Below are 111797 nucleotides of genomic sequence, written 5' to 3'. Positions count from 1 at the left end.
TTTTCTGTTCGTCCATTTTTTGCATTGCTGTAAAGGAATACCTGAGACTCAAGTCATTTGTAAAGAAAAGTTTATTTGGCTCACGGTTCTGCAGGCTGTGCATGAAGCAGAGTGATAGTATCTGCTTCTGGTGAGGGCCTGAAGAAGCTTACAATCATAATGGAAGGTAAAGGGGAGCCGGCATCTCACATGCTGAGAAAGGGAGCAAGAGAGAGGGAGGGGAGCAGGGCCAGGCTCTAATTTTTTTTTAATTGCATTTTAGGTTTTGGGGTACATGTGAAGAACATGCAAGATTGTTGCATAGGTACACACATGGCAGCGTGGTTTTCTGCCTTCCGTCCCCTCGCCTGTAGCTCTAATGTTTTTTTATTTCAATAGCCTTTGGAGTACAAGTGTCTTTTTGTTACATGGATGAATTTTATAGTGGGGAATTCTGAGATTTTAGTGCAACCCATCACCCAAGTAGCAAATATTGCACCTAATGTGTAGTTTTCTTTTATCCTTGGTCCCCGCTCCTCCCCTTTCTGAGTCTCCTAAGTCTATCTACTCTGTATGCCAGGCTCTTCTAAACAGCCAGATCTCACATGAATTCATAGAGTGAGACCTCAATCATTACCACAAGGATGGCACCAAGCCATTCATGAGGGAGTCCTCATGCCGCGCCATCTGCCACCAGAAAAACCCACCAGAATGAAGGACTGGGAGACATATTTCTATTCATGTTTAAAAAACTGAGCAAACTAGAAATCGATAAGAACTCCCCTAATCTGATAAAGAGCAGTTACATAAAACCTACAGCAAACAAACATCATAGTTAATGGTGAACGAGTGAAAGTTTCTCCGTAGATTAAGAGCAAGGAAAGAATACCTGTTATTACTCTCCCCATTTCTTCTCACCATTGTATGAGAGGTCCTAGACAATGCAACCATCAGGAAAAAGAAATTAAAAATGTAAATGACAGGAAGGAGGAAATAGAACTGCCATAATATGCAGATGACATTTTGTGAATGTAAAAAAGCCTAAAAGTATCTTCAGATAATAATACAATTTATAAGTGAATTTATCAAGATCACTGGATAAAATGTCAACATATAAAACTATACATACAATTGTATTTCTACATATCAGGAACAACAATAAGAAAATGAAACTTTAAGGCTACTTACTAGAACATCAAGAAATGTACAAATAAAACAGGAAAAAATTGAACAAAGTACGTACAAAACCCACTGTAGAGAAAATTACAAAATATTATTGAAAGAATGTAGAGACCTACATAAGACAAGTAATGGGACAAATAGATACATGGATCGGAAGAAACAATCTAGAAATAGATCTACACATAGATTATTGGCTGAACTACAACAAAGGCTGCAGCAACATTCAGTGGGGAGCAGATACTCTTGGTGCTGGAGCGACCAAATAGCCCTGGAAAAAATAATCTTGCTCTCTACCTCACATTGCAAGAATTGATTGTGACATAAATGAGCCAAAGATGGTCCCCGTGTAGTGACTCTTTGTTGTTCACTTCTTCACAGCAGGCTGGTGCCAAATTCAAATTCTTACACATCAATTGCTTTAAGTATAACCCAAGTAATAGTTTTGGCCATTCAGTACCTGCCTGCTTTGCATACCCTGCAAAAGTGCACCTAGCCTCTGCCAGCCACAGATAAAACAAACTCAGGCTATAAAAGACCCCAAGCTGCTGGTGCCCCGCAGAGCTGTCTGAGTCACATCACCTGGACACATAACCCCTCCTCCAACTCCGTTCTCCACTGGGAGTTCCACTGCCCTCTTCCCTTTTTGGGGCAGTGGCCCCATGCCACTGTCTCACGAGGTCTCCTGCTGTAGGGAACTTCCCCTCTTGTACAACGTGTCCTGGTGCCACCCAAATGACAGCTTCTTTTACAATACTGACATCTCATGATCATGTCTTTTCTTGTCTGAGCCCTGAAATCTTCAAACTTGCTACATGGGGTGATAAGGATGGGATTTTTGGCAATGATCAAGGAATTGGTCAGTGGGATCATCACTTGGCAAATCGATACCAGATGGCTTCAAGTAGTTGGGGCTCAAATCCGGAATGCCACCATATCAGTTTGGCATGGCATTGCTCTGTGTTCTGTTATATTAAGAATGCGGTCATAATTTTAGAGATAATCTCTAAGTCTCTCTAGGCCGGTCTTGGACTGACTATGTCTCTTCTCCTGTCTCCATTTATTTAGTTATTTTGTTTTATATTTATGAGACAGGGCCTAGCTATGTTGCCCAGGCTGGAGTGCAGTAACATGATCACAGCTCACTGCAGCCTCAAAATCCTAGCCTCATGTGATCTTTCCACCTCAGCGTTCTGAGTAGCTGGGACTACAGGTGTGTGCCATTACACCTGGCTATTTATTTTTAGTTTTAGTAGAGACGGGGTCTCACAGTGTTGCCCTGGCTGGTCTCAAAGTCCTGGGTTCAAACAATCCTCCTGCCTTGGCCTCCCAAAATGTTGGGATTACAGGCATGAGCCACTGCACCCGGCCTGTGTTATACTATTTTGTTGTGGTCTCTTCCTGTGCTTCATTACCCTGGTCATGCGAGTATTTGAGTGAATTCATCTCATTAGAACTGAGTTTTGGGGTCAGAGGTGTGGTACTGCCTGGGGAAGGAGGTCAGCTTACCTGCCTGGGGCCCCACGAGGCGGGTGCCAAACACTATATAGCCTGTAGGACCGCACATGTAAAGCGGGGGAGTACACATCTCCGAACTGAAGGTGGCTTACCCTCGCCCCATGATGGGTTAGAGTGGGAGGAGTTCCCTGTGGCCAGGCCAGTGATTTGGGGTACTCTGAGACAACAGGACATCCCTATTGTTGGGGACCACTACGGCAGGTACATGAGCTGATCAGGCAGAGACCCTAGACTGAGGCCACTGCTATATGCACAGCTGGGGGAGATGCCTTTACAAGCAGTTAGCATGCCACAGCTGTTGTCATTTTTTTTTTTTTTCCTTTGAGGCAGAGTTTCGCTCTTGTTGCCCAGGCTGGAGTGCAATGGTGTGATCTCAGCTCCCCGCAACCTCTGTCTCCCGGGTTCAAGTGATTCTCCTGCCTCAGCCTCCTGAGTACCTTGGATTACAGGTGCCTGCCACCACACGTGGCTAATTTTGTTTATTTATTTAGTAGAGACGGGGTTTCGCCATGTTGGTCAGGCTGGTCTCGAACTTCCGACCTCAGGTGATGTGCCTGCCTCGGCCTCCCAAAGTGCTGGTATTACAAGCGTGAGCCACCGCGCCTGGCCCCACATTCAGTTATTCTTTTGTGGATGTCATCTCTGTAGCCCCTTCGCAGAGAAATAGCGATATCCCAACCCTTGGGCTGAGTCAGATAAAGCATTGCTTAAAGTGACCAAAGGCAAAAAAGTTATGTCCCAGAACCTCCAGGCTCTCCAAAGGAGGTGGCTGTCCTATTGAATCCCAGCCAGGGGACCCATGTTGGGCTTGCTCACAGCTGCTTCTCCCCAGGACGCTTCACACACAGGAGTGGGGAATCCAACCTCCACGGACGACCGGAACGAGAGGACCCTGGATAGAGGACTTGCGCCCTCTAGTGGATGAGGCAGCACAATACCACCGTGAGAGAGGAAATTACTCGTTTCCTTTGCCATTGACCACCTTCAAAGTCAAAAAGACAGAAGACATAACACGGGAGTGTCAAGGGGAGGCTATTTCTTTTTTCTTTTTTGTTTTCTTTTGAGATGGAGTTTGGCTCTTGATGCCTAAGCTGGAGTGCAGCGGCGCGATCTCAGCTCACTGCAGCCTCTGCCTCCCAGGTTCCAGCGATTCCGCTGCCTCAGCCTCCTTAGTAGCAGGAATTACAGGTGCCCACCACCACGCCCAGCTAATTTTTTGTATTAAGAGAGGCCATGTCCTATCTGGAGGAGGAGACACCCTCTGTCTCACCCAGAGGCCCTGCCTGTCCTTAAGAACCCAGCTCAGGAACCAAACGAAAAAGCAGCTGCCTGGCTACAGAGAACGTATCCGACAGAGCACAGCAAGCTCCACCTGACAGGGGCTGAAGTGAATCACTTGTCTGCCCCAGGACGGGATGGAAAAGTGGATTCTGCACAGCTAGTGCAGAAGCTGGGAGTGGCCTCCAGGAGGCTTCCCACAGCAGTCCATGTGCACCTGGTCGGTGTGGATTTTGCATTTTTATGAATTGTGGTGTCTTGGAGAGCTGCCCACCCTATGCGAGGCCTCATAATCCCCGGGACAGAACGACGATGGAAAACACTAGCTGAGGCCGAAGATGTCCTCCCTCAGCTCGGCACATTCCAGCGGGATTATCTGGTGGCAGATGGCGCGGCGTGAGGACTCTGTACTCCGAGGCTGAATGGAGCGCTTAGTCCACACGGTGGCTTCTCAGGGGGCGCCTGACAGGCACAAGTCGTGCTTCCTGTCAGTGACGGCTAAGGCTAAACAACCCACCAGCCCGTGGCTGCCCCGGATGGAATAGAAACCCATGGAGGACAAACTCACAGCTCAGTGTTGCCTGCAATTGTGAAAACAATGCCCCACCTGGCCCAAATCACAAGGAGCATCACCAGCGAGGCCGCCCCCTCCTAGTCCAAATGAACCACCAGCAGCCAGGCCCCCGGTTGAGCGGGAATCCTGAGATGCAAGGAAGACGTCATCTGTTACTCAGGGTTCTGCAGAGCAACAGAACCAAAAGGAGGTTGTAAAGTTTATTCTTCGAAGATAGGAGCCGAGTAAAAAACGAGGAGGCTGAGGCCAGCACAAGAAAATTAGATGCCAATTCTGATTTATTCAACTCCGGGGCAAGCTTCTCCGGTCCCGGGAAGAAGGGCCAGGAAAGCCGAGCCAGAGAAGTCGGAACTGGGAAGTCATGAGGCTTCCGCTCAGGAGTGGGGTTTTATAGGGAAGGAAGGCGTTTGATTGGATTTGGGGAGACAGGAAGTGCACAGTGGGAGCTGCTATTGGTAGGGAGGTGGGACTTCCTATGAGTGGGAGGGGGGACTTCCTATGAGCAGGCTAAGTGCTGAGTGCAGAGGGGATGTCCAAGGGAGGGGGTTAGGTGCCGAGTGCAGAGGGGATTTCCCAGGCAGGCTAGGTGCCGGGTGCAAAGTGGATTTCCAAGGCGGAGCTAGATGATTGACATATTCTAATTTTCAAGCCGGGAGGGAGATGGGCGTGTCCGAACTCCCGGCGAGGCAACCAGCCTTACAGAGGTGATTCGTCTACATTTACGTGGAGATATACAGGATGTATTCTAAAGAATTGGCCCACAGCGATCCAGAGGCCCACAAGTCCCAAGACCTGTAGTTGGCAAACTGGGGACCCAGGAGGGTGGCGCAGGTCCAGTGTGACGACCAGCAGGCCTGAGGCCGAGGAAGAGCTGACGTTTTAGTTCATGCTCCAAGGCGGGAATAAAAGACTTCTCAGCCTCTGCAGTCAGGCAGGAGGAGGGGCTGACTCTGACTCACGGGAGATCAGCCGTCTTGTTCTACTCAGGCCTTCAACGGACTGGGCAGGGGTCCCCCACATCCGGGAGGGAGGTCAGCTTCACTCAGTCTTCCAGAGAAAGGTTAATCTCACCGAGAAACAGCCTTACAGCCACACCCAGAAGTTTGACCCAATGTCTGGCCACCCTTGTGGCCCAGGCAAGTTGACACGTAAAATTCACCATCCCGGGTTGTATGGAGTCCTAAGGGACAAGAGGATCCCAAATCCGATGTGCTCTGACAAATTGGTGGAACAACACAGTACGAGCCGGGGTGGGGGGACGGCGTGGCAGGCCTCTGCTTCCGAGGCAGCCTCACCTTCAGCACCTGCCTTGATCTCTGCCAATGACAGAGGCCCGCCCCACACAGATCCCGTGGTTTTGGAAGCAGGCCCCTCTGGCAGAAGATCACCCTTTGCCACAGTAACTGACGTTTGCTCTCAGGCAAATGAATGCCCTGGGTGGGCTCTCAACGCGGGTGCTGGAATCTCCCTCATCCCAGGCAGCATTCAACTTTAAAGGGCCCTCCTCAGGAAGTGGCCCACTGGGGAGAAGGAGCCAGGAAAGCATCATCACCCGCTTCCCAATCCAGTTGGCCCAGGGTTGCTAAAAGACGTTTCTGTCCTGGTTGTTGTCCCCAATCTGCCCCGTGTCCCATCGCTGGAATGGGCCCTCTCAGTCAGCAGATGAGCTCAGGGAACAGCCTAAGGCTCCTGAGTGCCGCTGCTGGGTTGGAGCCGGTTGGCCAAGCCCCTTCCCCTGCGGGTATCGGGGTCCACATGCCCCACAGCAGCGGAGGCAAGGCCTGCTGCGATGACTTGGTTAGGGAAGGGGAACGAACCCCTACCATCTCGCCTTCCAGCTCCCTGGTGTGAGCTGTGCTGAAAGCCACTACTAAAGAGTGAGGCGAACTCCAGACTACGAGCCTTACACAAGGCTGGCCCTCAGCTTGGAGCGTTTCTACCAGACATCGTCGCCTTAAGCCGACATTCAGAACAACCTGGCTAATAGTTTGGAGCTAAAGACTCTACTGACACGTTCTGTTCCATGAGAATGGTGAGTCCCAGGAGACTCACCACAATCGCCTTCCCCTTTCGGGGCCAACAGGACACCTTGCACTGGTTGCCTCTGGGGTCGTTCAGTACCCCCACCCCGCCCCTGATTGCACACGGGCTTTGCACACAGGACCTGGGTGCCGCCTGCACCCCAGCACAGCTTGGCTTTGTCATCACATCCGCAACATGTTCCTCACTGAAAGGGACCAAGATGCTGTCCCACAGGCAGTCACAGCCCTGAGTGTGTACCTCACTGCAAGGGAATGGGCAACTGCCCCTTCAAAAGTCCATGGCCCTTCCCAGTCTGTTGAATTTGGGAGCTACTTGTAAAACTCAGAAGGGTAAACACTTCCCAATCCTGTAAAAGACAAGCTCCCAGAGCTGCAGCCTCCCACACTGGCAAGGAAGCCCAACTGTGGCAGACGGGTTTGGATTCCAGGGCAACCACATTCCCCACTTCCTATATTTGCTGGGTGCTATCTGTAGAGTCTCCCTTACCTATTCCACTCTCCAGCTGGGACCTGAGCAACAGAGGCCACATAAACAGATGGAGGCTGTTACCTCATCTTCCCCACCTGCCCCAATGGTAGGACTGACAGTGAGAAGATCCAGCCACCTCCAAATTTGCTTCCCTGAGCATCTGCCCCAAACGCATAGGCAGCACCCACCCATGGGCTTCTGTAGGCGGCTGCCAGCCTCAGCCCAAAGGTATTCACCACGAGAGAGGCACCACCTGGCAGCGCCCTGGGCACTTTGGGAAACGGAGGCCCTTCCTGGGACACAGCCCATCACTCTGTACACTAGATTCCTAGTCTGGCCGGTGCAATGGGAGAAGCTCCCCTAAAACCGAATCTGCAACAGAAACCCCTGATCGAAATAGAAATGGGCTCCATGGGCTCCAGCTAAACTCTGCCTTCCTGGAGTGCCACAAGCCCATGAGCAAATTGCCACGTGACCTGCTGGGGAGGCAAACTTGCCAAACCCTAGAAATGCCTCCACCCCCAGTCAGCAAACCACCTTGCCGTGAATGTACCTATGCAACGGTCTTGCATGATCTGCACATGTACCTCAGAATCTAAAGTACAATAAAAAAGAACAGAAAAGAAAAAGAAATGCCTCCACCCGTTGCTCGAGGAGACCAGAAGGAGGAAGACCACAGCACTCTCAAAACAAGAAAAGCAACGCCCTTTCTTTGCAGATGGAGGCACATGGGGACTACGGGAGCCAGGCCATGACACCCGCAGCCCGGAACCTCAGTCGACCAGTCCAGTTTCCATGCGGGCTGAGCTGCATGCGCTGCTCCTAGCAACAGACCATGCTCTTGGCAAATGTGCCCCCAAGGTATTTCACTGGCTCCAGGTCAGAGGCTAATGGGCTGACTACATAGTTGGGGCATTGGCAAAATCAAGGCTGAAAATACAAGACCCAGACATTTGGGATAAAGAGATGGGGGGCTGTAAATTGCCAAATTCACCCTGCTCTGCCTATGGTTGTGCACCGTACCTTCACTAACATTAAGCAAGACGCGGAGGAGGCACAATATCATGCCAAGGAGAAGCTACCGAAGCCAGCGAAGCAGGCAGGGCTGTGAAGGAGGGCGAGTCCTCAGTCCCTGGGGACAAGCCACCTGACCCCTTCTACCAGTGGGCACATGAGGTCAAGGCGCTGGGGCACCACGACGTTGTGAAAACGGGCTGTTCAGAGAGGAGCTGACCCAGCAGAGGGACATTTAAACAAAGTCACTAGGGACCACACCAGCGCCAGCAATGCAGACATTGGGGCCACCACATGGGAGGAAAAACTGAGAGAGAAGGGCTACATCAAAACTGGCAAACTGACTCCTTGGACACCTCCCTGCAGCAGCTGGAACCGTTAAATACACCCGAACAGTGGCGGATACCTACACGGGCATCTATCGGCTTACCCATGCGAGGCAGCCACCTCTATTCATGTTATTGCGAGAGAATCTGTAGGAAAATGGCGTCCCCAAGTGGTCAAAAGGAAGTACTGCCCATAGGCCTGATCATTAGTCCACATGCCTATGCCGTGACTACACCATATTGAAATTCACGGTAAATGAAGAGACCGCCAACAGGACACGGCCACCCCTGCTGGTGTACATGCCCACACCAGGGACAGTTACCGGCCTTCACAAGACAGCGGAGTCCGGCGTTGTTACCACAGCAAAGGAACTTCCAGCTGGTACTTTCATCTTTACCTCCTCCCTCCTGGAGAGTGCAGGGCCGAGCCACTTCCCTTCCATCTCGATGAGGATCTCACGACGACCACCCACTAGGACCATCCTCAGCCTGTGTCTCCTCACCCCGTGGAGCAGGCATCTGCAGAGACAGATGCCCTCATCCCGCCACCCACGTCCTCCACTGAAGGTACCATAGGACACACCTGGACCTGTTCCCCACACCCAAACGGTTTATCCCTCCAAACCACTAATGCCACTTGAATGATACCCAAGGGACAATCCAATCCCTACTCCTGGCCACAGATGACCTCTGACTTTAACCCCTATTGTGTTGCTGTGCCCTTTTCTTATCTGAGAAACTGGTACCTTCACCAGTGTCAAGTACACAACCACTGATGGATCACCCTACCCTGGTCATCTATACGCTACTGCTGACCAAGGTATATCTTTTTTTTTTTTTTGAGACAGAGTTTTGCTCTTGTCGCCCAGGCTGGAGTGCAATGGTGCAATCTTGGCTCCGTGCAACCTCCACCTGCTGGGTTCAAGCAATTCTCCTGCCTCAGCCTCCCAAGTAGCTGGGATTACAGGTGCATGGCAGCACATCCAGCTACTTTTTGTATTTTTAGTAGAGATGGGGTTTCACCAGGTTGGCTAGGTTGGTCTTGAACTCCTGACTTCAGGTGATCCACCCACCTTGGCCTCCCAAAGTGCTGCAATTACAGGTGTGAGCCACCGCACCTAGCCTGAATACTAGTCATTAGGGGCCATCCAGTGATCAGTCTTTGGCCAAAATAACCCCTACAGGGTGTCAAATAGTATCATAATGTCTTGAACCATTTAGCAGGACTGGTCTGGTGCCAAGCATTGACATTTTTAGTAATAGAGACCCTCAGGTAGATCTAAACCAAAAGAACTTTAGGTTGACACTACATAATATGCCTTTTTTGTTAAGTTGTACAAAAGTGAGATAACCTCTGAATATACACCGTCTCTTCCTCAAAGCTTTCTCAGTTCCATTTTGGTGGAAGTTCAGTTTTCAAACATAAAATTCACAAAGGAGTCCCAAGTATTATTTCAGTGGAGAGAGGAATCTCCATTTTTAGGGATGGTATGATAGGGAGTTTAGCTTTTTGTTTTCCTGGCCTATTGTGTTTGACATCTAAAAAGTCTCTCAGAGGTTGAGTCCAGTTACCTTACAAGTTGGTTGATCTATTACAAGGAGTTGGTCGATCAATTACAAGGAGTTGATTTAAATGGAAGTAACGTGTCACTGAAAGAAGGTTGAGACAAACCCAACAGTCAGTTTGAATGCATATTTTAGTCAAATCATGAGCAAATTGAAGGGTCAAGCCCTGCAGGGTCATGGGGTGTCCTCTATCACTGTGCTGAGGCACAGGATCCGAGAAACAAAGAGACAGGACACTGAAGGAGTGGAAAAGACAGCTGGGCTTGGTTGTGGGAGAGCATGCCACCTATGATCAGAGACAGGAGGGGCCCCGAAAGTCCAGGAGCATCTGTATTTATTGGGTATAGGTTAGGGGGCAGGGTAGTGAGTGAGGTTAACTTAAGGATAGTGATAGGGTCAAGATAATCACTTGTGTGATAAGCAAAGGGTCCACCCCCATTAGGTCACCGAGGCAAGGAGGTGGGCCATGTGCAGCAAGGGGTCCACCCTCATTAGGTCACTGAGGCAAGGAGGTGGGCCGTGCATAGTGAAGAGGGTGCAGTGTGCAATATCGCTTATCTAGGGACAGGCTAATTCTAAGGAATTCTATATAGGAGGATGCTTTGAGTCAACCCAGTAGCGACAGAGCTGACAGGGTCTACCGCCACCTGCTGGCAGCTTCCAGTGATTTCTTTTTTTTTTTTTTTTTTGAGAAAAAGAATAATAAGAAAAAGAATCAAGAAGAGGAAGAAAGAGAAAGAGGAAGAGGGAGAGAGAATGGGGGTATTGCTTTGTTGCTCGGGCTAGAATGCAGTCTAAATATGGGTATGCCTATAATTGTCCTTAATAATGGAGACATGAAAGAAAATGAGGGAAGAGAGTAACAAACAAGGAGCCAACCAACATTTCGTTTAAACTTCTAAGTTGATATGATGTGGTACTGATAAGAGTGTACATTTTGTGTAAAGTGGAGAGCTCTATAAATGTTAATTACGTCCACTTGTTCCAGATCTGAGTTCAAGTCCTGGACATCGTTGTTAATTTTCTGTCTCATTGATCTGTCTAATATTAATGTTGAAGTCTCCCACTATTATTGTGTGGGAGTCTAAGTCTCTTTATAAGTCTTGTATGTCTGGGTATTCCTGTATTGGGTGCGTATATATTTAGGACCTTTAACTCTTCTTGTTGTTGCACTGATTCTTTGATCATTATATAATGTCCTTCTTTGCTTCTTTTGATCTTTGTTGCTTTAAATACTATTTTATCAGAGGCAAAAATTGTAACTTCTGCTTTTTATTTATTTATTTTTGCTCTCTGGTTGGTTGGTAAGTCTCTCTCCATCCCTTGTTTTGAGTCTTTGTGTATCCTTGAATGTGAGATGGGTCTGGATGCAGCATACAGTTTTAGTTTTTTGTCCAGATTGCCTGTCTGTCTTTGAATTGGGGAATTTAGTCAATTTAAATTTAGAATTAATAATGCTATATTACTTTTTGGTATTTTTTAGAAAGGCTGATACTGTTTGTTCCTTTCTATGTGTATTGGTTCTTTCAGAAGCTCTTGTAAAGCAGGCCTGGTGGTGATGAATTCTCTGAGTGCTTGCTTGTTCACAAAAAACTTTATTTTTCCTTCACTTATGAAGCTTAGTTTGGCTGGATGTGAAATTCTTGGTTGAAAATTCTTTTCTTTAAGGATGTTGAATATTGGTCCCCACTCTCTTCTGGCTTGTAGGGTTTCTGCTGAGAGATCTGCTGTAAGTCTGATAGGCTTCCCTTTGTGGGTAACCTGACCTTTCTCTCTGGCTGCCCTTAGTATTTTCTCCTTCATTTCAACCCTGGTGAATCTGACGATTATGTGCCTTGGAGTTGCTCTTCTTGAGGAATATCTTTGTGGTGTTCTCTGTATTACCTGGAGTTGAATATTATCCTGCCTTACTAAGTTAGGAAAATTTTCCTAAATAATATCCTGAAGCATATTTTCCAGCTTGGATTCATTCTCTTCATCACATTCAGGTACACCTATCAAGCGTAGATTAGGTCTTTTCACATAGTCCCATATTTCTTGGAGACTTTGCTCATTCCTTTTTATCCTTTTTTTCTCTAATCTTGTCTTCTCATTTTATTTCATTGAGTTGGTCTTCGACCTCTGATATCCTTTCTTCTGCTTGATCAATTCGGCTGTTAAAACTTGTGCATACTTCACGTAGTTCTCGTATTGTGTTTTTCAGCTCCATCAATTCACTTATTTTCCTCTCTAAATTTTGTATTCTTGTTGACATTTCGTCAAACCTTTTTTCAAAGTTCTTAGTTTCTCTAGATTGTGTTAGAACAAGTTCTTTTAGTTCACAGAAGTTTCTTATTATCCACGTTTTGAAGCCTGCTTCTGTATTTGGAACCCACTTGTTCTCCATCAAGCCTTGTTTCGTTGCTGATGAGGAACTGGGATCCCCTGCTGAGGAAGAGGCGTTTTGATCTTGGGTATTCTCAATCTTTTTTGACTGTTTTCTTCCCTTCGTTGTAGATTTATCCATCTGTTGTCTTTATAATTACCGTCTTTGTAATTGGGTTTCTGAGTGGACGTCCAACTTATTGATTCTCAGCGCCGAAATCTGAGCAACCCACTGCGCCGACTAAATCAGCAGCGTTAAGATTGATGGTGCTTTTCTGACTCTGCACCAAGAACCGACGTTCAGAGGCGCCGGCAAAACCGCCTCGCCGGTCACAAGAGTCGCGCTGGCGACCCGTGGGGCTCCTCCGCTGGGAATCTCCTGGTGCGTGAGAAACAAGAATTCATGTGAAGGTGTGGCGTCCTCTCGTTCTTTGCGTTTTCTCTGGGAGCTACAATCCCGAGCTGCTAGTGATCAGCCATCTTGGATCTCTCACCCCAGTGATTTCTTAGGAGGATGCTTTGAGTCAGCACAGTAGCTAGAGATTTGACAGGTTATACAGCCGCCAAAGCGCGATTATACCACAGGGATTTTAAGCCCTCAGATGCTTGCGGGCTTGCCCACCTGAGGCCAGCTTTCCACAAGAACTGGATGCAAGGTACTGCAACTCCTTTTCAGGAGGAGTGACTCTTGCTCTAAGCCTGCCATACAGCAGGTATCTTTACGATACTGAACGCTGCCACCTGGGCCACAAATTCTTGTCCTGGTATAGCTGCTGTTTTGCCCTTAAATCATGCTCTGCACCGTGTCTGCTGTAGACATTCCTCCGACTATAAGCAAGATAAGATTATATATATATGGCTGCTTATTCCTTAATTCATGCTCTGTGCTGTGTCTGCTCTAGACATTCTTCCGACTATGAACTAAGATATAATTATATATATGGAAATAACCGAGTAGTAAGATAATCTTCAGGCACTAATTGTTCAGAGTATAAACGAATAATATATAAAGGATTGTATAAAGGAAATAACTGATTATAACATCATAAACTAAGGTATTCTTCAGGCACGAATTGTGCTGGGGATCTGCTTAGCTCTCCTTTCTTGGTGCCCAGATGGGGGCTTACCCACACAAATTGCAATCACATGTTGGAGTCATACCAAGGAGTGTCTTAGGATGTAAAGAGAAATGCTGAAGATAGGGGCCTTATATATACCATATTAGGAAGTAAAACTTGTTTGCTAACAGTCCAGAAACTTAAACCATCAAAGAGGAAAAAAATAACTAGAAAAATAAGAAATAATATCCTGCAGATTGAAGGGTGACAATATGTGATCCAGGTGTCTTATTCTACAGGTCTTAGACAGAAGCTGTGGGTCTGTTGGTCTTGGGTGGGAGCATTCACCTTCATGCTAAGTAAAACCCATTGAGGAGATCCATGTTTTGTATGATGTGTCACAGGGGTCCTGTCAAATTCCCAAGGAATAACAATGGGAAAATATCTCAGAACTTACAGCACCGTATATGCACCAAAGGCAGAATGGTCACAAGGTACAATCACCATCGCTTATTGCGGAGGGTGTATTTCCATACGTGAAAGGCTGTTCTGTTCTGGAGAGCACCAAGTTGTGTGTCTGGGCTTCTAGCTGAGTCTAAGAATAGGAGCTTGAAAGAGGGTGGAGGACAAGGGAAAAAACCCCTGTGGTGGCATGATCAGAAGCCTTCTCAGAACGAGGATGCCAGTGCTAAATTTAGTTGTGTTTCTTTGAAATAGAGAATCCCTCCTATATCACTACAACATTACGGAAAGTCATCTACTGCTTGTGAGCGCATGGTGTGTGTATGTGTGTGTGTGTGTGTGTGTGTGTGTGTGTGCGTGTTTGTAAATCAAGGCTGAATTCTATCATTGGGTTCAAAAGGTGCAGGAGAACCGATGCAACATAAGAAAAACTCCAAGGAGAACCTGAGCGGAATAAGCACCTGCCTAGGAGAACATGTAGATAATAGACGTACACATTGTTGCAAGTGGCAGGATTTCCATTTTGTATGGATGAATAATATTCCATTGTATATATACAGCACATTGTCTTTATCCATTCACCTGTTGACAGATCCTTACATTGTTTCCATATCTTGGCTATGCTATTGTGAATAATGATACAATAAACTTGGGGGTGGAGATATCCCTTCGAGGTACTGATTTCATTTCCTTTGGAATATATACCCAGAAGTGGGATTACTGGATCACAAGAGAGTTCTATTTTTAATTTTTGACAAACACCCGTACTGTTTTTCATAATGGCCATTCCAATTTACATTCCCATCAATAGCACAGAAGGGTTCCCTTTTCTCAACATCCTCCCCAGCACTTCTCTCATCTTCTTGATGATACTCTAAGAGTTTTAAGAGTTCTTTGTATCTTTGATGATACTCTAAGTTTAAGAGTTTTAAGAGTTCTTTGTATCTCTTGTATCCTTTGCATTTCCTACAAATGGATAGTCTTATCTACAGGTTCATCACGTTCAAATTCTATTTTTTTTTTTTTTTTTTTGCAAGACTACCACATAGAAGACCATTACAAGAGAGACACATATTGACTGGTTATTTCTCTCTCTCTCTCTCTCTCTCTTTCTCTCTCTCTCTCTCTCTCTCTCTCTTTCTCTCTCGTTCTGAAACAGGGTCTCACTCTGTTGCCCAGGTTGGAGTGCAGTGGTGCGATCATAGCTCACTGAAACCTCTGCCTCCTGGGCTCAAGGGATCCTCCCACCTCAGCCTTTCAAGTAGCTGAGATCATAGGCATGTGCCAACATGCTTGGCTAATTTTGTATTTTTTGTAGAGACAGTGTCTTGGCGTGTTGCCCAGGCTGCTCTTGAACTCCTGGGCTTCAGTGATCCACCTGCCTCAGCGTCTCACAGTGCTGGGATTACAGGCATGAACCACCACAGCTGGCTGGTCATCTGTCATGTTATAATGGTATCGGCTGTTGATGATCATTTTCTGTATCCATTAATTCACCATGGTAAAATATAATTCTCTTATTCTTTCTATAACTGTCTCATTTCATTGAAGTATAGTCCACTTAAGAAAGTCAGGATACATGCTTAATTATTTCCTTTTCAAACCAATTATCAAATAATGAGATGATTCTCTAGCATCCTCCAAAGATTACCAAAAATATTTTTAAAGTGTCACTGTGAATTCATGAATTTAAACACATTTGGTGTATTTTGATCCATTACAGTTATTATTCCTATTGATGCATAGTTGTTCCATCTTTGGCTAATGGGAACGTATTTGAGTTGGCTTTTGAGTCTGTTTGACATGAATTTACTACTATTTGAGAGCTTCTTTTTCTGCTGTTCCTGCTTCCCACTTTACCATGTATCTTTGCTGCCCAGACCTGGAATCAGAGTGCATCATCTACATTAGGATTCACACTTTGCGTTGTGCATTCTATGGGTTTGGAGAAATGTAAAATGACATGTACGCACTGTTATAGTATTATCCAGAGTAGTTTCACTGACCGACAAATCCTGTGTTCTGCCTATTCATCCCTCCTTCTCTCCAACCTCTGACAATCTGATCTTTTTAGTGTCTCCATAGTTGTGCATTTCCAAAATGTCATATAGTTGGATCATACAGTATATAGCCCTTGTAGACTGGCTTTTTTCACTTAGTAATATACACTTAAGTTTCAGCCTTGCATTTTCATGGCTTTAATAGCATCTTTCTTTTTAGCATCAAATAATATTACATTGTCTGGATGTACCCCAATTTATTCATTCACTTACTAAAGGATATTTTAGTTGCTTCCCAGTTGGGGAATTATGAATAAAACTGCTACAAACATCCATATGCAGGTTTTTGTGTGGACACAAAGTTTCAAATCTTTGAGTAAATACCAAGGATCACAATTGCTGAATATGATACGAGTGTATTTAGTGTTATAAGACACTGCCAAACTGTCTTCCAAAGTTACTGTACCATTTTGCTGTCCCACAAGCAATGAATGAGAGCTCCTGTTGCTTCACGTCCTTGCCAACATTTGGTGTTATCAGTGTTCTGGTTTTGGCCATTCTAAGGTGTGGTGGCATCCCATTCTTGTTTTATTTTGCAATTCCCTAGTGGCATATGATGTATGAACATCTTTTCATATGCTTATTTGCCATCTGTATATCTTTTTTGGTGAGGTATCTATTGAGATCTTTTGCCTATTTTTAAATTGGGTTGTTTGGTTTTCATTGTTGAGTTTTAAGAGTTCTTTGTATCTTTTGAATAATACATCTTTTGCAAATGTTTTCTCCGAATCTGTGGCTTGTCTTTTTATTCTCTTGACACATTTTGTTTCTTTTTTTACATTGTGCACCTGTAGGATAAATTTCCAAAAGTGGGAGTGCTTGGTCAAAGGTAAATAATTTTCCGATTTTGTTGGAAGCACTAAATTAGCCCCATAAGAGCTGCACTATTTTTATTTTGTACTTCCAACATCACTGTATGAGAGTGCCTGTGCCCCACTCTCTCCACAACTGGGTGTTCTTCTTTTCCCGATGTCATAGGTAAAGGATAATATCTCAGTGTGGTTTAACTAACAAATTACCCCAAAACTTAGCAGTTAAAATAACAAATTGTAATTATATCATAGTTTCTGTGGGTTAAGAATCCGTGAGTGGTATAGCTGCGTGCCTCTGGCTCAAGGTTTCTCACGAGGCTGCAGTCAAGATGTCACCCGGGAATTCAGTCATCTGAACGATTGACTGGACCAGCGGGGAGGATACACTTTTAAGCTCATTCACACGGCTCCTGAACAGAGGGCCTCTTTGTAGGCTGCTGATTAACTAAGGACCTTGGTCTTTGCTACACTATGCAGGCCTCTCAATACAGCTATTCAAAACATGGGATCTTTCTTTTGCCAGTGCAAGTTAGCCAGCTAGAGGGAGTACCCAAGACAGAAGTCACAGTCTTTTCATAACTTAATCTTGGATGTATCTTCTCATCACTTTTCCTGTATTCTCTTCATTGAAAGTGAATCAGTAAGGCCAGTCTACACTCAGGAGACGGGATTACACAACAGAGTGACTAGGAGGAGGTGGGTATCTTTGTGGCCATCTTAGAAGCTGAATACCATAATAAACATTGATCTACCACATGTTGGTGAAGATGTACAGCAACTGGAACTCCCATAAATTCCTGGTAGGAGTGTGAAATGGTATAACCATCTCAGTTCAGTAGTTTCTTGTAAAGGTTAATGGTTTAATAGTTCGACAGTTTCTTGTAAAGTTAAGCATATACTTACCATGTGACCACGAATTCCACACCTAGATTTCTTAAATCATGATCATTCGTGAATGTGAGATATGGCAAGGTTTCTCTTCAAATAGCCTGATCCTTTAATTCCCAGTTACCCCCCACCAGTTCTCTTTCTTCTTCTTTCTTTCTTTCTGCTTTTACTACATGCCCAAGTGTGCCACAGCACCAGTGGCATTATCAGCACCAGCTCACATTCCTTTCCTTATTTGGGAAGAGACTGGCCCTCCAGCTCGCTGCAGATAACCCCTTCCCCACTCCCCTGTCTCCCTTACGTGCTCACCTTATCTGAGAAAAAGTTTAAACGTTTAGCCAAACAGGCATAGCTTAGATTGTGCAGTCTGACCCCAGTCAATGGGGAAAGGGCACAGGGGCAGAATTTTCATCAGGAACAAAAACGTACTCTTTTTTGTTCTTTGTGCTACTCTCGTGGTGATATGGGACGCGCCCCTCTGCACAGAAGTAAATTTGCTTTGCTGAGAAATCCTTTGTCTGAGTGCTTGTTTTTCTTGTGACTCTGAGCCCTATTTCCAACAATGAACTTTTATTTATTTTGAAATACTTTTAGACTTACAGAAAAGTAGAAAAAATAGTACACAGTTCTTATACTCTCCTCATCAAGATTTCTAAACATATAAGTGGCCAGGCTCCCCCTCTTCCTTCCTTCTCATCTGGATTTCCCCAAGGAAACTACAGCCACCCTTGCCTTTCTGGAAGGCTGCAAGAAACCAAAGAAACTCAGCTTCAGACTCACTTCCTCCAGGTAGTCATCAAGATTCCCTTCATGTTAACATGTTTCATAACTATGATATAATGATAAAAAGTAGAAATTGACATTAGAACAATATTATTAACTGACTTACACACTTTATTCCTACTTCACTGGTTCTTCCACTAATGTCTCTTTTCAGTTCCAGGATCCAATTCAAGATATTTCACGGAATTTGTTTTCATGTCACTTTACTCTCCACCAATCTGTGGCAGGCTCTTCATCTTTCTTTATCTTTCATGACCTTGACACTTTCGAAGAGTACTGGTCAGCTGCTTTGCAGAATGTCCTGTAATTTGAGTTTGTCTTATGTCTTTTCTGTTTTTCTTTTGTTTTTGAGACTGAGTTTCTCTTTTGCTGCCCAGGCTGGAGTGCAGTGTCTTGATCTCGGCTCCCTGCAACCTCTTCCTCCTGGGTTCAAGCGATTCTCTTGCCTCAGCCTCTCGAGTAGCTGGGATTACAGGCACATGCCACCACACCCAGCTAACTATTGTGTTTTTAGTAAAGACAGGGTTTTGCCATGTTGGCCAGGATGGTCTTGAACTTCTGACCTCAGGTGATCCACCTGCCTCAGCCACGCAAAGTGCTGGGATTACAGGTGTGAGCCACCACGCCCGGCCTGTCTTTTTCTTATTAGATTGAAGTTACACATTTTTGGCAAGAATACTACAGAAGCAATGTGTCCTTCTCAGTGCATTATATCAGGGGTCACAGAATGGCTACATCACTTTACTGGTGATATTAATCTAGATCACTTGATTAACCCAGTGGAATCTACTAGGTTCCTTCACCATGAAGTTACTATTTTTTCCTTTGTAAATAATAAATATCTTGGGAAGGTACTCTGAAACTGCAAATACACTTTCTCATCAAGGTTTTACCTACTAATTTTAGCACTCATGGGTGGATCTTGCCTACAACAATTATTACTGTAGTATTCTAATAGCTATTTTCTACTTCCCTCACCCTTTCCACATTTGTTAATTAGAAATATTCAGTAAGGAAGAGTTGTCCCTTTTACCCCCATTTATTTATGTATTCAGTTATTTATTTATAACAACTTGGACTCACACATATTTATTTTATAATCTATCATTACTTATTTTCTGTCTCAAATTATTCCAGCTTTGGCCACTGCAAGTTCTTTTAGTTTAGCTTATGGTGCTCTTTTGATATGACTCCATCTCTTTTAAAAAAAAGCACTTCCTTATCTCCTCAGACTACAAGGCGCTCCAATTCAACTACTTTTTCATGGATTCCTGGTTCCTTTTATTAGAGAATGGTATTTAGAAACCAAGATCTGACTGCTATATATGCTCATTGGTACTGAGTTATTATTGCTTCTAGACCCTCTGAGCTAACTTGGAAGCTTGGAAATATATGTATATATATTAACCCATGCATGCACACACATTCATTCTCTCTCTCTCTCTCTCTCTCTCTCTCTCTCTCTCTGTCTCCCTCTCTTTCTCTCTGTCTGCCTCTGATTCCAATCCAACATCACAGGATTCATTCTAGTCTTTTCCATTTCCTTAATGATAACAGTGAGAACTCTAGCTCTCATTAACTATGATATATTTACTTGTTTGTTCAACTGTAGTATTAACATAAAGAACTTTCAGAATTGCTAACTCATACCCCTGGGAACAAGAAGTTTACTAACTAGGGAGTAGTAGTATTTGTGTTCAATTATTTTTGTCTATACCCTTACCGTATCCAGTAAAAATAATATTTTCTAAGTTACATAGTTCTGTGTTTTCTGCCTCACCCCCTTCAGTGTAATGTTATTAATTTATAAGGTAGTTGATAGTTGGGTTCTTTTTTTTTTTTTTTTTTTTGAGATGGAGTCTCGCTCTGTCACCCAGGCTGGAGTGCAGTGGTGCGATCTTGGCTCACTGCAACTTCCACCTCCTAGGTTCAAGCGATTTTCCCATCTCAGCCTCCTGAGTAGCTGGAACTACAGGCACATGCCACCACACCCAGCTATTTTTGTATTTAGAGACCACGTTGGCCCGGCTGGTCTTGAACCCCTGACCTCAAGTGATTTGCCTGCCTTGGCCTCCCAAAGGGCTGGGATTACAGGTGCGAGCCACTGTGCCCAGCCAAAGATAGTTGTGTTCATTTTTTAAAGTTTGTCTTCCACTTTGGGTTTTCCCCGAGTCCTTTCCAAAAATTTTCCATATAGTAAAATCTGCTTCCTGTGGTATACATTTCTATGGGTTTTGATAAATGCATGAAGCACAGTCATGATACATCAGTTGAAGGGCATATGAGTTCTTTCCAGGTTGACAATGTGAATAAGACTGCTTAAAACATTCATCCACAGGTTTTAGTGTGTATATACGTTTTTATTTATCTTGGGTGAATACCTAAAAATGGGATTACTGAGTTGTATGATTTATTTTATATGAAACTGTAATGTATAAGGGCTCCAATTGGCCCACATCCTTTGAAACACTTGGTATGATCAGGCTTTTTTATTTTAGCCATTCGAAGAGGTGTGTAGGGGTATTTCATTGTGGTTTAATTTGCATTTCCCTAATGGCAGATAATGTTGAGCATATTTTCATGTGCTCATTTGTCATTTTTTTGGTAAAACTCTGCTCAAGATTTTTGCTTATTTTATGAATTGTTTACATACAGCATTTTGAGAGTTGTTTTACTTTTTTTTTTTTTTTTTTTTTTTTTTTTTTTTTTTTTTTTCCAGACAGGGTCTTGCTGTGTTGCCCATGCTGGAATGCAGTGGCACAATCATGGTATCCTTGATATCCTGGGCTCAAGGAGATCCTCTTGCCTCAGCCTCTCCAGTAGTTAGGACTACAGAAATGCACCACAATGCCTGGCTAGTTTTTTTTATATATTTATATTTATTTTATTTTATTTTATTAATTTATTTTTTTGAGACAGAGTCTCACTTTTTCACCGAGGCTGGAGTGCAGTGGCTCAATCTTGGCTCACTGCAACCTCCGCCTCCCAGGTTCAAGAGATTCTCCTGCCTCAGCCTCCTGAGTAGCTGGGACTACAGGTGCCTGCCACCATACCTGGCTAATTTTTGTATTTTTAGTAGAGATGGGGTTTCACCATATTGGCCAGGCTGGTCTTGAACTCCTGACCTTGTGATCCACCCGCCTCAGCCTCCCAAAGTGCTGGGATTACAGGTGTGAGCCACCACATCCAGCCTAGTTTTTTATTTTTGTAGAGATGAGGTCTCACTATTGTTGCCCAGGCTGGTCTCAAACTCCTGGCTCAAGCGATCCTCCTGCTTTGGCCTCCCAAACCACTGGGATTAAAGGCATGAGTCACCATGCCTGATCTACATATTCTTAATATAAGTCAGATTTATGTTTTGTAATTATTTTACCCTAGTCTTTGGCTTGTTTTCTTTTAATACAGAACAACATTTTTATTTAAAAAAGTCGAAATTTTCAATACTTTTTAATGGATTGTGCTTTTCCATGTCATATCTAAGAAATCTTTGCTAACTCAAGATCATGAGGTTTTCTTCCTTGTTTTCTTCTAGAAGTTTTACACTTTCATATTTTACATTTAGATCTATGATCCATTTTCATTGTGGTCAGATATACATATAAAATTCACCATTCTAACCATTTTAAGGTATATAGTTCAGTGGCGTTTGGTATATTCACCAACTTGAGCAACTATCTAATTCCAGAATATTTTCATCACTACATAAAGGAAACTCCATACCCACTAAGCAATCACTTCCCACTCTCCTCTCACCTCAGCCCCTGGCAGCCACTGCTGCTTTCTATCTCTACATATTTGCCTATTCTGGATATTCCACGTAAATGAAATCATAAAATACTGTGGCCTTCTGTGTTTGGGTTCTTTCACTTACCATAGTTTTACAGTTCATCAGTATCATGGTACATATCCATGACACAATCCTTTTTATAACTAAATAATATTCCATTGTATGGATATACTACATTTTGTTTATCCATTCATTGGTTGATGGACACTGGGTAGTGTTCATCTTTTGGTTATTGTGGCTAGCGCTTCTACGAATGTAAGTGTACAAGTTTTTCTTTGAACACCTGTTTTCAGTTGCAGATGGTCTCCAACTTACAGCTTTTCAATTTTACAGTGATGTTAAAATGACACATTCAGTAGGAAGTAGTATGATCGTTTCTCACGATCCTGGGCAGTGGTAGTGAGCCACAGCTCCCAGTCATCCATGTGTTCACAAGGATATACAGTAAGAATTTAAAAAAGAGGAAACAAACATGAAAGGTGGCTCCACAGTCAAAGACAGGTTCATTTTAGAGAAATACACCTGAAAGGAGCTTCTGGCTGAGTTAGGTGAGAGAATTTTTAAGGATTCAGGGTGGGAGAGTTTATCAGAGGCTTGGACTGCTTCTGTGCCTGTTTGTTGTGCTCATCTGGTAGGGAGAGCTGTGTGTCTGTTCACACATCTTTCTGCAGCTGCAGGCATATCCCCGGAGTCTGCCTTTAGCTTCCCTATCTTAGTGCACCTGAAGGGAAAGGAATGTGCCTATTAAGGCCCACTGTTTTACTGGGGCCGCATTGTGCGAGGGTGAAGCTTGGCAGTTACCCAAGAGACTTTCTCCCTGCCTTCCTCTGTGTCTGAGCTGTCTTATCTGTGTTTTGCTGTCTGCTCTTTTCTGGCTGCTTGTAGTTAGAAGAGATTTCTTTGAAATGCACGAAGCTGGAAAGGGAGCTGGAACTTAAAGTGGCGGTGTTTGTCCAAGATGACGGTGCTCCTGCTCTGTCACTCCAGACCCTATAGTTAGAAAAGGACAAAGGGCAACGTGTTCTTTCTGGTTACATCCTGCTGGGGGAGGGTGGAGAGTTTCTTGGTCTTGGATTGATTGCAGGAGCAACACTGTCCGTAGATGTTTTTGGTAGTTGCCTGTGAAATGGCCATGATCCTGTCAGTTAAAAATCTTTGACAAATGTTAATTAGGCAGGGGAAGAACATTAGTCCTAAGCATATTACTAGGAGAGGGCCCAGGAGCAGGTTGACCCATGCTGTGATTTTGTTTTTAAACCGATACTTTATTTGGTTGTTTTGATATTACCTTAGCTCTTTAGCCTCCTCCGCATCCCTGTTTTTTTTTTTTTTTCTTTTTTTTAGTTGTTGTTGTTTTTTTTAGTTTTTCAGCAGCATGTTTTACTAAGACCAACTGGTTGAGATAGAAACATTCCTTACCCAATGAGAGGTGGAGCCGCATGTTTGGAAAGGCTCGTGTGTTATTTTTGTTAATAACTGTTATTCCTGCTATGAGGCTAATAATTAAGCAAAATGCTACAGTAATTGAGAGTTTCTGTCCAATATCTCACCCTGAGGGTGCTACCGTATATAGTCCTACTGCAAATAGTAGAGTGAGTATAGCAATTCCCTCAAGGGTGGCATAGTAAATAATTTCCATTAAAAAGGTTTTAATATTTGGCTTAAAAGGAGAGGTAGAAATGTCAAAAAGTATTTGGTAAGGTAAGGGTGAGACTGAGTAAGATGAGCAATTCTCACTCAGTTACTTATTTTTTATGATTTCCAACTTAAGAGTTCTTATTTCTTTACATTGATATTTGGGTGTTTCCCTGGGCTGCTAGGGTTGCTTCCTTAGCTTTTTAGGTTTTGAGTTGAGTGTGATAGAACCAGGAGTTGATTATTGTAATGGATATAATTCAAACTGTAGCAAATAACAAATATTGAAAAACAGTAGGCAAGACTAGAATTTAACAACAGGTGTGCTACAGTTTTTGAAACGTAATTTTCATTCTCTAGTTTCCCATTTTTATTAAAAGACAAATTATGGTAGGACTGGCTTGTTTTATTATACTTGGCTTAATTATTTGTATACGGTGCAGCAAGAATAATTACTTGCCACATAGGCCTTTTAAATTGGCTTTGATGAAACTTAGTTCCATAGAAGGAATTTGAGATAAGACTTTTTAAAGCCAAGCCCAGCCATGGATTTGTACTATTAATTACCTATGAGTTGGGCAAATTCCTTTTCTCTTGAAGTTTTAAGATAACTTGGGGTTCCTGGCCTGTCAGAAAGTGACATTCTTACCACAGATCAGAAATCCTGTACAGGGACTGTGTACACAAAATATAAGGCTAGTTTTCCAAGAGTTTTACTGGCTCCGTAAGTCAAGTTCGATTCCTTAAAGGAGAGCATATCATTCCAGTCAAGGCGTTGGCAGAATAACCAGTTTTTCCAATTGTGTTCCTTTACAAAAGAAAATAGATTGCTATGGCACTCACATAAACGACCATGTTGTTGTAGTTTCAGAATACTTATAACTAGTTTTCAAATTCTAGAGGAACTAGGCAGGGAAAAATAAACATACTTTCAATCCTATTTATGAGAGTATACTTTACTTAGTTGTTAAAGGCTGCAGCTAGCTTATGACAAGTTTTCTTGACTTTGAAAAATAAAATAAGGATTAGCAGTGTTCTAAGCAAATGGTATAAACTTGTTTTTGTTTTTTATTAGTTTAGTTCCTTTTTATTAACTTTTGTTTTGCTTGATATTCATAAACAGTTTAGCTTTTTATGAGTCTGTACTTCTTTTGTGTGTGTGGTGCTGTTGTTGTTGAAAACCTGCATTTGAAAGCACCTGCTAAAGTCACACAGCTTGAATATAAACCATGTTTTGAAGAGAATTAAAACAAAATGACAATTGTCTGTAAATAACCAAATGTCCAGTTTGGATACAGTTAGAAACACAATTGACAAAGAAATTTGGTTACTTTTGTGGTTTACAATACCCAACATATACAACTAGTACTCCATGGTGTTCTGTGTTACCAGATAATTTTGCCCAAGTGTAGGCTAATGTAAGTGTTCTGAGTGTGTTTAAGGTAGGCTGGGCTAAGCTGTGATGTTCAGTAGGTTGGGAATGTTCAAATGCATTTTTGACTTGTGATATTTCAACTTATAGTGGGCTTATCAGGACATAACCCCATCATAAGTGAAGGAGAATCTGTATTTTGGGCATATACCTACAAGTAGAATTAATAGGTCACATGATAATTTTACACATTTAATTTATTGAGGAACCACCAAAGTGTTTTCTTCAGAGGCTATGCCATTTTACATTCCCACAAACGATGCATGAGAGTTCTAACTTGTCCACATCCTCGCTTACATTTCACAATACATAAACTCTTCCAGAAGAAAGCGGAGGGAACACTTCCCAATTCACTTTACTAGGCCAACATTGCCCAAATACCACAACCAGAAAAAGATATGACAGAAAAAAAACTGCAGACTAATATCCCTCATGAGCATGACATAAAAATCTTCACGAAAACATTAGTTTTATATATATAGATATACGTAAATATGATTTTATATATTGATATAAAAACATATCATAACAGAGGGTTCATGCCAGGAATGCAAAGCCATTTCAGCATTTGAAAATCAATCATTGTAATTCACCATATTAACAGATTATGAAATACAACAAATCATATGATTATCTCAGTAGATGCAGAGAAAGCATTCGACAAAACTGAATATCCATTTGTGATTTTTAAAAACTCATAGCAAAATAGAATGAAAATTATTTAATGCAATAAATGGCATCTACAAAAACCTACAAGTTACATGATACTGAACAATGAGAAATAACATGCATTCTTCCTAAGATCAGAAGCAAGGCGAGGTATCCTCTTTGATCATTCTTATTCTTATTGTGCTACAAATTCTAGACAGTGCAATAAGATAAGGAAAGGAAATAAAAGGCATTCAGATTGGAAAAGAATATTTCTAGACATTATTGTTTATATAGAAAATATTACAAATCTACAAAAAATTACCCAGAACTAGTAAGCGAGTTTAGCAAGGTTACAGGATACATTGTCATATACAAGTCAGTTGTATCCCATATACTAGCTATGAACAATCAGAATTTGAAATTTTAAAATATAATATCTACAATATTACCAAAAATGAAGTACTTAGGTGTGTGTGTATACATAAGTATATTTAAGCTCTATCTGCTGAAAATTTTAAAAAAGAAAGAAAGAAAAGATGATCTAAATTAAGCTTGTCCAGCCCATGGCCTGTGGGCCACATGTAGCCCAGGATGGCTTTGAATGCAGCCAAACACAAATTCATAAACTTTCTTGAAGCATTGTGAGATGTTTTTGTGATTTTTCTTTTTTTTTAGCTCATCAGCTATCATTGTTGTTAGCATATTTTATGTGTGGCCCAATATAATTCTTCGTCCAAGGTGGCTGAAAGAAGCCAAAAGATTGCACGCCCCTGATTTAAATAAATGAAAAGACAAACCATGCTCATAGATGGTTAGACTCAATATAATTAAGACAGCAATTCTCCCTAATTTATCTATAGATGCAACATAATCTCAATCACATTCCCAGAAAGCCCTTTTGAGGTACCAACAAGCTGATTTTAAGATTAACATGATAAAATAAAGGAGCAAGAATAGCCAAAACAATTCTGACAAAGAAAACGAAGTTGGAGAACTTGCACTACCCAATTTCCAGACTTGCTATAGAGCTACGGTAATGAAGACAGTGTGGTATTGACAAAAGGCCAGAAATAAAAAACAACAGAACAGAACAGAGAAACCCTAAATAGGCCCACACAAATGTAGTCAACTGTTTTTCCTTCCAAACTGATGAAGAAAGAAGTACAAATAAGCAAGGGCAGGGAGAAGGCTAGAATGAACCCTGTAGTGCTGGGTTTGAGTTGGAAACGTCAGTATGAACTTAATGTTTTTATTTATTTATTTATTTATTTATTTGACAAGGAGTCTCACTCTGTCGCCCAGGCTGGAGTACAGTGGTGTCATTTTGGCTTACTACAACCTCTGCCTCCTGGGTTCAGGCAATTCTCCTGCCTCAGCCTCCTGAGTAGCTAGGATTACAGGCACCTGCCACCAGGCCTGGCTAATTTTTGTATTTTTAGTAGAGATGCGGTTTCACCATGTGGCAAGGCTGGTCTCAAACTTCTGACCTCAGGTGACCTGCCCATTTTGGCCTCCTAAAGTGCTGGGATTGCAGGCATGAGCCACCACACCTGGCTATGTTTATATCCAATGTATACAGATAGATAAAGAAATAAAAATAGGTATATGTGCACACATGGATTAGAATACATACATGAATTTCCTAGCTCTGTGACACTCCTAGCAGTGACAAACCAGTAACAATGAACATACCTAATCTTAATAGCTTGATTTCTAAATGCTATTTTCCAGCAAAAAGAACCAGATCTCCTTGGAGAAATAAATAATAGATTCTTTGTCTGGGACAAGGAAAATACATGATAAGCCTGGACCACCTTATAGTTTCAGAAAGTAAGGAAGTGCCCCCCACCAACTACCAATAAAAGAATGGCGTCATGTAAAAGGAACACAGGAATCAACCTGAAAGATCTAACAATAGCCAAACCTGTAACAATTTGTGCCACATAATGAATGATGTAGTATTCGGTTATAACACAAAGAATAAAATAAATGTCTCTTCATCTATATTGACATTAAGTAAATGATTGAATAAACACATAACAGGGGAGACAGGACATAACTTCCTTACAGAAGAATCCCAATTAACAAATGTGAAAGCCCAGGCCTGCCTTACAAGAGCTCATGAAGGAAGCACTAAACATGGAAAGGAACAACCAGTACCAGCCACTGCAAAAACGTACCAAATGGTAAAGAGCATCGACACAATGAAGAAACTGCATCAACTAACGGGCAAAACAACCAGCTAGCATCAAAATGGCAGGATCAAATTCACACATAACAATATTAACCTTAAATGTACATGGGCTAAATGTCAAAATCAAGAGACACAGACTGGCAAATTAGATAAAGAGTCAAGACCCATCCGTGTGCTGTATTCAGGAAACCCATCTCACATGCAACGATACACATAGACTCAAAATAAAGGGATGGAGGAAGATCTACCAAGCAAGTGGAGAGCAAAAAGAAAAAAGCAGGGGTTGCAATCCTAGTCTCTGATAAGAGACTTTAAACCAACAATGATCAAAAGAGACAAAGAAGGGCATTACATAATGGTAAAGGGATCACTGCAACAAGAAGAGCTAACGATCCTAAATATATATGCACCCAATACAGGAGCACCCAGATACATAAAGCAAGTTCTCAACGACCCACAAGGAGACTTAGACTCCCACACAATAATAGTGGGAGACTTTAACACTCCACTGTCAGTACTAGACAGACAATTAACAAGGATATCCAGGACTCGAACTCAAATCTGGACCAACCGGGCCTAATAGACATCTACAAAACTCTCCACCTGAAACCCACAGAATATACATTCTTCTCAGCACCACATCACACCTACTCTAAAACTGATCACATAATTGGAAGTAAATCACTCCTCAGCAAATGCAAAAGAATGGAAATCATAACAACCAGTCTCTCAGGCCACAGGGCAATCAAATTAGAATTTAGGATTAAGAAACTCACTCAAAACCGCACAATTACATGGAAACTGAACAACCTGCTCCTGAATGACTACTGGATAATGAAATGAAGGCAGAAATAAAACTGTTCTTTGCTTAGCTTCTGGGCTGGGGCACTTTCAGGCTGCTTGGTGCCAGGGGGCTGCCTGATAAAATTGTTCTTCGAAAACAATGAGAAGGAAGACACAACATACCAGAATCTCTGGGACACATTTAAAGCAGTGTCTAGAGGAAAATTTATAGCACTAAATGCCCACATGAGAAGCGAGGAAAGATCTAAAATTGACACCTTAATGTCACAATTAAAAGAACTAGAGGAGCAAGATCAAACAAAATTCAAAAGCCAGCAGAAGACAAGAAATAACAAAGATCAGAGCAGAACTGAAGGAGATAGAGACACAAAAAGCCCTTCAAAAAATCAATGAATCCAGGAGCTGGAGACCGCTAGCCAGACTAATAAAGAAGAAAAGAGAGACTAATCAAATAGATGCAATACGAAATGATAAAGGGGATATCACCACCCATTCCACAGAAATACAAACCACCATCAGAGATTACTACAAACATCTCTATGCACATAAACCAGTAAATCTAGAAGAAATGGATAAATTCCTGGACACTTACACCCTTCCAAGACTAAACCAGGAAGAAGTTGAATCCCTGAATAGACCAATAACAAGGTCTGAAATTGAGGCAGCAATTAATAGCCTACCAACCAAAAAAAACCCAGTTCCAGACGGGTTCACAGCCAAATTCTACAAGACATAAAAAGAGGAGCTGGTTCCATTCCGTCTGAAACTATTCCAAACAGTACAAAAAGAGGGAATCCTCCCTAACTCATTTTATGAGACCAATGTCATCCTAATACCAACACCTGGTAGAGGTACAACTAAAAAAGAAAATTTTAGGCCAATATCCGCGATGAACATTGATGTGAATATCTTCAATAAAATACTGGCAAACAGAATGCAACAGCACATCAAAAAGCTTATCCATCACAATCAAGTAGGCTTCATCCTGGGGATGCAAGGCTGGTTCAACATACACAAATCTATAAACGTAATCCAACAAATGTGAAAGCAATGAAGGAAACAGAAAATCACTATTAGAAAAACACAGTAGTTGCTGAAGGCTGAAATTACTGGGCAAAACTTTAAGGAGAAACAGATTATCTGTGTAACATCAAATAAATTCCCCTGTGGTAGTTTTAAGATATGACCACAAAGTCTTTGATACCCCTCTGTCCAGAAGGTAGAGCTTAATGCATTCCCCTTTAGTATGAGTGGGACTTTGGCTCACTTCTAATGAAAAGTATGGAAAGAGGAAAAATAATAATTTTGCAACAGAAAAACTCAGGAGACAACACCATAACAAAGTGATGAAGACTAACATCACTAGTAACAAATGATGTTGATATCAGCTATCTCCTTAAATAATGCAATAAGAAGGGACTATGATTTGGTGATATCCATCCCTCAAATTCACAGCCTCAATCAGCTCACGATAAAAAATCAGATGAAACCAAATTGAGGAACATTCTACAATATTCATGACTATTCTTCAAAAGTGTCAAGGTCATGAAAAACAGAGAAAGACCAAGAGCTGTCACAGATTGGAAGAGGCCAGGGAAACATGACAACCAAGTCTAATGTGACATCCTGGATTGGATCCTGGAACAGAAAAGAGTCAGTATGCAGCAAAGGATTAATCTTGCTCAAAGAAGATTTGGCTTTTTGTTCCTGGCTCCTAGGAGGTAACCTCTAGGTCCCTGGAATGTCGTGCTTGATAAGAACGTCCTTGGTTACCTGGGGGGTCTTGAGCCATGCAGTATCACTTACCCTCTGGAGGAGCTGGAGACTAAAGTCAGCCATGCAGGCACTCAGTCATGTCTATGTAACCAGCTGCCAATAAAAACTCTAGACATGGCTCAGGTAATCTGCCTGGTTGGCAATAGTCCATGTGTATTGTCACACATCATTGCTGCTAGAAACAAGTGCTAACTACATTACTCTATTGGGAGAGTGCAACTAGAAACTCTATGCCTGGTGTCTCCCAGACTGCCCAATATGCCTCTTCCCCTTGTTGATTTCAATACGTATCCTTTCCCTGTAATGAACTGTAACTGTCAGTATATAGTGGCTTTTCAGAGTTCTGTGAGTGCTTCTAGTGAATTATTGAATTTGAAAGTGGTCTTTGAGACCTCCAAACTCACAGTTAGGAATGAAAAAATAAGGGAAATTTCAATAAAGTATGTCGTTTAATTAACATTATTATTTAGAGAAAAATCTATCAAGATTATGTATAATGTTAACATTAGGGGAAGATGAATGATGGGTATGCGGGAACACTCTGTTATCTTTATAATTCTTCTGTCAGTATAAAATCATTTTAAAATAAGAAGATATGTAGATAGGTAGTGGAAAAATACATACTTGCTAAAACTGATAAAAAGAAACATGGAGTGGCTATTGTAATGCAGTAATTTTACCAGAACAGTGTCATTCCACAGTGATAAAAGTGTCTACTTAACAATAAGACTTAACAATCTTAAATGCTTGTGCACTTGATAACAGAGCTGCAAAACAGACAAAGTATAAACTGGTATAACTAAAAGGAGGAATAGAAAAAATGCAATTTTAGTTAGAGATTTCCATACCTTTCCCTCAATAATTGATAGAATAAATATAGCAGCCCCCCCTTATCTGTGATTTTGCTTTCCATAGTTTCAGTTACCCACAGTCAATTGCAGTCCACAAATATCAAAGGGAAATTTCCAGAAATTAAAAATTCATAAGTTTTAAGTTGTTCACAGTTCTGAGTAGCATGATAAAATCTTACACCATCCCACTCTATCCTGCCTGCAAGTGAATCCTCCATTTTTCCAGCATCTCCATGCTGCATATGCTATCCACTTGCTAGTCACTTAGTAGCCATCTTGTTTATCAGATTAGAAAAACACAGTATACTGTCCATGCTTTCAGGCATCCACTTGGAGTCTTGAAACATATCCCCCGTGGATAAGAGGGGGACTACTGTATAGGAAAATCTGTAAGTCTACAGAAGGTTTGAACCACACTAACAAAAATCTTGACCTAATTCACATTTATAGACCATGGTATATGATAGTATAATACATATTCTTTACAAGTATGCATGGACCTTTTTAACAATACAGACCATATTCAGGGCCATAGAGGAAGTCTCAGTTAATTTCTAAGTATTCGAGTCCTATAAAGTATGTTCTCTGACCACAGTGGAATCAAATTATAAATAATAAGAAAAGATAGGTAAAAAATTCTCAAATATTTGCAAACTGAATAATAAACATCTAAATAACCTATGGGACAAAGAAGAAATCCTAAGGTAAGTTAGGAAGTATTTTGAATTAATGAAAATGTAAAAACACTGTAAAAATATCATTACAATACAGTATCAATGTAAAAATATGAAAACATCAAAATATGTGAGATGCTACTAAATTAGTACTTAGAGGATAATTTATATCACTAAAGCTTTATACTACAAAAGAAGGACTAGCGCAAATCAGTGACCTCAGCTTCAACCACAGAAACTAGAAAATGAGCACATTTAAGTCAAATAAGCAGAAAAAGGAAATAATAAAAGCGTAAATCAATAAAATCCAAAATAGAAAAACAGCAGAGAAAATAAAGGACACTAATAGCTTCTTGAGAAAATCAATAAATTGAGAAACTGCTAGCCAGACTGATCAGGAGAAAAAAAGAGAAGACACAAATTACTGATATCAAGAATGAGAGAAGAGACATCACTTCCAATTCTACACATAAAAAGGGGATGTGATAAACAACTTCATGTTCCTAAATTAGACAACTTAGGTAAAATAGAGAAGTCTTTTTAAAGATACAAACAAAGCTTAATGAAGAAGAATATGACAACCCGAATAGTTTCTTAACTATTAAGGAAATAAATTTATAGTTAAAAGCCTTTTCACGAAAGAATTCTAGGACCAAATGACTACACTGGAAAATTGTATCAAACATTAAAAGGAGATATAATTTCCACACTAACTCTTTCAGAGGAGGTACCACTTCCCAATTCATTCTGGGAGCCCAGCATTACCCTGGCACCAAAAGTAGACAAAGAAAACACAAGAGAAGAAAACTATAGACCAGTGTCCCACATAAACATAAATGCAAAAGTACTTAACAAAACTTTTAGCCAAGTGAATCTAGTGAAATATAAAAATGGTAGTACATCATGCCCTAGAAGAGTTTAATTTCAGGAATACTAGATTTGTTTAACTATCAATGTAATTCAAAAAATTCACCAACTAAAAAAGAAAAACTATATGATTATCTTGATGGAGAAAAAACATTTGACAAAATTTAACACCTATTCCTGATAAACTATCAACAAACTAGGAATACAGGCAACTTCATCAAGCTGATTAAAAATCATGTATGAAAAATACATAGCTAATATCATACTCAATAGTGAAAGACTAAATGTTTTCTTCTGAAGATCAAGAAAAATGCAAAGATATACACTCTGACAACTTCTATTCAACATTATACTGTAGGTTTTAGTCAATGCAGTAAGACAAAAAAAAAAAAACACACACACACACAAAAGAAAGAAAGAAAGAAAGAAAGAAAGAAAGCACTATAGTGGAAAGGAAGAAGTGAAACTATCATACTTCACAGATGACACGATTGTCTGTATAGGAAAGCTTACAGGATCTACAAAATTACCAGAAGCAGTAAGTGGGTTTAGCAAGGTTATTGTATACAAGATCAACACATAGAAGTCAATTATATTTCTATATACTTGCAAAGAAGTATTGGAAATTGAAATTTAAAAATAACTAGTACAATTCAAAATAGCATAGATATGAACTATTTAGAGATGAATTTGACAAAATATGTGTAGGACTTGTACACTTGAAAACTACAAAGCACTTCTAAGAAAAATTAAAGACCTAAGTAAACGGAACAATATATCCTGTTTATGGATATGAAAACTCAATATCATTAAGATGTCAATTCTCTCCACATAGATCTATTAATTCAATTAAATCTCAAAATCCCAGCAGGCTTTTGATAGTAACTGACAAGTTGATTCTAAAATTTATACGGAAATTCGAAGAAAAACCAGAATAGCCAAAACATCTGAGAAAAAGAGGAATAAAGTTAGAGGATTTACATTATCTTACTTCAAGACTTATGAAGCTACAGCAAAGAGTAATGCTACAGTAGTACAGAAGCTATAGTAATGGTAGTGGTACTGGCATAACAGAAAACTAAAACAGAACCAGCCAATTAATTTTTAAATAAAACTATCAAGGCAACCCAGTGCATTATTATTTTCAACAAATGGTTCTGGAACAACTGGACAGCCATATACAAAACAAAATCAACCTAAATCTTTATCTTTGGGAAGGATTTACACAACATACAAAATTAAATAAAAATGGATCAGGTAACCAAATATAAGAGCCAATATTATAAAACTTCTAGAAGAAAGCATAAGATAAATCTTTTTTAAAACTTTTATCTTAATGACCTTGAACTTTGCAAAAATTTCTTAACCATGACCAAAAAAGCATGAACTATAAAAGAAAACAAAAATGAACTGAATTTATTAACATTAAAAACTTTTGGTCTTCTGTTATTTAAATGAAAAAGCAAACCTAGAAGAAACTGTTTGCAAAATATACATCCAAAAAAGGACATATATCTAGGACATATAAGAAAACTTCCAACTCAATAACAACACAAATAACTGAATTTACAAATGGGAAAAATGTTTAAAAAGATACATCAACCAAGATGGTATACAGATGGTAAGTAAACACAAGAAAAGATGCTCAACAGCATTACTTACTAGTGAAGTGTAAATTAAGACCACAGTGAAATACCACTACACCCCCATTAAATGACTAAAATTAAAAATAATAATCATACCAAATGAAGCAACTGCAGCACTATATACTGCTGGCAAAAAGGTAACATAGCACAACCACTTCAGAAAGCAGTTTGACAATTTCTTAAATAGTTAAGTATATACCTACCATATGACCAAGCTATTCACTCCTGGGCATTTATTCAAGAGAAATGAAAACTATGTCCACACAGACTTGTAAACAAATGTTCACATTCGTTTTATTTGTAATAGCCAAAAGCTAGAAGTACAGATTTCCACCAAAATATGAATGGGCAAACAAATTCTGATAGTCCATATAATGAAATAACACTTAGCAATAAAAAGGAATGAATACAGATGCATATAACAACATAAATGAATCTCAAACTAATTACGCTGAACCGAAGGAGCCAAACAAGAGTGCCTGTAGTATTATTCCATGTGTATAAAATTGTAGGAAATGCACACTAATCTATAACACTAGAAAACAGATGAGTGACTGCCTGTGGATGGGGGAAGGATGTGGGGAAAGAGGGCTGGATGCCAAAGAGGCATAAGGAAATTCTTTTGGGGTGATGGATATGTTCATTATTTGGATTGTAGTGATGGTTGGAAAGGTGCAAAACTCATGAAATCGTAGATTTTAAACAAGTTCCATTTATTGTATACCAATTCTACCTTATAAAACTGTAAAATATGTTTTGGGGACAATGAGAGAAATTTGGAAATGGGCTGGATATAAGATATAGAGTTAAGATTGATAATGATATTCCAGGTCTGTGGGAGAATGTCCTTATTTTTAGGAGATGAATGCCCAATTATTTATGGGCATTTCTAGATTTAACAATTTATATGTAATTTTTCCTGAAATATCAGTGCTAAGTACTTAGCACTGATATTTCAGGAAAAATTACATATAAATTGTTAAATCTAGATGGATGTTATATGGGTGTTTATTGTAGTATGTTTTCAATATTTCTATATGATTAAAATGTAAATAATTAAGATGTTGGGGAAATCTTGTCATATTGTTTTATTGCCTGTCCTCTTCTTTGGAGAGAGATATATATATATAATCTTTATTAACCTGGAATGTAACCAAATCTTCTCTGGGAATGTCTCCAGGGAGGGAGACATTCTCTGTCTTTACTATCCTGTAATTTAAATAAAACTGAGCAAGTTGCTTGTTAATGTCTAAACATGAAGAAACATGAGATTCAAGGACAATTGTCTCTGAAGCGAAGGCTAGAGTCAATCATACAAAACCAAAAAAATATATATAATAATGTGAAATGAATGTTGATTGCTAGAGAATGAATGTAGAAGATTACAAAGACATCTTACATATGCATAATTGATGTCCCTGAAGAAGAGAAGAAATTGATCAGAAAAAATGTTAAGCAAAATCAAACCGCCCTGAAATGAATGATTGGAATGGCTCACTATAACTCAGGTAAAATTAATACACAAAAATCAGGACCAAGGCATATGCTTCCATAGATCCTTAACTTCAAGATTAAAAAAAGAATCATATGGCAGAAAGGCACATTATATACAAGAAAAAAAGGGAGCGATTTTGTCTAAGAGTTCTCAATAACATCACTCAATTTTAGAAGAGCACAATCTACCAACTTCACAGGCAAATAAAGTATAAATGTGTCAATCAGGGAAGCATAACTGTGAGTATTATGGAATAAGGGATGCATGCACAATTTATAGGAGTAGCTGGGGATGGTTTGGAAGGGGAAGTTAGAAGACTAGAGAAATCACTAAACCAGCCCTTTTCAGACATTGGCATGGGTGGGTAAGTCAGAGCTTTCAGGAAAATCTGGGAAGCCAGGCACATATAGCTGCTGACGTGGGACTGTAAAGAGAAGCCGATGGAGAAGTCCATGAGAAGCCTTTGCGAGCCTGCAGCCAAGCATCTGCTGGTAGACCTGGAGCTACTGTTGCTCAGCAGGACTGGAAGCTGGAAAGCAGGGGTGGATATAGAATGGAAGATAGGAAAAACTGGAACCTGCCGGGTACCTCTGCACCTGTCCTTCACTGTATCTAATCTCAAATACAGTAGTCTTTGAGATTAGATACAGTGACAATTTGAGCAATAGTTGCTCCTTCCCTTTGGCCTTCCAAAGCTCATGTAATTTCCACTTTTAGCCAACTCTCATTTCTCAGTATAAGAAATGAGACGACAGAGTAATCAACGGATTACCAAACGACGGAGTAATCCAGGCCATGGCCTGATATTTTTCTATGACAAAAAAAAAATGCTTTATGGTGAAGTCACACTACCTGAATTCAGAAAGTCCTCTGAATTTGCTCAATTGCTTTGTTTAGTTAAATTTACTTTCAAAATAGCATCCATCAAAGCCAACAACAACCTGTGTCACAAAATCAAGAACAAATTTTCCATCCTCATATGAACTGATGTGCAATTTGGACAGGTCCTCCATTAAAACACTCCTTGGAAACACTGTCTTCTATGAGCCCCTTGCTCACCTGGTATGTTTTAACCTGTCTGGCTGCTCATCTTCTATAGATATATCCTGCTCGACCCGAAGCACGAGCTTTGGTCTTAGGCCTGCTTTTCCTGTTACTACCTATGTTTTCTTTAGCTAGCTGGATAAGATGCCAGAAACAAGCTCTCAAATCCCACCTGTGTCCCAAGCACAGCGAGTTGTAGGGGGACCTATGCAGGCTCAGGAAGTGAGGTGTATCTAATACCCATTAAGAAATTCTCTCCATGCATAGTTCTAAGAGCTCTACACAACATGTATTAACTTGTTAATGGGTTGAACTGTGTACCTGCAAAAAAAGATGTGTGGAAATCCTAATCCCCAGAACTTCAGAATATAACTTTATTTGGAAATAGAATCTTTACAGAGGTAATGAAGTTAAAATGGGGCCATTAAGGTGAAGCCCAAAGCAATATAACTGGTGTCCTTATAAAAGGGGAAATTTGGAAACAGACACACAGAGGGAACATATGAAGAAACACAGGGAGAAAACGGCCATCTGACAGGAATCATGCATCTATAAGCCAAATAACACCCGAGGCTCTCAAAAGCTAGGAGAAAGGCATGGTACAGTTCCTTCCCTAGCACCTTCAGAGGCAGCATGGTCCTGCTGACACTGTGATTCGGATCGCTAGCCTCCAGAACTATGAGATAATTTCTGCTGTTTTAGGCTGCCCAATTTGTGGTACTTTGTTCTAGCAGCCCTAGGAAACAAATGTGCTTCTTAGTCAAATCTATTGATAGGTACTAGTGTAATTGCACTAGTACCTACAGATGAAAACCATCAGGACCAGAGAGGTTAACTAACCTTCCCAAGGTCACATAAACTAGTAGAGCCAGGATTGAAACCCTGGCAGATGGGTTCCTGAGCTTATCTACCTAACCACTCTGCAAACTATCTTTTAATACTTTGAACAGCATTGTTCCCAGTGACAAATAGGTTGAAAATGGGAGTGAATACATTTTTAAAATGCAAGTAGTTTAATACTACATTATTGTATATCCACCCCCATGAACTATCATGCAACCATTCAAAAGAAATATTGTTGAATACTAAAGCAAGCTACAGAGATGGTTGTATTTATGATCCCATTTTTGAAAATCAAAGAAGGAAACAATCCTTATATAACTTCTATCTGATTACAGGCATCGGAACATATGTATGTGTATATATAATAATGAGCAGAGATGAAAACATAAAAGTGTTCTCAGTAGTTGATTAGTATTGGTTATCTGTTAGGGAAGAACAGTGGGGGAAGAAATGCAATAAATAATGAATATATCAGTTAGCTTTTTCTGGGTTGGTATGCCACCCAAAACTTAGTGACTTAATTAATGTTTTAATCCATTATTCTGGTAGTTGTTTGGGATGGCTGGGATGGATGGCAGAACCTTCCTAATCTGGGCCAGTAGATTATTGAACTAGTACTGTGTAACGAGTTACCCTAAAATTTAGCAGCTTAGAACATTGATTATCTCGCAGTTTCTGTGGGTCACGAATTCAAGTGTGGCTCAAAAGATGCCTCTGGCTGAAGGTCTCTAGTGAGTCAAGCTATCTGGCTTACAGTCAAGCTATCTGGCTGTGGTCCTCATCTGAAGGCTAAACCTGGGGAGGATATGATTCCAGGTTCACTCATGTGAGCCTTTCCACAGGGCTATCCCATGATGTAGCAGCAGGTTTCCCCTATGATGAACCATCTGAGAAAGTAAGCAAGCACCCAAAATGGAAGCCAGTCTTTTTGTAACTAATCTTGGACATGAAATCCCATTCCCTCTGCCTCATTCTTTTTTTCACTAGAACCAAGTTGCTAATTCCAGTCTAAACTCAAGAGGAGGGCATTATATAAGAGCACAAATATCAAGAGGTGGGGATCATTCAGGGTTATGTCAGAGGCTGCCAACCAAAGTTGTGTTGACCAACACTGGATGCCTAGGATGGCTTCACACACTAGTACCTATCATAGATTTGACTAAGAAGCATATTTGATTCCTAGGGCTGCTATAACAAACTACCACAAATTAGACAGCCTAAAACAGCAGAAATTGTCTTATAGTTCTGGAGGCTAGAGATCTGAATCATGGTATCAGCAGGGCCATGCTCCCTCTGAAGGTGCTAGGGAGCCTCAGGTGTTATTTGGTTTATAGATGCATTATTCCTGTCAGATGGCTGTGACGTGGTGTTGGTGCAGGGAGCTTCAACTGGGATGGCTGGTCTTTGATCTTACTGCTCCATGTGATCTTACTGCTCCATGTGATCTCTCTCATTTTCCAACAGCACAGTTCAAGGCTTTTTCACACACAGGTTCAGGATTCCAAAGAGCTGCAAAAGTGGGCAAGCCTCATTGTGCAGGCACTTCTCAAGCCTCTGCTTGTATAATATTTGTTGATGTCTCATTGCCCAACAAATGGTCAAGCCCAGTTTCAGGGGTGAAGAAATAGATCCTACCTCTTGATGGGCAAAGTGGCAAAGTCACACTGAAAAGGGGCATACATTCTGATAGTAGGAGACAGTAGAGACTGTCCAGACTTCTAGTTTCTGCCTAGGATTCAGACATCTGGAAAGAACACTGCTCCCATCTTTATAACAAGAATAAAGCTGGGTAATCGGCAAAAACATTATTTTTCTTGAACACTTCAGAGAGCTAAGATTATAGAGCAAGCAACTAGCTTGAAAGCAGGAAGGAAGAAGATGAGGCCACCATATAAGCAGTAAGAATTCAACAAGAATTTTAAATGAACTGGTAAAGGTTGAGTATGGGAGACTCGTGAGAGCTGTAGACCTAAGGGTAGTTGGCCTCGACTTGCAGGCTCTTCTCCATAGGCATCCACTGAGTGCTCACAAGAAACACGGGGGCAAGGAAGAAGACTGGAGAAAGCCTACCTCCGTGAGGTAGGACTGCAAGGGGACTGCTGCTAATATAGAAATGGCACAAAGCCCCAGTGGGACCCTACTCACTTACAGAACAAAATCCTTAAGCCACTAGGAGAAGTTCAGCAACCTTGTTGCCCTCAGGATACAGGAAAATTTTAATTTCCCTCACTGTGACTAGAGTGAGGGAAATTGAAAAAAAAAACAACAAAAAAAAAAACTCCACCAATGGTAAAAGGGCAGGAAAGCATTCTGGGCCCAGATCATTAAAGGCCTTCTATCAGTGGAAGAGGGCAGGATCATTGAAAAAACATGAAACACCAGTGAGCCAAGATCGCACCACTGACTCCATCCTTGGCAATAAAGTGAGACTCAGTCTCAAAAAAAGAAAGAAGTGATCATACATAAAACCTATAAAGTTATTTTATAGAATATAAAAAACATGTAAATTTGCATAAATCTGTTAATAGATACACCATATAATTAAACATCAATAGCAACCTGGAAATATGGAGGCCTAGTTTTTGTGTTCAGTTGAAGCTGTGATGAGATGAAAATATATCGTTTTAACTGTGAGATATATGTCATATCCAGTTTTCAAAATGATTACAAAAATATTTATAAAAAGTATGCAAAATAAAAAATAATGCATGCCAGTACAAAATTAAATGAACATTAAAATGAATCATCTGGGCTTGGTGGCTCATGCTTGTAATGCCAGTACTTTGCAAGAGTGAGATGGGTGGCAAAGTAAAACAGGAAATAAAAAGACATTAACTACTAGAAACTCATAAGAAAAACAATATAACTTGGTAATACAACTGTGAAAGTAGAGACGTTCCTCTTTAAAGTTTTCTCATATTTTCCTGTAATCCTAGCACTTTGGGAGGCCGAGGTGGGCAGATCACTTGAGGTCAGGAGTTGGAGACCAGCCTGACCAACATGGTGAAACCCGGTCTCTTCTAAAAATAAAAAAAAATCAGCTGGGCGTGGTGGCGCATGCCTGTAATTCCAGCTACTCAGGAGGCTGGGGCAGGAGAATTGCCTTAACCCAGGAGGCGGAGGTTGTGGTGAGCCGAGATCGCGCCATTGCACTCCAGCCTGGGTAAGGAGCAAAACTCCGTCTCAAGAAAAAAAAAAAGACACTGCTGTCTTTAACCCAAATGTGGATAAGTAATTAAGGACTATAATCGCCACCTTACCCAGACAATGAGTAAACAAATGCTAATCTTGACTTTCGTGAACCACTTAAGTAACAACCAGAATGTCAAAAAGTCCCCTGGCCCTCGGAATGTCTGGAGCCCCTCACCCTATCTTCTCCCAGGAATCCACTGGAATGTCTGGAACCTCCTCACCCCCACCCCCGCCCATCACCCTCATTCCCAAGGTGATTTTTACTGGTTTAAAGGGTCTTGACACCCTCCTTTCGGGGCCGTGGGTTGGAGAGACAGGAGTCCTCCGTAGCCAGTGGCAATAAAGACCGTGCAATTTCAAAAAAAAAAAAAAAAAAAAGAAAAACCTCACCCTCAAGACCCAGGGATGCAGGACCTGACAAAAACTGAGGCTGGCCCAGGACAATCCCCGCCCCCAACTCACCAGGTCAGCCAGAACCGAGTAATAACAGTTTGTCTACTACTAACATAGAGGCAATAACATGGAGAGTGGCCCTCCCTGAGATGCTAGCACACAGGAAAGGCCTACAGGCCTAAAGGCAAGTGTGGTCTGGGAATAATAAAAATTCTCTGGGCAAACCAGTGCCTACCTCAAGCACAAGGTATCATTAGAGGAATTTTAAGTCTATGGCACAGCAAAGGTAACACTGGCAACAAAGAAGCACAAACTCAGCCTAACTCCTGATTAGATGGATTCAATCCTCCCATGCTAATGGCCTATCAAAAGGGCAACCATGGCTCTTTCCAGGAATAATTGCTATTTATCTCCGTTTCTACTATCCTACATACAACATCTGACATTCAGCCAAAAATCATTAGATGCAAAAGAGCAAGAGAAGACAACTCACCATTAAGAGACAAAGCAATCAACAGATCTAGACTGAGTTGACCTACTAGTTGGAACTATCAGACAGGGAGTTTAAAATAACTATGATTAATATGTTAGAGGGTACTATGGGCTGAACATTTGCATCCCCCCACAAATTCATATGTTAAAATCCTAATCCTCAATATGATGGTATTAGGAGGTAGAGCCTTTGGGAGGTAGCTAGGTAATGTGGGTGAAGACCTCATGAATGGGACTGGTGCCCTTATAAAAGGGATCCCAAAGAGCTCTCTATCTGTAGACATGGGAAAATACAACAAGTCAGCAGTTTGCAACCTTGAAGAGGGCCGTCACCAAGACCCAGCCATGCTGGATTCTGATCTCAGATTTTCAGGCTCCAGAACTGTGAGAAATAAATTTCCGTTGTTTACAAGCCACCAAATCTATGGTGCTTTGTCATAGCAGCCCAAACTAAGACAAAGGGTATAGGGGAAAACATGAACATGCATGAGAAGACGAGGAATTTCAGCAGAAATATGAAAACTATAAGAATCAAATGGAAATATTAGAAATAAAAATAAAATCTAACTGAGTTGAAGAATGCCTTCAATAGTTTCATCAGCAGACTTGACAGAGCCAGGGTAAGGGGAAAAAAAATCAGTGAACTTGAAGATACATCAATAGAAATTATTCTAACTGAAACACAAAGAGATATAAAGACTGAAAAAAGGACACATAGATAGGGATGAAGACATCTGTAGCATTTTTCTATCTAACACAGTATGTCTTCTGGTCACAAATTATTCACATTACCACCCATCATGCAAAATATGTTCACCCCTATTCCAGGACGTCCAAATTTCTCATCCAAAATTGTGCCGTCACGTTCCAATCCAGGATCTTAAGTCTTCTGTATCAGGTTCAGTTGTGGCTGAGGTTCCCTGGGTACAGTTTTCCAGTTTCTTGATCCAGACACCTGTGAGCTAAATGACAAGTTATATGCCCCCCAACACATACCCAATATATACAATGGTGGGATAAGTACAGGATAACTGTGTTAGACACTCCCATTCAAAAAGAGGAGGACCAAGAGGCACATATAAGTCACTGTTCCATAACCATTCTGAAATCCCACAGAGCAAATGTCAGTTCCCCTGGCTCCAGGGCAGATAATGTTTCTTGATTAGGGCACAGTTCTCACTGGGAATGGCTCCCAAGTCCTTTTAATATATTGTTCTTGGGTCTTCCCTCTGAGATGCCCTTCGTTTCCCATAAGAAATGGACCATGCTTGCAACTGAGTAACTTTCTCAGCTTGTATCCTATTCATAGAAGTTACGGAGGGGAATCCAGGGGCCACTTTTCATTTTGAACTGTTTTGGTCCCTGTAAGTCCAACCTGGAGGTAGTATTACTAGTAAATCTCTATTAAAAACTTTGTTTCCTATGAATCTGGTTTGGATCTAGTCCTTTCCCCAAATGCCACATCAGAAATTCTTTCAAAGATAGATCTCTCTCCACTTTGAGTAGTACGTCAGGCTTCTACGGGACAATGTCATGAAGATTTTTAGAAGCCCTTAAGTTTAGCTGAGATGGTCTCCTAAGCACCAACTTAACTATTTCATACATTGTAATATAGAGTCTTATAGACACAACTATGATTTGATCTTTACCCTGAGGCCATGTTTTACCTTGAGAATATTTTGATTGCTGGAGAGACTAGCGATGTGAAACTGTTATTTTCCAGCCCAGCAATCCTTGGCTTTTCTGTATGTCTTCTGAATTCTGCTTGCCAATAGATAAGTTATTTCTTTAGTTCATTTCTCTCTTTCTGAATCTTATCATATACAGCTAAAAGAAGCAAACTGATACTTCCCATATACTGCGACAAATCTCCTTAGCCAGATCCATAAGTTCATTTGGTCCATTCTCTGTCTTCCCACAGAGTATGATGACAGTTGCTTTTCTGTATTCTTCCCTTCTAAATAACATGGGTTGCCATCTATCCAAACTTTGTTAACAGATTTCCTCACTGTTTTTCCAGTTTCTACCTGCCACTCAGACCCAAAGCCAATGCCACATGTCACGTTTTGGTCCACTATGCCCCCTCCCCCAATCATATACTTTCAAATATTACTTAGCATTTTCTGTACAACAAACTACCCCCAAAACTTACATTGATTAAAACTATAATAATTTTATTTATCTCACAATTCTGTAAATTGGCTGGAATAACTGGTATGGCTCTTCTGGGCTAGGCTGGCTCAGCTGGGGCTAGAGGTCTGGGAAAACCTCACTCCTAATTCTGACAATTGGCAGGCTACTTGGTCTAAGGGGCCTCAGCAGGGCTGGCTCACCACTGCTGCATGTGATGGTTTTTCATCCCCCAGTACGGCAATTCGAGATTCCTCAGGTTTGCAAAGAGCAGCAAAAGAGGGTAAGCTTCAAGGCAGGCTTTGCACACTTCTCAAGCTTCTTATTGATTCTCTTTGCCAATGTTCATTGGCCAAAGAAAGTCACATGGCCAAGTTCAAAGTCAAGTAGTAGACAAAGAGATGCTACTTGGGATAGGAGGAATCTGTGGCTACTTTGCATTGTACCACAATGAAAGAAAACTGTCAGGGATACTATGTCATGGAAACCAGTATGAATGATAGGACTGTATTTGTGTGTTCATATAAAATTATATCTGCAGATGTGTGTATACATAAAACCAAAGTGACTTTTGAATTGTGGATTCACTTGATAGAAATATTCAATAAGAAACATATTTGATAGACATATTCAGTAAGAAACATTTGATGAACATATTCTAAATTTGAAAAAATTAATATTCCTCCTGTTATGTACTGTGTTCTGCCACAAACACCCTATAGAACTGACAGTAGGTCTACTCATCAGTTATATTATTTTGCTGCACTACCTTTCATTTTGTTATCACTTTAAATTGCTTAACACAGTAAACATGACCATCATTTACGTAATTTGCACTCTCCTTCCTATGAAGAATTTGGTAACAATTTGACTTATAATACTTTCTATAGGAAGGCTTTTCCTACCACACCAAACTGACAACGTTTTTCCCAATGACTTCTACTATATTTCATGAGGCTGTGCAAATACAGAAATTCTCCTTCAGTGCATTCTTAAGAGTGTTTCTTCTGGATAATTTTTTTCCATCTCAAGTGAGATAGCCTGTTGCTTTTTTTTATACAACATATTCATATAGGATCTGTCTTGGATGAATTTTATGATATATAGTTAGACCTGACTTTTGTGATAAGGCTCTCATTTTCAAGAAACAGGGTTACTTTCATGTATGAATATTACGATGCATACTGAGAACTGATTTCTGGGTGAAGCCCTTTCCACAGTCACTGCATTTATAGGGTTTATCTCCAGTATGAATTGTTTGATGTTTATTGAAATTTGACCTATCAGTGAAGGCTTTCCCACATTCTGCACATATATATGGTTTCTCCCCTGTGTGAATTCGTTGATGTACTTTGAGATGTGGTTTCTTGGAGAAGGATTTCTCACAGTCAGGACATTTATAAGGCTTCTCTGTAGTATGAATTCTCTGATGTGTAATCAACTCCGACTTCTGGATGAAGGCCCTCCCACAATCAGCACAAACATAGGGTTTCTCTCCAGTATGAATGGTCTGGTGTTTATTGAAATTTGACCTGTCAGTGAAAGCCTTCCCACATTCAGCACATATATAAGACTTTTCTCCAGTATGAGACTTCTGATGAGTATTGAGATTTGACCTGTTGGTGAAAGCCTTCCCACATTCAGTGCATATATAGGGTTTCTCACCGGTGTGAATTCGCTTATGCATCTGGAGTTGTGACTTAGAAGGGAAAGATTTCCCACAGTCACTGCATTCATACGGCTTCTCTCCAGTATGAATTCTTTGATGTGCAATCAAGTGTGCCTTCTGGATGAAGGCCTGCCCACACTGAGTACAGATATAAGACCTCTCTCCTGTATGGATTCTCTGATGCATCCTGAGTGTTGATTTTTGGGTAAAGGCTTTCCCACACTCACTGCATTTGTGATGTCTCTCTCCAGTATGAATTTTCTGATGTATATTGAGGGCTGAGTTCAGGGAGAACCCTTTACCACATTCACTGCATTCAAAGAGTTTTTCTCCAGTATGAGTTGTCTGATGCCTGAGTAGAGATGATACCTGGAAAAATGATTTCCCACATTCATTGCATTTAAAGGGTTTCTCTCTAGTATGAGTTTTCTCATGCACAATTAATTCTGAATTCTGGATGAAGGCCTTCCCACATTTAGTACATATGTAGAGTTTTTCATCTCTATGAACTCTCAGATATATACTGAGTAGTGGCTTCTGTGTAAAAACATTTACACATTTGCCAAGCTCATGAGGTTTTTCCACAGTATGAATTCTCTGAGGAGCAAAGAAGTGTGACCTCTGGGTGAAGATCTTCCCAAATTCAGTACATGTGTTTGCTTTCTCTCCAACGGGAAATTTCACATTTTGACTGAGTGAATGTTTGAGGCTGAGGACTTTTCCACATTGATTACGTTCACAGAACTTCACGCCTGCATGTGTACTTTCGTGGTGATTATAAGAAGAGCTCTGGGTGAAAACCTGACCATGCCCAATAGTTTTATCCTGGTTCTTTGCTGCATTGCTTTTATTATGAATATGTAAGTCTAAATTATGCTTAAAACTCTTCCCAAATGAATCACGTTTATGGGGTCTTTTCTGTGAAACAATGAGATTTGGGCTTGAATGGACAAATTTTCCAATGTCTTTATATTCATAATCCCACTCTGTATTCAATATTTTCTTACTGAGGAAAGTAGTGTGACTCAGAAGTTTGTTTTGTTTTTCCTGACATCTCTTTATCTGTTCAGCATCTTGCCACAATTCTTCTAAAATAGAATACAATGAATCATCTCGTGTATCTTCACCCTGCGTTTCACTATGAAATGTAGATTTTCCAGAAATTCTTTTCTGGGAAGGCTTAATTCCAAATTTCCCATCTAAAAAGAGAAAGAAAAAGTAAAATTGATACAAACAACAGACTGCAAGAGATTAAAAGTTACATATAAGCTAATACAAACTGAACACAGTATTACTGAACAGTTTGTATTTATTGAAATCAGTAAATCTAATAAGACAATGATGACAAGAAATACATATATAGCACTTTTATGTGCCAAACTCTTACATGACACTTACAATATTCCAGGCACTGTTCTAAGAAATATATGCCATCACACGAAGCTTGACAACAAGGATACAGTCTGAGAGAGCTGTTATTAGGCAATTTCATTCTTGTGCAAACATCATAAAGTGTACAGTACTTATACAAACCCAGATGGTATAACCTACTACACATCTAGGCTACATAGTATAGCCTAGATGTACAGTAGGTACAGGGTTTCTCTCCTGTGTGAATTTGCTTATGCATCTGGAGTTCTGACTTAGAAGGGAAAGATTTCCCACAGTCACTGCATTCATAAGGCGTCTCTCCAGTATGAATTCTTTGATGTGCAATCTACTGTGCCTTCTGGATGAAGCTCCTAGGTTACAAATCAATACAGTATATGACCATATTGAATCCTGTAGGCAACTATAATACAATAGTAAGTATTTGTGTATTTAAACATATCTAAACATAGAAAAGGGAATGCATTGCACTACAACCCAGCAATGGCCATGATGTAACTTGGTGATAGACATTTTCCAATTTCATTATAATCTTAAGGCACTCGATGTCATTATGTGGTACATGACTGTACATATGAACTCATTTAATCCTTTCAGAGGTCCTATGAGGTATCTACTATTACTATCTACCTTTCGTAGATAAGAAAAGTGAAGGTCATGACAGTTACATAATTTGCCATAAAACACGGTTATTAAGTGTTGGATCTGGTGTTCAATATAAGCAGTCTAGTTCTATTTTGGTAGGAAGCTTGGCTATTAGGTAGGGTAGACAGAAGATTGACAATACAAGAGTTTTCAGGGGAAAGATCTAGGAGAGCCTTGGCTTGGAATTTAAGTCTTCATTAGCTTTCAATTCTAAATCCTCACTAATCTTGCTTGCCAGCAAAAATACAAAATATATGTGATAAAAATAATTTATTCATGTCTATGAAAATATTGTAGTCATAGCCATCCTAACCTACACAAACAGTAAATAGATGTCTATACTCCAGCTCTCCATCCAGGTGTAATTAATTGTTTTCTTGGACTTGCGTTATATATATCTAACAAAAAATAGCAGAGAAGACAAGTCATCTGTGGTAGAGACTGAAAGCTATCCACTAGAATCAGTTTCCCTGTTCTTTTGCATTTAACAGAGTAGCATCTGGGCATATGGATGTCCAGCCATAGAGCATTTCTCAGCATCCTTTGAAATTGGTGTGGCCATGTGACAGTGTTCTCAAAAAAAGACTGTGAGAGAAAACGATGCTGCCACTTTCAAACAGGAGCACTGAGACCATCGGCATGTTTTCTCCATATTCGCTTCTACCTTCTTGCTTACTAAAACCTGGAGTTGGCAGAAACACAGATTCAAGCATGCAGATGCCACAAAAAATCTGAGATGGTGGAGTAATGTGTGTTGGAAGGAGCTTGGATTCCTGAACAATCATGAGCAATGAGGTTTCCCATAAAAGGGAAATGCAATTATTTACTATTTTAGTCACTGTATTGTCAATCTATTGCTAGAAATTAGCATTAGCATAATTCATACATTATTCTTGCCCAGAGTGGGAATTATGGATGTTTCTACTCCTAGTACAGTGCACGAGATGTATTAGATTATTGATAAATAATTTTAACCTGAGAAAATTATACCACTGACTTTTTCAGTAAGAGATTTTAGATACTGAGAATGCTCTGAGTCATCAAATTCACTTGTCCCCTTTTAGTTGATTTGATACTGTACTTCAGACACATGTTCCATCCCAAATCTCATCCTGCTATTCTTAGGTTGCATTTTCATTCTCACACATCTGGCTTTAATTTATTCTGGACATATTAAGGACTGGATCCCTAGGCATGGTTTGAGAAGTGGTTCTGCTTTTCACTTTATTTAAATTATAAATCCCTTGCTGTACCAGACAATTATTTATTACATCACTAGTACCAATGTTCGTTGTAAAAAATTTGCTCCTGCAATAAAAAGCTTCTTTACACCTCTCTTGAACCCCAGATTCTATGAACAGTACATAAACGAAGAGTCATCAGTCTAGAAAAAAGAGCTGCTCACGCAAGGTTACATTCTACTTGTCACACATAAAGATGCCTCAAAAAAGAGTCCAGTTTATTTTCAAATCAAAGGACATGCCCTCTTTCCCCATTAAACCTGCTTAGCATTTTCTTTTATGCCATTAAAAAAGGTATATGTGCTTCAGAAAGCAGTTTAAGAATTTCTTACTTAGAAAATTAATCTAATCATATTGCTAGTAAGATTTTTTTTCTTCTGAATGTCAAAAGCAGGCACTCTCTATGCTATTCATTTTGCTAATCACTGTAATAGACTTCTAATTATAACAGAAACGATGCATAAGAGGGTAAACTTTTAAATATTTGGTGCCATTGTGTTTACTTTCCAATAACAATCTGTGTTGAATTCCACTCAGTAGAATTTTTAAATCCTTCTGAAACACAGCAAAATTCTATTCTTATCCCCCACAAATTCAATTAGTTAATATCAGTAAGTATTTTCTTCATGCTTAGCATTTGAATAATGAAAATAAGACACAAGGTCTTATTTCAAAATTTAATGGTGGCAAAAGCATCTGGGACATGGGGAAACAGAAATGGGGAAGAGTTATAAATAATGGAGTAATAGGCTGGGTGCAGTGGCTCAGGCCTGTAATCCCAGCACTTTGGGAGTCCGAGGTGGGCAGATCATGAGGTCAGGAGATTGAGACCATCCTGGCCAACATGGTGAAACACTGTCTCTACTAAAAATACAAAAATTAGCTGGGTGTAGTGGTGCATGCCTGTAATCCCTGCTACTAGGGGGGCTGAGGCACGAGAATTGCTTGGACCAAGGAAGCAGAGGTTGCAGTGAGCCAGGATTGTGCCACTACACTCCAGCCTGGCGACAGAGCAAGACTCTGTCTTTGAAAAAAATGGAGTCATAAATCTGAAGTAAGTAAGGACCATTTCATGGAATAGATGGAAGCCTGAACACAAAAGGAAAATGTATATTACCTGGACAGGCAGAGCACAAAATAAAAAGCCCAGATACACAGACACGTTTCACTTATGGCAGGCATTAAAAACAAAGCAAACAATTTGACATAAGTATAGATAAAGAAACTGTACAGATAAAATTTTAAACTGGAAATAATGGTAACCTTACAGATGGCACTGAGGGAAAAGTTATTGGTGATGTGTTATATAACGTGGAATAACTATAAGTTTACTTCATGAGGCTAATGTCAAAGATAAATGCAATGTCTTAGGTAATGATATCTATCAGTACCATTTCAAAGATTAACTCGGAACAAGAATGGAATCTGTAGCTTCCATTAGGAACAGAATAATCTAAGCATAAAAAATACAGACCTGTTTTGGAGTGGTGTTACTGGAATTAAGATGAGAGGCTAAGTAGTATTCTTAAAAAAGAAAAAATAGGAATTGCAGAGTAATTAGTAAGAGAAAACAGCTAAGAGGGAAGAAACAAGAAACAGCAGAATCCGAGAAAATTTGGAATGTGAGGATTCCTGATTTGGGTAATGATGATGCCAATTCCTCCCATACTGAGGATGAATAAAGTAGAATATTCAGTGGGAATTGTATATTATGCAGGTAAATAAGTACTAGAGCACAATTATAATATGGCACCTAGTGGTGTCAACATGGAAGTCATCAGAATACAAATAAAAACCTTAAGCATTCCAAATGGAAGACACCTTTGAGTTAATTATTATTGGAACAGATATCCTGAAGACAGTAAATGGTACCCCTAGCTAGTGCATCTTAGTGGGAAAAAAGCCTCTAAGAAAAGTAAATGAGACAATTAGGTACAAATAAAGAAGGAAGAGAAAAAATTGTATGGTTAGAAAAGATAAAATAGAAACAAGCAATTCACAGAGGGGAAACCCAAATGGATAGCGGATACTTGAAAGGGGGGGAAAATAATACAATACCACTTTATATCCATTATATTGGCCACAAGATAAGAAATCTGTACAGTGATGGGTGTTGGCACAGATGTGGTAGATTGCACATATATTCCAATGATCAAGCAATATCAATTCTACGTAAACATCCCTGAGGAATAATCTGACAGGCTCATAAGGTGATATTTATAAGAAATTATTTTTTATTGAGGTATAATTTATATATAGTAAAGTGTAAATATTAACTGTAAAGCTCAATAAATGTATGCAAAACTATATAGTATAGGCCAGGCACGGTGGCTCAAGCCTGTAATCCCAGCACTTTGGGAGGCCGAGATGGGTGGATCACGAGGTCAAGAGATCGAGACCATCCCGGTCAACATGGTGAAACCCCGTCTCTACTAAAAATACAAAACATTAGCTGGGCATGGTGGCGCTTGCCTGTAATCCCAGCTACTCAGGAGGCTGAGGCAGGAGAATTGCCTGAACCCAGGAGGCGGAGGTTGCGGTGAGCCGAAATCGCGCCATTGCACTCCAGCCTGGGTAACAAGAGTGAAACTCTGCCTCAAAAATACCAAAAAACAAAAAACAAAACAAACAAACAAACAAAAACTATATAGTATAGATCTTAGCTGTAAAGCTGAACTCCAGTACTCATATGTATACACCTATGTAACCAAAACTCAGATGAAAGTAGAAAACACTTTAATTATCCCAGAAAGTTCCCTGGTGACCCTTTTTCATCAATAATTGATTCTCAGAGGTAACCATCATTTTGACCGTAGATTGCCAATCACTTATCATCAATATTATCACAATCACAGATTAGTTTTGCTTGTCCTTGCTTGAACTTTATATAAATTGAATCATGTAGCATTTGCATGTCTGGTTTCTTTTGTTCAATCAATTTTTTGAGGTTTACCCAAGTTCTTGTAACAGTAGTTTATTCTTTTCATTGCTGCGTAGTATCACACGGTAAGAATATAGCATAACACTCATGTATTCTCCTACTAATGGACATTTGAGTGGTTTCAAATTTTTGGCAATTACACTAAAGCTGGTATGAGCATTCTTGTACATTTCTTTTAGTGAATATATGTAATCGTTTCTCTTAAATATATGCTGAGGAGTGGCACTACTGGGCCACAGAATTGGTGTACATTTAGTGTCAGTAAGTACTGCCTACTGACAGAGAAAAAATTGCCTATCTTCCAAAGTGGTTGAAAGAATTGAAAAAATGCCTATCTTCCAAAGTGGTTGAAAGAATTTACACTTCTACCATCAATGAATGTCAATTCCAGTTGCTCTAAGTATTCATCAACATTTAATAATTGTCAGTCTTAAAGTTTAGCCCTTTTTTGTATGTATGTGTGTGGGGGGCTGCCACAATGTGGTTTTAATTTACATTTCTCTGATGAATAGTGATTTTTAGCTCCTTTTCATATATTTAATGCCCATTTGAATATCTCTTGTTTGAAGTGCCTGTGTCTTTTACCCATTTTTTTCTCTATTGATTTGTGAGAGTTCTTTATATATTCTGAATATAAAGTCATTTGTCAAATATATGTATTGCAAATATCTTCTCCCAGCGTATGGATTCCCTATTCACTTTCTTAATGATATCTTTTGAAGAAGAGCAATTTTTTATTCTAATATAGTTCAGTTTACTATCAAATGAGATATGAAGTGTTCTCTCTTTCTTTCCTCCAAAAGAACATGAATAATATTGGTATTATTTCTTCTCTAGATGACCAGAGTTCACCAGTGAAGCCATGTGGGTTGGGAGCTTTGTTTGTGGATAGTTCAATTTCTTTAATAGATAAAAATGCTACTAAGATTTTGATCTTTTTTCTTGTGACATTTCTTATAATTTCTGTTTTTCTATGACTGTCCATTTCATTTCGGTTATCAAATTTTGGGGGATAAAGTTGGTTATAATATCTTCTTAATATCCTTTTAAGGCTTGTAAGATTTGTAATGATGTTTCTTTTCTCATTCATGGCATTGATAATCTGTGTTTTCTCTTTCTTCTCCCTGACTGATCTTGCTAAATTTATCAACTGTATTAATCTTTGAAAGAAGCAAATTTTGGCTTTGCTATTTTTCACTATTGTATGTCCTGACATGCAAACTTAGAGAGACAATTTTTAATCTTTTTAATTTTCTGGTATATATATATATATATATATAAACTTTCATCATAGTGCTTCAGTTTCATCTCACAAGTTCTTTTTTTTGAGCTGGAGTCTCACTCTGTTGCCCAGGCTGGAGTGCAGTGGTGCCATCTTGGCTCACTGCAACCTCTGCCTCCCGGATTCAAGTGATTCCCCTGCCTCAGCCTTCTGAATAGCTGGGATTACAGGTACCTGCCACCATGCCCAACTGATTTTTATATTTTTAGTAGAGATGGAGTTCCCCATGCTGCCCAGGCTGGTCTTGAACTCCTGACCTCAGGTGATCTGCTCACCTCAGCCTCCCCAAAGTGCTGAGATTACAGGCACGAGCCACTGCACCTGGCTCCACAAGTTCTGATGTGTCTTATTTTCACTATCATTTTACTCAACTCAATATATTTTCATTATGATATCTTTTTTGACTTACAGGATATTTGGATGTGTGTTGCAAGCTTAGTTTGACATCTAAAAATCAATAAAATTCACCATATCAGTAGAACAAAACACATATTTCAATAAATACATAAAGGGCATTTGGCATTTAGAAAATTCAACATCAATTCATGTTTAAGACTCTCATTAAACTAGCAATAGAAAGAAATTGCCACAAATTAATAAAGAGCATCTAAGAAGAATCACAGCTAATACACCTAATGGTGAAAGATGGGAAGTTTTTGCCTTCAGATTGGGAGCAAGATAAAATAAAAACAAAGATCATATAGACTAAAAAAGAAATGACAGAAAGATATGATAATGTAAGCAGATAGTTTTACAGTATTTATTCACAAAAAGACCCGCTAGAATTAACAAGAAAAATTTAGCAAAGTCTCGGAATACAAGGTCAATGTACAAGGATCAATGGTAAGAGATCCACTTCCAGTATGAAGAAGTAAGCTTCTAAAAAAGACTCTTCTACAGATAGTAAATATAATCTCTAGAAATACAAACAAAACAAAAGTAACCTAAAAAATCAAACAAAAGCAGGCATTGTTTGGAAGGGAGTCAAAAGTTAGAGGAATTGACTAGCATGTAGTGAGTTCCCTCTTTTCTCGGGTTTCTGTTGAGAGTAGCTGCACTCTTAGCAGCAATGTGGAACAGCTAAAATTCCAATTAAAGCTTGTCATCCTTTTGCGAGAGGAATTAGGGGAAGAAGGCCTGGGTACCCAGGGCCACTAGAGATTAAGGGGTCAACTCAAAAAGAAAGAATAAAAAAAAAGCAAATTCCCAATTCTCTGTATAAAATCTGCCTAAGTCTCTGGTTGACCCCTCAACCTTGCATGGCTGGAGAAAACTGAAAGCAGGGCTGAACTGTGACCTGAGTTGCCACTTGCCTTAGGTGACACAGCATTTCCATTGTCAATCTAACCTAGTTAATTGCCTGCTGTGATAAGGACACTGACATTCTTCAGAACAATATAACAGAATACCATGTTACCATAACACTCTGCAGTAGTTTTTAAAATACGTTTTCCAGCGTTAACAATTTTTTATCTGCTTAGCAGATTATTTCAATGTAAACAATTCTATAATACTAGAACTTGAATTAATTTTTGTATAGGGATGTGAGGTATGGGGTCAAAGTATGATTTTCCCCCTAATAACAACATCCATTTGTTTCAGCACGATTGGAAAAGATTTCTCCCTTCAAATTATATTGGCAACTTTGTCAAAAATCAGTTGCCTGTATATTAATGGGCCTATTTTTAGTCTCTCCTTTCTGTTCCATTTATACATTAGTCTGTCTTTACACCAATACCATACTGTCCAGATTGCTGTAACTTTATAGTAAATCTTAACATTTGGTAGTGTCAATCCTCCATACTTTCTCTTTTTCCTCAAGACTGTGTTTGTCATTCTAGGTCTTTTGCATACCCATATAAATTTTAAAATCTCTTTGTCATTTTTAACCCACCCAAATTACAAATAATTGAATGAACAAGTAGAAGACAAATCAGTAACACATTATTAAAAGACTTTAACAACATGGAACCAACTTGAGTTATAGATTATAGAACACTGCACCCATCAACAGCTGAATATACATTCTTTGCAGGGATGCACAAAACATTCCCCTAGATAGACCAGATGCTGAAATCATAAAGGGTATGCTCTGAGACCACAACAGGATTAAATTGGAGAACATAGAGGAAACAGACAAAATACCTTGAACAGTACAACTTACTATATCTGGCAAAACATGAAACAAAAAGTCTGAATAGCCCTATGTCTGTTTTAAAAATTGGGCTTGCCATTAAAACCTTCCTGTCAAGAAAACTCCAGGTCCAAATGGCTTTCTTGGTTAATTCCATGAAAAATTAAAAGAAATAACAATCTCATACAAAGTATTTCAGAAAATAGAGAAGGGAACACTTCATAACTCATTTTAGTAGCCAGTATAACCGTAATATCAAAACATGACAAAGAAATTGAAAGAGAAGAAATCCATAAACCAAATCACTCGTGAAAAATGCAAACTTTTAAGCCAAATATCAGTAAGTAGAATCCAAAAATATATAATAAAGCTAATGCATCGTGATCGACTAGTACTTATCTCAGAAATGCAAGGTTAATTCAACACTTAAAAATTAATGAATTCACCATAGTAACAGAACAAAAATGCTCATATAATATCACTCTAAGAGATGCAGAAAAAGCATCTGACAAAATTCAACACTCAATCATGATTTAAAAAACAACAACTCTGAAACAAGCTAGGATTAGAAAGGAACGTACACAACCTGTTAAAGGGTAGGTACAGAAAACCTACAGCTAGTATTTAACTTAATGGTGAAAGATTAAATTTTTTACCCACAATTTCAGAACCAAGGCAAACATGCCCACACTCACCCCTTCCATTCAACATCGAACTGAAATCTATGTTGAAAACAATACAATTCCGCTAAATGAAATTAAAGATCTAAATAATTGCAGAAATATACCACGTTCATGGGTTAGAAGGCTCAATATTGTTAAGATGTCAATTTTCCTAAAATTGATCTACAGAGTCAACTGAACTCCAAACAAAATCCTAGTAGGCTTTTTTTGTAAAAATTACAAACTGACTATAAAATGTATATAAAAATGCAAATGACCTAGAAGAGCAAAGTAATTTTTAAAAAGCAAAGTTGAAGGACTTATACTATCTGATTGAAGATTTACTGTAAAAACTATGGTGATAAAGATAGTATGAGTTTGCTAAAAAGATAATGTATTAACTATATTTTCTTATTTTTTGTGTCCTTGATATTCTGGCATCTGGGGCTTAACTGATCCTGGAGAGACTGCCCCTCTCAGGGATAGCTAATTTTACAGATTAGGAAATAACTTGACCTTGAAGATGCCTGTCATATGCAAACCAGCCAACACATAGCCCAAACCCACAACTACATCTTTTATTGAGCTCTCACAGGTTGAGCCACTATCCTCCTGCTCTAATCACCCCAGGGACAGGTACCAGGCAACTAGGGACAGTCCCTATACCCTAGAGCCCAGTGGAATTATTCAAACTAGTCAATTTTAAATCTGCCTAGCGTGTTGACCCTGCCTGGTTTATTCCTTCCCACAAAACCTAACTGACATTGGTGCTTCCACATGTGTGGTATGTGTGGCTCTGCATGGTGTGGTATGCCCTTGCCTCTTAGGAACTGTAAAAAACTATCTTTCCAATAGCAGTTGTCTGCTGATCTGTTGGCTTCATCATATCTAAATAATAATAAAACCTATATTTTAAAGCAGACAGACAAATAGACTAATTGAACAGAAAAGAGAGACCTGATTACAGGCTCATACACATAAAGTCAACTGATTTTGATAAACATACCAAGGAAATTCAACAGGAAAAAGAAAGCCTTTTCAACAAATGTTTCTGGAACAATTAGACATCAGTATTGAAAAATGAATCACAGACCTAACTGAAAAAGTTAAAATGATAAATCTTATAGAAGAAAGTATGAGAAAATCTTTGTGCCTTGTGATAGGCAAAGATGTCTTAAACAGATCACAAAAGGTACTAACAGTAGATGATAAATTGGACTTCATCGAAATTTAAATGTTTGCTCTTTGATGGGCACCAACAAGAAAATGAAATTTCAAGCCACAGATTGGAACAAAATATTAGCAATACATATTTCTGGCAAGGGAATTGTATCCAGTAAATATTATTAAAACTCACGAATAAGAAGACAAACAACCCAATAAAAAATGAGAAAGATATCTGAGTAGGTATTTCACACCAAAAATGTACAAATGGTCAATAGGCACATAAAAAGATGCTTGAGATCATCATTATTCTCATAAGAGAAAAGCAACTTGAAGTCACAACATCCATTACGATAGCAAAAATAAAAAAGAGTTTGATGATAACAAGTGTTGACAAGGATGTGGAGCAACAGGAATCCTTACGTATTGCTACTGGGAATGTAAAATGGTACAGCCAATTTGGAAGACAGTTTGGCAATTTCTTATAAAGGTAAGTATACACTGATTATACGACTTAGCAGTTCCAATCTTAGGTATTTACCCAAGAAAAAGGTAAACATATGTTCACACAAAGACATACCAGAATGTTCATTGCAGCTTCATTCACAATAACCAAATATTAACCACCTATCCATCAATAGGTGTAGAGATTAACAAATAGTAATATATTCATTCCATGAAATACTATTCGTCATTCAAAAGGAATAAACCAGAGCTATACTTAATAACATGGATGAATTGCAAAATGATTATGGTGAGCAAATGAAGCCAGATCCAAAAGAGTATGTAAGGTTTTATTCCATTTATATAAAACCCTAATAAAGACAAATCCAATCCAGAGTGACAAAAAGCATGTCAGTGGTTGCCTGGGGCTGTGTGTACTGACTACAAGGGGCATGAGGAAGCATTCTGTGTGAAGGAATGTTATATATCATGATGGGGTGGTGGTTATACTGGTGTATACCCTTATCAAAACTTATCAAACTGCCCACTTAAAATACACTTCATTCTGTACACATTTTATGAAAATCCATTAATCAAATAGATTTTAAAAGAAGAAATGCTAAGTGACAGTGACCATAAAGTCAGATTGCAGGAGAGAGGCACAAGGCCATGGGAAGGTGGAGAGGAGTGAGGAATGAAGGCGATACTTACAAAGGCAATGGGAGGTGAGGCTGGTTGTAGAAAAGAGTTTGTTGGTGCCTTAGAGTGAGAAGATGAGAACAAAAGAAAGAATAAAGTACAAGAGTGCTAGGAAGAACAGAAGGGAGGCAACCAACTGATTTTCAAAAAGTCAAATCCAGTAAAACTGAAATGCATGTGATAAGAATCTAAGACTCTGGGGTGTGGTTTAAGGAATTATGCATAAAAATGGGATGGAAGGAAAGAATATTCAAGGAAGCAAGATCTCTAGTGAGGAAGCCTAGCATGTGATCCAGAGTATAGGAATTGAGGCAATTCTCCCAGAAGAAAGCTAAACAAAGAAGACAGGTGGTAACAGTAAGAGATATAAAGGGAGAGAACAATTTGGCACCCGAGAGGCCAATGCTGCCTATCCTCAAGCAATTGCTAAAGTTACCGACCTTTAAGCAATAACAGCATTTTAAAGGTATCAGTCTTCATTAGGAAAAAAAAAAAAATTACTTCATGTCCCCATCTGCCTGAGTCACATCCACTCACCTGAACAGCTGTGATGTGGAGTTTCCCCTTCCAATGTCCATGGCCCCTCTCCTTGCTCCAACTTGAAGATGACCTCTGGTTTGGGAACTTCGAACCCTGTTAACAGGACGTGATAGAGAATTGGGTCCAGCAAATTGCTTTCCATTTGTTCTTTGGAGAACTAACCACATTTCATTAGGAACTGAGTAATAATCACAGCAGTGAAAAGGGACTGAAGAATCTCAGACAAATCAAGGGAGACACCTTCACACAGTTCAGATGTCCCAGATAGCTCAGTGGTGGTGACGGGAAACACCCTCAACGAGGCTCTGTATTGGTGTCCTAAGGCTGCCATGACACAGTACCAAAACCTAGTGGCTTACAACAACAGAAATGTATTGTCTCTTATGTCTAGAGGTTAGAAATCAAGGTGCCAGCAGGGTCATGCTCTCCCTGATGGATCTAGGAGAGAACTCTTTCTAGCATCTTCTAGCTTCTAGTGTTTTCTGGCACTCTTTGGCATTCCTTGGCTTTTGAATACATTACTCCAGTGACATGGCTGTCTTCTACCTGGGTATCTTCTCACTGTCTTCCCTCTATGCATGCTTGTAGCAGTAATAACCCAATTTCTGCCTTCATCTTCATATGGTGTTCTCCCTGTGCACATCTCTGTGTTCAACTTTCCCCTTTTTATGAGGACATCAGTTAGATAAGATTGGGGCCCACCCTAATGACCTCACTTTAACTTGATTACCTCTGTAAAGACTCTATTTCCAAATATGGCCACATTCTGAAGTATTTAGGGGTAGGATTTCCACATAGCTTTTGGGGAAGACAAAATTGTACCCATAAATGTCTGCCCTCTAGTCCCCCAAAATTCATGTCCTTCTCACATACAAAATACATTCACCCCATCCCAACATCCTCCAAAGCCTTAATCATTCCAACATCAACCCTTAAGTCAAAACTCACATCTCGACATCATCAACTAAAAGTCTCAAATCTCATCATCTGATTCATCCAAATCAGTTATGGATAAGACAGGGTATAATTCATCCTGGGGAAAAATTCCTCTCTATCTGTGAACCTGTGAAACCAGACCACAAGTTTTCTGCTTCCAAAATACAACGGTGGGGCAGGCATAGGACAGATATTCCCATTCCAAAAGGGAGAAACTGGAATGAAAAAAGAGATCACGGGTCCCAAGTCTGAAGCCTAGCAGGGAAAATTTGATTAGATTCTAAGGCTTGTGAATAATCTCATGGGCTCCATGATCTGTCCTCTGAGCCCAGCGGGTGGCAGGCAGCCCTGGGCCAAGAATGACACCCCTCACTATTACCCCTAATGATCCAGTAGCAGAATGTTTTCTACTTGTCTCTGTGACCTTATGCTCTGCTGTTCTAGAGGTCTTAATTCCAAAGGGAGAAATGCTTCCACCAGGAGACACACAATGATTCTACTGAACTATAAGTTAAAACTCCCACCCAACCACTTTGGGTCCCTCATGCCCCTGAATCAACTGGCAAACAAGGGAGCTATGGTTTTGGCTGGAGTAACTGCTCACGATTACAAAGGGCAAATCTTTTCATTGCCCAATTTTAGTAAGATTCCTGCTAATCAGTTTAGCTAGAATCCCCTAACCTCAATATCCGATCGCCCTCGATATCTGATCAAATTCTTATCTTCTACTATCCCCCACATAATATTTGATCACCCTCGCCTGCCTTCAGCAAGAATCTTGTTAGGTCAGTTTAGTAACAATCCCCCTTTCCCTTGATGTTTCCTCTTAGTCATTTTCTATCTACTGGCCCCACTGTGCTCCTGGGTTATATTTATAAATCCCTACTTGTCCATGTTGTATTTGCAACTGAGCCCAGTTCCATACCGAGATAGCTTTTCCCTTATTGTAATAGTTCTGAATAAAATCTATTTTCACTGCTTTAACTACTGGCCAGCTCTGGTTTTCTTTGACAGTTTGGGTGTCACAACTCGGATAAGAGCCACAACTCGGGTAAGATCAGATTGATCACTGGACCCCAGACTTCTCACCTCTCAAGTATGCACCTTTGAACTTTATCTTCACTCCTGACTGATTGGGGGCCCATTGATGAGTCTGACTCCTGAACCAGTCCTCTGGGTGACAGTCCACTGAAGCAAAGTAAGGAAAGATTTTGATTCTTTTTTTTTTTTTTGAGACAGAGTCTTGCTCTGTCGCCCAGGCTGGAGTGCAGTGGTACCATCTCGGCTAACTGCAACTTTCGCCTCCTGGGTTCAAGTGATTCTCATGCTAGAATGTAGGTTAGAGTTCCAGGTAAGCAGCTGTTTATAAGAAGCTAAGTTAGAGTCCTATGCAAGGAAAGGCTGGGTTAGTTTCCTAGGCTTCTCTCTTTGTAAGAGGCTGGGTTCTGTAAGGAACAGAAGCTAGGTGACAGTCCCAAGTTTCTCTATTTATAAGCATAAAAGTACTATTAGTTAAAAAACATGGGAACGTGTCAGTCTACCAAAACACTCCTTTTTGAACCCCTGCTGGCTAAATGCTCCACCAATTCTACCTGTTTCCTGTCGTGTTGGCATTATTTTAATAAGGATAATTTGGAACTTCAAGGGCTTCCTTGGGAAACTTTACCTCTCCCCAAACAGTCTCCTCCAAGACCTCTCCCTTCCCATTGCTTCTGCTCCTCCTTCTTCCTTTTGCCACCTTTGATCTTCCCTTTAGACTCTCTTGATATAAGCAGCCCTTCAATCAATTCCCAGGCTTGAGCCCTTTTGCAGACTCAGACCCAGAACCTTGTGAATGAAGGGGAAACCAGGTTTCCTTAGGGAAAGACCCTGGTACACTACCAAAAACTTAGACTCTTAAAAATCTTTCTCCTAGTGTTCCCCAAAGGGATCTGTGGTCTTTTATTAAGATAACTATGTATTGGGAAAAAGGAATAATCAGACATTTTGGGATTTACTGGACACTGGCTCTGAACTGCCACTAATTCCAGGAGACCACAAACACCACTATGGTCCACCAGTAGTAGGAGCTTACGGAAGTGTAGTGGTTAATGGAGTTTTAGTTGAGGTCCATCTCACAGTGCGTCCAGTGGGTCCCCAAACCTATCCTGTGGCTATTTCCCCAGTTTCCGAATACATAATTGGAAGGAACATATTCAGCAACTGGCAGAATCCCCACATTCATTCTCTGACCTGTGGAATGAGGGCTACTGTGGTGGGGAAGGCCAAGTGGAAGTCACTGGAGCTGCCTCTACCTAGGAAAATAGTAAGCCAAAAGCAATACTGCATTCCTGAAGGGACTGTGGAAATCAGTGCTACCATCAGGGATATGAGGGATGCAGGGATGGTGATTCCCACTACATCCTCATTCACCTTGCCTATTTGACCTGTGCAGAAAACAGATGAATTTTGAAGAATGACAGTAGATTACTGTAAACATCACCAAGCGGTGACTGTAATTACACTTGCTCTTTGAGATGTGGTTTCATTGCTTGAGCAAATTAACACATTCATTTCCTGGTACCCAGTATGCAGCTATTGATCTCACAAATGGGGGGTGTGTATGTGTGTGTGTGTGTGTGTGTGTGAGAGAGAGAGAGAGAGAGAGAGAGAGAGAGAGAGAGAGAGAGAGATGCTTGTTAGTAAAGACTGCTGGAAGCAGTTTGTTTTCAGCTGGCAAAGCCAGCTATACACCTGGACTTTCCTATCTCAGGGGTATATCAACTCTCCAGACTTACGTAATCATTTAGTCCACAGTCATCTTGATCACCTTTCCCTTCCACAAGATATCACACTGGTTCATGACATTAATGAGATAATGCTGATTGGACCTAGTGAGCAAGAATCAGCAACTACACTAGACTTATGGGTAAGATATTTACGTATCAGAGTGGGAAATAAATCTGAAAAAAAATTTAAGGGTCTTACGCCTCAGGGAAATTTCTAGAGGTCCAGTGGTATAGAGCATGTCCAGACATCCCTTCTATGGCAAAGCACAAGTTATTGTACCTGGCCCCTCCTATAAGTGAAAAAAAAAAAAAAAAGGCACAATGCCTACTGGGCCTCTTTGGATTTCGGAGGTAACACATTCCTCATGTGGGTAATGCTACTCTGGCTCATTTACCAAGTTATCCAAAAAGTAGCTAGTTTTCAGTGGGGCCCAGAACAAGAGAAGACTCTACAACAGATCCAGGCTGCTGTGCAAGCTGCTCTGCAAACCAAAAAGTATTTCTCAAAAGGAGAGTAGTTATCTACTACTACAGTATGGCAGGACTTCGCTTCCAAATCCTAAAGATCTGCACTGCAATTCACCTATAGTGGATTGTCAGAGGCTCCAAACAGCATCCGTATCTGCACTGTCAGTTCAAGCACCATTGGATCTGCTGGATCATGTGATCCAGGTGGCAGAGCAGCTTGCACAGCAGCCTGGATCTGTTGTAGAGTCTTCTCTTGTTCTGGGCCATTCTTCCCTTTTCTTGAAGGATAACACATGTGCACAGTCAAGCTTTACCATCACATTTCCTGCTTATAGAATCTCAGAAGTCCAACAGCTTTCCTTCATTTTATCCTGTCTCTGTCCTCTTCAGTCCAACCTGGAAGCATTTCTAGTGAGACAGCTGATTGGATCCACAAGTCACACACCAAATCTCTTTAGTAACTGGTTGTTCAGACACACCCTTGGTGCTCTCTCCAGGGCACACTTTCTAAATTTTTGCCACATGGATAGGCTGAAAATTTTCTACTTCTTCAAGTTCTGGTACCTTTTTCCTAACAATTCTTTCTTCAATTTATCTCTTTCTTCTCATATTTTACTATAAGCGGCAAAGAGAAACCAGGCTGTGCTTTCAACACTGCTTGGAAATCTCCTCAGCTAAATAGTCAAGTTCATGACTTACAAGCTTTACTTTTCACCCAATAGAACACAATTCAGGAGGATCCAAGATGGCCGAATAGAAACAGCTCTGGATTGCAGTTCCCAGCCAAAACACAGAGGGTGAATGATCACCGCATTTCCAAACGAATTTTTACTGACCACAGACCAGGAGATTCCTGGGCAGAAAAGCACCATGAGTCTCCAGCACAGCTGTTTCAGTCACACAGTGGGTCTCCACACAAAAACTTACACAAATCCAGGTGCCGTTTCAGCTGGCAACTGGAATGCCTGAGAGATAGAGTCGCCCATTCAACTGAAAAAAGGGGGCTGAAACAGGGAGCCAGGCGATCTGGTTTGGCTGGTCCTACCCCCACAAAGACAAGCAATCTGAAATGCTCTGGATTGAGAATTTCACACCAAGCACAGCTGGACCTGGGACAGTCCAGCTCTGTAGGGGAAAGGGCGTCCGCCATTACCGAGGCAGTCCACCACTACTGAGGCAGTCCACCATTACTGAGGCAGTCCACCATTATTGAGGCAGTCTGTCATTACAGAGACAGTCTGCCACTACTGAGGCAGACTACCATTACCAAGGCAGTTCTAGCTATACCCCTGTAAACAAAACTGCAAGGAAGTTCACACAGCAGCTGGGCAGAGCCCACAGCAGCTCAGCAACGCCTCTGCTGGCAGACTGTGACTAGGCTACCTCCTATCTCTGAAAAAAGGCAGCAGAATGACAGGAACTTACAAATAAAGCCCCACCTTCCTGGGACAGAGCACCTGGGGAAAAAAGTCAGTTATGAGTTCCACTGCAGCAGGCTTAAATGTACCTGCCCAGCAGCTCTGAACAGAACAACGGAGCTCACAGCTCAGCACTTGAGCTCCTATAACAGACAGACTGTCTCCTCAAGCAGCTCCCTGACCCCCATATAACCAAAGAGACACCTCATAAAGGAGAGCTCACACTGACATCTGGTGCGTATCCTTCCAGGACAAAGATAACAAAAGAAGAAACTGGCAGCAACCCTTACTGTTCTGTAGCCGCTGCAGGTGATCCCCAGGCCAGCAGGGTCTGGAGTGGACCTCAGCAGTCCTATAGCAGAGGGGCCTGACTGTTAGAAGGAAAACTAAGAAACAGAAAGAAATAACTTCATCAGCAACAAAAAGGACGTCCACTCAGAGACACCATCTGAAAGTCACCAACCACAAAGACTGCAGGTAGATAAATCCACAAAGACGGGAAGAAACTAGAGCAAAAAGGATGAAAATACCCAAAACCAGAACGCCTCTCCTCCTCCAAGGGATCATAACTCCTCACAAGCAAGGGAACAAGGCTGGATGGAGAATGAGTCTGATGAATTGACATAAACAGGCTGCAGAAGGTGGGTAATAAACTTCTCTGAGCTAAAAGATCATGTTCTAATCCAATGTAAAGAAACTAAGGATCTTGAAAAAAAGGTTTGAAAAAATGCTAATGAGAATAAAGAGCTTATAGAGGAATATAAATGAATTGATGGAGCTGAAAAACACAACACGAAAACTTCTCAAAGCATACACAAGTTTCAATAGCCAAACTGACCAAGCAGAAGAAAGGATATCAGAAACTGAAGATCAACTCAATGAAATAAAACGAGAAGGCAAGATTAGAGAAAAAAGAGTAAAAAGAAATGAACAAAGCCTCCAAGAAATATGGGATTATGTGAAAAGATCTAATCTACGTTTGATAGGTGTACCTGAATGTGATGGAGAGAATGAATCCAAGCTGGAAAACACTCTTCAGGATATTATCCGGGAGAACTTCCCCAACCTAGCAAGGTAGGCCAACATTCAAGTCCAAGAAATACAGAGATCACCACAAAGATATTCCTCAAGAAGAGCAACCCCAAGGCACATAATCGTCAGATTCACCAGCATTGAAATGAAGAAAAAAATGCTAAGGGCAGCCAGAAAGAAAGGTCAGGTTACCCACAGAGGGAAGTCCATCAGACTCACAGTGGCTCTCAGCAGAAACCCTACAAGCCAGAAGAGAGTGGGGGCCAATATTCAACATCCTTAAAGAAAAGAACTTTCAACTTAGAATTTCATATCCAGCCAAACTAAGCTTTATAAGCGAAGGAGAAATAATATCCTTTATGAACAAGCAATTGCTCAGAGATTTCAACACCACCAGGCCTACCTTACAAGAGCCCCTGAAAGAAGCACTAAACATAGAAAGGAACAACCAGTACCAGCCACTCCAAAAACGTACCAAATGGTAAAGAGCATCGACACAATGAAGAAACTGCATCAACTAACGGGCAAAACAACCAGCTAGCATCAAAATGGCAGGATCAAATTCACACATAACAATATTAACCTTAAATGTAAATGGGCTAAACGCCCCAATCAAAAGACACAGACTGGCAAATTGGATAAAAAGTCAAAACCCATTGGTGTGCTGTATCCATTAAACCCATCTCATATGCAAGGATACACATAGACTCAAAATAAAGAGATGAAGGAAGATCTACCAAGCAAATGGAGAGCAAAAAAAAGCAGGAGTTGCAATCCTAGTTTCTGAAAAAATAGACTTTAAACCAACAAAGATCAAAGGAGACAAAGAAGGGCATTACATAATGGTAAAAGGATCAATGCAACAAGAAGAGCTAACAATCCTAAATATATACGCACCCAATACAGGAGCACCCAGACACATAAAGCAACTTCTTAATGACCTATAAAGAGACTTAGATTCCCACATAATAATACTGGGAGACTTTAACACTCCACTGTCAATATTAGACAGATTAACGAGACAGAAAATTAACAAGGATATCCAGGACTTGAACTCAGACCTGGACCAAGTAAACCTAATAGACATTTACAGAACTCTCCACCCCAAATCCACAGAATACACATTCTTCTCAGCACCACATCACACCTATTCTAAAACTGACCTCATAATTGGAAGTAAATCACTCCTCAGCAAATGCAAAAGAACGGAAATCATAAGAAACAGTCTCTGAGACCATAGTACAATCAAATTACAACTCACAATTCAGAAACTAACTCAGAACCACACAGCTTCATGGAAACTGAAAACTGGCTCTTGAATGTTGACTGGATAAACAATGAAATGAAGGCAGAAATAAAGATGTCCTTCGAAACCAACGAGAATGAAGACACAATGTACCAGAATCACTGGGACACATTTAAAGCAGTGTCTAGAGGAAAATTTATAGCAACAAATGCCCACATGAGAAGCAAGGAAAGATCTAAAATTGACACACTATCGCCAAAATTGAAAGAGCTAGAGGAGCAAGATCAAGAAAACTCAAAACCCAGCAGAAGACAAGAAATAACTAAGATCAGAGCAGAACTGAAGGAGACAGAGATACGAAAACCCTCAAAAAATCAGTAAATCCAGGAGCAGATTTTTTGAAAAGATCAACAAAATAGACCACTAGCCAGATTAATAAAAAAGAAAAGAGAGAAGAATCAAATAGATGCAATAAAAAATGATAAAGGGGATATCACCACAGATTTCACAGAAATACAAACCACCATCAGAGATTACTACAAACAACTATATGCACATAAACCAGTAAACCTGGAAGAAATGGATAAATTCCTGGACACTTACACCCTCCCAAGCCTAAACCAGGAAGAAGTCAAAATCCTGAACACACCAATAACAAGGGCTGAAGTTGAGGCAGCAATTAATAGCTTACCAACCAAAAAAAGCCCAGGTCCAGATGGGTTCACAGCCAAATTCTACCAGACATACGAAGAGGGGCCAGTACCACTCCTTCTGAAACTATTCCAAACAATCTAAAAAGAGGAAATCCTCCCCAAATCTTTTTATGAGACCAACATCATCCTGATACCAAAACCTGGCAGAGACTCAACAAGAAAAGAAAACTTCAGGTCAACATCCATGATGAACATTGATGCAAAAATCTTCAATAAAATACTGGCAAATCGATTACAACAGCACATCAAAAAGCTTATCCACCATGATCAAGTAGGCTTCATCCCGGGAATGCAAGGCCGGTTCAACATACGCAAGTCTATAAACATGATTCACCACATAAACAGAACCAAAGACAAAAACCACATGATTATCTCAATAAATGCAGAGAAGGCCTTTGACAAAATTCAACAGCCCTTTATGTTAAAAACTCTCAATAAACTAGGTATCAATGAAACGTATCTCAAAATAATAAAAGCTATTTATGACAAACCCACAGCTAATATCGTACTGAATGGGCAAAAACCGGAAGCATTCCCTTTGAAAACTGGCACTAGACAAGGATGCCCTCTCTCACCACTCCTATTCAATACAGTATTGGAAGTTCTAGCCAGAGCAATCAGGCAAGAAAAAGAAATAAAGGGTATTCAATTAGGAAAGGAGGAAGTCGAACTGTCTCTATTTGCAGACAACATGATTGTATATTTAGAAGACCCAATTGTCTCAGCCCAAAACCTCTTGAAACTGATAAGCAACTTCAGCAAAGTCTCAGGATACAAAATCAATGTGCAAAAATCACATGCATTCCTATACACCAATAACAGACTTAAAGAGAGCCAAATCAAGAACGAACTGCCATTCACAATGGCTACAAAGAGAATAACATACCTAGGAATACAACTAACAAAGGATGTAAAGGACCTCTTCAAGAACTACAAACCACTGCTCAAGGAAATAAGAGAGGACACAAACAGATGGAGAAACATTCCATGCTCATGGTTAGGAGGACTGAATATCATGAAAATGACCATACTGCCCAAAGTAATTTATAGATTCAACGCTATCCTCATCAAGCCACCAATGACCTTCTTCACAGAACTAGAAAAAAACCACCTTAAGCTTCATATGGAACCAAAAGAGAGCCCTCATAGCCAAGTCAATTCTAAGCAAAAAGAACAAAGCTGGAGGCATCATGCTATCTGACTTCAAACTATACTACAAGGCTACGGTAATCAAAACAGCATGGTACTGGTACCAAAACAGAGATATAGACCAGTGGAACAGGACAGAAGCCTTGTAGGCAATGCCACACATCTACAACCATCTGATCTTTGACAAACCTGACAAAAACAAGGAATGGGGAAAGGATTCCTTGTTTAATAAATGGTGTTGGGAAAACTGGCCAGCCATGTGCAGAAAGCAGAAACTGGGCCCCTTCCTAATACCTTACACTAAAATTAACTCCAGATGGATTAAAGACTTAAGCATAAGACCTAACATCATAAAACCCTTAGAAGAAAACCCAGGCAAAACCATTCAGGACATAGGCACAGGCAAGGACTTCATGACTAAAACACCAAAAGCATTGGCAACAGACGCCAAAATAGACAAATGCGATCCAATTAAACTCCAAAGCTTCCACACAGCAAAAGAAACAATCATCAGAGTGAACTGGCAACCAACAGAATGGGAAAAAATTTTTGCAACCTACTCATCTGACAAAGGACTTATATCCAAAATCTACAAAGAACTAAAACAGATTTACAAGAAAAAAAAAAAAAAAACAAACAAACCCATTCAAAAGTGGGCAAAGGATATGAACAGACACTTTTCAAAAGAAGACATATATGAGGCCAACAAACATATGAAAAAATGCTCATCATCACTGGTCATTAGAGAAATGCAAATCAAAACAACATTGAGATACCATCTCATGCCAGTTAGAATGGCGATCATTAAAAAATCTGGAGACAACAGATGCTGGAGAGGATGTGGAGAAATAGGAACACTTTTACACTGTTGGTGGGAGTGTAAATTAGTTCAACCATTGTGGAAGACAGTGTGGCGATTCCTCAAGGACCTAGAAATAGAAATTCCATTTAACCCAGCAATCCCATTACTGGGTATATATCCAAAGGATTATAAATCATTCTATTATAAGGACACATGCACAGGCATGTTCATTGTGGCACTGTTTACAATAGCAAAGACCTGGAACCAACCTAAATGCCCAACGATGATAGACTGGACAGGGAAAATATGGCACATATACACCATGGAATACTATGCAGCCATAAAAAATGATGAGTTCATGTCCTTTGTAGGGACATAGATGAACCTGGAAACCATAATTCTCAGCAAATTGACACAGGAACAGAGAATCAAGCACCGCATGTTCTCACTCGTAGGCGGGTGTTGAACAATGAGAACACACGGACACAGGGAGGGGAGCATCACACACTGGGGTCTGTTGGGGAGGGACAGTGGTGGGTAGGGAGTTGGGGAGGGATAATACGGGGAGAAATGCCAGATATATGTGATGGGGACAGAGGCAGCAAACCATATGGCCATGTATGTACCTATGCGACAATCCTGCATATTCTTTACATATACCCCAGAACCTAAAATGCAATAAAAAATACATATATATATTTAAAAAACAAATAGGTTCGGCTGGGTGTGGTGGCTCAAGCCTGTAATCCCAGCACTTTGGGAGGCAGAGGTGGGTGGATCACGAGGTCAAAAGATCGAGACCATCCTGATCAACATGGTGAAACCCCATCTCTACTAAAAATACAAAAAATTAGCTGGGCATGGTGGCGTGTGCCTGTAATCCCAGCTACTCAGGAGGCTGAGGAAGGAGAATTGCCTGAACCCAGGAGGTGGAGGTTGCGGTGAGCCGAGATCGCACCATTGCACTCCAGCCTGGGTAACAAGAGCGAAACTCCGTCTCAAAAACAAAAAACAAAAAACAAAAAACAAAACAAAACAAAAAAAAACAAACAGGTTCAAAATCCGTAAGTTTATAATGATACTCAAAAAAAGGAAGGTGATAGATTTGCTGATGATCCTGATTTGATTATTACACATTGTACACATGTACTGAAATATAATACTGTACCTGATAAATATGTGCAACTATTATGTGTCAATTACAGGCAACTTATTTGCTATATTTTCCTTGTTTTAAAAAAAAAAATTATTTGAGATGGAGTTTCTCTCTTGTTGCCCAGCCTGAAGTGCAATGGCATGATCTCGGCTCACTGCAACCTCTGCCCCTAGGGTTCAAGTGATTCTCCTGCCTCAGCCTCCCAAGTAGCTAGGATTACAGGCATATGCCACCACATCTAGCTTATTTTTTATATTTAGTAGAGATGGGGTTTTACCATGTTGGTCAGGCTGGTCTCGAACTCCTGACCTCATATGATCCACCCGCCTCAGTCTTCCAAAGTGCTAGGATTACAGGGATGAGCCACCCCGCCCAGCCAGTTTTTTAAAATAAGTAGGTATTATGGAGCCATCCTTGGGTCAAGACAGTAACAATAGTAGCAATCTTTTTATGATACTTATTATCAAATTGTATACTTTAAGTATGTGCAGTTTATGTTATGTAATTTATATTTCAATAAAGAGAGAGAGAAAGAAAGGAGAGGCGGGGAGAGGGAAGGGGAGGGGAGGAGAAGGAAGGGGAGGGGAGGGAGGGAGGAAGGAAGGAAGGAAGGAAGGAAGGAAGGAAGGAAGGAAGGAGAAAAAAAGGGGGAGGGAGAGAGGGAGGGAAAAGGAAAATTTCATTACATTGCCTTTGAGCATGTTAGGACACCAATTCATTATTTTGAAAATGGATAAATAAAGGAAAAGAATCAAGCAAAAAAAAAAAAAAAAAAAAAAAGAACACAATTTAGCCGTATTCTCTGGTACTTTATAACAAGGATTGCTATTCTCCCAGCTTGCAATAATATGTTCCTTATTTCGATCTGAGATCTCACCAAAAGTACCTTTAACATTCATGTTTCTACCAATAGTCTGGTTAAGGCCATCTAGGCTTTTTCTGCCAAGCATATCAAAACCTAGCCCCTTCAATCCAGCCTCTACCTGTTACCCAATTCCAAAGCCACTTTCACATTTTTAAGGTATTTATCACAGCAGCACCCCATTTTCAAGTATAAAACTCCGTATTCGTTTCCTAGGGCTGTTAAAGTACCACAAACTAGGGGGCTCAAAACAACAGAAATTTATTGTCTCACAGTTTTGGGGCCAGAACTCCAAAACCCCAAGGTGTTAGCAGGGTCATGATCTCTTTGAAGGTGCTAGGGAAGGAACTGTTCCAGGCCTCTCTTAGCTTCTGGTGGCCTCAAGTGTTCCTTTGCTTACAGATGTATCATTCTAGTCACATTCCATCTTCTCCCTGTGTATCTTCATATTGCCTTCCCCGTGTGTGTGTGTGTGTGTGTGTGTGTGTGTGTGCGCACGTGTGTGTGTCCAGTTTTCCCCTTTTTATAAGGACACCAATTATATTAGATTAAGGCCCACCCTAAAGACTCTATTTCCAAATAAGGTCTTTAAGCAGCCAAGAGAAACCAGGTTGTGCTTTCTGGGGGGCTGGGGGTTAAGACTTTAACATATTTCATTTGGAGGACACAATTTAACCCATAACAGGCTCCTCACAACTTCATAGGATGGTTGCCCTTACCCACTGACAGCAGGTGGCTGTAGTTCTCCAACATTACATCCTGGTACAGGCGTCTTTGAGTAGAGTCCAGTTGCTGCCACTCTTCTCTACTGAAGTCCACAGTCACATCCTCAAATGACACTGATACCTGTAACAACACAGTCTTGTTCAAGGCAACATGATCAGCACTGGAGGATGGGGAGAAGACCGATAGGAAGTTGTTTTTAATACTTTTTCATCATAATATACCATATGGTATGCCCATTAAATACTTAGTTTAAATATATACACATATATAATATTGTGTAGAATATAAAAAAATCTAATCACAAATTCCTGCTATTCATTATGTATGACACTTAGTCTTCCATTTATTAAAAATGATAATTTTTAGCAAGGATTTGACCTTGATCCTATTTTGTTACTCGTTTTTATGAGAAATTTGTGCTCTATAACTTTTAGAAGGAAGCACATATATCTCCTCCATCCCAATTTTTAAAAATTTCACATAGCTCCCTCTCCTGTTGTTTTCATTTACTCTTGAAAAATATGATCTTTTTGTCTTAATGCCTTTTTATTGGTCATTTCTAATTTGATTCTGTGGTGGTCAGAAAGTATACTCTGTGTGATTTCAACATATGGTCTATCTAGGAGAATGTTTCCATGTTTCCCTGAAAAGAATATATATTTGGGTATTGATGGCTTTAGTGTTCTGTAATATGTAAATCAAGTTGGTTGAATGTTGTTGAAATTTCCTGTTGCATCACTGATTTGTTTTCTACGGGTTTAATCACTTATTTGTCAAGATTTTGGTAAAAATTTGATAAAATGTTAACATTTATATGGCTATGCAAAGGACCCGGAATAGTCAAAAGCAAGAAAAAGTATGAAGGATTTATACCCCTTAATGTTAAGATATACTGTAAAGCTACAGTAATTTAAGCAGTATGGGATGATGTAAGCACAGACAGACATATCATTATAACAGAATAAAGTCCAGAAACAAACCCACACATACACAGACAATTTTTTTTTTGACAAAGGTGCCAATGAGATTCAATGAGCAAAAGGGAAGTCTTTTAAACACATTGTGCTGGAAGGGGTAGATATCAGTATTAGGAAAAAACCACGAACCTTGACCCACACCTCACGCCATATACAAAAATTAACGAAAATTAAGTTTCAGTATGACTGCATTGCTTTTATCAGACCAACCTTCATACAGATAACAACTATAAACTCTGAGCAAAAAATATTTTAAAAACTATCTAAAGATACTAAGGAGCAACCCAAGTCAGGCTGTACTTGAAGGAGAGCTGACACTTAGAAGAGAGGTTGGCACTTTAGCTTGTGAATAGGCCCAGTCAGTGCCATGTGGGGTAGCTAAAATTCCAAGAGAAGTGGTGCATGCCTATGGTCCTGGCTACTTGGGAGGCTGAGGTGGGAGGACTGATTAAACCTGGGAGGTTAAGGCTGCAGTGAGCTATGATTGTGCCACTGCACTCCAGCCTGGGCGACAGAGCCAGACCCTACCTGAAAAAAAAAAAAAAAAAAAAAAAAAGAGAGAGACAGAGAAGAAAAGAAAACCACTTGTTGTTGCCTTGAAGAATCAAAGGGGAGTTCTACAGTCATCACTACCCCTGGAAAATCCAGGTAGTGGGGTTTCCAGAAAGGCATTGAAAGCGAGAAGGGTGCCTAAATTCTGTGGATGAAGTCTGCCCAAATCTCTGGTTGACCAGCTAAATGAACTGAAACTTGAGCTACCACATACCACAGAGAAAACTAGTACCTAGTTTGATCCAGGCATGTTAAGTGCTTCTTACAAAGCAAAACAAAAAATCAGCACTATTCAGAGGAATTAAACAGAATCAAGCATCTCTAATATATGTTTCACAACAAAAACACAATCCAAAACAACTTAACAGAGAGACAGAAAGGTGTGGAGTGAAAGGGAAGAGGCTCAAGAGAAAATGCACTCAGAGACTGACCTGAGGTGATCTAGATGCTAGAATTAGCAGAAAAGTGCTTTAAATCAGTTAGTTATAATTATGCTCAAAACATACAAATATGTTCATAACAAATGAATAAATAGGATAGGCCAACTGCGAAATATAAACTATTAAAAAAACTGAAAAATACCATCTGAAACTAAAAAGTTCACTGGATGGGCTTAACAGAAGAATAGAGATAACTGAAGAAAGAGGTAATTAACTTAAAGACAGACCAACAGAAATTATCCAATCTGAAAAGCAGTGATAATCAAATTGAAAATAAAAACAAATAGAGTCTCAGGGATGATGCTATGGTTTGAATGTTTGTGATCCCTCCAAAATTCATGTTTAAACTAAATCCTAACGCAACAATATTAAGAGGTATGGCCTTTGGGAGGTATTTAGGTCATGAGGGCTCGTGAATGGATTAGGAGTGTTCTTTTTTTTTTTTTTTTTTTTTTTTTTTGAGACAGAGTTTCGTTCTTGTTACCCAGGCTGGAGTGCAATGGCGCGATCTCGGCTCACCGCAACCTCCGCCTCCTGGGTTCAGGCAATTCTCCTGCCTCAGCCTCCTGAGTAGCTGGGATTACAGGCACGCACCACCATGCCCAGCTAATTTTTTGTATTTTTAGTAGAGTCGGGGTTTCACCATGTTGACCAGGATGGTCTCGATCTCTTGACCTCGTGATCCACCCGCCTCTGCCTCCCAAAGTGCTGGGATTACAGGCGTGAGCCACCGTGCCCAGCAGGAGTGTTCTTTTAAAAGGGCTTGGGGGAACTAGCTATGTCCTTCCTTTTTGACCTTCCACCCTTTCCACCATGTAAGGACACAGAATTCGCCCCTTCTGGAGGACACAGCAACAAGGTGCCATCTTGGAAGCAGACAGCAGCCTTCACTGGATACCTAAGTTGCTTGTGTGTTTATCTTGCACTTCTCAGCCTCCAGAACGGTGAGAAATAAATGTCTATTGTTTATAAGATACCCAGTCTCAGGGATGTTGTTATAGTAGGACAAACAGACTAAGACAGATGAGTAAGACAAAAATCAAAAGATCTAACATACATGCCATTTAACACCCAGAAGGAGAGAAGGGCAGAAAAGACATTTTTAAATATAATGTGCAGACATATATACCATGGACTACTATGTAGCCATAAAAAAGGATGAGTTCATGTCCTTTGCAGGGACATGGATAAAGCTGGAAACCATCATTCTCAGCAAACTAACATAAGAACAGAAAGGATATCTTTGCAACCTTGACATAAGCATGGATTTCTTAACACAGTACAAAAAGCCCCAAGCATAAAAGAAAAGCTTCAAAAACTGGATCTTATCAAAATTAAAACTTCTGCTCATCAAAAGACACTATTGAGAAAATGAAAAGTCAAGCCACAGCCTGGGAGAAAATATTTACAATACATACACAAAACACCCGTATTAAGAATGTAGAAAGAACTCCTAGAAAGTAATAAGAAAATGACACATAGCCCAATTTTTCTAATGGGAAAAATACTTGATCAGACACAAAAAAGATACACAAATGGCCAATAAAGCACATGAAAAGATGTTCACCATCATTCGTTATAAGGGAAATGCAATTTAAGCTGTATCGAGAAAGCACTAGACACTCACTAGAAACGCTAAAATTAAAAAGACACTCAAAAATTGCTGGTAGGAAAGTAAAACCAAGCCACCACTTTGGAAACTTGTTTGACAATTTCTTTTCTTTTCTTCTTTCTTCTTTTTTTGAGACAGAGTCTTCCTCTGTCACCCAGGCTGGAGACAGTGGTGTGATCTTAGCTCACTGCAACCTTCGCCTTCCAGGTTCGAGTGATTCTTGTGCTTCAGCCTCCTTAGTAGCTGGGATTACAGGCATGTGCCACCATACCTGGCTAATTTTTGTATTTTTAGTAGAGACAGAGTTTCACCATGTTGGCCAGGCTGGTCTTGAACTCCTGGCCTCAAGTGATCTGTCCACTTCAGCCTCCCAAAGTGCTGGGATTACAGGCCTGAGCCTGAACTTGTTTTACAGTTTCTAATAAAGTTAAGCATATATCCACCACATAATCTAGCAATTCCATTTCTTGGTAGTTAATAAAAAGAAATGAAAACATACATACTCAGAAAACTTCTATAAGAATGCCCATAGCAGGCTTGATTCATGATAATAAAAAACTAGACACATTCCACAAGTGTTCATCAACACATTAATGTCTACACAGATTGTAGTGTCTTCATACAATGGAATACTCAGCAACAAAAAAGAAACTATCTTACAAGTGCATAATACCCAGCATTTATTGGTGCACCATCTGATTAATTATGTATCAGCATTATTACCCAATCGTAATCTTCTGCTTGGAAGATGCAATCTCCGAAAACCTGCTACTGTTTTACCAGATCCTGGTCAAATAGATGATCACGAGTGTACAACAGTAATAGAAGATACTAGGCAGCAAGCAACCTGAGTTTTCTGATATTCCTGTTCAAAATGCATATTTGATAAGGTTTACTGAGGGGCATACACCTGGGATGAGAAGGTTCACCTCCAGGCGTCTAACACTGTGGCAACTGCTCAGGAAATCTAGAACACTTATGTCTTGCCTGGAATTAAATCAGCACAAGCAGCCAAGCTAATGGCAGCTACTAGGGATCTACAATTCTTGGTTTGGGAATTAAAGTGAATCTATATACTGACAACAAATATGTGTTTGGTGTCTGTCATATAATAGGGAAAATTTGAAAAAATAGGGCATTCTTGACTTCATGGGAACCAAAATATCTCATGGAAAATTAATATCTGAGTTGTTAGAGGCTTCACAACTGCTGAGTCAGATAGCAATAACCCACTGTAGAGACCGCATAGCGCAGAACAACAAAATTGCTAAAGGCAATGATTCTGCTGGTACAGCTGCAAAAGCTACTGTTAAAACACAGCCGACACCCAGCTCAGACGTCCCAATTCTAATACAAGATACTTTCATTTATTCTCAAAAATATGCATTCCAAAAGAAAATGAGCAAATGGATTAAGGAAGGGGGCTCTACCACGGGAATTAGCTAACCATGTAGTTCCTACTCCTTGGTCTTTATTTATTTGGTTAGTATTGCGTTAGCAACAAAATCAGCTACATAAAAGATGGATTTTAAAGGCATCAGACTCACTGTGCCTACCAAAAAGATGAACTTATTCAAAACATAGTAAATAGATGTGCTATTTGTCAGCAAAAGTCTTCACGGACCACTCCCAGGGTAAGCACAGGAAGTTTTCCCCAGTCAACATACCAGGAACCTGGTAGCAGCTGGATTTCATAGAATCGATACCTGCAGAAGGTAAGAGACGTTTGTCTAATTACAGTGTGTATGAATGGCCTGAAGTTTTGCCCTCTACAAAAGTCACTGCTCAGGCAGTGGTGAAGTTTCCCTTAATAAACAAAATTCTCATTTTGGGGATACAAAAGCGGATTGAATCAGAGTAAGACCTTTCATTTTCTGCTATTCAGCAGAATTATGCAAATGTTTGCAGAATCCTATAAACTATTATATGCTCTATCAATCATCTTCAGTCCTCTGGACAAGTGGAACAAATGAATCAAAGTCTAAAAAATCTCATTGGCCAAGATTCTCCGACTTTCTGGATTAAAATGGCCAATGGCTTTACTACTAGCCTTGTTAAAAATTAGAGCAACCCCTGCTAGCAAGCATGGTATCACTCCCTTTGAATTTATGCTTGGCAGGCCTATGATGTGGGTCTGAGACCATGTCCTGTGCCTAACTTAACTGAATTCTCTTATAATCATAATCAATATTTAAAAGAGTTTCTCCCTTCCTTAGGAACCCTAAGATATAAAGTCATAAGGACCTGCATGGACCCGCTGGACGAAGTCTGCCACCTCTATCAACCAGGAGATTTCATCTACATGAAAGTGTTCCTGGGAAAAGACAGGCTGTCGCTGACCTTTTAAAGCACTGCTGATCACCTACTCTGCTAGCAAAGTAAAAGAAAAACGTAGTTAGGCTGGGTATGGTAGCTCACACCTGTAATCCCAGCACTTTGGGAGGCTGAGGCAAGCAATCACTTGAGTCCCAGAGTTCCAGATCAGCCTGGCCAACATGGCAAAACTCGTCTCTACTAAAAATACAAAAATTAGCCGGGTGCAGTGGTACACATCCATAATCCCAGCTACTCAGGAGACTGAGGCACAAGATTCGCTTGAACCTGGGAGGCAGAGGTTGCAATGAGACGAGATTGCACTACTGCATTTCAGCCTGGGTGACAGAGTGAGGCTCTGTCTCAAAAAAAGGGAAAAAAAAAGAAAAATGCAGTTGGATCCATGCATTCCTTGTGAAGCCAGCACTGACAAAAGACTTGAAACTTAAAGTTTTCCGAAGTTACTTATACTGGTATTGAGATTTGGCTGAAAAGAGGTATTCTGGAAAATGTATTGCTACTATCCTCAGAGACTACCTTGCTGTCCTGTTCATAATAGGCTTATTTTGATTACTTAAGAATCACATTTTACTAGAAAACAAATCTGTTATTTGTTATAACTGTTATTTGTTATTTGTAATACTGCTTTTTTGGTACTCCCAGTAATGGTCTCCACAATTACAAAGGCCATGTCCTGTGTCCATGCCACGTCCTGTTTTTCCTGATGAACTCCATATGATATCCTCAGAATACACATGATCTGGATTTTTAAGTCCAGCAATCCAATTATAGGGAGAGTAAAAGCAGAGTCATCTTCACTAGATTACTATTTGATAATACTAAAGTAACTTACATGCATCCAGATACTCAAGCCCTAAATGTGATACAAAAATGTTTTGTTAACTGGTTTGATTGGAAGGATCTTTACAGAAAAAAAGGAATCTGTTAACTATACGACAATCAAAATACCTATAGGAGTAAGCCTTGTGATTTATTCTCTCACCTTTGCTATGGTAGAGGTTTGGTTCAATAAAACTGCTGATAGTTGTAAAGACAGCGATGGTAAATTACATCCATACTGGTGGGAATCCTTTCAACAGACTCCTCAAGATGTATACAATAGAGATTCCCCCCAACTATGTTTGGAACATGGCAATGTCCTAAGCCTGTTTTAGTAGCCCCCAAGATTATAGGTGGATGGTTTTTCTTAAACTATCCGAGGCTGTTATCACTCTTCACAGCTAGACATGAATCCCTTGAGCCTTCCCAATACAAAATTTATTAAGGGGCCTGTTTGGGGATATCCAAGGACAAAAGGACACTTATTAGAATACAATCCTGGGAAGAACAGGGACAAGCACAGATATACCTAACTCTCTTGAGATTGAGACTTTGAATAATAAACGTAGTGCTTTGGGACAACAACAAAAACATATAATACAATCACAAACTGGATGAATCACATCATGTAAGACATTGTAAAACAATGGGAGCTCAGCAGGAATGGAAATGGAGAACGGTATAGAATTGAACTATTTGGAGTAATTTAATGATGGAAACAAAAATCACCACGAAGGTCTCAGAGGCTCATTTGCATAGTCCAAGGCAATTGGTTATAAAATAGTCCCAGATACCATCACTAGTTCAGAATCACAGGGCTGTTCATCTTTAAGGAAACAGGTATTAGACTATGACTATACCAGAAGAGACAGAAAAATAGTATAAAAAGCAGCTACTTAATAGACACATCTGGCATTCACAGATAGAGACAGCAGAAAATAGGTCTAATGTCACTGGATTAATTTAGGATGCAAATTCTCTCCAGTCCCAGAGAGAAACTGGGACAGATAAACACAGGTGAATGCCTGTTACTCATGGGGACTGACGAGCCTGGTATCACTCTTGATTTAGGCTAATGCAAGCAGAGACCCACCAGTTGGGATTTTCCTCAAGATTTAAAACAATTAGAGCCAAGCACAGTAAACACTGGAAGTTCAATCTGTACCCTTCAAAGAATGCCTCACGATAATATAGTCGATAATGGCCGGGGTATCTTTGTGTTTTGCATCTTGGATATATTATTTGGGAAGAAAGAGCAAGTACTACAGGGCTATGCTTTGTAAATGTGGTGTTACTTATTGATTGACAAGAACTCAGGAGAAGTTTATCGGGTCTTATAAAACTCTTAATTAAAAATTAGAATATCAAGTCCCTGGAAAGCTACTCCTTAGGCTTGGATTGGGTAAGACTTCCTAAGGAACTGCAAAACAGTACTTAAAGAGCAAGCAATAAGGACAACACCAGCAATCTGTAAAAGTAACATATCAGGAAATGAGAATTTTGGCACATTGCTGATCAAGAATGTGCTTTAACAACTCATCACTGGTAAGACGTACTCAAAGGATTTCCCCCCAATGCAAATATTGCACTGACATTTTAAATTCATCCTATGGTAATTTTCATAATTGTTTTGCTTTGCATCTTACTATGGATTTGCTGGATCTTTAGATGTCTAACTGCCCAGAGAAAGGTAGAAATGGTGAGTGACAGAGAAAATTAGAAAACCGTATTATTATAAAATAAGGGAAAATCATAAAGAAAAAAATTAAATTTTCCTTATTGCCAAAAGGGAAAGAGACCTTCCTCCCTCTTCCATTTTCTTAGTGCATTTCCTGAAAAAAACTTGTATTTGTAAATCTTTCCTCTGCCCCTTTGATATGTATATGAAGTGTTAAAAGCTAAACAAATCTTCTGCCTGTATTGCAATCCAAGAATGTTTTTATTTTAAGTTCTAGCATACATGTGCAGGATGTGCAGGTTTGTTGCATAGGAAATGTGCGCCATGATGGTTTGCTGCACCTATCAACCAGTCACCTAGGTATTAAGCCCAGCATGCATTAGCTGTTTATGCTGATGCTGTCCCTTCCCCTTCTCCTCCACAGGCCCCAGTGTGTGTTGTTTCCCTCCCTATGTCCATGGGTTCTCACTGTTCGGCTCACACTTATAAATAAGAATATGCGGTGTTTGGTTTTCTGTTCCTGTGTTAGTTTGCTGAGGATAATGGCTTCCAGCTCCATCCATGTCCCTGCAAAGGACATGATCATGTTCCTTTTTATGGCTGCACAGTATTCCATGGTGTCTATGTACCACGTTTGCTTTATCTAGTCTATCATTGATGGTCCCTTGGGTCGATTCCTGTCTTTGCTGTTGTGAATAGTGCTGCAATGAACATACATGTACACGTACCAAGAATGTTTCCCTTAAGAACTTAGGAGCCATCTCTTTGATATATAAACATCAAGAATTCTATCTGTCTGTCACCCTGGGAGTTTAGCCTAGGTGCCTGGCTCTAGTCTGTAACTGCCTGCATGTCATAGATAGAAGTTTGATTTTTGCCTTTGGATAAAGGCAATTAATTAGCGCAGATGGCTGCTCCAATTACCAGGTAAACTTAGGATGAATTATGAAAGAATGCACAGCAAATGGTGCTATCAGTTCTGTTTACATGAGGACAAGTTATTTATCTTGAGAATGCGAATCTGCTTGGCTACACACAAGGATGAGATTTCCTTCTGTCTTTGCAATTTCATTAGCAGATTTCTTGTGACGCATACTGCAGCGTGGTTTAGTGCATATTCAATAACACTCTTCTTTCTATTCTTTATTTGTGGAGAGACTTCCTGGGTTGCCAGGAGATTTTATTTTTAATCTTTTCTCCAACATGCAGCCAAGCTGACTCTGGCTACGTCTTTTTCTCTGAGTAATGGTCCTTTATCACTGACTCAGGAGTCTGATGACTTCTGCCAGCACTCTTGCAACTGTGGCAAGCCTGATTATTAGCTTATAAGTAGGGTAAAATCTCAGGTCTTGACACCAAGGACCAAGCTCAGTTTGGCCCTTGCAAACCGATCTTGCAATACAGGTTTTGCAGTACTCTCCTAGGGGCAATGAGTCTCTTGTCATTTAATACCAGTGAGTAGGTTAGGCTTTAGTTGTGACCACTTCTACCCTCTGACGTACATAATTTTCACTATAGAGATCAGTCCTCTTGGTTGCCAAGTCAGAAGCTTCCATCTCAATAGCTCTGACTGTGGTATTAGCACGCCTTTGCCATCAGAGGTGGCTGGTAAATCCTGATGAAACTCAGGGGCCTGCTCATCAAGTAAAGCATTCTAGGACCTCTGGGTGGATTCACAATGCTTTGTCCCTCTTTCAGTCAAGGAAAAATTTCCGTCTCTTTGAACCTCACACCTAAAAGGAAGCCCAAAAAGACCATTCTGGATGCTTTGGGTACGGGAGACATTATGTGCCTCACCTGGACATTCTACTAGATCCTTTATATTGGATAACTGCAAGCCAATGTCCTTTGAGGGGGACCCAACCCAACAGGCAGTGGAGGATGCTGCCCAGCAAGCTGTGGCACATTCTCTGCTCTTTACCTTCAGGATCCCCAAACCCTAAGTGACCCTGTTGAGCTACTCGTCTTTGTAACTGATGATTTTGCCTAATGGGATCTCTAACAAAGAGAGGCAACCTATACCCAGAAGAGCCCTTTGGGGTTTTGGATTTTTCATCGTCCTTACAGAGTCACCAGCAACATCCCTTATGAAAGATAACTATTAACTTGCTACTGGGCCCTTGTTGAAACTGAACACCTGACCAATGGTGAGGCCTTGTGACTCTCCAGCCTGACTGACATTCCCACTTTGGGGTTGGTTGATTCAGACTCGATGACTAACAAGGTAGGAAGGGTCCAGCAAGCCTCACATGTCAAAAGGAAATTGTATATTCAAGAGTACAACTGGCCTGGCCCCAGTGGCATCTCAGTTTTATATGAAAATAGGACAACTGTCCCTTTGGGGGTAAATTTATTTCTCACTCTGCCAACTAGAGCAAGGCTACTGGGCTTAATGGGCCCTCAGTTCACAAAGCTTCCCCTAAAAGCCTGGACCTGATCTGCTAATGTCTGGAGAAGCGGAAACCTGATGGTTTCCACTGGGCCGTGTGGCTGCTCAACCTCACCAAAACTGAGAATGGATGTGGGTGCTCAGCAGGCAGAATGCAAGGCCACTGTCCATCATCCATTGGTCATGGCAATGCATCCATTGTCACAGGCTGGGCACAAATTACAGGATTCTTAAGTTTCTGATGCAGAAGCTACCACTGCATGCCAAACTTGTGACTCCTTCCAAAAGATTACCTGTTGTGGTGAGAAGGGTCACATCACATGCGGTGTGGCCCCGCTTACTCCCGGCAAATTGATGGCATCATTCCTCAAGCCCGTTCTAAGAGCTTTCATTGAGGTTGCACCACTGTTGACGTCTTCTCACGTTAAAGTGGTGTATATTTCAATCTGCTCAGCTAATTCTGGCCTCATAATTGTGGCTATTTTCAGTTTTCTGGACTATTTGCAGCCTGAAAATGGTGTGCCTTTTATTGCAAAAGCCATGTGACAATGGGCTGATGTCAGGGTACTCAATGGACTTCCATATTCTCTATGTCCACAGGCATCTGGTATCATTAAGCACTGGAAAAGCCTCCTCAAAAACTGACTCAAAAGGACTTCAGATTCTACCTCCCTTGCCTCTTCCTGGTCCACAAACCTTAGTAAGGCAGTTTGGTCAATGAATATGCCTGACCTCAGAAAGAGATCATTTTCTTTCAGCTTCTCCCTAGGTAATGATCAGAACAAAAAGTGTTGAAGGTCATATGGACATGTTTGAAAAATCTGAGATTCTGTCTTGAACATTCCTGAGTATAATCTTTCTTTCTTTCCCTTAATACCAACCCCAGACTAGAGTGTTTGGTAACACGCTGGGTGGCAGCCTAGCCAGAAGGAACTGAAGGGATTTAAGTTTAATTCTGGTTCAGCCACCTGGATCCTCTGGTTGGACTGACATTGTCTTAGATCATAAGGATAGGTACCATTGGTTCAGTACACTGCTCACCGTGTCCCCCTACAGTAACCCACATGGATCAAAGGGAAGAACATAATGGATCTCTGTAAATTTTTTAAAAATGTCCTTGTCCCTCCTGCACCTGATCCATTCAGATAAAAGGTCTAGGAACTATTAGGGAATGATTGATAGCTGCAAGAAAGGGTCACAAAGATTTTGCATCCGTAGAGGGAGAGCAAGAACTCAGCATCTGAAGAGGAAACACCTTCAACCCCATGAGGCACAGGAGAGGGAGGAGCTGTAATGATCTTTGTCTTTTGGACCACCCCTATAGCATTCCTCAAAAAGGAAAATGCCCTCATAAATCTCTCCCAAACTGCTGCAAGAGCCTTCAGTTTAATTGACTGCTGGCAGGGCACCATAGCTCCCACCTGTAATCCCAGCACTTTTGGAGACTGAGGTGGGTGGATCACTTTAGTCCAGAAGTTCAAGACCAGCCTGGGCAACATGGTAAAACCTAGTTTCTACAAAAATACAAAAATTAGCTGGGTGTGGTGGCACATGCCTATAATTCCAGTTACTCGGGAGGTTGAGGTGGGATGATCACTTGAGCCCAGTACGTCAAGGCTTCAATGAACTGTGATCACACCACTGCACTCCAGCCCGGGCAACAGAGCGAGATGCTATCTCAAAAATTTTTTTTAACTTTTTAAAAATGAAAAAAATAACTGTTAACTGAGGCCAATTCCCACCCTCCCTTCACCCAACTCCTGCATCTCACATGTGGAACAACTATCAACACCTCCAGATGTTGTCCCCAAGCCCTTTCCCCAGCTGTCACTAAGTCATTGTGTGGGACAGAAGAATGCCATGGGACTGGTGGCATGGGCATGTAGGACCAGTAAGAATGACTGCCCTCAGACAGTCTATCCAATAACAAGAACTGGACTCAGATTTTCAAACATAACTGAGAACATTCAACAACACTGAACTTCACGTGAGCCCTGAAAACAGAGACAGTTAAGAAATCTCTCTACCTGTTTATGCTCCTTCTTGAGAAACGACTTACCACAAGAAGCCATTCTTCCCTATATACCTGAGCTAAAGCCTGCTCTCCACTCTCTGTCATGACTCCTGTAAGACTTGCAGATGACTCCATTTTTTTTTTTTTTTTTTTTTTTTTGAGACAGAGTCTCGCTGTTTACCCAGGCTGGAGTGCAGTGGTGCAATCTCAGCTCACTGTAACCTCTGCCTCCCAGGTTCAAGCGATTCTCCTGCATCAGCCTCCTGAGTAGCTGTGATTACAGGCACGTGCCACCACACCTGGTTAATTTTTGTATTTTTAGTAGAGACGGGGTTTCACCATGTTGGTCAGGCTGGTCTTGAACTCCTGACCTCGTGATCCAACGGTCTTGGACTCCCAAAGTCCTGGGATTACAGGCGTGAGCCGCAGCGCCCGGCCAACTCCACTGTTTACTTGTGACAAAGCCAAACACACACCTTTCCCCTTTTGCTTGAACCTGCAGACAAAGCCTGATGCAGTCCCTCTACTCCCCTTCTTTTCTCATAAATGATCAACCAAATTGTTATCCTTCTGAAACTAGCTAGACACAAAGATCAACATTCCCTGGTCAGCTGGCTGACTGAGACTTCCCCTCATGGCAAAAACGATCTCCCCTGGAAATCTCTCCACTTACAACTTGTCTATCCTCCATGCAAAAGCATAAGGCAAAACCGCCCTGCTGAGACTCTACTATTTGTATCTAAGTTGCTCTCCCTATTGCAATAGCTTGAATCAAATCCATATTCTTACTTGCTCGGCTTTTGTCTTGGACAGTTTGGTGCCCTGACTTGAAGACGACTGGAAGCCACCCAGGTACCGAGGGCTCCAGCCCACTGTGCTCCTCCCTGACTGGTGATTTGGGGATCTGGGTAAATCTAGATTCTGATCCCTGTGCTCTGGCCACGCTGTGTATGGTAGCCCAGTAAGCATGTGGTTTTCATTCTTTGGGTGCTCTTTTGGTTTTGTTTTATTGCTAGCTTTTGTTTAACCTTGGTACTCATTGGAAACTCTTGATCCAATTCTCAACCACTTCAAAGCACTCTTGGCGACTGAATGCTTCGCTACTATGGCAACAATTCAGTTCATGATCTTCAAAAATGCTGTAATTTTACTAAGGATAACTTAGAACTCTGATGGTCCTTTGGGGCTCTCAGGATCTCCCTAAACTTATTTATTTGTGAAATGCCCCCAAAGTTTGGAGCTCTACAGTCTCTTTTCACCGATGGTCAGCTTGTTTTGTTTTGTATGAAGAGGCTGAAAACTGAGAAAATGTCTTCAGTCTATCTCAAACTGTATAATCCCTTAAGAACAGTCTCTTTACCACCAGCCCACTCCTCTTGCTCCTCCTTGACCTCCAACTAAACCTCAAAACCCTTTTCTAATCTGCAACCCTCCATGTGTGCCACTGAGCCCTTTCCCTACTCCTGTGGATTCCCCCTACTCCTCCTCTCTGGCTCTATTAAACCCACCTGCTACCAAGGCCCCATCCTAACCTGTATTATTGGCCTTTCTCCATCTGTGATGGAAGGTCAATGACCTGAGCCCCGACATGAACCAAGTATTCTTTCAGCCTTGGTCTTGCTCATATTTACATGCTATTGTTAAAGACTTTCCAAACCCCTATAAGAATGGAGAAGAATCTGTAATCAATTCAGAGTGTTCCTCGGGGCATATTTTCCTGGGCTCTCTGACTCCTATCAACTTGTGCTACTGCTAGTGGCCCTAGAGGTGGACTTTCAAAGAAATCAGAACACCTTGAAGCAATCTACAGCCATACCTCCCTGCACACCCTGTCTCATCTAATCTCAGAAACTAAGCAGGGCCAGGCCTGGTTAGTACTTGGATGGGAAGATACCCTGAGGCTGACATGCAACTTAAAACCATAGGGGAGAGGCTTTTGGAATCCACTCCCACCGTCTTCCCTCTCAGAAATTTATTAAAGACACAAGATTGCACACAACAAAGAGATAAATACATCTCTAACTACAGACAGAGATTAGAACGTGTTTGGAAGGACGACTCTGGTGTTGTTCTTGAAGATGAAACCACATCTGCCTTGGTCATTAACTTCGTTAATAGCTTACAACCAGAAATTAGACACATGATTTAAAAACATAATGTAAATTGGTGAAATACTCTTCTCTCCTAAATGCACACACTAGTTCAACACCATAAGGACTTCACTACAGAAAAGACCAAATCAACACAATACAAACCCATGGCTTTACGATTTGAACATTAAGAAGGGAACAAGCCAGAGCAATCTGCTCTCCCCGCAACCCCCTCAGAGAGGGTGGGGACACTGGACTTGAAATTCCAAGCTCTAAACCATAAAAGGGAAAAAGAATCAAAAAATCCATCTCCCCAGTGACTTTCCTTGGATGGATCCTCCCCCTCGTGCCCACAACTGACTCAGTTTGCAACGGGAGAAAGTCATCCCCAGCCATGGACATCCTACCACCTTCCCAGCGGACATGAGGCTAACACTTTCCACCATTAATGCCTCTTATTTTACCACCATCCTTCCTCAGAGCATACAAACCAACCTGCGTTGGAATTTGATAATGTACTACATGACCTGCCTTCCTCTAAACCTCTTTCTGTCTCACTAGGATCTCTCAAAACCCGGCAGAGCTTTCTGCTCAGCTCCACTGCCCCAGTAAGCCCACTGGGAAGAGAACAGCTCTTTTACATGAACCAGTGAGCTATGAGCTCTCTACTTGTGTCTGTCTCCATGTTTCTGTGTCTTTGAGTAACTAATATTTTCCTACCTCTGGGAAAAAAATGAATATTCCTAAAATTCGCCCCCTTAAACTTCTAATACTTTTAATATGCTTTTTTTTTTTCTTGAGACAGAGTCTTGCTTTGTCACCCAGGCTGGAGTGCAGTGGCATGATCTTGGCTCACTGCAACCTCAGCCTCCTGTGTTCAAGCAATTCTCCTGCCTCAGCCTCCTGAGTAGCTGGGAGTACAGGGGCGCACCACCACGGCCAACTAATTTTTGTATTTTTCGTAGAGATGGGTTTTCACCATGTTGGCCAGGCTGGTCTCGAACTCCTGACCTCGTGATCTGCTCGTGATATGCCTGCCTTGGCCTCCCAAAGTGCTGGGACTACAGGTGTAAGCCACTGCACCTGGCCCTAATATGTTTTTTAAAAGTACAGTAGTTCCTGGCCGGGCGCGGTGGCTCAAGCCTGTAATCCCAGCACTTTGGGAGGCCGAGGCAGGTGGATCACGAGATCAAGAGATCGAGACCATCCTGGTCAACATGGTGAAACCCCGTCTCTACTAAAAATACAAAAAAAATAGCTGGGCATGGTGGCGTGTGCCTGTAATCCCAGCTACTCAGGAGGCTGAGGCAGGAGAATTGCCTGAACCCAGGAGGCGGAGGTTGCGGTGAGCCGAAATCGCGCCATTGCACTCCAGCCTGGGTAACAAGAGCGAAACTCCGTCTCAAAAAAAAAAAAAAAAAAGTACAGTAGTTCCCCCTTATCCACAGGAGATGTGTTCCAAGAAAGACCTTCAGTAGATGCCTGAAATTGTAGACACTACCAAACACTGTATGAACTAAGTTTTTTCCATCTGAAAACCGAAATGGCTACTAAGGGACTAACAGGTGGGAAAGCAGGCAGCATGGAAGTGATGGACAGAGGGATAACTCATATCCCAGGTGGGATAGAATGGGATGGCATGAGACTTCATCATGCTACTCAAAACAGCATGTAATTTAAAACAGAAATTGTTTATTTCTGGAACTTTCCATTTAATATTTTCAGGCCCTGGTTCACTGTGGGTAACTAAAACTGCAGTTAAGGGGACACTACTGTATTCTGAGACTAACTCAAATGTTTTCAGAATTCAAGTTCACATAATTGAGATACATCTTTGCCAAACAAGACTAGTTTAAAGTTGTTATTTAATAAAAATAGCCATGTCTTTTGCATTATTAGTATCAAGAATAATACAACCATTTTTTTTTTTTGCAGCCAGCATAAATTTGTAACAAAATAGGGTAGAGGAAAACAGAAAATATCCCAGTACATTATTTGTGAAGAGTATTGCTTCTAAAATTTTTGTTGCTATTGCATTTGTATCTGTGTGCGTGCGTGTGTGTGTGTGTGCATCTGCCTGCAAATGTGAACGCACAGTAGGGAGATTTTATAAACACACACACACACACAATCTACACATCATATATATAAAATATATTTGTACGTGCATATATATGATGTGTGTGTGTGTGTGTGTGTGTGTGTGTGTGTATACATACATAGAGATCACCATGGAAAATGTACTTCTCACTGTGCATCACAGTACAACACGTCTGGAAAAAAATTCAATGGTACTTAAAAAAAATGTTTGAAAGCCTCTGCTCTATTTGCTAGCTTACCTTAAAGGACAAGCACAGCAACAGGCTGCAATGTCATTTTCTATTAGATAAAATATTTGCCTGAAGAATCCAGAATGTCTGGTTGAAGCCTACAAAGTCAGCATCTTCCTCCATTAATCAAGCGGCATATTGGGGAGCTGTTCATCACGTTAGTGCTTCAAAGACAATAACCATCTTGCTTTTTATTCCAAAATACCATCAATCACTAGATCACTGACTTCACTGCATTCCCCTGGAGGCTAACCAATTCTTGATTATTCCAGGTAAGAGTAGACAGGGCTGTAGCATAAAAGACTGAAATCCATAAGTGATCTAAAAACTTCCTTTAGGATGATTTTCTACATCAAAAATTGATCAAGAACCAGGGTCAAAGACCAAATATTAGATCATTAGATGTTCCTGGCACCCCATCCACACATATAGGGCAACGTATGTGGGAAGGAGCACAGAGCTTCTAAGGCCTCTCTGGGCGTGCCACCCACCCAACACTTCCATGTGTTCACCAACCCAGAAGCTCTCCAAACCACATCTTTTGCAGACTCCAACAGGTGTTCTACAATTTAATACACCCACAAGTTAAGGCTCAGTCCCGCAAGGCTGTCCCACTTAAGACACCAATCACAAGTTCAGGTCTCCATACTTCTGGCCAACTGGCTATAAATCAGGGGTTGTTTTATAGGGATCTTTATGGCTATGTCATCACTTAGGCATGACAATTATCTCAATCTGCAGCCTCTCTTCCCTCCCCAGAGGATAAGGGTGAGGCTGAAAGTTCCAACCTTCTAATCATGGCTTAGTCTTTCTGGTGATCAGCCCCACTACTGAAGCTATCCAGGAGCTCATCAAGAGTCATCTCATTAGAACAAAAGATGCTCTTATCACCCAGGAAATTGCACGGGATTAGGAGCTCTGTGTCAAGAACCAGGGCCAAAGACCAAATATTAGAACAACAGATGTTCCTAACATCCCTATCCACTCAGGATATTACAAGAGTTTTCGGAGCTCTGTGCCAGGAACCAGTGGCAGAGACCAAATATATATTTTTTGTTATGCCGCGCTGCCTTTTGTTCCACGCCACCTTTTCGAGGATGTTTGCATAGCAAACAGCCTTGGAAATACATATTGTGTCTCCCTCCAGAGCAGGTGCCCCCAAACTTTTTACACAGGGGGCCAGTTCACTGTCCCTCAGACCGTTGGAGGGCCGCCACATACTGTGCTCCTCTCACTGACCACCAGTGAAAGAGGTGCCCCTTCCTGAAGTGCGGTGGGGGGCCGAATAAATGGCCTCACGGGGCCGCATGTGGCCCGCGGGCTGTAGTTTGGGGATGCCTGCTCTAGAGAAAAGGACAAGTTTGCTTACTACTCAGTATAAAAGATTCAGGATACCTAAGCCACCCACTGTGCATCACCTGCCTCTCTTCATGTCACCCTGTAGGAATCGGGACTTGGCGAGCTGGCACAAATGTTAAGACTCCAGCTACCAAGATTGCCATGAGTAACAAAGTCCTTTTCTCTAGCCCAGAGTTTCATATCTCTTTTGCCAGCATCCAGAACACTGTGGCAGGCTAACTTATTAGCTCACAAGTAGGGTAAAATCTCATCAACTCTTCACAGTTCTTGACAGAGACATAGGAACAAGTGTGTGGACCTTATTTGGATTCCGATTTGAAGTCATCAACTTTGAAAAGACATTGACAGGACCATTTGAGGTGATACAAACAAAAAATCAATACAGATATGAAGGTCTTTAACAGTTCCTGTCAAAACAGATAGGAACAAATAAAGAATTATGGCCAGTAAACAAAATGAAGTGAAATCAACAAAGACTTTAAAATAGGAAAAAATGACAATGACAGAAATATGGAAGAGAGGAAAACTGGTATATAATTTGTTCTTAAAAAGTTGACCCAGGCAAGTTGAACTGATAAGCCTTCAAATACAAGATTGAAGGAAAACTAATAAAAGAGTTCTTGAAATAATATACACAAATCTTGTCACTACTCAAGGTGGACAGTGAATAGATATTGTTATAATAATTAGAATATTAATTATAATTTATAAAATTAATGTTATAAAGTTAACCACTTAAAGAACCAAAAAAAGAATTTAACCCTTTCTTCTTCTTCTTTTTTTTTTTTTTGAGACAGAGCTGCTCTCTTGTTGCCCAGGCTGGAGTGCAATGGCGTGATCTCAGCTCACTGTAACTTCTGCCTCCTGGGTTCAAGCGATTCTCCTGCCTCAGCCTCTTCAGTAGCTGGGATTACAGGCATGTATCACCATGCCCAGCTAATTCTGTATTTGTAGTAGAGACGGGGTTTCACCATATTGGTCAGGCTGATCTTGAACTCTTAACCTCAGGTGACTGTCTGCCTCAGCCTCCCAAAGTGCTGGGATTACAGGCATGAGCCACTGTGCCCGGCCAATCCTTTCAAATTATTAGAAGGAAGACGAAACAAAGCAAAATAGAGCATATAGTGAAACATATTTAAAAGAAACATTAAAATTAGAAAATATAATATCAAACACATCTTTCACATATTATATAGAAAAATGAACAAAGATTCAGAATAATGGTAAAAGGATAAGCAAAGGTGTCCAAAAGAAGAGAAGCAAGGCCTCCATCTTAATATCAACCAGAGTAGAATTCTGGGGCAAAAGAATGAAACAAGACAAAGGAAGATACTTTATAAAGATAAAGGACTCAATCTAAAATAAAGGATTCTGAACATCATTAATGTATAAGGAAGTCCCAATAGAAAGGAGGCATGGTCTCCATGTAAATCAGCCAGAGAAGAATTCTAGAAAAGTGTAAGACAAGACAAAAGAAGACAACTTATAAAGGACTCAATTCCAAATGACGAATTCTGGATGTTATTAATCAGCCTTCACTGCTTCAGTGACAATCCCTATGGTGAGTTTGGGGAAGGAACTAGAAGTGTAGGATGCTCAAATTTGATACTTTATAAAATCAAGAATGGATGTTGAATTTTGTGACATTGCTTTTCTCTGACGACACGTTAATATGGTAGGTTATACATTTTATAATATTGGACCACGTGGTCAGAACGAGTGACTTTTAAAGGAATTGGTGGGTTCTGGTTGGTGGTATTTCATTTATAACTGTTCCACCACTATTCATGAGTGAGGCTGATCTGTAATTGTTGATGTTCTCTTTGGCAGGCTGTTGTATCACACTAGGCAAAAAGTATGAGAGACCCTTGGTAGTGAGAATGGCAGCTTACAGAATAAAAGGGGAAGAATTAAGGGTTGGGGGTTAGCATAATTATGATTCCCAGGACCTACAAAGTGTACCAGAGAGATTATAAGGGAGTAATCCCAGGCCTTGCTCCAGTTTGAGGAGGCATGTCCCCTGGTCCAAAACCCACCTAACAGGAGAAGACATTAAACTTTTTTTTGCAAGCCACAAGTTTTGTCAGTGAACTCGCAGGAATTATTTATTCCTCTGGTGAAACACCTTAGCTGGGAGTGGATGAGGGGTCAAGGGCAGATTTTTTCAGATGGAAAATATTTCTGCATGTTGCATGCTTGTGGAATGGTCCAGCATAGAAGGGGGAAAGTGACATGATAGGAAAGAGGGGAGATAACTGGAAGGGAGGGGAAAGAGTTCAATGGAGAGATCATTTCTTTCTAACAGGAAGGAAAGTTCATGGGTATAGGAAAGGAATAAATGGACATTCAAGTCTATAATTGTCCATCTACCTGTAAATTTAGCTTTACTGCATAAACCTTGAAATGTGCCTCCTGATGTTTACTTGGATGTATTTTGTAAGATGACTTATGCTTTCTCTTTAAACATATTTATGTAAAATATTTTAATGTGTGTAGAGAATATTTAGTTTTCACTGGCTGTTTACTTTTTAATTTCATGCCTTCATGCTCTGTGTGATAATCCGTATCACAGCAAAGCTTTAAAATTTTTTTTTCTTTGCTTCATCATCTAGTTTCTGAAAAGGGTAGGTTAAAGTGGCTAATGGTAGAATTAACTATTTCTCCTACTTTTAATTTTACATAGTTTAAGGATATATCATTAGCTATATATGTGGTGATAAATGTTATAATTCTTGGTATTTCACAGTTTGAAGAACCATCTACTTTCATACCTTGCAATGTTTTTCACCTTATATTCCCTCTGCTCAGGTATTAAAATTGCAGCCACAGCCTTCTACTAGTGTTTTTTTGGCCAAGTGTATAATTTTCTAGCCCTTGATTTTCATATTTTCTGGGTGTTTTAATTTTTTCTTTTTTTCAAGAAGGAGTCTCACTCTGTCACCCGTGCTGGAGTGCAGTGGCATGATCTCGGCTCACTGCAACCTCTGCCTCCCAGGTTCAAGCAATTCTCCTGTCTCAGCCTCCGAAGTAGCTGGGATTACAGGTAAGCGGCACCATGCCCGGCTAATTTTTGTATTTTTAGTAAAGATGAGGCTTTGCCATGTTGGCCAGGCTGGTCTAGAACTCCTGACCTCAGGTGATCTGCCTGTCTCAGCTTCCCAAAGTGCTGAGATTAGAGGCATGAGCCACCACACCCAGCTGGGTCTTTTAATGTTAAATGTAACTCACATTTATAAAATAATGATGGACCTTGGAGAATTTTCAGTTGTTTTTCATATCTGTTCACAATGTTTTCCTTTTAACGAATGATTTCAATCCATATGTAATTATTGGAACACTAGGATGGATTTCTGCTATTTAAATATTTCTTCTGGTTTCCTTTAATTTCCTTGGCACATCAAATTTTTTGTGTTTTCCCCCTTAAGGCTCATTTGAAAATTACTATTCATTCTACTTTTAGTCTTCTTAACACTCATCCCAACATAAGACCATAATTATATCCACATTTCTCTCACAAGGTCTATCAATATCTATATTCTTCTGAAAAAGAATAAGAGAATCATAAGATTATTTGCCTCCAGCCTGTAATCCCAGCACTTTGGGAGGCCAAGGCGGGTGGATCACGAGGTCAAGAGATCGAGACCATCCTGGTCAACATGGTGAAACCCCGTCTCTACTAAAAATACAAAAAATTAGCTGGGCATGGTGGCGTGTGCCTGTAATCCCAGCTACTCAGGAGGCTGAGGCAGGAGAATTGCCTGAACCCAGGAGGCGGAGGTTGTGGTGAGCCGAGATCGCGCCATTGCACTCCAGCCTGGGTAACGAGAGCGAAACTCCGTCTCAAAAAAAAAAAAAAAAAGATTATTTGCTTTTCCTTTCATTTACTTTCTTTCAACTACCTCTTGTGTGGGTATAATTGTAATTTTAGTTTCCATTTATAATGATATACACTCATATATATTTGTATTGTTTGCTTTTCCATTTAGAAAATAGAAACAAAAACTGATGTCAAAACATATTTGAAGAAAATGTTAACCCATGAATGGGAAATACAAAGATTACTTGAAAAAAAGCAGACATACTCAATTTTATTTATTTAGTGTTTTTCTCAGACAGAGTCTCACTATGACGCCCAGGCTGGAGTGCAGTGGCGTGATCTTGGCTTACTGCAACCTCCACCTCCTGGATTCAGGCAATTCTTGCACCTCAGACTCCTGGGTAGCTAGGATTATAGGTGTGCACCATCATGCCTGGCTAATTTTTGTATTTTTAGTAGAGACAGAGTTTCACTGTGTTGGCTAGGCTCATCTCAAACTCCTGGCCTCAAGTGATCCACCTGCCTTGGCTTCCCTAAGTGCTGGGATTACAGGTGTGAGCCACCATACCCAGCCCAAACTCAGTTCTTTAGTAGGAAATCTGAATTATCATAAAGAAGCAAATGGCCCTATCTTAGATACAAATTTAATGCAAGTTCATTGACGATGGCAATAGAATTATTTTTAAATTTGGCAAGTGAATTATAAATTGTGTACAAAAAGGAAAACAATCAAGAAAACAGTAAATTCCTGAAGAAAAGGGTAATCAGAGACAGCCCTACCCCTACCATCTATTAGAAGAAATTACAAATATAGAGGAATTAGAATAAAGGTTATGACCATTAGCTTAATGGAACAGTATAAAGTCCAGAAATATACCCAATATTCCAGAGTTATATCTTGGAATGTATAGGCAAACATGGTTTCATTTGCACTTTACTGCACTTCAGAGATACTGTGTTATTTGTAAATTGCAGGTTTGTGGCAACCCTGATAGAGCAAGTCTATTGGGACCATTTGTACAACAGCATGTGCTCATTTCATGTCTCTGTGTCAGATTTTGGTAATCCTCACAATACTGCAAACATTTTCATTATTATTATATCTGTTATGGTAATCTGTGATCAGTGAGCTTTGATGTTACTATTGTAATTGTTTCAGGTCACCAGGAACCATGCCCATAGAAGATGATGAACTTAACTGATAAATGCTGTATGTGTTCTGACTGCTCCACCTACTGGCCCTTTTCCTGTCTCTCTCCCTCTTCTTGGGCCTCCCTATTGCCTGAGACACAGCAATATTGAAATTAGGCTAATGCATAACCCTCAACGGTCGCTAAGTGTTCAAGTGAAAGGAAGAGTCACAGTCTCTCTCTTTAAATCAAAAGCTAGACATGATTGAGCTTATTGAGGAAGGCATGTTGAAAGCCAAGTTAGGCTGAAAAGCTGGGCTTCTTGTACCAGTCAGACAAGTTGTGAATGCAAAGGAAAAATTCTTGAAGGAAATTAAAAGTCCTACTCCAGTGAACACATGAAAGATAAGAAGGTGAAACAGGCTTATTGCTGGTATGGAGAAAGTTTGAGTGGTCTGGATAGAAGATCAAATCAGCCACAACATTCCCTTAAGCCGAAGTCTACTCCAGAGCAAGGCCTGAACTCTCTTCAATTCTGTGAAGGCTGAGAGAGGTGAGGAAGCTGCTGAAGAAAAATCTGAAGCTAGCAAAGGTTGGTTCATGAGGTTTAAGGAAAGAAGCCATCTCCGTAACATAAAAAGCACAAGGGGAAGTAGCAAGTGCTCAGGTTATGCAGCAAGTTCTCCAGAAGATCTAGCTAAGAGCATTGATGAGGTGGTTATACTAAACAACAGATTTTCAATGTAGATTAAACAGCCTTATATCGGAAGAACATGCAAGCTGGGACTTCCATAGCTACAGAGGAGAGGTGGCTGGCTTCAAAGCTTCAAAGAACAGGCTCACTCTCTTGTTAGGGATTAATGCAGCTGGTGATTTTAAATTGAAGCTGACCAGCCATGGTGGCTCACACCTGTAATCCCAGCATTTTGGGAGGCTGAGGCATGAGGACTGCTTGAGGCCAGGAGTTTGAGATCAGTCCTGGCAACACAGCAAGACCCTATCGCTAAAAAACAATTTTGAAAATTAGCCAGGCGTGGTGGCACATGCCTGTAGTCCCAGCTACTCAGGAGCCTGAGGCAGAAAGATTGCTTGAGCCCAGGAGCTCATGGTTACAGTGAGCTATTATAATGTCACTGCACTCAAGCCTGAGTGACAGAGTGAGACCCTGTCTCAACCAAACAACAACAACAAAAAAGGTGAAGCCAATGCTCATTTACCATTCTGTAAATCCTCAGATCCTTAAGAATGATGCCAAATCAACTCTGTGCTCTATAAATGCAACGGCAAAGCCTGGATGACAGCACATCTGTTTACAGCATGGTTTACTGAATATTTCAAGACCACTGTTGACACCTATTGCTAGAAAACAAGATTTTTTACAAAATATCATTGCTCACTGAAACGCACCTGGTCACCAATAAGCTCTGATGGAGATGTACAAGGAGATTCATGCTGTTTTCATGCCTGCTAACCCAACATGATTCTGCAGCCCTCAGATCAAAGAGTAAGTTCAAGTCTTATTATTTAAGAAATACATTTTGTAAGACTATAGCCGCCATAGATGGTGACTCCTTGGATGAATCGGGACAAAGTAAATTGAAAATGTCTTGTAAAGGGTTTACCATTCTAGAAGCCATTAAGAACACTCATGATTCATGGGAGGAGATCAAAATATCAGCATTAATGGAAGTCTGGGAAGACTTGATTCCAACCCTCGTGGATGACTTTCAGGGGTTCGAAACATCAGTAGAGGAAGTAACTACAGAGATGGTGGAAATAGCGAGAGAACTAGAAGTGAAGCCTGAAGACGTGACTGAATTGCTGCAATTTCATGATAAAGCTTTAACGGATGAGGAGTTGCTTCTTATGAATGAGCAAAGAACGTGATTTCTCGAGATAAAATCTAATCCTGGTGAAGATGCTGTGGACAGTGTTGAAATGATAGCAAGTGATTTAGAATATGACATAAACTTAAAGAAAGCAGGGGCAGGGTTTGAGAGGATTGTCTCCAATTTTGAAAGGATTTCTACTGTGGATAACATGCTATCAAATAGGGTTGTACACTACAGAGAAATCAAGTATTAATTGACATGGCAAACTTCATTGTTGTCATATTTTTAAAAATTGTGGCAGGGTGTGGTGACTCATGCCTGTAATCCCAGCACTTTGGGAGGCCAAGGCAGGTGGATCACATGAGGTTGGGAGTTCGAGACCAGGCTGACCAACAAGCAGAAACCCCGTCTCCAATAAAAATGCAAAATTAGCTGGGCACGGTGGCACATGCCTGTAATCCCAGCCACTCGGGAGGCTGAGGCAGGATAACTGCCTGAATTCGGGAGGTGGAGGTTGCAGTGAGCCGAGATCGCGACTCACAAGAGTAAAACTCCGTCTCAAAAAAAAAAAAAAAAATTTCCTATAGCCACCCCAATGTTCTACAACCACCACCCTGATCAGTCAGCAGCCATCAGCATCAAGGCAAGACCTTCCTCCAGCAAAAAGATTATGACCCACCAAAGGCTCACATGATCATTAGCATTTTGTATTAGTATTTTAAAATTAAAGTATGTACACTGTTTTTAGACATAACACTATTGCACACTTAATAGACTATAGCATACTATAAACATAACTTTTATGTGGGAAACCACAAAATTTCTATGACTGACTTTACTGACATACTGGCTTTATTGCAGTGGTCTGGAATCGAACCTGCAAGGTATGCCTGTATATGCTAATGCAGTATTGCATGTTAGTGGGGAAAATATAGATTATTCAACAAGTGGTTGGGACAAATGTGTAGACATCCCGAAGAAAAATTAAGATAGATCCCTGGCTAAGGCTTCACAACAATAGCAAAAAGAATCCAGCTAGTCACAGCAGTAAAAGTACAAAATAAAAACAATTAGGTATTAAATAGAAAATACAAGAGTTTTTGGGTTTTCCCCCCCCAAATACAGCTGAGCAATGAGGAAGGCTTTTCTAGTTATGACACAAAACTTGGAGAACAGAAAAGATTCATAAACTCAATGCACAGAGAAAACACTCACGTTTTCATTTAAAAGGCAAATGGGAAGTTGGGAAAAATAATTGGGACACATATAATATCCTTCCATAAATAGCAACAACCTAATAGAAAAATGGGAAAAGGGAATTTAAAATGTCTCAGAAAAAAATCATATAAATGGCTCTTTAAACACAGTCACATATATTCCACCTTGGCCATAAAAGAAATGCAAATTAAATCTATACTGAGATATTGTGTTGTAACCTATCAGACTGGCCAAAAAGAAAAAACAAGTAAGACACTGTGTTGCTTGGGTATGGTGAATACAGACACTCATACAACTGACAACCCACAAGGCAGGCAATTTTTCCACATCTATCAAGAATAAAAACGTGAAAACAAAACAAAAGGAGTAAAAATGTATGTATCATCCCTCCTGGGAATTCTACTTGGAGAAATTTCTCTTTAAACTATTCTGTCTTGTGTTAACTGAGATTTGTATAAGGATAGTTATTGCAGTGTTGTGTACAACTGCAAAGGATAAGAAACATTTTAAATGTCTATTAAGAGAAAACTGCTTAGCATAGTTTGATATATTCATATAACAGAATAAGACTTAGCCTTGTAAAGGAATGAGGTAACTCATTACATGTAGTGACACTGAACAATCACCAAGCTTTATTGTTAAGGGAGAAAAGTAAGCGCTAGAAATTTTGTATGCTAATATTTCAGTTTAAAAATGGATATGGGGTGTTGGGGTTGTGTGTGTGTATGTGTGTGTGTGTGTGTATGTGTGTGCACACATGTGTGTGCCTGTGCAGGAGTACACGTGTTTGTATGGACAGACTATCTGTAGCTGCCTTAGGAAAGAATATACGGGCTACTGGGGTCAAAATTGGAGGGTACATTTTTTTCTTTTCAAAAGATTATTATTATTAAATACAATATTCATGCAGAAAAATATATGAAACAAATACTCACCTTAACTAATCATTCAAAGCAAATACCAACCTAATTAACAAGAGAACATGGCCACCTGCTTTGCTGGAAGCCTTTCTCATGCCTGTTTCCCTCCCTCCCTGCCATGCCTCTGGTCAAGGAAATCACTATTCTGCCTCAGATGGTAAGCACTTCCTCGCTTTGCCTTCGAGTTTTATCACCTACAAATGTACCCCCTATACTATATGCTTTTGCTTTTCCCGTCTTAAAACTTCATCTAAATTGAAATAAACACAACAAATTCTTTGGCGTCTGCTATCTTTCACTCAATATTATGTTCAATGTATTTATTCATTTTGTTTTTTTAATTTTAATTTTTTTTTTGTAGAGATGGGATCTCACCATGTTGCCCAGGCTGGTCTCAAACTCCTGGCCTCTAACGATCTTCCTGCCTCAGCCTCTCAAAGTGTTGGGATTACGAGTATGAGCTGCCACACCCGGCCCCACTCTATTATTGATGGACATTTGCATTATTTCCAGTTTGTGGCTGTTACAAGTAAGGCTACAGTAAGCATTTATACATGTGTCCTGGTACATCGGCCAAGGATTTCTGCTGGGCGTTTTTCTAGGAGAACTGTTTCCTCATATGGTCTACATATGCATGGTTGAATAAGGCTAAAATGTCCTCCAGAGATTGTACTGATTTACAGTCTCATCAGCAGTGCTCCTCCTCCTCCTCACTAACACTGGTCATTGTCAGTGTTCTAAATTATAGCCATTCTGGTGGTGGTAGTGAGGGGTAGTTGTATTACGTTGTGCTTTAAATTTGCATTTCCCTGATGAATAATGAGATTGCACACTGTCTCACGTGTCCATTAGCCATCTGAATATCTCGATCTGTTACGTATCTGTTCAAGAAGGCTTCTGACTGCTGGGTATTCTGCTTTTTCTTGTTATTTTCTTGTTCTTTATATGTTCTGGGTATAAGTCCTCTGTTGTTTATACCTGCTCCCACTCTGTGGATTGCAATTTTCTTTTTTCATTTTTTTGAGATGGAGCCTCACTTTTGTCACCCAGACTGGAGTGCAGTGGCATGATCTTGGCTCACTGCAACCTCTGTCTCCCAGGTTCAAGCAATTCTCCTGCCTCAGCCTCCCAAGTAGCTGGGATTACAGGTGCCTGCCACCATGCCTGGCTAATTTTTGTATTTTTAGTAGAGACAGCGTTTCTCCATGTTGGTCAGACTGGTCTCGAACTCCTGACTGACCTCAGGTGATCCACCCGCCTCAGCCTCCGAAAGTGCTGGGATTACAGGTGTGAGCCACCGTGCCTGGCTGCGATTTTCTTCTTAAAGAAGTGATTATCATAAAAGTCAGGGTAGCAGTTAGCTCTAGGAGCAGAGGGATTGTGGAATGCTAACTATGGACTCTTTCTAGACCTATGGAAGGATAACTCACTCAGCCATGCATGTCTGTTTTGTATGCTTTCCTGTATGTATGTTACATTTCTCAATAAAAACGTTTTTAAAAGACATAACTACGACCCATTAACTTCACCTCCCTTGGCTGGGTGCAATGGCTCACGCCTGTAATCCCAACACTTTGGGAGGTCAAGGTGGGTGGATCACAAGATCTGGAGTTCAAGACCAGCCTGGCCAACATGCTGAAACCCTGTCTCTACTAAAAATACAAAAATTAGCCAGGCGTGGTGGCAGGCGCCTGTAGTCCCAGCTACTCAAAAGGCTAAGGCAGGAGAATCAGTTGAACCCAGGAGGCAGAGGTTGTAGTGAGCCAAGATCGTGCCACTGCACTCCAGCCAGATGACAGAGCAAGAAATCCATCTCAAAAAAAACTTCACCCCCCATATATACTTAAGAGAGGGTGTACATATGTGCATGAGGAGACATGAAGAACGTTCCTAGCAGCATTGCTTATAATTCATATTGTATTTCAATGAAATATTTTAAATCAACAAAAATTGATAAACATTTCTTTAGTAGGCTACCTCCTGTGACATAAAAAGGAGAAAATAAGAACATGTTCTCAGCTGCTGTTATTTGCATAAAGAAATCTTAATCATACAGAGAAAAACTAATTAACCTGGTCATATGTATTAAAGAGAGCTGAGCAGACAGCAGAAAGACGGATAAGAGAATTTAGACCATAGAGCCTGAGTACCCGTTATCTGAAATGCTTGGGATTAGAAGTGTTTGGGATTTGGGATTTTTTTTTTTTCCAGATTTTAGAATATCTGCATTATTCTTAAGTTGGGCATCCCTAATCTGAAAATCCAAAATCCAAATGAGCATTTCCTTTGAATGTCACGTCAGTGCTCAAAAAACTTTAGATTTTGGAGCATTTCAGATTTTGGATTTTTGGATTAGAGATACTCAACCTGTATAGCTTTTTATATATCTTTAATTTTTTGAGCCATTTTTCTATGCTTTATTCAAAAAAATTAAGTTTAAAAAAACTACTACCACTATCTTTAGAATGATATGATGCTGCTGCATCCATAAAACAGAAATAGCACGGGGATATTCTGAAGACAAAAAGGGCTACTTAAAATAAAAAAATATAACAGCATTAATGAGAGATATAAAAGAAGATTTAGAAGATAAAGTTTTTTAAAGAGTACTACTAGAAGACAGAGCAAAAGAGACAAAAATGGAAATCAGTAAAGAAAATAATTTTTACAAAGGAGCATCAACAACCAAATGAGAAGAGTTTTCGAAAAGCAGAGAAAATGTACATGTAAGTAGAAAAGGTCTAGGAAGAACCTGGAAACAGGTTTTCAAATTGGGCATAAAAATGATTTCTAATCTAGAATTGTAGTCTCGGCTAAAAAGCCAAATTTAGTGTCAGAATGAAATAGGTATATTTCCATGGCATTCATGTTTACATTTCTACATATATATTTATACGGTTATATGTATTCAGTAAATACATGCATGACATTTTCAGACATGCAAAGTTTCAGAAAATGTACCTGTCACGCATCCATTCTGAAGGATATCCTGGAGGATGTGCTCCCCACAAAATGAAGGGGTAAGCCAAGAAAGAGGAAGACACAAGCTCCAGGAAATAGGAGATCTGACCCAAGAGGAAAGTCAAGGGGATTTCCTGGGAGATGGTGAAGGGAAGACACCAAAGTAACAGCTCTGTGTCAAACTGAGAACGCCACCAGCCTTGACCTTAGCAAGTCAAGCTCCAGGAGAGATTTCTTCAAAGAGAAGACAATGATGCCCAGAAATGAGAGCAGCCCCACCTATTACTGGCTCTTTACTGTGTAAACCTGGGCCAAACGGTTTTCTCTAACCCCCAGTTTTCCCTTCTATGAAATGGTGACAGTAATGGCATCTAAGGCCAGGTGCGGTGGCTCACGCGTGTAATCCCAGCACTTTGGGAGGCAGAGATGGGTGGATCACCTGAGGTCAGCAGTTTGAGATCAGCCTGGCCAATATGGTGAAACCCCATCTCTACTAAATATACAAAAATTAGCCAGGCATGGTAGCACATGCCTGTAATCGTAGCTACTGAGGAGGCTGAGGTAGGAGAATCGCTTGAACCTGGGAGGTAGAGGTTGCAGTGAGCCGAGATCGTGTCATTGCACTCCAGTTGGGCAACAAGAGGAAAACTCACTCTCAAATAATAATAATAACGGCACCTACTACCCAGGCACAGTGGCTTGGACCTGTAGTCCCAGCTACTTGGGAGGCTGACGTAGGAGGATCACTTGAGCCCAGGAGTTTGAGGTTGCAGTGAGCTATGATGGTGCCACTGCACTTCAGCCTGGGCAACACGGTAAGACCCTGTGTCTAAAAATAGTAATAATAATGGCACCTACTTCATGAGGTTGTTGTGAAGATGAGTGGACACATGTAGAATTCGTGTAACAGTGCTGGGCATGCAGTAAACATTGTATGACTGCTTTTAATTATCACTGTGATTATCACCTAATGTGTTTGAACATATAGAAAGGAGATCTTAACACCAGGAAAGAATTTGGCGTTGAATGATTGATATGTATATAGTAATGCAAACAAATGACTGCGACGGAAAATTGTTAATTCCAGGGAAAAGAAAAAAGTTGTGCAGAAATAGTCATCACAGCATGGATACCATGGGATTCAATGATCAACACGGACCACGAATCTCACCAAAACAATGATATACCTATCTTAGCAAGGTGGGTTAGGAAATGTGTATGTGGGTGGGAGTGTAAAGGAAAGCTCAATCTCTGTCTTCCATAGTGGAAAGCCAATGGGTAAAACGCAAAACATTCTTTAAAACTATTAAAAAGAGTAAGGGTGTTTGCTTCTGGGAAGCTGGAATCTGGGGAAAACAAAGCATGGAAGAGATTTTTTAAAAAAGAGAGAGAACTATTTGATACCTTTTACCACTTGCAAATGAAACTAAGAGCTAATTCCAAATTAGGAAAGGGTAACAGATATTCGTAAAAATGTGCAAGAATGATAAAGCACTATTAACCTGAATATTTTCAAGAACCTCTTTTAAAATCCACAAGCTAAGATAAATAAATCAGCAATGGACAGGAGAAGGAAATTCACAAAATGGAAATAAATGACCAATAAAAATGGGGATGGGAGGAAATTTGCCTGCCTGGTATAAAAGTACCACAAATGAAAACTGTGAGATCGTTATCTTTCCTAGAGGGCTCTGGATGAATTCCAACCCCTGGGCACCTCTTCCTCCTCCTCACCTCACAGGCACTGCCATGTTCCCCTGGCTGGGGAGTGTCCTCGTTAGCTGGCATGTTCCCAACGGACTTGGACTTCAGCCCCTGGGCTTTCTTGCAGACAACTCTCGAATTCCAGTGGGATCGGTGGACTCAACGGGAACTGCTGGGGTCAGAAGGAAGATACTGCAGCCTTCACTATGAGATCTGGCCCAGGGACTCTGCAGAGACTCCAAGAACCCTGGAAAAACAGTGTCCATATGATCAGAGACGGGTAGCACTCACCACACAGAACATTTGGTTCCCTGGGGAACCAAAGTACAGTTCACTGCACTGGACACTGTGGGGTAGATCAAGTCCAGGAAACACATATTTTGGTTATTAATTAAAATAGAATATGAGCAAGACCATGAGATTTGGACTAAAATTAATAAAGGTTTAAATCCCAGCTCTGCCAAATTTTAGCTAGGAGAACATGAAAAAGCTTCTTCAGGCTTATTTTTCAAAATGAATTTGAAATATTTATCTCAAGTGGAGGTGAAAATTAGATGAGATTATGTTTCAATGGCACTTAGCACTGAACTGACGCCAGGTAAATACTTAATACGTGATAGCAAGTATTGTTGTTATAAGGAACTATGTAATGTGCAGAAACAGGTAATTTACACAACAATCCTTTCATCTATATGTTGTCATCATCATTATTATTCCATTTTATGCATACAGAATTAGAGGTTTAGCGGTGTTAAGTCAAACCCAGTCTATCTCACTCCAAAGTTCACGTTGTCAAAGCTATATCATATGATACCTTTTCCATGGTAGGCTCAAAATAAATGTGGTTCTGTTTGACAGACAGTGAAAATATGACCCTGAATTCAGAATTAAAAAGTTAAGTAAAATTCTTGAAACAGAAGAGACATGCTATAGAAAAGATAGTAACAGCCTGGGACTACAGTTTTTTAATTAACTCAAAAATATCCAGAGATAAAACTGTTTCCCCACTGAGGGAACTAGGGAGGAGAGAGTGTCTCTGTGTCCAAGTTGAGGTACAATTTTATTCTGATCAATTATTAAAGGCACTGTAGATTTAGTCATTCTTGTTAGGAAAGGGAAAATATCTACTTAAAAAGAAGAGAACTTAATTCAACAGAAGTAAGAATGAGATGAAGAGGAAAAAAGAAAGTAAAATAAATAAAGAGTAAAATAAAAGGCATGAGCAAGTTAAATTTTAAAAACACTAAAAGGATGTTGTATCAAAGCAAGAGAGAAAATATGCTTTCTTCTCTTATAGTCAAGGAACTTTTACAAATTCTTTCAAATAACTTGGCTACCAAAAAATCTGATAAATGTTTTAATGTTGGGAATTGACAGGCTTACATTCTCTGATCGTTAACATAAGATGTTCAACAACATCAGTCATTAGGAAAATGTGAATCAAAACCATAATCTTTCATGTATTTGGAGACCATCTCACATCCACTAAAATGCCTAACAAGAAGACAAGACAGTAACAAGTGTTGGTGAGATGTGTATAAATTGGAGCTGTCATACATTGCTGTTTGGATTGTAAAATGGTGCACTCATTCTGAAGAACAATTTGGCAGTTTCTCAAAATATCAACCATAGAGTCACCATAAAACACAGAAATCTCTCTCATAGGTATCTATGCCAGAGAAATAAAAAAAACCCATGTCCACTCCAAAACTTGTACACAAATATTCACAGCAGTATTATTCATAGCAGCCAAAAAGGAGAAACAATCCAAATGTTTAATGTCAACTCATGAATGGATAAACAAAATTTGGCACATATATATATATATATATATATATATATATATATATACACACACACACACACACACACACACCAATGGAATATTATAACATTTGGTAATACAAAAGAAGTACTGATACCTACTATAACATGGATGAACCTTGAAAATGCTACTCTAGGTGAAAGAAGCCAGTCACAAAAGACCACATATTTTGTAATTCCATTCATGTGAAATATCCAGAATAGGCAAATCCACAGAGACAGAAATAGAACAGTGGTTGCCTAGGGCTGGGGGTATGAGGTGGCATGAATGGTGAACGTCTGCTAAGGAGAACAGCATTTCTTTTGGGGGTGTTGAAAAGGTTCTAAAGTTAGATTATGGTGATGGCTGCACAACTCTGTTAATATACTAAAAACCACCGAGCTGCATACTTTAAGTGGGTGAATTTTATGGTTTTGGAATAAACCTAAATAAATGTTATTTTTTAAAAGGGGGAGAAAAGAAACTTTTTCCTAAATAACCCAGGATCCAACTGGGAAATCAATACAGATTTACCAGAAGTTATGAAATACAGCATTATTTAGAGTGAAATTCACTGTTTTAAACAGCTTTAGTTTTAATTAAAGATAAATACAATCCCAAAATGAGCTATGTATTCAACCTAAAACATTAGAAGTAAATAAAACAAAATTAAGCAAAACTAAAACTAAAACCAGGAAGTAATTAATAAAAATAAAACCTTTACTAAATCAAATAAATATAATAGGAGGCTTAAAGAAAAAAAGAGCTGGTCATTTGAAATGACCAATGTAGCCAGCCACAATGGCTCATACCTATAATCTCAGCACACTGGGAGGCCAAGGTGAGAGGATCACTTAAACCCAGGAGTTTGAGTCCAACCTGGGCAACATAGTGAAACCTCATCTCTACAAAAAATACAAAAATTCGGCATGGTTGTGTGTACCTGTAGTACCAGCTACTCAGGAGGACTGAGGTGGGAGGATTGCTTGAGCCTGGGAAGTTGAGGCTGCAGTGAGCCATAATTGTACCACTGCATTCCAGCCTGTCTCAAAAATAAATAAATAAATAAATAAATGGAAATGACCAATGTCATAAAAAACTCTCTAGCAAATCAGATAGAGGAGTCAAGTATGTGTGCATATATGAGAGAGAGAGAGAGAGAGAGAGAGAGAGAGAGAGAGAGAGAGAGAGTGTGTGTGTGTGTGTGTAGATTAGGAATAACACAAGATAATTATCATCAACATTAGACATTAGGAAAATACAAATTAAAACCCAAATCTTCCATTTGATTAGGAGACCATGTGTATGCAAGAGAAACGAAAACATATGTCCATTCCAAAACTTATACACAAATATTCACACCAGCATTATTCATAATAGCCAAAAAGTGGAAATAATCCATATGCCCATTAACTGATGAATGGATAAACAAAATTTGCCATATATATATATATACAATAGAATATTATTACTAAATAATTTTATTACTAAGTATTATTACTAAATAATAAATTTTATTACTATTATTACTAAATAATAAATTTTATTACTATTATTACTAAATATTACTAGTCTAAATATATATATTACATATAATAGTCTAAAATGGTATTAAATAGATCATCTGAATAGGTACATAACTATTACAGATACTGAAGCCATGATCAAAAAGCTTCCAAACGAAAGTTTTCAGGCCCAGATGGCTTCAATGGAGAAGTCTACCAAACATTTAAGCATTTAAATAAAAATCAGTACTTATTCTACACAATCTCTTCCAGAAAACAGAAGAGAAGGCCAGGCACAGTGGCTCACGCCTGTAATCCCAGCACTTCGGGAGGTCGAGGAGGGTGGATCACAAGGTCAAGAGATAGAGACCATACTGGCCAACATGGTAAAACCCCGTCTGTACTAAAAATACAAAAATTAGCTGGGTGTGGTGGTGTGCACCTATAGTCCCAGCCACTCGGGAGGCTGAAGCAGGAGAATCACTTGAGTCTGGGAGGCAGAGGTTGCAGTGAGCTGAGACTGCACCACCACGCTTCAGCCGGGCGATAGTACGAGACTCCGTCTCAAAAAAAAAAAAAAAAAAAAAAAAAAAAAAAAAATGTAGAAGAGGAGAAAATCGTCCCCAACTCATTCAATGAGGCCAGTATTACCCTAAAACTAAAGCCAAACAAGGCCAAGAGCAGTGGCTAACACCTGAAATCCCAGCACTTTGGGAAGCTGAGGCAGGAGGACTGCTTGAGCCCAAGAGATTGAGACCAGCCTGGGCAACATAGTGAGACTCTGTTTACAAAAAATAATAAAATTAACTGGCTGTGGTGGTGTGTGCCTGCAGTCCCAGCTACTCAGGAGGCTGAGGTGCAAGGATCACTTGAGCCTGGCAGTGAGCTGTGATCACAACACTGCACTCCAGCCTGAGCAACAGAGTGAAATTCTGTCTCAAAAAATACAAAATAAAACCAGACGAGGATAGTTTAAAAAAGAAAACTATAGACCAATATTTCCCATGAACTTAGATGCAAAAATGCTAAAAAAAAAAAAAAAAAAAAAGCATTAGCTAATCAATTCCTGCAATATATCCAAAGAATTCTATATCACAACCAAGTAGGGTTTATTTCAGGAATGTAAGGCTAGTTCAATATTCAAAAATCAATCAGTGTAACCCTCCATACTGGCAAGCTAAAAAAGAAAAAAAAATCAAAAGATCATAAAAATTCATATGATGTTGATGAAATTCAACACCCATTCATGATAAAAACTACTGGCAAATTAGGAATAGAGGGGAACTTCCTCAAATCAAAAAAGAGGGTCCAAAAAAGAAAGCCCTAAAGCTAAAATCATACCTAATGGTAAAAGGCTGAATATGTTCCCCCTAAGACTGAAAACAATGCAAAGATGTCCACTTTCACCACTCTTATTCAACATAGTACTGGAACTTCTTGCCAGTGTAATAAAGGAAGAAAAGCAGAGGTATAGAGATTGGAAGAAAAGAAATAAAACTATCCCTGTTTGTATATGACACAATTGCTCATGGAGAAAACCAAAGGAATCTACCAAAAAAGGTGTAAAACCTAATAATTGGGCTCAGCAAGACTGCAGGATGCAAGACCAACAGACAAAACTCAATTGTATTCCTATATATAAGCAGCAATTTAAAAGATAATACCATTTATGACCACTCCAAAAAATTAAACACTTAGGTATAAATTTAAATAAGACGTGTACAGAACTTGCATGATAAAAACTACAATACACCATTGACAGAAATTTTAAAAGATTTAAATAAACAGAGAGACATACTATATACATGGATTGGAAGATTTGGCACAGTTAAAACTTCTTCCCAAGTTGGTAAACAGGTTTAACGCAATTCCTATCAAAATCCAAGCAAGATGCTTTAGAGACAAGATTTTCTAAAATGTATATGGGAAAGGCAAAGGAAACAGAGGCATTGAAACACTTCTGAAAAAGAATAAAGTGCGATGAATCACTCTATCCAATTCAAGACAGCATGGTAGTACTGGCAGAGGGACAGACACACAGACAATGGACCTGAATCGCAAACTCAGAAAGAGCCCACACATAAGTACGGCCAACTTATTTTTGACAATTGTGAAAGACAAGTCAATGGAGAAAAGATAGTCTTTTCAGCAAATGGTGGTTGAGTCTGGACATCCATAAGCAAGTAAATGCACCTCGACCGAAATCTCATACTTTACACAAAAAGTAACTCACAGTGGATCACAGACAGCAGTAAGGACCCATGGACAAATTACCATCACAGTGGAGAATTTGTCTCTCCTGAAGTAAAAGAAGAAATAGATTAAAAAAAAAAAAAAGACAGATTTTATATGACACAACTGACGACTAAATAATTAAATACTATTTTCAAATTATATACAGAACGTTTCTAAAAATGCACTACGTACTAGGCCGTAAGTCTCCTTGTATTTCAAGGAATGAGCTCCACGTAGGTGTTTTTCTAACACAGAAAACTAAGGTTACAGATCCATTACAAAGATAAACTTTTGCACACTGAAATCCCAGTTTTGAATAACTCCTCAGTAAAAGACAAATGAATACGAGTTAACACTCTTAAAAAACATAATGCTCCAGACCCAATGGGGCTTAGAATGAACTTTAAGACCTTAAGGGTGACATTAGAAAAGAGAAAAGCCTGAAAAATGATGAGCGAATCATCCAACTCAAGTTAGACAAACGATTCCATCGCTGACCACACAGAATCGCCTAGCACTCACCCACCCCGGTTCCCATCACCTCCACATCCCTGGGCACTGAACGTTGAATCCTCCTGACAACTCTGTCACCCCGGCTGAGAACCGGCGAGAACCGCAGCCGCTTCCGGTCACTACCCCTAGCACCGCCCTTTTTCGGGGTTTGGGACTTCGCCTGAGGGAGGGAAAGCGGGTTCCGCGCGTGCGCAAAACCACCTTTGAAGCCGCTATTAGCCAGGAGTTAACACGGAGAAATTACGGAAGTGAGGGCTTTGGGATGTTCGGTGCCCCTCCGCGACGTGGTCAGGTGGGGAACATGGCCGCGCCCAAGTCGCGCTTCCCAATGGGGTACACCATGTTGGAGGAGGGTCCATTCCGTACTGAGGATGAGGACACCTCTAAACTCACAGAGCAGGGAGGTGGAGCTATCCCGCTGGTGGCGGGAAGCACGGGTGGGGACGTTTCTCTGGGCGGGCTTACTGGAGGAGGGGTCTTTGGATCTGTAGTCTATGGGTCGGTTCAGAGAAACTGAAGGGCCTCTTGAAAAGAATCAGGGGCGGCCGCGGCTATCTCCTGGCAGATACCACAGGATGAGAAGCGGAGAGATGTCAGGCTGATTACAGGCTTTTCCTAGGACATCCCGCAAGGGAAGGAGGAGGAGAAATCAGGGTTGTGCAAGCCTTCCTAGGATATGCCAGGAGGTGGGAAAAGAGGAGAACTTGGAGTGCTGGGTTCTCCCTCCTGCTGTGCCTGTGGGGCTTGGATGCGGGGTTTTAATGCTCCAGCAATCTACCTGATCTCCCACTCCATCTACCCCAACTAAGAAGGGACTGTGTACCAGTACTAATAATTTTAAATGTGTCCTTAGTCTAATGCAGTATGTCAATAAAAATCTTTAGGAAAGCTTATTATTTTTATTTCCTCATGAAGTAAAATCTATATAGTCACGATACCTTTGCTTTGGAAATGTAGCTTTAATACAAGGCTCTACATCTACCCTTCCACCAATTGGCTGCCCCTTATCACCTCCAATGTGTAAATTCCGGAGATGCCCCTGCCCTGTGGGAGATGTCACTAGGGCAGAAGGGGAAGAAGTCGTGCAGTCCTTCACCTAAGAATGCCTATTCATCCTTCGAAACCAAGTTCAAGTATCTCCTCTCCAGGGAATCCTCCTGACAGAGCTAGAAGCCCGTGTGCCCTGCTGAAAGCCTTTCT

At 40.3% G+C, this 111797-nt stretch overlaps 1 protein-coding gene and 1 pseudogene across 6 annotated transcripts; one reads left to right on the top strand and one right to left on the bottom strand.

The window, feature by feature from the left end:
- Positions 1 to 36728: 36728 nt before the first annotated feature.
- Positions 36729 to 110812, bottom strand: ZNF81 (zinc finger protein 81). Of its 6 annotated transcripts, none has more exons than XM_074392068.1 (6): positions 110607 to 110812; positions 110083 to 110148; positions 104571 to 104787; positions 72358 to 72484; positions 59086 to 59181; positions 36729 to 47146 (listed from the first exon to the last, which is right to left on the bottom strand). In XM_074392068.1, the coding sequence occupies exons 3-6, from the start codon at positions 104622 to 104624 to the stop codon at positions 45438 to 45440; spliced, it is 1986 nt and encodes a 661-aa protein (XP_074248169.1). In that variant the 5' UTR covers positions 104625 to 104787; positions 110083 to 110148; positions 110607 to 110812; the 3' UTR covers positions 36729 to 45437. The 6 variants fall into 6 exon arrangements, with proteins under 6 accessions (XP_074248169.1, XP_074248170.1, XP_074248171.1 ...); XM_074392069.1 differs by having other exon boundaries at positions 110611 to 110812; XM_074392070.1 differs by having other exon boundaries at positions 110626 to 110812.
- Positions 104623 to 111515, top strand: LOC101045943 (uncharacterized; annotated as a pseudogene).
- The last annotated feature ends 282 nt before the right edge of the window (positions 111516 to 111797 follow it).

This window comes from Saimiri boliviensis, chromosome X (assembly GCF_048565385.1).
Source record: "Saimiri boliviensis isolate mSaiBol1 chromosome X, mSaiBol1.pri, whole genome shotgun sequence".
Taxonomy (NCBI): domain Eukaryota; kingdom Metazoa; phylum Chordata; class Mammalia; order Primates; family Cebidae; genus Saimiri; species Saimiri boliviensis.
This window is presented reverse-complemented; position numbering and strand designations above follow the sequence as displayed.

Excerpts from the sequence above, each read along its gene's own strand:
- ZNF81 (XM_010350170.2), bottom strand. The coding sequence starts at position 104,624 with ATGCCAGCTAACGAGGACACTCCCCAGCCAGGGGAACATGGCAGTGCC. Across the intron at positions 72,485-104,570 it reads AACATGGCAGTGCCTGTGAG|GTATCAGTGTCATTTGAGGA; the intron begins GTGAGGAGGAGG and ends GTGTTGTTACAG. Across the intron at positions 59,182-72,357 it reads CAGCCACCTGCTGTCAGTGG|GGTTCGAAGTTCCCAAACCA; the intron begins GTAAGGGCAACC and ends TCCTGTTAACAG.